This window comes from Solanum lycopersicum, chromosome 10 (genome assembly GCF_036512215.1).
Source record: "Solanum lycopersicum chromosome 10, SLM_r2.1".
In the NCBI taxonomy this organism is placed as follows: domain Eukaryota; kingdom Viridiplantae; phylum Streptophyta; class Magnoliopsida; order Solanales; family Solanaceae; genus Solanum; species Solanum lycopersicum.
The window spans coordinates 13,563,247-13,707,425 of record NC_090809.1 but is presented as its reverse complement, the minus strand read 5'-3'; the positions used below and the strand labels follow the sequence as shown (position 1 = coordinate 13,707,425).

The window sequence follows — 144,179 nt, the reverse complement described above, 5'->3', positions numbered from 1 at the left end:
AAGTCGGGGATTTTGGAGTCATTTGTATCTCTTTCTTATAGTTTTGTGTTGTTAATGTATAGATTGAGGCTAACTATTCATTGAATGGTATTTTTTTTAGTTACTCGTGTGTTACAAGGAGCGTTGAAGAAAATTATTTGATTTAAGAAGAAAAATAAGTGAAATTGGGAGCTGAAATGGAAAGTTAATTCTGAAAGAACATTTGTCCTCCACGACGAGCAAGATTTTGTCAGCGGTCACACTAATCCACAAACACGAGGAGCAAGTTTAGCATGAACCACAAATGTGGTTAACACATCCAAGAACACGCTAGTCAATTCAACATGTAAACTCGTATATGTCTTGAAAATTATTGAAAATTCAAACATGCATACTATTAATGAAGTTTTTCATAGACATTCCATTCATATTAAAAATGACTTATCGATTAAATCAGACTATTAAACATATTTGTGATTAGACTAAATGTTAATTTCTTGAGCTTAGTGCATTTTTTAAAATTTTGTTTTGGTAGATCTTGTGGTGATCATAACTGCTCGAGGAATCTCTATGCTTTCTCTATTTTGCTGCTATTTATCATCTTCGTTGTTTTTAATGTAGATTCTAATTATCGTAAGGAGTTTGATATTTGAACAAATAAGCAAATTAATAAATCATTATTACGACATTATATTTTAGAAAAACTTGATTGAAATACAATATTACAACTTCTCAACAAATTTTTAAAAAAACATATTTAAAATAAACTTATTAAATGTATTAATAAATACTTCATTCATCCCAAAAATATCTTTATGATTTGAAATAAAAATGTCGAACTAACTAATGTTTACTGTGAATTATGATATAAAATCCTCAATCTTTTTTAAATAATCATTTAAATATTTAGAAACTATATAATTTATATTTCTGGTGTCTGTATAGATAATAATAAATAAAGTATTCTTTGACTATCTAAAGAGTAACAAAGACAAAAAGAATTTAAATAGGAGAGACTAATTTCTTTCCCAAAACAACTTAGTTGTGGTTTAGTGTTATCCTTAGTAGGTAGGGAGTCGATGACTTATGTCAAATATTATTTTTTTTTGGTTGAAGTACAATTTCAAGGCATGCTGGCTCGATTGGATTTCCCTCGTTTCAAATTATTTATCAGATTATGATTCAAAAAAAGAGAGTAGAATAAAATGTTCAGTAACATAAATTTTGCAATGATTCACGGTCATGACGGAGGCCTTAGATACGAGCATGGGGTAAAGATAAGGTGATTGACGGATAAGGAGAACACAATCAATGTACAATGTTCTTCATGAAACTTATTTGTTCTATTATTACTAATAAAGTTAGCTTCCTCATTTTTAAAGAAACTTCTCTTTAGCCAGATCGATAATATCATGTCTGTAAATATGCAAACACATAACTTGTAGAGAGACCGACTATAACTACCCTCTTGCCTAACTCTCTTCTCGATGCCCCCATGAGCCTCATGATGGAGCTGCACAATAATGCATGCATGGTAAACTACATCAAGAAAAGAATAGCCCGCGAAGACCATGGATTAGGTCTCAATTTGCAGCTAAAATCTCAAACCTCCGATGAAACATCAAACTCCCTCCTCCTCAGTAGGTACGATCACAGTAGAATGGCAAAAGAGCTCGTGGAACATCTCCTTAGACTCAGAAACTGTCATGGAGCCCTACTCCAACCTAAATAACTGACCCCAAAGACAATCTCAAGAACCAGAGGAGATCTAACTGACTTATATTAAATGTTAAACCACTACCACTGTCTGGCTGGCCCATCTCTCAACTCCACTAAACCCAAAGTATATAGCTTCTCATGAAAAGTAGTAAGAAATATGTGGGCATCCTCTCACAGAAACCCAAAAAACTTTGTAGGTTAAAGTGTAAGAAAAACTTTAAGCATCTTTTGCACCGATGGTAGCATAGCTCTGGCCTCAATCATAGGACGAGCACCCCGGATGGTACTTAGACCCAATGTGACGAACTTAAAATCCAGTAGGTGAAACTAGAGACTAACGAGTTTAGTTTTAACTTTGACTTGATATTTTGTGTAGTTGTTTGATGTCCGAGCTTAGGTTGAGGGGTTTAGGGGGTCAAGTGTCAATGTACCACTGCCCAAGGACCACCTAAGGAGGTCTTTGAGGAGGAACCTAAAGTCTAACCACAAGACCCCAAGGAAAGCCAAAAAGCTGCAAGGCAATTGTGACCTAAGGATGGGAACCTACGCCTAATAAGGCCATCCACTCCCCGTGGATGGCCTCCCTAGGTAAAGGCCCTCAAATCAAAGTTTCAGTCACGAATGATGAATTTCTAGTATGGCCCGTTGTCCCACCCACGGTCCGTGGGTGGGATTTGTGAGTCACACCTGTAGAACCTGTCTAGGTTCATCCATTGTGGGGGGTGATGTGGTAAATTTTTTACTTTTTTTTATGATTTTTAAGTTGAGGGATGGTCATTTTTGGTTGATTATGGTATTTTAATAGTATTAAAACATTATTTCCAATTAATTAGTTCAAACCCAAAATTAGAACCCACCTCTCTTCTCAAAAGTTCTCTCTATACAAACCTCTATTGGAGGTAACGGATTCAAGCTTTCAAGCTCAAGACTTCACAAATTTCAATCAAGTTTTGTGGAAGGAAGTGAGCTCCTTGGTCTTTGGCTTAGGCCTTACCTTCTTGGCTTGACACTTTCACTTGCAACCCTTAACCAACATTAAAAAGGGTCTCTCAACTATGGATTCTAACACGTATCTTGACATTGAATCACTAAACTCCCTCAAACAAGTCATAGGACTACATTACATAACAAGAAACCTCATTACAAACTCAACACAAAGTCGCTAGGCTCTAGTTTCACTAATTCATTTTTATGAATCGTTACACAATCTCACTAGTGAGGTGCTAATACATGACTACAACTGCACCTATGAACTAAAGGATGAACTGCAAAATCTAAAAATTTGTGACGATCTTCTTCCACCACGACCTCTTTTTTCAGTTGCGCAAAAGAAGTAACAAACATATGTTATAACATGAACCGAAGCATTAGAAATTACCCCCATATGGATCATTGAATTAACATTAGAAAGTACAAGATAAAGATAATTGGCGTTGTAGGATGGTGGTAAACATGCACAAATGTAAGCCTCCATAAATTAGAACTACTGATGATGATTAAAAGTGTGTCTATGAATTCAAGGATCTTTGAAAGGCATAAGAATTTGGCCTAGAAGAACAAGGGTCCACGTGGAAGATTATGATTTGCTAGAAAGCACAAGAGCAACTTCCATTCGTTGCGGGGAATTTGGTTAAGGATGGAGAGGTTACAACAGACAATCATCATGAGAGAAAGCAGGCAGAGGATAGGGTTGTGTACCACAATGATTCGGTGGGGGGATGTGGCGAAGAGTATAGGGAGGATAGAAAGAAGCAAAGTGCTAATAGAGTGAGATACAAGTAGATAAATATTGAAAGTGTAGGTAAAAGTGGATAGGAACCAAAAGTGTGACCATGTTTGCAATTGAACTGGTTAATGGTTGAGTTCTCAACAAGCCAGTAATACAAGGTCTCTATATTCGCTAGATATAACCTCTAGTCTAGGAATGGGATTTGACTCTGTTACAAGAATCTAGAAATGGTATTTGATTTACATATAAAATATTTCTTTAAAAAAAACTAAAAATTTAATAAAAGAGAAGTCAACTAAGCTTCTGCGACGCTAGTCAAAAGGTAGTTGTGTGTGTGTGTGTATATATATATATATATAAGGTAGAATATGAAATAATTAATATAAATAATAAATACAAAATAATTAAATTTTCATGACTAATATTATATAAAATCTCATAGATTATTTTATAAGAACTACATTATTAATTCTAATCGTGCATATCAATCACAAAGTTAAAATGATAACTATGTATGGATTTCAAATTAGAGCACTCTATTGAACTTTTCAAAAACAACTGGATTTAACTAATATTAATAGTTTACTTAATTTCTGTCAAGGTGGAATATTTTATCAATTTGATGGCATGTGACATTGTTTTTGCAAATAAAAGAGACAGTGTATTACCACTAAAATGTGTTTCTCAAACTAATAAGTGATAGTTCATGTATAAACTTACACTCCTAATAGTTTAGGTATGAAACTAAAAAAAATAGTTTAGGTATGTTTTTGACACTATCTCTTAAAGTTTTAGAAGTAACTAGGGATGTGTTCTCCATTATTTCATAACTAGCAAAAATATTATATTAGTGATTTATTCCAATTTTAAGCATGCAAGATCGATGAGTTATTTATCAATAAGTGGATGGTCACCTAAATAAGTGAATTTCATCATGCATCCTGGTTCATCCGTTGATGTATGTTTTACTAGCCCTTACCTTTGATCCTAAATTAGCTATCCTTGGTCCTTTCAAGATATTAGAGGAGGGTTGATAGCCTCAATTCATTGCTTAATCTCTTTTTCAATTCGTTACCCCCTTCAACAAGAAAGTAGGAATAAAGAGAATTCTAACGTGGGCCCTTGATAAAAAATACTCAAAGCGAAAAGAAAAATAATATATACATAAAATCATTGAAGAATCACTTTTTACATTAACTTACTTCAATAAATCATTGTGGTTTCCACAAGCCTAATTATAAAATTAAATACAAATTGTCTGAAAAAAACAATAAAAATTTATAAATAAACGTGGTTGTGTTAATTATGATAGTTAAAGAAAAACAACTATAATATCTTTCAAAAATCACGAATACAAATAAATATTAATGGATGAGAAAGAATAAATTAAAGTTCATTGCCTCCACGATGGTTCTTCCAAAGTTTCTAAGTTATCATGTTCCAAGTTCTATGTCATGTGTTTTAAGTTGTGGGTTGTTGGTTCTATGTTTTATGTTGTGAAATAATTATTTCTAGGGAAAAAGGACAAATAGACCCCTGAACTATGGTAAATGATGTGCAAATGTCCTCCGTCGTACTTTGAGATATGGGTGCCCCTACCGTCCAAAAACTAGGACATATATATCCTTTATACTAATGGATATACATGTGCCATAATATCATCCACCGATCCGACATTTTATCGATGGATAAGATTGCTCCACGTGTTCCTATTTAGTCTTCCATTAGAGTGAAAGACATATATGCTCTAGTTTATGGATGGTAGGGGCACGAATGTCCCAAAAGTATGATGGAAGGTATCTACATACCATTTATGATAGTTCAGGGGTATTTTATTTTCTTTTTCCCTTATTTATGGAATATTTATAGATGCCAAACACCCTAAATAAAATAATTTAGTTCAAAAAGAATTGGGAAACCTAGAATCTCAAGGAATTGTTTTTCTGCATGTGATGTTTCTGGATTTATTGTCGCTACCTTCAATAATCGGAAGGATCTCCAACTTATTCCACACCTAAAAATAAAATATAATTTGAAATTGCAATTCACTACTCTGTGTGTCTGTGTGTGTTTGTGCGTGCGTGCGTGTGTGCCTCTGTGTGTGTGTGTGTCTTTGTGTGTGTAGAATTTCTAAAATTTCTAAGCTAAGACCGGAACTATTCTTTATTTTCATATAAGGTCATATCGGGTTATTATTAAAATTATCATATATGAAAAGGTAAATTCTTCAGTTTGAAAATGAATTCTGAATATTAATTAAGGTCAATTATTCAGTTTGAAAATGATTTCTGAATATTAATTAAGGTCACTACAAATTAAGTGTCGATGTGAGATTCTAATTGGGTCAACTTTAACCAACTATATCTCTTAGAATATAAAGATTTACATGACCGATAACATATCAAAATAAAGGTATTTGAATATTCTTTTCATATCCACAAAATTCACAAAAATTCAATGTTTGAGTAAAAAATTATGACTATTTTATTAATGTGATATAGTGCTATGACGAATTAGACGACGGGAAAACACTAAAAAAAGATTGTTTTTGTCTTTATACCTTTAAGAAAATCCTTAAGGAATATCTTGACTAATAAAACCACAATACAATCATATTTTCATCTCTTAATCCATCATTCTCTTCTCTCTCAAACACTTAGACAAAACCTAATAATTTATCAAAGTAAAGGACTCCATTCAAGATTCTTTTAATCTTTTTGAAGATTCTTTCAATCTTTTTCAAGATTCTTCTTAAATGTAAGTCCTTCTCCAAGAATATTATTATTTCCAACTCAAATTCCTCCATACAATTATGAATTACTAATGAAAATCATAATTCTTGGTCATAGAGATTTCAAGAAAGTTTTTTAAGAACCTCAAAGTTTTCTGGATATTCTCAATCAACCTAGGATATCAAGGCTTCTAGCCATGTTCTTTTTCAAGCTTCTTTAAGAATCTTTTTCTTCCTGGTATTTAATGCTATCATAGTGTTGGACTAGCTCTTCCTCACGCCTACATCTACATTCAAATCAGTAAAAGAGTAATCTAGAATTATTTTCTAGATTTGAGTATTTTTAGGATGAGTTGATTTTGAGTTCTTAAGTTCCTGATTATTTTTGAAATTCTATTCCCAATTATTGAATCGTTATATGTTATACATTTATATTGCTGAGTTGATTAGTTTATGTGTATATTTCAACATGAGCCCAATGAATTGAGTGTTCTTGAGATGAGTAGTATCGTTGACTTGTAAGTTATTGAATTATAATTTGTTGAGTTCTTAACTTCTAAGTATTGGGTTTTCTATATTTTTATTGAGATCCTTGAGTTGAGTTGTTCATGTCCATTCTGCTTGAACCCTATGAATTGAGTTATAAATTTTGAGAAACTTTTTAAATCCAAGACATGAGTTTTAGACTGAGTTTTGAGGAAGTAAAGAAGAGTTTTGAAAAAAATCTTCTAAAACATGATTAGTATGATTATCGATTATTCCATCAATGTTTAAGCAGAATGTTATCTGGATATACCTTCAATGTTTACACAATATGACTCCATGAGTCATCAATGATCATATTACAATATCATATTGATATAATTTTGAGAAAAGAGTTTTCAAGTATGAGTTAAGTAAGAGTACAAGGAGATGAGTTCCAAAGATCTTTCAAAAGCAATTACCTCTTTTAACAGTGTAGTTTGAGCAATTATCTCAAACTATAGAAAGAGTTTTGTTCTTATAAAAATTAGAGCGTGAGCATTATATTATTGGGAACAGTATTCAGCATCGATATAAGGATGAGTTCAAACAACTCACAATACTCATAAATCATGTATGCTAATATAGGTAAAGGATAATACTTCTTACATGACTTATTATTGATTTCACGTTTAACTTAGTAAATTCACTTAGTTGAGGTGTTCAATAGCCCCATCAAAGTATAAGAAAGTTATGGCAGCATGGGTGAGACTCTGTATAATCAGGTAGCTCATAGTGATGGTTGTTTGTTAGAGAATATCCCAATAGAGTTAAAGTGTATTTTATGTATCATTTATTATATTGAGTTCAAAGATTAGAAACTATTTTGTTAAACCTTTAAATGATATAACTCCTTTATTTCTTTAGATTTAGCTTGAGTACATTGTTATCTATTGCAGTCCTTTTTTTAGTTATTTGTTATTCAGCTATATTACATACTCGTACACTCAATGTACTGATGTCATTCAACTTATTAATGATGCATATTTAGTTTCTTAGGATCCTAAACAAGAGTCTGTTGAGATCACTTCATCTGTTGGTCTTCTTATGAGTGAGACCTCCTTGATTTCAGAGTACTCTAATTTTATGAGTTGTTAGTAGTAGTTCTTTAGAGGAGTTATGTGTCTTATCATAATACTCGTCAATATATAGTAGAAGCTTCATAAATAGACAGTTTTTGAGAGTCCTTCAGTTTTGGATATTTTATTTAAAACTTAAGTTTCATACTCATTATATTCAGCAAAGCTTTGAGATTCAATAAATTGTTCTAAACGTTTCTTTCAATTTGATGCTTATGTATGCTCAAGTTAGTCTTTCGCTTGTAGTCATCCAAGATGGAGGTTCACTTAGGGATCAATAATGGCTCTTGAGTGTCGGCCACTTCCCTTGATTCCTGTTTTGAATCTAAAATTGGTATGTCTCTATTTAAAGTGAATTAAGTGTTTAAATAACCATACTAAGATTGTGATTCTATTTTTGATAGTGTGACAACATTCATAAGTCACATGAAAAAGAAAAACTCCATAACCGTGATTTAAAGTTTGTGTGGCCTAACGATAGGCTACGGGTCCCTTATATTGAGTTTGAATATGTAAATTCATGTTCATTTGAGTGAATTGAGGGTGGCTACCTAGTTGATCATGCTACCTTTCTAGAAATCACGTTTTAAGCTTATTTTTGGGATTTTCACAACTTGAAGCATGTTAATGTGATTCTTGAAAATCTTTACCTTGTGGTTAACCTTGTTTGATGTTGTTGTGGTTGTATGTTTGATAATATTTGGCCTTAGTCTAGTCTTAGACTAATGGTTGTCATAAACTTTTCATATTTGGAGCCTTTTTGGACCTTATTTCCACTCTAAGTCAATTTGTACGATTTAACTCCTTTTAGATTGATATAGCAGACTTGAGTATGATAGATTAAGTCTTAGTTTAGGTGTTGACTCAACTTTGATGACCTTCTATCCACTCTTCCTCTTTCTCCAGACCTATTTGTACATTTGGGATTTTAGGCCTCGCTTGATGACTTGAGACTGTTGTTTTGAGATGGGTGTGTTGTACTGATCACTAGGGTGTGGATGTTGTTCCATGGTTGTTCTTTGGTGATGGATGACATGAGATCTTTCATCAACCCCTTTTAACCACAAATTAAAGGTCTAACCATGATCCACATTATCATCTACGAAGTTCAACACTATTACTCATAGTTAGAGTTCTATTCTATGCCTTCTCCAGAGTTGGATTCACCGATTCCTAGTAGATTTTGAAATTTTGTGTACCTGTTAGGATTATCAAGATTCTTTCAGGTTTTTACTTAAACTTGCACATGAGTGTACCATTTCGGCCTATGGTTCCAGTTAAGTTTAGTTTAGTTATACTTAGTTCTTATATTTTAGTACGCTCATATGTTTTTCTTCTATTCCTACTTTGACCTCTATTTGTGTCTAAATTCTATAATTTCATATTATTTTTACCTTTCCTATGTAGTCGGCCTAAATACACAGTACATGTTGTTTAGTACTCATGCTACACTCTACAAATGTTTTGCTATGTAGGTCCGAGCACTAGCTATCAACGGTGATCATTAGAGCCTATTGCAACTTACGATCGGAGGCAAGGATAAGAATTTGGCGTCTTGGACTTACCAATCTCTTTCATAATTTTGTATAGCTAGTTTTTTTTTTCATTTTAAGACAAGATTTGTATTTTGGTCCACTTTTGGAACTTATACTCTTTAGTTTTAGAAAGATATGTATTTGTGAGTTCAAGGTTTTCAAGGGATCTATTGTATACATCTATTTTTGTTGTTAAGTTACTGATCCTATATTATTTCTATCCTTATATCCATTTTATGATGTTCTAAGGTATGGGTTGGCTTACCTAGTGGTAGGTTATAGTAGATTCCATCATGACTCGAGAAATTTAGTCCTGACAAGTTGGTATCAGAGACCCAGGTTTACTGGTCTAACTTCTACAGAGATAATACCTAATAAAGTCCTACAAATCAGTGCAAAAATATAAATATCCTATCTTTGGGAGGCTATAGGGTTTAATTAGAATGATCTCTCTTTAATATTGCTTTCGTGCAATGTGTATGTATATGTGAATTGATTTTATGTGAAGTATATGAATAGCCCTCTAAATGGTCTATTACAATAAAATACATGAAACATGAAGATACTTGTCATGAATCTTGAAGACATATCACTATCTTTGAAGAATCTCAATCTAAGATTTAAATAAGAAAACTCAATCACTTGCCGGAACCTACACTTGTAAAATAAGAGAAAATATGGGTTAGCATAATTAAGTACTAATAGTCATGCAAAAACATTCTTCAAACGGACATTTTATTTGAAAGCCATGCATATGCCAATTTTGATAAAAACTTCATAACATATGTATTAGAGGAATAATATACAAACATAACCAAATAGACAAGTCATTTCTTCACATTTGAACATATTAAACATATAAGTCATCTCATTACCTTAAAGCCTTCACTTCAACCTATACCACCATCCACACTAAGTACCACCTTAAGGCAACAAAAGTTGAACTTACCATCCTTTCTTTCCATCTTAAACAATATTCATACATAAGAGACATAAACATTTGATAAGTCATATAAACACATTAGGACCATAATCTAGGGCAACCATAATTTATATTATGAACTGTATAAGTAACATCAATATTACTACTCACACTAAGTACTCTTTTGAAGTCATCAAATACATAGCAGATTCATATTATATAAGTCATGACAAGGAAGTAACTCATAATTCATGCAATTAAATCATGCATAATTACATTAAGTCGACATTCTTCATTATATTAATTTAAAGCACTTTCATTCTTTAAAATCACATTCATTCATAGGTCATTCAGACCTTAGAGAACTTATTATAGCCCTCTCAAATCCTACTCGTGCAATGCATGGATGACATCCCATACTACCACCTACACTTCATAGAACTTCTCAAAAAATCATAATTCACATCCGACATGATGGGAATAAGAGTTTAACAAAAATAGACCATAAGATCGATATCGTGGAAGTCGGTTTCATAAAACCACACACCGTAAAGAGGTGGTCTACTTGCCTAAGGTAAGACCAGTAAATTTAGCTTAGATGGATCCACTAGCTAGACCTATATAGGCACATAGTTATGAGATAGAAATACATTGATTGGAACCCTAGCCTAATGTTTTGACAGTCTCCATCTTACCATATCTACTCGGTGCTAAGCCTACATTGCCATAGAATATTCATTCGCATTACAGTATTGTACTTGAGAGTAATGCGATAAGCCTAATGAATCAATGTACATCATAACACATGAAAGGAATGAAATAATCCTATAGATTCACGGTTCATTATTAGGATAGCTCATGAATCCTTATGAAAGGAACGTCATAAGCCTATCAATTCAAAGATCATATGATCATATTTCTATACTCATAAAGGGGATGTCATAACCCTAGCGATTCATGGTACATTATCACATCATTATACACATGAAAGGAATGCCAAAGTCTATTAATTCATGTTACATTTGTCATTGACTCATTATGAAAGGAATGCCCTAGGCCTATTGATTCAAGATTCGTTATTACATTAGGTCATTTATGAATAGAATGTCATTGGCCTAACGATTCATATTCATCATTAAATCATTTAGGAAAGGAATGTCATTGGCTTATGAATTCATATTCATCAAGTCACATACATTAGCAACACAAGAAAAGGATTCCTAAGACAACGAATAAGGTATTTTTATTACCAATACATTCATTCATTCAACAAAAGTATGCCTAGACCTACCAATTCAATATACATTCATCAATATTACTTTAATTTATACAAGAATAGGGGTGCATTATCCAACCAATTCAAAGTGTACAATACATGGATGAAACCCTTCACGTTACATCATCAACGTTCATGAGTGTTAATTGAGAATCATGCTTCAATCATAGTACAATTACATTCTAAACATAATCAATATACTTTCATTAAGCTCACGTGTATATATTTCTCATCACAATCATACATAAAAGCTTCATACTTTTCCTTTCAAGGCCATGATCACAAGTTACCAACAAACCCTAGAATACTACAATTACATATGAGTAGTGACACGATTTAATAACTAGATCAATATAATACTTGAACAATTCATTGTACTTTATAATTCAATCAATTCCCAATCACAATTCGCAACTTTATAATTTAGGGGGAAACATGGGTTCATAATATAAATCATCTTAATTCATCATTAAACCATCATACTATTCATAATTCATCATATAAGAACTTTAAACTTATTTTGGAATTTAACCCATGCATCGATTGAAAACTAGTTTTTCGGTGGAACATAGGATAATTGAAATCGTCTTTGAAATTGGATCCTTGAAAGAAACCAAGTCAAGGATTAATACTACCAAACCTTTTGAAGAAGAAATCCACTCATGGATAAACATTTTATTTGAGATAATAAGAAAATGTGATGTTTGATCTCCATATAGAGAGTGTACTTATAGTGATAATGTCACGCCCTGAGCATAAAGTGATCCCTTGGCATGACAATACTTAATCAAACACTAACTCAAGCAGATTTAAGTTATAATACTTGGATTTAAAATTTAAACCATTAAAACTTCTTAAGATTCAAACAATCTCAAAATAGTATACACAAAAAATGTCTTAAAGTACTCTGAAAACAATAACAGTTTGCAAAATAGTTCAAAAGGAAATACTGAAAGAAAATCAACACTAGCTATATGTAACATCTCGTAACTTGAAACAACTAAATTTAATCTAAGAGACCAATAATAATAATTTTTTTAAACAAATAGGGAAATATGGAAAATTTCCAGATTTAAAAGTGAGTTTTTGTCATTTTCAAATGGTCATAACTTCTAGTTAAAGAGGAGTTAGGGTGAGTTCTTTATGTTTTCGGAAGTTGGGTTGTTGAACAGAGAGAAGTTCAATCCCGATTTGTTAAAGGTGTTTTTGTCTTTTCCTTACCCAATTATTTAATTTCATTTGTGGGTAATGAGTTGGGGTCCAAGATGATCCCATTCAGTTTATGCATTTTGAAAATAAGTTAGGGTATTGAGAGAAGATAAAAGAAGAGGATAAAAGAGGAGAAAGAAGGAGAAGAAGAAAGAACGCCAAGAATCGTTGCGTGGATTTCGTCGGGGGCGATCCCTTTAAGGTATGTGGAATATTTTGTGTTGGGTTACTTCACCCACACAACAATTTATTTCAATTCAACAAATTTATGGGTTTACTTCATGGTAGAAGTTAAGATCTTGAAAGAAAGTAATCAATTTCTTGTTGATTGGATTGTCGGCTGCCATTGTTTCTTCTAGTTATTTTGAGTGGAATTCAGTATATTTTTATAGTATTAAGGGTTCCCAGTGTTTAACGAAGAATTAGGATGTTTTGAAGAGTTTGGAGATGGAAAACGAGTTGAAAAATTCGTTAGATGCACCTGGGTAGGGGCAGGCATGGAGCGCCTGCAGTACGCCAGAATTTGGCCTCAGTCAACAAAGGACTGGCGCGGTATGCCATCAATGTGCCAGAACCAAGCCTAAGTCAACTGAGGTTGGCGTGGCGCGCCACCAATACTCCCAACCCGGCATTTTTCGTCCAGTTTTTTTAGTTTAGCCCTTTTATGCCCTTCCAAGGTACATTAACGCCTTCCAACGATTATAATTACATGAAATGACTTCTAAATACATATAAATCATCAAAGAACTTAATTCGAAACCTTGAATCCATAATCTATTCAAGGAAAGTTAAAACCAAAGTCAAGAGAGCTAAGAAGTTAAGTCTATGAAGTAAAGTTTTTTAAAGTTTCCAAGGGTCTTGTCTAAACATTTAACTTTGTTTCTCGGTTCAAGTTTCGAATTAAAGGAAGAGTTTCTTCTTTCACAAAAGTTTTCACTTTGTTTTAAAACTTAAAGTTCAGGTTGAGTAGAGAGTAAAGTTGAGTTCATTCCTCAAGATTTATATAGGGAACTAAGTAGTCCCTCAGAGCTTAAACTAAAAGGTTTTCAAACTTTTTAGAAAGAAAGGAAGCTAGACTTCCACAGATCCCATGGCTAGTTTTAATAGAAGAAAGGGTAAATTATAATTTCCAAGATTGCTTTTTAAAAGCTATGTTTTGAGCATTAATATCAAATCACAGAATCAGTATGTTTTGAAAACATAAGAGCTAGTATATGTATATATATATATATATATATATATATATATATATATATGTATATATGCATATATACTGAGAGTAGTATTTAGCACCGATGTGAGGATGCGAGTTCAGATTAACTCAAGTGTCCATGTAAACCATGTAGCCATCATAGGTTACTAGGCAATTCAGGTTCTACACTCTGGCAAACTTAGGATGGTCGGGCAGCGTGGGCCGAGTAACATTGCATCATCACTGTATCTCTTAGTGATGGTTGTCGATAAGAGAATCTCCCACAACAATATTGTATTTTCATATACATCAATAATTGTATTTTTATATACATCTCACATATTATAGTATTCTTGTATACATTCAGAGTTTTCAACATGTTTTCATATTTATATTTCAATTTCTTTTAATTGTGTATATTGAATAAGAGTTAGTAGATCATGAGTTGAGAAAAGTGAAGGTAAGTATTCATTCTTACTCCTTTTCAAGCTTAAGTGTTGTTTAGCTTTACAACTTGCATACTCGTACATTCAATGTACTGATTCCAGTTTGCCTGCATCGTATCATGATGCAGACGCAGATAACGATGACCGACATCCAGCGCACCATTGATGCAGTTGAGCACTCCAGATTCAATTGGTGAACCTCCTTGCATTCTGGGGGACATCTCTTTATTGCTTTCTAGATTAGTTCAATAGAATGTTGTGGGGTTTGTCCCAACATTCATCTCAATCAGTTTAAAGGCTTCATAGAAATTTAGTAGTCCAGTAATATTTACTTTTCATTCTCATGTTAAAGACTTGGTTGCCATTTTGGCCAGTTTGAATGTTTAAACTTTTAAAACATTCCAGACAATATTATTGTTCAGTTAAGTTAAGTTCTTTCATTCTTAAAAGTATGATTGTTGTATTCCGCTGAGTTAAGTAAGTCAAGTCAAGGGTTTGCTCGAGACCAAAAATGGTCACTGAGTGTGAGTCCCACCAAGGGTGTAGGCTCGGGGCGTGACCCTATCTATGAAGCCTCTATAGTTCAGAAGGAATGTCAGGAGAAGATCTATGACACGTCCAAGGTACAAACTGAATTACAAAAGTGAATTCCTCTAGAATATAAGGAAGTCTCACCAAACTAGGAATAAATGCAAAGTGATCTCAATGAAGGGCTTGTTGATGATCCTAGTTAATTGTATACACATCATGAAAACATGAAAGTCAAATTACATTGCTAGATTGAATGTGTGAGTATGTAATAAATCTGAGGAAAACAAATAATTGAACTGAAGAAGTTGAAGAAAAATACTCAACTAAATGTAAAGAATAAGTAGAGATAAAATCATTTCAAAGATTTACAAGTAAATATACTAAATCAATGTACTATACTAATATAAAATTTGATAATGAAATACTCTTATTAATCTCACGAACAACCATCTCTATAAGCTTTGTGATGCTATATTAACTCGTCCACGTTGTCAGAACTATCATGTTCTTTTTCAAGATATAGAACATACTTAACCCACAGAATCATCTAATAGGTCTTCTTAAAGGGATTAAGGAGTAGCCAATATGACGGTAAGATACTATCCCACAATGGCTACATGGTTTACAAGAATTGTGAGTTGTTGAGCTCTTATCCAAATCGGTGTTCAGTACTACCCCTAAAATATATAAACTTAACGCTCAAGGAAAAATACACTCTGGATTGAGAATAATCTCAAAAAGGCTTCTTTAAGAGGCAATTACTCTATACTCAATTTCTTGTAAGGGCTTCTTTAAGAGGCAACTACTCTATACTCAATTTCTTGTAAGGGTTTATTTAAGAGGCAACTACTCTATACTCAATTTCTTGTAAACTCTAAAAACTCTTTGTATCATTCTGAAAAATAGTACTCTCCTTTTAACATAAAATGAAACATTCGGAATCCTTTCGTTCCCTTAAACTATTCTCAAAATAGAATTTTAAAATTTAACTTTCTCTTAAACTCATTGTAACCTCTCAAAAGTCAATTCAAGAAAGAATACTCCTTTTAACAATTCTCAATAATAAAAAACAAAAAAGCAGAAATTAGGTATCATGTGGGATTGTCAACATGAATAATAACTCAATAATCTTCAAGCATAATATAGTGCAACTTATAATCAATAGTTTAGAATTCATAAATAGTAACTCAACTCATATAAGAGATTCTTGAAGCAATGGTTATAACAATAGATTTCAGTCGTAGTGATGAAATTTTAATGTAGGACATTCAAACGAACTCGTTCCATCACTATGAATAACCTTACATACCTAAGAGAACAAAGTGCTTGACGAAATTCAAATATTGGCTTGAAAACCCTAGATTACTCCTCTCGGATCCTTGCTCTAAGACAAGGAAGTGTATAATGAATGTAATGAGGTTGATTAGCACTGCCTAAACCCATAATGATGTGAAAAACTGCGTTTTGGTTTAAAATATAACTTGACATAAAGGAAAAATATAACTTAGTTTCTATGGCTCCCTTACTAGGGCTAGTAGAACTTCTTATGGTCCATAGGTGGGTTCGGTAGAACCGTTCAGCAAAATTTTCTTTAACTTTTATTTCCAAGTTCCAAGGTGTTACAATATCTGAATCTTGGGAATATTCATCTTCCAATGAGATCAAACCAAGCAAGAAATTGGTGGGGGAAGGTTTATAGACCCAAAATAATGTGTAAATACACATAAAACTCATGAACTCAACATGTTAAACAAAGGGTACTTTTGGAAGAGTTTGTTACTTGGATTGAAATTGAATTTGGGGGACATAGATGAGGGCATCTAGCTGATATATCGTCATGACAAGTTGCTTCCTCAATATACTTATTTCTCCACAAAATTTTGGCTAATGCAACCTCTTTTGTTCTTGACTTGTAATCAATCAATATATATTCTTGGGATTAAGAAACCGTAATAATTATACTTAAATAAGTGATTGCCATCTTTGTTTTATCTTGATGAAATTAATAGATATGTTTATCTACTAAAAAAGGAAGGGCAAATTAGAGTATGACAAAACTTAGTACTGACTCCACTGTTACGAAATTGAGGTATAGTTGATTGATGGTGTAAATAAGTATTAAAAAGAGATCCAAGGATTAGATTTTATTGGAACATCTCACTTCTTTTATGATTATGTTACAACCGTCTTTCTGATAACCTTGAAGCTTGTTATAAGATAAATAAAAATCAATCCCCTGTTCTCGTGCAATAGTATCTCATTAGACTAAATTTTCATTACTACAATAATAAAAGTATCCAAAAACAAATTTTAGCAATGAGATATTATTTTATTTAAATAAACCAGAAGAAAATTAACTACAAAAAATAAACAATAGTACAATACTATTTGCAAATACAATTAATGGATAGACTTGAAATTTATTAGCAAGAGAAGGTATATACGATTTTTATTTTGAGATTCATCTTTAATGGACAATAAATTTATGAAGAAAAGATCAAGATGATATATTATATGAATGTGAACGTTTGGATTAATATTTATTGAACTCTTTAAATTCTCAGTAAACAGAATAATAAATGATTAATGTGTGATGACTTGACATATAGTTGTTTATTTATCTTTTATTAGAAGGTGAATTTATTTTGCATAAAATATTATAGATTTAATCTTCAATTAAGGGAATAATGTTATTTAAATTTTATATTATTTATAGATTTAATAATCCAGAAGAATAGTTAGAAAGGAGTTAAAGATGTTATAAAAATACTATAGTGTGGATGTACACTACACCAAGAAGTTACACTCATTATCTCCATTAATTTCTTTCTTTATTAAAATAATCATAACCTCCAACTTTATAACCATTATTCATGTGACCTTTCAATTTCACAATCTCCTCCATTATATTCATGTTAATGTCATGTTTATGACTTTGTATAACTCTATGTTACACTATAAATTGAGGCATAAGGGTTCATGTTGCACACACTTGAAGATTTGATGAATACGTTGAAGAACACGAACTGTTCTCATCTTTTGTCTCCCTATTTGTATTGTTTTATCTTTTATATTCCTTGTCTTATTTAGTTTTAGTTTTACAAGATGTTATCAGCACGAGTTTCTTATTCTCTGTCAAGAATCAATGTTATGTTTTCTTGATTTTTATGAATTATCCTAGTAATTCTTTGGTTACAAGGTATACTTTATATCCTATATATTATTTGTACTAACAAAAGTTGATTGTGATTATTTAAAATGGTTAGTAAATTATGATAATCTACATAACAATATTGTGAGGTACAATTTTTCCTGGTAAGGTTTTAATGAGGCACATTATCAATTGACATCCAAGGGGGAGTGCTATAAAATATTATAGTGTGGATATCCACTACACCAAGAAGTTACACCCATTATCTCCATCATTTTCTTCCATTTTAAGATAGCTATAACCTCCAACTTTATAACCATTATTCATGTGACCTTCCAATTTCATAACGTCCTCCATTATATTCATGTTAATGTCTTGATTATGACATTGTATGCCTCTATGTTACACTATAAATAGAGACATAGGGGTTCATATTGCACACACTTGAAGATTTGATGAATACTTTGAAGAATAAGAAATGTTCTCATCTTTTGTCTCCCTATTTATATTGATTTATCTTTTATATTCCTTGTATTATTTTGCTTTAGTTTTAGAGACTTTTTTTCATTTATTGTTATTTAAGTATAAATATAAATAGATAGAGGTTTTTTTTTGTAACTCGATATGATAAGAATAATAAATATGATTGACTTTTCTTTTTAATAAATATAATATTTAATGAAAATAATTAATAAAAAAATCTCAAAAATAAAGAGGAAAAAAGATGAACTTGAACGGAGGCCACATAGAGGTGTACATCACCTTTACTATGTTCCTCCTTTATATTAAATATAGATATAAATATAGATATAGATATAGATATAGATTTGGGTGATTTAGTATTATACTCAAGTCTTCCTACTTTTAGTATAATATGATATAATATTTAATTAGTTATGTATATTACAATATTTTGATTTAGTGTAGGCGTTATTTAAACAAAAAATAAAAAATATATTATCATTTAATATTTAATTAATTAGATGTTTAATTAATTAATTAGATAAAAACAATTCATCATAACTTATAATTTAATTAATGATTATTCATTTTTTTCTTATAAATAACTTACGTTTCAAAAAATAATGAATACTCTCTCCGTCTCATTTTATATTTCATGTTTTTACTTTGAAATTGTATTAAGAAAAAATGTGATTTTACCCTTCTACTCTTATGCAATGTTTTCTTAAGTCAACTTTATAATAAATGATTAATACATACAAGATTAATTAACTACTCTGTCAAGGGTAAGGTATACAAAATATGATAATTTATGCATCAATTTTATAAAATGAAAGTATTGTGGTTCAGTTATTCATAGAAAGGGATGAAATATAAAATAGGACGGAGGGAGTATATTATTATTTTAAATATTTAATTAGTTAGATATTTAATTTAGTCTAGGAGTAAAATGGTAGTTCAACTTTTTACACTCCTTCTATCCAACAATACTACATTTCTTAAGAAATTATGAATAGAGAGTAATTTTACTATATCACCCTCTGAATATAATAAATTCATTGTCTTGAAAAATATAATCGAGAAATGACTATATTAATGATAAGGGTAGATTAGGAACTAAGTGTAAATTTATCTTTTGATTTCATAAAGTGCATAAGTATTGTTGGAAAACCCAAAATAGTATAGTGAAAAACTATTGTTGGACGGATTAAATATAATACTTCCTACATCCCTCTTTAGCTGTCCACTTTAAATGTGACACACATATTAATATAGAAGTATTATGAAGTTGCAATTTTACCCTTATTAGTTATGGTTTCAGAAAGGATAAATTAACACTTGGAAATTTTCAAGAAGTTTAAATGAGGGTATAATAGGAAAAATAACTGTCCTTTAGTGATATTTCAAAATGGACAAGTAAATAGGCACAACTAAAAGAGGAAACATGGGTAGGTAAATAGGGACAAATGCTCTTCATTTTCCCCAAATTTTTACTTGGATGTAAGACACATAGCATGGATAAAATTTAATGGATGAGATTTATTTGATTGACATAATATTCTTTTTTCATATAGATAATTAATACTTCATAAGGAAAATAGTAATACCATAATCATAAGTCGGAACAATCTGATATCTTGTTTATAAATATATTATAACAACTTTTCTCTTTTCTTTTTTTCCTACAAGTATTTATATTCTGCTTTAAAAAAAATTGAGTAAGTCTTAGATAACAACTTTGAACTCTCTCTTTAGAATTAGTTAACATATAATTAATAGCAAGAATACTCACATGGAAAAGAAAATTAGAAAAAGAGAAATTATTTTATAATATATTTATGGACAAACGCAAAAGATAATACTAGCAAGAAAAATATTTGAAAAAGAGTTTTTTGATATATTCATGTACAAAAAATATGTTTTTGTAATTGTGGCATTGTCATTTTTCTTATGACATATTAATCATCTAAATTGTAATTAGAATCTTATTTTAATTTAATTTAGTTTTTACCTACGTCATGTGTCACATATCCAAGTAAAAACTTGGAAAAAAAATTAGAAAAGGAAAATAAAGAAGAGGTGAATCCTATATATACATAAATGTAGATTAATTGTTAGAAATATTTAATCATATTTAAATCTCAAAAAACATTTGCAGGTGGTGCAAAAAAGTAATATCCTACAAGTACTAGCCATAAATGTTGTGCAACTCAAAACAAAAGTCACTTCATATTCCTTTCTCATTTTGCATTGTGTTTGATAAATTACGAATTGAATATCGAAGGTTTATTTCTAACTGATCGTAGATATACTTGAGATAAATATTTTATCTTGATTACATAATTTTTTAGCGAAATAACGCATTGTTTAAATCAATTCATCAAAATAGTATATTTATTTGAAATTTTGCAAAACTAGAATAATCGTATATGACAATAACATTTTAGGTATTATTTTATTTAAGAATATTAATCACAAAAAGACATATATCTGATGGAATAAACAAACATAAAACGTTACTGTCAAAAATACATTTTATTGATTCGTTACTCACGATCACGTTTTAAGACTAAAACATTATCGACACTAACAACTCTTTAATTACACCATCATAGTTTAAAGTCTCAAAACCCAACATGCTTTGCAAACAGAGTGATTTGTAGCAAAAGTGGTTATATCTACTGTTGTTTACGTAAATTGTTTATGAATTGATGCTGAAGGATCCATGAGAATAAATGTATGAAGATTTGAGTATGAATAGCCTATGTTTCTATGTGTTACAGTGATTTCAATTATAACAAATTGAGTAAGAGTACAATTATGCAAAACATCATTGTAGCTACTGCCTTAAGTTGATATTATGGATGAATGGTGGGTATAAATCCTTGATGATCAATTAAATAAAGACTTACATGAAATGATCTAGGTTTTTCTAGTCTATGGATTGACAATTTTATACACGTGATGAAATCTAAGTTCTAGGTTTGATGAAGCATGACTTAGACGTGATTTATATGACTTTAGCTACTGCCCTAAGTTTACATTATTGGTATATTATGAATGTTAGCTATGGTAATCAAACTAAAGCATGTTAGTAAGTGATCTTAGACTCTCTACCTTCTAGTACATGTGAGATGTCTTGTATTATATTATAGCATGATTTTGTAGCAACTTGTACATGGTTTCGTTTACGATTAAAGTACATATAGCTACTGCCCTATATATGAATTGTTGATAATCAAGGTGTATTGATCAATGATGATCAAAGAGTGAGAAATTGGTAAGAATGCTTATCTTCTTTACTTTCTTTATAATAATGTCGATGAAGCCTTGTATGACATTGTGTGGTATGGTCAACTTGTGGTGGCAGTGTTTAGTTTATTGTCATTATATATGTGTTGAACATGGCCTTGAAGTAAAATTGGTAATAATATGAAGGATTGGTTATGATAATAACCTTATGTGTAACTTGTGCCTAGTCATCTTCTCTAGTTGTGAATCTAGGTGATGTTACTATTGTTATGGACATGTAAATGGCTATGTTAAGGTTATATGTACTTGCTACCTATGATGATGTCTTATAATGTTATATGTGATGTAAATCTAAGATAGGTATATCAAGACTAAAGCGTACTGTAAGAATGTTGTAAGTCTTAAACTAGTGAGTCTTATGCTATGCTAATCATTCTATGATGTTGTGTGATATATCATTCACTAGGATGACTTGATAGATGAACTAGCATAGGACTTTGACTATGCATTGCACATGTGCCCCTTCATGGGATAGTTCCTAGATTGGTCTTCTAAGGATATGCATAGGATTGTATGAACATGTTATGAACATGACATATATGCTATGATGTTAAGTATATGAGATGATAAAGTATGAATGTGCATAGTGTATTAGAGTATTGATATGAAAGGATTGCTTATATAGGCACACATATTGACTTATGCATTGATATATGAACCTGTGTGACCTTTATATGTTATGCGAAAGTTTTGCTCACACATATGTATATACAAACACATGAATGATGATATGATCAATAGAGGAGCCTTGAAAGGTGTGCTCAAGTGTATCCTAAACTAGATAGTGCTAAAGATATATGCTATTTCCATGTAAAAGGATTTCTCACATGATATAGGTTGATAAAAGGACTTCTCATCTATGACCTATGATCTAAGCATTGAGGGGATGAATCTTCTAAGCCTATATTTTATAAAGTAATGTAATAATAACTTTTAAATAAAGGGAACTTAGCTTAGCACCGATTGAACTTGATAATGGGAGGTGATGACTTCCCATAGAAGAAGATTCACCCTATAATACTGCAAGGGTTGTTGACTCCCCAAAGAGGGATACTCATCCAATGGATTCCCATGAGAATAGGCCCAAATTGCCAAGTGGTATGAAGAGGGATAATAACTATCTCTTATTTCCATACGCTATGATTGCCACATAGGATCTAGCAAGTGATATCACCTAAGATTCTAGTAAGATACTCATGTCTTACCTTGGCAAGTAAGATGCCCTCATTTTGGTGTGAGGGGACAACACCAAATTCCATGTTTAGCACCCATTGTCTTAGTATTTGTTAAGGCTATAGTTTCCCTAAAGTAAAATGGAAAATGGAAGTAAAATAATAGGATCCTAACTAGGAGGGCTTAAGGGAGGTTACTTATTATAGGTGGAAGTAATGAACCCATCTAGACATTGCACAAGTAGCTCCTTAGGAAGTCCTAGGAAGGTGACCTAAACTGTATGATTATGAGTATATCTTTATGCATGACATGGTAGTATTTGTCTATTTGTCATTAAGATGTGCATGGTATGAGTCTATGTGACATGGTCTTACACTTATATGCATTGTGTGAGTCTTAATGACTATATGATGAAGATTGTTGATATGAATGGAGTTGTCCTTATGTGTTATGTTGAGGTATGAATTGGATTCTAAGGTTTGTGGTCTCATGAAGGGTTTACTAAGAATGTATGGGGTTATGGGACTTCATATGTTCATTTCACTAATAGACTAAGATTGGGTTATGGACAAGGTCTTATAATGATGTATATGAAATAAAGTAAATGTATATGTAAATTGGTGTAACTTACTGTAAAGCCTAAGGAGTCTTGACTTAAATGTATCTTCGTTGAATTATGCTTATATAATGATATGTGTATGCTTATGTAGGTTGTATGTATTCTTTCGTTGTGACTTTAAGGTGATGCATTGCACCAAGTATCAATATAGTGTTACTTGGGAGGTTAATTAATAAAAGAGAAGATAGTTCACTATTAAGGAAAATTAGCTCACTGTAATATGACTTGAAAATGTCATAAATTATGTATGTGGTCTTATATGATTTTTGTCCTTTGAATATGTTTATATGAAGTATGTAAATGGTATCAATTCCCTTTTAAAAAGGCATTATTGTACTCAAGAAGGCATGAAGTATGATTTGAAGAAATTGTCCCTTTTAAAAACATGTTTTTGCATGGTTGCATACTGAGTGCATTATTGTACTAATCCCACTCTTCTCTACTTTTATACAAAGTGAATATTATGGATGCTTAAAGGATGTCTATATGTTTGAGGAGTTTGATATATGATTCTCAAGCTCAAGGAAAGGAATCATTAAGTCCAAGGATGTCCTATTATACTGTAGAGTAGGCTTTAAGGGGCGTGTCCCTAATGTATTCTAATGTTGTTCAGTCTAAGATGACAGAGAGACTTAGGGTCTAAATATGTATTATTACTTATATTTTATATATATATGAAGTGATGTTTCTAGCATATGATGTGTTGTGTAAAGTGTTAAATTTTCCGCTAAATTTACTATGACAATGCGATGAATGATAACTATGGGATTGTATAAGACCTTTGAGTGGTCAAGTACGCCATGTTACTTCTACGGGGTGCTCCCCGATTGTGACAACTGTGGTATTAGAGCAAGGTTTTTAAAGTGGTTTAGGGTCCAAGAATTCTCATATTGCCACGTCTAGTAGAGTCTTGTATCATTGGTGGTGAATCGCGACACATCAAATGGTACGAAAGGCTATAGGACGATAGAGTTTTCCTTCTTCATCATTCTCATATCGTGCCTTAAATTAAATCTATAAGATCTCTCTCTTATGTTTTCTTGTCATGTGGTCTTTTTAGATGTGATTGCTTGGATGAGATTGTTCTCTTTGCTTGAGGGAAAAAAAGGTGAGTTTAAATGTTTATCTTAGTTTTATGGTTGAATGAGTATGTGTGAAGGTTAATTTTGGCATGTTTTGATAATATGATGCCAATTATGACTATATATGAGATTTTTGAGAAACGTATGTCATGATATAATTAAAGCATGTTAGAAGTTATTATGGTTGACATGAGTTTCTTATTGGAATAATGTGTTACTATTCAGTTTTGCATGATTGTAGCCTTATGATATGATTTGAACTTGAAATGCTTAGTGACTACATATGGGAGCATGCTACCCTAAGATTTTGTACTTAAAGGTGTTCAATGTTTCCTTTTGTATATATGTGGTCCTTGATAAGTTGCCTAATATGGATTGGAGTCCTTTGTATAGACTTAATCCTAGGTGTGATGATAGTATGCTTTTCTTGGTAAAGTTTTGTATCCCATATTGTCATGATTTCCCATCAATTGTCTATCAATTGGCTAGATGTTTCATCTTTTTTGAAATTGAAGCATGTTCACTGTAATACTTGGCAGCTTAGTGTGAGATTTTCGGGAAATCAACTAAATTGTTTTTTGATTTAAAGTTGTTAAAATCTGTATAGAATTGATTCATGTGAACATGATAATGAATGTAAAAAGGATATTTGCTATTTGGAATAAACAATAAGAGTCTTATGGCATGATGAGTTGTGGAATTATTTCTACCTTCTTATTGTGTTGTGAGTCACTTGATGTTGCGGAATTGGTATTTTTCCTAGAATTGTGGGTAGTATTCTTATCCTTGTAGGGTGATGATGTGGGTTTGATTGACCTAGAAGTTACCTTACTTTAATGTTGAAAGAAAAGAAAGAGTCCTTAAGACTAAGTCTCCTCTATTGTTTTCCCTAATAATGTATGACCTTGGTGTCCATTGTATTGTATGAAAACCTTATACATTTAAATGGTATGACGTGACTTGGTAATTGGAGTATAATTTTCCTAAAATGATAGGGTTTAGAATACTTGGTGTTCCTATGTTAACTTACTGTAAATCCTTTTTAAGTAGTAATTCACTTTTAAGTGATGAAAAATTAAGGATGTTAAGTTAAGATCCTCTTAAGGTTGGGTTATGTTGATCTTAATTGGGTCTACCCTAAGTGGGGGTTGGTGATGGAGTAGTAAGGTTGTAGATAGTTTATACCTAGACCTTCTCTTCTTACTTGATTGTGAAACTAATGAATTTTTTCGTAAACTTGTTCATGATAGAAGTCTTGTCTCAAGTATGAGTTGCATGACCTTTACATGTTTGGTATTTATTGATTGGCATTACCTCAAAGATATTGTGCAGATTCCAAAGTGCATGAAAGAAAAGTTTTGATAAAATCCATGTTTTCTCATGTTGATTTGCATCTTGATATGCTAGTTGTGCATTTGACTTCGTGAGATAAGGTAAGGAATATGGTAATAGTCACTTGTGAGGTGTAATGTTTAGACTTATAATGAAAAGTTGAGTCTTTTTAAAATGAAATATGTTGAGTCTCTTGAAAATTATGTGACTTGTATGGTTTGGGAATCATGATTGTAGGCTCACTCTTATATATGAAAGCATGTTTAGCTAAGTGTTCATATGTGTGCCTATGATTTGTGTGATTCTTCTCAAATGATGCTTACTGTGAAGGTGAGTACTTTGTTAGAAATTGACATTTTGTGAAATTACTTTCTATTTGTTGTGATGTGCTTGGTGTAACTTACCTTTTGGACATTACTAGGAAGGAAACATGAGTATGCCTCGGTTTAAAAGTTGAGAATTTCTCATTTATGAGAAAATTGACCTTGTACTTTGCTTAGGTGTGAACTCATGATACATGTTAGTGCGTTGAGGAGAAGGACATTCCTCCATGGACACCACTAAGCATGGTATGGTTGAGTATGACCTTCATATCACTAGGTATAATTAATAAAAATCTTGGTTGATTCAATTAATTCAAATATATGTGCATTGAAGTATGAGTGCCTAATTGCTTCTTGAGTGTTGTTGAAATCTACCTGTGTGAATTAAAGAATAGTTGCAAAATGAGCTCTTAATGATTTGAAGTGTAATGACCATGTTATGATTAGGAGAAGGATGTTCCTCTTATGAACATGATAAGAGCCTTTGTGTTTGATGCATTAAAGAGTGAGTGAATGGAAGTTTTGCTTGCTTATGTGCATTTAATTCTATGTGATCATGTTATAAATGTGATGAACTGCTCTAAGATGCATTAAAGTCCTTATTGTTATTAAAGTGTTCTAAGTGTCATTCAAGGACGAATGTTCCTAAGTGGGGGATATTGTAAAACCGCAAAATAAGTTAGGGTGTCTAGATCCTACCATGTTTGTATTAAGGTTCTAAGTTCCTAAAATTACTTATAATATGGTTTAGATCCAGTGTGTAAAGTTTAATGTGAATTGGAAGTCAAACGTCACGGGACGACCAAGACGTTCGACGACTTGTCACCTATGTGACTCATGTGTCTAGACGTGTATATATATTGTATGTCATGAGATTATGTAGTATTAAAATGAGTTTTAATGATGTTTATAGACAGTATATGGAGTTTCGTGAAGTTTGGAGGTCAAACGTGTAAGACGTTAGAAGGTTAGCCCTTAAGACGCTCTAGTGTGTCTTGATGGGATCTAGACTGTTTGGACGTGTTACGTGTATTTGTTTTGGATAAAACTAATGTGGTATGTCTACAAATTGTTAAGTTTTGTATTTACATTGAAAACGTCCGGGTACGACTTCTAAAGGGTCCCACAAAAGGGCCCACAAGAAGGACCCAAGGTTGTCGAGACGCTACCTTGGTAGTGTCAAGCGACGAGACAAATGCATGGTCTGTGGGTTGACTGACGCCCCATCGATGGGGAGGCTTTGATGGCCACTTAGACTGGGGAAGTCTTGGCCACTTGACAGCCTCAGACCTAGTCAACGTAAGGGCACAGAACAATCCGTCGATGGACCAATGCCAAGTCGATTGGGTCCGTTGATGATGGCCTGTAACTGCTGCCTAGCACACTGTTTTATTAAGGGCTGAATGAGAAATTCACCCCACGTCCTAACCTAACTCTAATTGATTAATTTGCCTATTTTTGTGTGTATTTAAGGGATCAAACACGTGAACAACCCATTCCCTATCCCTTGTACACGAATTAAACCTTTCCCTCCAAAAATCTTCTCCCTAGAAACCTCCATTGTTGTTGAAGCTCAAGAACAGCTTGGAGCATGAATTCCTATGGTTTATTCATCATTTTTTAAAGTTTTTCATGAATATAAAGTTATGGTAATCCTTCATCTCTAGTTATCCTTCCATCTAGAGAGTTAATCTCAAAGTTTTAAAAGAGAAAATATGATCAAATCTCTTCTTCTTTAATCTAGCCATGGGTTCTTTCTCAAAACGTTTTTAAACGTTTCCTAATGATAAATTGAAGTTAACATGTTCATTGTAACGTAAATTTTGATCAAATTTCACGATGAACCCATGCTCTCTTCAAAGTCTCAATTTAGCCTATGTGTGGGCATTGGATCATGACTTGTTATCAATTGAATTATGATTTTATTAAGTTAAAATGGTTATATCTACTATTGTTTACGTAAATTGATTATGAATTTATGATGAAGGATCCATGAGGATCAATGTATGAATATTTGAGTATGAATAGCCTATGTTTCTATGTGTTACAGTGATGTCGATTACAACAAATTGTGTAAAATTTCAATTACGCAAAGCATCATTGTAGCTATTGCCTTAAGTTGATATTATGGATGAATGGTGAGTATAAAACCTTTATGATCAATTAAATAAACTCTTACATGAATTGATCTAGGTTCTTCTAGTCTATGGATTGACAAAGTTATGTACATGATGAAATCTAAGTTCTAGGTTTGATGAAGCATCACTTAGACGTGATTTATATGACTTTTAGCTACTTCCCTAAGTTGGAATTATTGGTATATTATGAATGTTAGCTATGGTAATCAAAGTAAAGCATATTAGTAAGTGATCTAAGAGTCTCTACCTTCTAGTACATGTGAGATGCCTTGTATTATATTATAACATGATCTTATAGCAACTTGTACATTATTTATTTTATGATTAAAGTACATATATATACTTCTTTATATATGAATTTTTTATAAACAAGGTGTATTTATGAATGATGATCAAAGGGTAAAAATTAGTAAGAATGCTTATCTCCTCTACTTTCTTTATAGTAACTTGATGAAGCCTTGTATGAAACTGTGTGGTATGGTCTACTTATAGTGGTGGTGTTTATTTTATTGTCATTATATATGTGTTTACCATGTCCTTGAAGTCAAATTAATGAGTATATGAAGGATTGGTTATGATGTTCACCTTATGTGTAACTTGTGCCTAGTCTACTTCTCTAGTTGTGAATATATGTGATGTTACTATTGTTATGAGCATGTAAATGACTATGTTAAGGTTATATGTAGTTGCTGCCTGTGATGAGTTCTTATAATGCTATATGGCATGTAAGGCTAAAATAGGTATATAAAGACTAAAGCTTACTGTAAGATGTTGTAAGTCTTAAATAAATGAGTCTTATGTTATACTAACCATTATATGATGTTGTGTGATGTATCATTCACTAGGATGACTTGATAAATGTACTAGCATAGGCAAGGGTATGGGACTTTGACCTATGCATTTCATATGTGTACCTCGATGGGATAGTTCCTAGGTTGGTCCTCTAACGACATGCATAGGATTGTATGAACATGTAATGAACATGACTTATATGCTATGATGTTAAGTATATGACATGATGAAGTATGAATGTGCAAAGTTTCTTGGAGTGTTGATATGAAAGGATTGCTCATGTAGGTACACATATACTTTTGCATTGATATATTAACATGTGTGACCTTTATGTGTTATGTGAAAGGTTTTCTCACATATATCTATACACACACACACATGAATGATGATATAGTCAATTAAGGAGCCTTGAAAGGTGTGTTCAAGTGTATCCTAAACTAGATAGTGCTAATGATATATTCTATGTCCATGTGAGAGGATTTCTCACATGATATAGGTTGATAAAAGGACTTCTCATCTATGACCTATAATTTAAGCATATGAGTGGATGAATCTCCTAAGACTATATTTTATAAACTAATGTGATAATGACTTTTCAATAAAGGAAACTTAGCTTAGCACCGAGTGAACTTGACAATGGGAGGTGATGACTTCCTATAGAGTAAGATTCACCCTATAATCCTACAAGGGGTGTTGACTCCCCAAAGAGGGATACTCATCCAATGAATTCCCATGAGAGGAGGCCCCAATTTCCAAGTGGTATGTAGAGGGAGAATACCTATCTCTTATTTCCATAAAGTATGCTTGACACATAGGATCTAGCAAGTGATATCACCTAAGATGCTAGTATGATACTCATGTATTACCTTGGCAAGTAAAATACCCTCTTTTTGGTGTGAGGGGACAACACAAAATTGCATGTTTAGCACCCATTGTATTAGTATCAGTTATGGCTATAGTTTCCCTAATGTAAAATGGACAATGGAAGTGAAAGAATAGGATCCTAACTATAAGGGCTTAAGGGAGGTTACTTAGTATAAGTGGAAGTAATGAACCCATCTAGAAATTGCACAAGTAGCTCCTTAGGAAGTTCTAGGAAAGTGACCTAAAGTGTATGATTATGAGTATGTCTTTATGCATGGCATGTAGTATCTGTCTATTTGTCATGAAGTTGTGTATGGTATGGGTCTATGTGATATGGTCTTATCCTTATATGTACTGTGTGAGCCTTAATGACTATATGATGAAGATTGTTGATAGGAATGGAGTTGTCCATACGTGTTATGTTGAGGTATGAATTGAATGCTAAGGTTTGTGGTCTCATGAAGGGTTTACTAAGAATATATGGGGTTATGGAGCTTCATATGTTCATTTCAATAATAGACTAAGATTGGGTTATGGACAATGTCTTATAATGATGTATATGAAAGGAACTAAATATACGTGTAAATTGGTGTAGCTTACTATATAGCCTAAGGAGTCTTGACTTAAATGTGTCTTTGATGTATTATGCTTATATAATGATATGTGTTGGCTTATGTAGGTTGTATTATGATTTCTTTGTGACCTTAAGGTGATGCATTTCACCAAGCATCACTAGAGGGTTACTTGGGGAGGTTAATGAATAAAAGAGAATATAGTTCATTGTTAAGGAAAATTAGCTCACTGTAATGTGACTTGAAAAGATCATAAATTCTATATGTGATCTTATATGATGTTTGGCCTTTAAATATGTTTATATCAAGTATATGAATGATATCAATGTTGTTTGATAAAGGTTTTATAAAGATTTACTCAAAAAGTTATGAAGTACGATTTCAAGAAAATGTCCCTTTTGAATGCATGTTTTTGCATGGTTGTCATAAATAGTGCATTATTGTACTAATCTCACTCTTCTCTACTTTTTACACTAAGTGTAGGTTATGGATACTTAAAGGATGTCTATATGATTGAGGAGCTTGATATGTTATTTCCATGCAATCAATTTACTCATTAAATAGTAACAAACTTGAGACTTAAATACTTACAAGTCATCATTAAAATACAAAATTCATTTAACCAACAATCCTTATTCCATAATTGCATCTTAATCAAAATCCATGACTGACTCTTATTATCATCATGCTCAGCTAGCTCTTGTCATCACCACGAAGTAAATCTTTTCATAATATTTACACCTTAAATCCAGTAATACCAACAAAAAAATCAAAGGGATAACTCAATCTCATATGACATTTATTACTAAAATCTTCCATTATATTCACACAAATATACTCTTTGAGACTTTCTTTACCCATATGTTTTTCATTCTGGTACCTATCCATTCAATTGGAGCTTATGATAAAATAATCACTGCTCATTTAGAATCCTACGGATAAACTTCATAGACAACACACACATTAATACCATATTAATGATCCACCACTACGATTTCCCTCATAAGTAATGCTTAACTCATTCTTCTATAGTAACAATCTAGTTGGTTCTTCAAATATGAATGTGGCATCAAACTCTGTTATTTGATCATGTGATAGAATTGATAACTTATTATGTAATTATTATTCACACTTAACATTAAACATATCCATTTTCATAAACCACTAGTACCGCATCGTGAATGTTCATTACATCCACCACTAGAACACATAGTACCTACAGAGAAGATCATATCAAAATAGGTCATACATTTCTACCCATCAAATAGCTGTAAAATATTACCAAATTAGTTATGTATCTATCCCAAGCTATATATATTCTTTCATACGCCAAGTGAATATCAAAAGTAACACACTCCAGACCTCTAACCAAGTAAGCATCAGTACTGTCGTAGGTTTCAAAATTATATGTCCATTACCTTGTCCTCCTTTTAATAATTCCACTTCCAATTGTCACACCACATTAAATATCCTATATACCACACAAGTACTATTAAATTTAACTAACCTTACGCAATCCCTTCAAATTGTTAAATATTCTAAATCTAACCACATTTCCTTTCCATAAGTATATTAATTCCACCTTAATACAGAATCTAACATTCAAACCATACACGATATCAACTAATCACATGAGCAACCAGCACGAGTAATTACTATAACTGAGAGTGAATAAAGACAAGCGATAACAATCAAAACTAGAACAAGAATGCACGATAGAGATATAAGAAATGAAGGTTTTTCTTAAAAGTCACAATAACCTCTCGAAGATAAGTACAGACGTCTCCATACAAATCCTCGAGACTCTACTTAGACTCGACTTGTACACACGTGAGACCTGTGAACCTAGTGCTTGATACCATGTTTTCATGACCCAAAAATTGAAGTGATGGCACTCGTCTTGTCCCACGAAGACAAGTCAGTCTAAAACTCAATCATCATAACAAAATGCATAATTTTTTATAATCCAATAAAAAATACCCCCAAAATCTGGTTGTCGCATATACAAGCCTCTAAAGTATTATAATTGATTCAGAAAGAAAAATGTATGTATAAAATGACGTTGTTTCTCGAATAGAACAATATCATAAATAGGAGTAAGAAGGTTCGCAAAAATAATAAGCAACTACCTCACAAACTTCCACAAGAAGCCTCTGACGGGGATAAGAGAAAATATCACGAAGTCCATGACTAATTACCTACGAAAAATTGTAGAAGCAAGGGATGAGTACCAAACCATATGGTACTCAGCAAGTAAAATTCTAAACACCAGCTAAGGGGATAAAATACAGGTACTCCTTACACACCAACTAAACCTCCACAATTACAACCTGCACAAAAATCAGTCCAACCTAACAGTTCAGTGTTTTCATAGCATCCAACTCATCATATTCATTTTTAACAAATTACATACACTCAAATACAAACTCAGTATTAAACAATCACAACTTTCACAAAGAGGCACTCACAATATTAGCAACACACAAGATCAATTTCATCAAATAGAGGTAAATAAATATCAAGTACTTTTCAACCACCAATAAAGCACATAATCATCAAGAATTAAGGATGTCATGTGATGCAATGCAATACTACACCATGAAGTTGTATGCCTCAGAATACCAAGTACTTTCTCAACCGTATATACATGATGCTCCTCGGAAGATCTCCACATGTCTGTGATAACGATCTTAATGCACTATCATAAATCAAACAAATTCCACACGGACGATCTCAACATGCCCAAATTATAATCCTATCTTCTCCATCTCACGGACGATCTCCACATGTTCATATAATCATAAATTGATCTCAACACTGATGATCTCCACGTGTTAGAACTTTACTCATACCCATTCTCATTTAATGCATGTGCAGAATATCATATCAAAAAAGGGATGATGCAACATTTCAATAAATCAAATGTCTCTATGACATATAATCACCTCAATTATCACAATTATACAATTCAATAAAAAACATAATCACACATAATAAATAAAGTCAATAATATATAAGCTAATGCCCATATGCTTTGGCATTCTCAAATTACAATCCACATTCTTTAGTAATAAACTTCGCCTACCACCGGTATCATATCATTCTCAACCCATCACACAAACAATTAGTCACATTGTCCTTTATTATTTCTTTTCATCATTAAAATTAATCAAGATGGACAATTAACCCTTCATCGAGTCCCATTACTTCCAAACATATAACACAAGGAAATACACGAATTTTATTCACTTAACAAGGGTTTAGAAATCTACTTGCCACAAATAGTCGAACAATCACTTTGGGACTTGAGTCTTCCCCTTTATTTGTTGTACTTCCACCTCAAAGCAATCTATTTAGATTAATAATCACAATAAGATTTCAAAATTAACAATACTCATATTACTATAGGTCAAGCTAGATCAAAAAATTCACTTAAAATATAAGTTAGTTCCTAATCTTGGTACCATTAACATATCAATTCTCATGTTTCCTGAATTTCAAGCATAGACTTAAGTTCCAATTTCTCCAAATATCATAAATATAATGATATTCATATGATCATGCACCCAATATTTAATTAAATATCTCAATTAACCATTACTAAAACCAAAATCTTAAAAAAAAATAACCTCAAAATACATGCACTTTGCCGTTTACATAACTTCAACTACAAAAAAAAATAATAAATGTTTAATACTCACTACAATCAAGTTATATTCACAGAAGAATATCAATTCTTTACTACTAATTTCTAACCCATCAGGTTATATTCCTCCATGTCGCAAATGAGTAACTTGTCTTTAATTGTAACCTCTGTCAACAATAACAAAGGAAATAACTTCATATTCACTGCAATAATGTGCAACACACTTCTTCCAAATTAATACATAATAATAAGAATTTCTATAACTACCTTATTCATCAAGAAATGGAACTATACAATTATATATGCGTGTTACTGAACAGAGTCGTCCCTTAGACTATGCCGCCTCGAAGTCTTCCTTCCCGGAATTTATTTTTGGTCTCACTGATTTATGGTTGGCAAATATTAGACCCTCTCACTTAAATTAAGTTTTTAAACCCTTTTTATGGACTGAGCCCATTAGCCACCAACTAAAATTAATTACTTAATATCACCCTTTAATTAAAGTAACTAAATTAATTGATAAATATTTGTTCATTGAATAACTATAGTTAAATAAATAGTTTAAATTTTCAAACCCACTTCCAATCACTGAGTCAAAATAACTATCAAGAGGGGTAAAACAATAATTCCTTGAAAGTTTTCAAAAATAGTATCTCTGGTCATGAAATTATCCATCACTAAAAATTATGTTGGTCCTTGAACATTAGAAGAAGAAGGAAGAATAACCCGACGTCACAAAAAGTCTAAGTTATGACCTACTCATTTGAGTTTATCTCTTTAAGTGAGTTCCTCCTTAAGCAATTCCGCCAAGGTCAACTACTAAAAACTAAACTTTGAATCATACTTTGGATGATCTACAAGTCAGGAGTGATTATCAAGACATAAACTAACGTATGAACTCTAAACTGAAACCCATTGGACCATAGCACAAACATCATGGTGAGTCCTTTTCTAACACCACCAAAATAATATTTTGAATCGGTACTGAATACAACAAGAAGTGAACCTTAACCAACCACCATATACAGATGATGCACAAGATTTCTTTTTCACAGCACAATCTTTCACGAGTTGAAGTTATAAAAATTAGATCTTTAGACATCAGGTACTAATCAAGAGATAATCAAACTAATATAACACAAGAAAATAAATGATCAAGTGAACACCCAACAAGTGATACACCTTCAAAATGCAAAAACTGTAACAACACTCTAAGACAATTGAAACTCTTCGTGGCTCTTATATAAGATCTCCTAAACAAGGTTAAGAGTGTAGAACTATTGGTATACTTCAACTATCCCAAACAACACTAAACCTGTCATAACTGAAATGACCAATATTACCCAAGAAAGTCACTCCTCTAATAGGACAATCACAGGATCGGTACACCCGATCCTCCACTAAGAATTCACCCAAATATGTGGAAACACACACACAAATGTAGAAAGTGGATCATACTATAAAACATGTCCCAATTGAAGCAGGTGTTTACATAAGAATATAAAAAGGCAAGTTTGAATAACACAAGATACTCTTTCATAGTGCTCATATAAATATAATTCCATTAATCTTACTCCATTTCTCGATTTTGAGCCACCAAGAATCAACCAGTCTGATCCCAATCAAAATATTACAAATTCTCAATTTATCAAACCTCAAGTACTTTTCATAGTACTCCATTGAAGCTAACATTCTTAATAATAACAAACGTCATACTTCACCAACCATTTACCTTACTCTCAAAAAGTCACTAGTATCAACACATTATCGCGTCCAAACTTTTTAGGGTATGTCGCTCTCTCTTTCGAAATATGCATTTTATAATAGATACGGGGTCCCACCCAAGAATGATAACTCTAATTTCAAATCTAAAAGTACTTTTCATCAATATAAACTTATTAAATCACGCACAATATAAACACCATGTAATCTTTTAGACACCACATTTCAACTAATATTCAAAACCATCATATACCTCATACCAACACTTAAGAAATTCTTAGTCACTCCAATAATTAGGTGTTTCCATAAGATCATAATCTCTATTCATCATCAAATGTCTATATAACATATCATACTAGTCTATATTCTTTCATAAAAAAAATCCCCTCGAAATTCTCATTAATTATGTCAAACTATAAGACCACATCATTGCACATCAATAAGTTATCTATTATAATTTGAATAATCTAGCTCCACATAACAATACATAATCTTACACACCTCATTATTTTTCACTCAAATCAAAACCTAATCTTCATAGCTATTGTTGATAAATCCCTAATAAGTCTATACCGAACAAATTCACAATCATAGTCATACTAGAACATATATATGAAAAAACCGTACATCCTCCAACTTTGAATCAAGATTATATATGAGAGGTCTTATTCCTCCTCATCTCCTAAATTCTTCATATGACACAAATTTAATACCTTGAACTCTTCAACACACCAGACCCTTTTTTGTTTCGCTGACTTGCTTATCAATCTTATCTTTTGATCAACAACCCATGATATTATACTTTATCCTCTAAATCAAAACATTAGGTGAAACCCGCCATTAGGTATAACAATCGAAAGTAACCAAATGTACTACTCAAATTAATTAACGTCCTTCCAAATCTTCATACTAAATGTTCTTTATCATTTTTTTACCTTACCAATCCATACTTTGTCAAAACACACTATTACCACCTAAACTCACCATGAAAATTTTGAATTTTGAATCCAACGTGTAACTTAATCCCTTTATCTATCAATAGTAGCTCATACCTTGGAGTTTTGTTTTATGAATTCATGTATCTTTAACTTGTCATTGATCACCCTTCTATCAATCTTATCATATCCTTCGGTAAAAATCGAATCATACTTATTATTAAACTCAAAACCACAAAAGAATTTCATCATAATCAAGTTAAATGCCTGTAGACCTTTTTTTAAAAATCTAATCCACATAACTTTTAACAGATATAAACGACATGTAACACTATCACCTTAACCATATCAAAAGAGATGGAACCATGTGTCCCTGAACAAAATTCTCAACCATCTAAAGATAAAATTTTTGTCCTTGTAATCAGAGTAAATGTCATTGTTCTCAATCGCCTTTTTCAAAGACTAAGTAACATTGTACTAATCCTTTCCATGTATAACTCTAGCTCCTTTTAATTTTATTCTAACGGTGTATCATAACCTTCTATAGTTTTTCAATGAATCAATTTACTCATAAAATAATAACAAACTTGAGATTTAAATACTTACAAGTCAACATTAAAACACCAAATTCGTCTAACCAACAATCATTATTTCATAATTGCATCTCAATCACAATCCATGACGAATTCTTATTACCATCATGCTCAACTAGCTCTTGTCATCACCACGAAGTAAATCTTTTCATATATTTGACACCTTAAATCAGTAATACCAACAAAAAAATCAAAGGGCTAACTCAATCTTATATGTCTTTTCTAACTAAAATCTTCAATTATATTCGCACAAGTATACTCTTTGAGACTTTCTTTACCCATAAGTTTTTCATTCTGATATTTATCCATTCAATTGGAGCTTATGATAAAATCACCACTGCTCCTTTAAAATCCAACGGATAAACTTCATAACATACACACACATTAATATCATACTAAAGATTCACCACTAAGATTACCATCATACGTAATGTTTAACTCATTCTTCTGTAGTAACAACCTAGTTGGTTCCTCGAATATGAATGCGACATCGAATTTTATTATATGATCATGTGATACAATTGATAACTTCATAAGTAATTATTATTCACACTTAACAGTAAACATATCCATTTTCATATACCACTAGTACCATATCGTGAAAGTTCGTTACATTCACAACTAGAACACATAGTACCTACCAAGAAGATCATATCCAAATCGGTCATACATTTCTACCCATCAAATAGCTGTAAAATATTACCAAATTAGTTATGTATCGATCCCAAGCTATATATATTCTTTCGTAGGTCAAATCAATATTAAAACTAACACACTCCATAACTCTAACCAAGTAAGCATTGATACTTTTATAGGTTTCGAAGTTACATGTCCATTACCTTGTCCTCCTTTTAATCATTCCACTTCCAATTGTTAAACCACTCTAAATATCCTATATACCACACAAGTATGATTCAATTTAACTAACCTTACACAATCCCTTCAAATTGTTAAACATTCTAAATCTAACCACATTTCCTTTCCATAAATATAGTACTTCCACCTTAATACCAGAGCTAACATTCAAACCATACACGATATCAACTAATCACGTGAGCAACCAGAACGAGTAATCACTATAATTGAGAGTGAATAAAGAAAAAGCGATAAAAATCAAAACCAGAACAAGAATGCGCAATAGAGATCAAAGAAGTGAAGATTATTCTTAAAAGTCACAATAGCCTCTCGAAGATAAGTACAGACATGTCCATACCAATCCTCGAGACTCTACATAGACTCGACTTGTACACATGTGGGAGCTGTGAACCTAGGACTCCAATACCATGTTGTCACAACCCAGAAATGGAAGTGATGACACTCAGCTTGTCCCACCAAGAAAAGTCAGTCTAAAACTCAATCATTATAATAAAATGCGTAACTTTTTATAATATGATAAAAAATACACCCAAAATCTGGTTGTCACGTGTACAAGTCTCTAAAGTATTACAATTGATTTAGAAAAAAAAGTAAGTCACAAATGACATTGTTTCTCGAATAGAATAATATCATAAATAGGAGTAAGAAGGTCCGCAGAAATAACAAGCAACTACCTCATAAACTTCCACAAGAAGCCTCAGACAAGGATAAGAGAAAATATCATGAAGGTCATGGATAATAACCTATAAAAAATTGTAGAAGCAAGGGGTGAGTACCAAACCATACGGTACTCAGCAAGTAAACTTCTAAACACAAGCTAACGGGACAAAATACAAGTACTACTTACACACCAATTGAACCTCCACAACTACAACCTACATAAAAATCATCTCAACCTAAAAATTCACAGTTTTCATAGCACCCAAAACATCAAAATCATTTTTAACAAATTACACTCTCAAATACAAACTCAATATTCAACAATCACAACTTTCACAAAAATGCACTCACAATATCAGCAACACAGAAGATCAAGTTCATCAAATAGAGGTAAATAAATGTCAAGTACTTCAACCACCAATAAATCACATAATCATCAAGAATTAAGGATATCATGTGATGCAATGTAATATTACACCATGAAGTGATATGCCTCAGAATACTAAGTACTCTCTCAATTGTATATACATGATACTCCTCGAAAATATATCGAGAGTTCATGACCCATGGGGGACTCGCGAGGTCTATATGTCGACACGGACAATCTTTACATGTATGTGCGGATGGTCTTAATGCACTATCATAAATCAAACAAATTCCGCATGAATGATCTCCACGTGCCCAAATTATAATCATATTTTCTCTATCACGCGGATGATCTCCACTTGCCCAAATAATCATAACTCGATCTCAACACGGACTGTCTCCACGTGTTAGATCTTTACTCATACCTAGTCTCATGTCAATGCATGTGCACAATATAATATCAAAAAAAAGGATGATGCACCATCTCAATAAATCAAATGTTGCTATGACATATAATCACCTCAATTATCACAATTATACGGTTCAGTAAAGAACATAATCACACATAATAAATCAAATCAATAATATATCAGCTAATGCCCATATGCTTTGGCATTCTCAAGTTACAATCCACATTATTTAGTAATAAACTTCGCCTACCACTATTATCATACCATTCTCAACCCCTCACACAAACAATTAATCACATTGCCCTTTATTTTTTTTTCATCATTAAAATTAATCAAGATGGACAAGACAACCCTTCATCAAGTCCCATTACTTCCAAACATATAGCACAAGGAAATACACGTATTTCATTCACTTAACAAGGGTTTAGAAATCCGCATGTCTCAAATAGTCGAACAATCACTTTGAAACTTGAGTCTTCCCCTTTATTTTGTTGTTCTTCCAACTCAAAATAATCTATTTACATTAATAATTGCAATAAGATTTCAAAATTAACAATATTATATTACTATAGGTCAATCCTAGATTAAAAAACTCACTTAGTTTATAAGTTAGTTCCTAATCTTGATACTAATTAACATATCAATTCTCATGTTTTCCGAATTTCAAGCATAGAGTTAAGTTTCAATTTCTTCAAATATCATAAATATAATGATGTTCATATGCATCACTCTAATCTCTAGAAAAATACTTTGAGATGATATCGTGCACTCAATATTTAACTAAATATCTCAATTAAGTAAAACATGAGAACTAGACGCTTATAAACCATTACTAAAACCAAAATCTAAAAAAAAATTAATAACCTCAAAATAAATTCACTTTACCGCTTACATAACTTCAAATATAAAAAATAATAATTGTTTAATACTCATTACGATCAAGTTATATTCACATAATAATATCAATCTTTACTATTACTTTCTAACCCATCAAGGTATATTCCCCCACGTAGCACAGAATTAATTTGTCTTCAATTCTAACCTCTGTCAACAATTACAAATGAAATAACCTCATATTTACTGCAATAATGTGCAACCTACTTCTCCCAAATTAATATATAATAATAATAATTTTTATACCTACCTTATTCATCAGGAAGTGGATCTATAAAATTACATATGCATCTTACCTGAACAGAGTCGTCCCTTAGACTGTGCCACCTCGAAATCTTCCTTTCCGGAAAATAATTTTCGTCTCACTAACACTATGGAAAAGTAATAACCTTTCAAAAGGTCACAACCCTTTAGAAAGGACACAATATTTCAAAAAGGTCATAACTCTCTGCCAAAGTGACAACCCTTCATAGGAGTCACAACCTTCATTTCTTGTTCACACCTTTAAAACCCCACAAAATTCACATTGCAAGCCATTTTAAAATTAGACTTGACATATTATCTTTTTGTCAAATATTTAATAATCAATGACATATTATTTATATATTATTTTTTTATATCAAACATGCATTTCACAATGCTCTTAGAAACTTCATACTTTTAGTTTAATTCAATTGAAATATATTAATTTGAAAAAATATAAATCAGTATTTTTTTTTCATAATATTAGTTAAGAACATATGTTTATTGAGTAATTTATCTTCAAAAAAGAATATGTCTATTAAATATTTAATTTAATATTATTTATAAAATTTCTTATTTGTATAGTATAAATGTTAAAGAATTTATTTTTTAAAAAAAATAATATAATATGGTTGCAATTGTGCATCTAAACACAACATGTTACATTGTGGCATCCAAACAGGACATGTATAATTATCGTGTAATTACACTATGACAATCAAACAAATTAGTGTAATTATTAGATTGTGTAATTATTAGGCATGTAACTATCCCAGTTTTATATCAATTATAATTACCAGGTGCTTTCCAAACAGACCATAATGTCTCTGATAGATAGTGAAATCATTGCCTATGAAAATCAAGTTTCATGTGTTTATTTGAAATATGATACTGCATACAAAAGTAGTTGGACGCATCAGACTAATAAATTATGATTTAAAAAGTTCAATTGATTTATGGTCGGAGACTAAATATCTTTCATCCCATTATTTTGATACAATGATGCACAAAGACAGATTCTCCAAAAGATTGAGCTATATGTTAGTTTATCTAACATAATGGGGATATTAGAAGCAACACAAGAGTTATAAATAATTCTATTGAATGTTCCTTAAGGATAGAGTCTACAACATGCATGAAGCATGCTAGACTAATCAATTCTAAATAAAATAATCCTTGAAAAAGGGGAAGATCAGAGTATCAAAATGATCATAAAAATGAGACAATGTGCTCTTGGAGAGCCTATGACATAACCATTTATAAAACCTCATGAGAGGGGTAGCTACCTAAAAATAATGAAGTGATGAGATCTCAATAAGTTTTGTCGTATTATGAATCGATACAAAATGAGATATCGTTGACGATATCTTTGATACAATAATGCACAATATTGTAAAAGATTATTACGATATAAAATCTACGACTATTAAAGCTTGTTGGTGTAGAAATAATTATCAAGTAAAAAGTGAAATGTTGCATTTCGGTAAGCATAAAACTTGTTTGACTTGGAATTTACACACTAGAAGATGTCATACATTTATTATTGAATGTTCTCACTTGAAAAGAATGATATGAAAATATCCGATGGGTTCAAAATGTAGAGCATATATAAGTTTTTGAAATACTTGTTTATAACCATCATAAGGATTAAATAGATTCAAAATGTATAAAGCATACACGTGTATTATTATGGAAGTTAACGACTATAATTGAAAAACTTGAAGAGTTTCCCAAAGCCAATAGATTATTTGCTTAAAGAAGTTGAAGTAAGAAACTTGAAGAACTATTTGATCTTTAAGGGAATATTCATAAAATCATATATAAGGAAGTATATTTCATCAAAGTTTTTCTACACTCATGAGCTCCTAAGAATGGTGATATCTACATGCAAAAGGTTTGTTCAAGTAATACTATGCTTGATTTATTCACCAAGTCTCCACCAACTACAACATTCAAGAAGATGATGCACAAGCTTGGATAACGAAAATCTAAGTTTCTGGATTGATATTCTCATTAGGGGGAGTTAATACGTGATGATATACTCTTTTTTTCTCAAAGAGTTTTGACCCATTGGGTTTTCTTTGTAAGGTTTTTAATGAGACATCCCTAATGTGTAAAATTAGATATGTGTACTCTTTTTCTTCACTAGAGTTTTTTCCCACTGGATTTTATCTAATAAGGTTTTAACGAGGCACATAATCTAGCAACCATTCAAAGGGAAGTGTTCTAAACATATATATATATATATATATATATATATATATATATATATATATATATATATATATATATATATATATATTATAGTGAATGTCAATTATGTGTGTCTTTTTAGGATATGGTTAGGAATCCTATTTGGGGACCAAGTTATGTTTCTCCTATAAATAAAGCGATATTTTCTTCATTGTAAATGAGTTCTGTGAATCTCAAAAAATTCTTTGAAGATAAATAAGAAGTCTTTTCCCTTCTCCTTACTTTGTTTTTCTTCTTAATTTTTATAGTTTCATAAGAAATTTAATTAATAACTATTTTTAGGACTTTGAATTAATAACTATTTTTTAATGAGTTTAAAACAAAACAGTTCTAAAAGATAGGAATTTTAAGGATATTAAATAATAAAATTACTATTTTTAAATTAGTTTAAAATCAGACTGGTCTAAAAGATAGAACTTTTAATGGTACTAAATAATAAATAACTATTTTTAAGTGAGTTTAAAACCAAACAGTTCTACGAAATTAGGAGAAAATTTTGTTTGAAAGGATTTTTTTTTAAAAAAAAAATAACGTGGGTCTACGGTAAAAATAAAAAAACTTACTTGAGTGCATTTTTAATGTTTGATTTTATCTTAAACCGTTGAGGTTTTTCAAATTCAAAACTTATTATAGCTTCTATTTACAGCTTTACAGTTTTAATATTTTTGTTCTTTGATTTCTCTATAAATACAAAACATTGTTCTTATGTTCATTATTTTATTATGTTATTTTATTATTTTTGAAAGAGAATTATCGTGAGAAATCTTGATTATGCTTCATGGCTTTCAGGTAACAAATTAATTTATTCTCTTTTTTCGATTGGTTTATTTCTTTTCTCTTTTCTATAATAATAATAGAATGAAGAAGATACTCATCATAAACAAGAGGATCTTCATTTGAAGGATCCAATTCAGCATAAGATTGAAGTGAAGGTATCACGACTTTTTAAATGATTGACAAAATTATACATGATTTTTATGTAATATTTTAGTTATCATCGCATATATTGAAGCCACAATTCTTGAATGAAGAACTTTTTCGTCTCTTAGAATTAGAGTTTTAGCGTAAAACGTCACTTAATTCATAAAAGATAAATTAATAATTATAGATTTGACTTACTATTTATGTAAATGTTTTTACTTTTTAAATTTTGATATACAAAAATACATAAATGTTTTTACTTTTTAAATTTTGATATACAAAAATAGTAATAGTGATGCCTAAAGTATTGGTAACCACCACATCCCAATCTCATTTCCCATTTTTCATTGGAGCACACATTAAAGCTTGTCATATAAAATATAAATATTCATTCTGAAATTTAAATTAAAATTTATTTTTTTGAAATTAAACCTAAATTTAAAAAAATAATAATTTAAAAATAAACTAAAAATAAAAGTTTCAAACATTCAAATAAATAAAAAGGAAAAAAAATAGGAAAACCGTTTAAAAAATAATTTTTTTTTAATTTAAAAATAAATATCATTTCAAGTTTTATCTTATCCATATCCTAAATAGTAGTTAGAATCTGAAGTAAAATATTTTTCTGCGAGACATAGAATATAAATACTAACATTATTATTTTAGTTGTATTAATTTCAATTCTTTAATAAAAATAAAACATGGAAAAAAAAATATAATGAAAAAGAAAACTAAAAAATTTTCCGACCTGAATATTAACTATCCATGTTGCAATCCCTGAAATCCTCACATCATATGTACCAACCCTACTTTCTATTTTTTCTCACACAAGATTTCAGAATCATTAAATGCCCACAAAAGTAACTTGGAGGAAATGTCACAAAACTTTACAGTAGTATTATTGTTTACATTTAGTTTGAGGTGTTCTTATTTGTTTTATATTTTACATTTAGAAAAATAATGTGTAAGAAGAGAATAGACATACCATGTAGTTTTCAATATATTAACTAAATAGAAAAGATTTAAAGTGGCATGATAATAGAGTATTTTGTTTAGTTTAATTTAATTTCAATTGAACCATAAAACTTTTATTATTGAATTTATTTATGGTTTTTCAAGCCTATTACGTTCTTTTATATGGAAGGGTGAAAAATAAATTAAACTTATTTTGACTTTATGAAAATATGGTTGTAAAAGGTAGAAGGATCTTTCGTTTTATCTTAAGTGGGGGATAGTATGTTGAATAGTAAAGTTGTGAGAGTTACTTTATTCTTATCTCTTCTCTTCTATTCCTACTCAAGCTTAAAACCTAGAGTCCCTTTTAGTTTGTTGCATGTTTTGAAGTCGTGAGTGTTAATGAGTTTTCCATGGCTTCCTTATGATATGCATGTTCCTGATGAATTTATAATTAATAAGAAATATGAGTTTTTATGAGTTACGTGTTCCTCATGTAAATATGCATCCAACATGAGTTGTCTATCTACTTTATAAGTTGAAATGTTGAGCATGCTTATATGGTATTTTGTGAAGAGCTGCATAAATTACCTTATGATGGATGATATGATGAGAAAATGAGAAATGTTTAAGTTTTGAATAAGTGAAACTAGAGTCTAACGAATTTATGTTGACTTTTTTAATGAGGTATCTTGTTATGTAATGCTGTCCCGAGCTTGTTTGAGGGAGTTTAGTGAGTCGACGTCAAGGTACGTGTTAAACTCCGTAGTTGAGAGACCCTTTTTAATGTTGGTTAAAGTTTGCAAGGTAAAGTTCCAAGCCTAAGGAGTAAGGCCTAAGACAATTGCCAAGACCGACCGACCTTGGACAAGCACTGTCCCAAGTTCGCGGACCACTTCACGGTCAGTGGTCTTGACCAAGGTCCCTGGAAGTATCTGTGAAGGTCACTTGGTGTCATGGGAGACAAGGCATTTTAGCCAAGCTACTGCCCCAAATTCATAGACCACTTCCCAGTTAGTGGTCTTGAACACAACCCGTAGAAGTGGTCGTGAAGATGCCTTAGCATCCTGGGACTTGTCAAGGCAAAGGAGCTCACTTCCTAGAGGACCTCAGGCACCTCCACGGGCCGTAGTCCCTCTTCAAGAACTGTCAAGTGGGCGTGGTCCCTGACGGGGCTGCCCAAATTAAGGATTTTTAAGTAATAAATTTTTTTATGGTCTTAAAACACTTCATTAACTCCATTATTTTAAATACCCAAATCAAAACCCCAAAAGTTCTTCTTGTCAAAAAATTTCTCTCTCCTAGATAAAGAAAGAAGAGAAAACCATTGAAGTTTGGGATTGAGGATTTCAAGGTACTTCTTCCTCAATATTTTTCAATGAATCTTAATAAAGGTATGGTGATCCATCTTCTAGGGATAAATTTCATTCCTAGTGTCAATTTCAAAACAATTTCAAAGTTTTCAAGATTTATGAAAAACCCTAGGTTTTACTCAATTTCATGGGTTCCTTCACCAAACGATTTCAAATGGTATGACATATATGATTGTATTAGTGTTTAATTGATTATTTATGATGAAAATACTCTATGAACCCATGAACTCTCTCAGTTCCTAAATTGTTCTTTTATGAAGTGGATTAGTTGATGATGAATTCATATGAATAGAATTTGTCTAAATTGCTTTGATTTAGTGAATTGCATCATTATCTATTCCTTAGTTATAGTGAATTACAATGTATATTGATGAATTTGAAGGGCAAGTTATGGTTAATTACTTGATGAATTAGAATATAATTTAGATATTGATCCATTTGTAAGGTGGAGGTGTTTATTTACTATGCACATTATAGTATGGAGGTTATGTATAATTTCCTTGTGCCTCCATATGGATGAAAGATATATGTATGATCATGAAGTAGAGTATGTGTGTGTATGATCTCTATAAATGTATTATGATCATGTCTAGGATGTAAGGAGTTTATGACTGAAGTCTTGTTATTAATTAACACTTATGAATGATGAGGTTATATGTGAAAGGTTATCCTCGCATAAACAAACTCATCGATGAAAAATGAATAAATTTTCTAAGATTATGTTAATAAAGATATGTTATTGAAAGACTATTGTCAATTTTACACCAAGGAATGAATGTGGGATTTGAGTTGGATACTTATTTGTAAGATGACAGGGAGTGTCTGGTAGCAATCTCTATATCCCTTCCTAATAAATGACCATGACATGATGTGAAAGGAATTTCTCACAATTTGGGGATTCTAAGTTGAAAGGTTATTCTCATCTTTGAAATTATGAGCTCTCCAATGAATGAATGATGGGTTGAGATGGCTACTCATCCATGAGTTGAGGCGGGGTATCAATAGAAATCTCTTATCCCATAATAGTGACTAATGTAATGAATGTTAAGTACTCCATGGGGAATAATGCTAAACACAGAGTGGATATGGATTGGGAAGGATGATTCTAATCGAGTTGAGGCGGGGTATCTAGTAGCAATCCCTTTAGATGGATTCCCATCCGTGAGTTGAGGCGGGTTATATTGTAGAGATCTCTTTATCCAATAACTATGTGTCCACATAGGATATTAGCTAGTGGATCCACCTAATCTAAAATTAATGGTCCTACGTTATGCATGTAGGAATCCCTTATCCGGTGAGGGTTACACTGGGATTCCATGAATTGCTCACATGATCTCTGTCAGTTAAGGCTTACCCCCACAAAGATTAAATGAACTATGGCTTCTTAAGAATGCACTACTTAGTGTGGGTGGCATCATGGGATGTCATCAATGCATCGCACAAGTAGGCTTTGATATTAGTCATGGTGTGTCCTCTATAATGTTAAATGAAATGAATGTGCTCTTGTGATGACGCTATTAAGGATGTTGACTTAATGTATAATGAACGAAGGTACTCTTAACTAAGCTAATGAAGAATGTTGACTTGTGTACTTAATGAAATTATGTATGTCTTACTTGGATTGTGTTATGATTTACCTCCTTGTCTTAACTTAATGAATATGAATGTTCCTAGTCTATGGTGGTGGCTTAAAGGAGTATTTTGTTTGAGTAGTAGTATGGGATGTTACTCATACATTGCACAACTATGACTTAAAGTTGTCTTAGAGGATGGTTTTAATGTTATGATACGACTTATGTAATGTTTATGCCTCTTATGGATGATTATTGTGTAAGGATGGAAAGGTAGAATGGTAAGTTCACTTTTGGTGACCTTAAAGTGGTACTTAGTGTGGATAGTGGTATGGGACGCTATTCATACGTTGCACAAAGTATAGCTTGAGGGTTACTTGAGGTGAATTGTTAATGAAAAGGTAATGTCTTATATGTTGATTATGTCCTAACGTGAAGATATGACTTGTAGGTTGGTTATGTTTAGATATTAAGCCTCTTATGCTTATGTTGATAAAGCTTTCTGAAACTTTTAAATAAAATGGTCCTTTTAAGTATATTTTTGTGTGGTCATCATACTTAGTACTTAATTGTGGTAACCCATATTTTCTCTTATTTTACTACAAGTGTAGGTTCCAGCAAGTGATTGAGTTCTCCAGTTTAAGGGATTGGAAGGAGTTCTCTAAGTCCAAGTGGTATGTTCTTATGATTCGAGGACAAGTGCTTAGAAGTTTCTTATATTTCGTTTGTAGTAGACTATATCTAGTTTTGTTTAAAAATTTTGATTGTAAAAGGGTTGTGATCCTATCTTTAGATTTCAATGTATTGTTTAGATGGTCATGAGAGATGGTAGACTTCCACTACATTTTTTAAGTGATATGTTTTTTAAGTGTATGATTTTACATAAAAAGTTTTAATTTCGTACCATTTTCCTTATAATCGAATCTTATGAATGTTATGACGCTTGTATTAGACTCTTTGAAGTCTTGTATATTGTGTCATGCCTAAGGATTGCTCTCTCGGCATGACAGATTGGGTACTTTTGTGCCCTACATTGTTCTTTAATGTCACTTTTAATACTTCACTTTTTCTTCGATTTCTCAACCTTCATTCCAAAAATTATGTCAACAACATCATCAAATACTCTCAACATAAAGCTTCTCAATAGATATAACTAGTTAATTTGTTAGTGCTTTAGTTTTTTACATGTTTATGTAATACATTTTTATCTTAATAAATAAATAAAAGTAGGTTAATTTGTTTTGCATGCTAGTTAGGTCGAATTTGAGAAAATACATCAAATCATCCATGAACTTTATAACAAAATTTAGGGATAATGCACAAGTACGGATAATGCACAAGTACCCCCTCAACCTATGCCCGAAATCCCAGAGACACACTTATACTATACTAAGGTCCTATTACCCCCCTGAACTTATTTTATAAGTAATTTTCTATCCCTTTTTAGCCTACGTGGCACTAGTTTGAAAAAAAAAGTCAACCATCGTTGGCCCCACAAGATAGTGCCACGTAGGTCGAAAAGGGGTAAAAAAATATTAATAAAAAAAGTTCAGGGGGGTAATAGGACCTTAGTATAGTATAAGTGTGTCTCTGAGAGTTCGGGCATAGGTTGAGGGGGTACTTGGGCTTTATCCCCAAAATTTACTTTAGCACTTTAACTATACAAAATTTTAATTATCATCCTTAACAACTTCTATCTAAACTAAAGACAAAGGATAAAAAATACCCTCAAACTACTGCAAATAGAGCAAATATACTCTACATTTGAGTTTGGGTGCCCAACTACCCTCACCATTACTCAATAGGCTCAAAAGTACCCCTGGCTAACGGAAAAGTTAAAGAAAAAGGAATTTAAATAACTGTTAAAATAAGAAAAAAAAATCAACTTTTTCATTTCACCGCCCCTCCCAATTTTCTCTCTCATTCCACCCATTTTCTAAAACTCATACTACTTTGTTCCTTCCTTACCTCTTAAATCAGATCGAACCAAAACCTAAACAAAAAAAAATTTACATCCATCTTTTGTCACACAAAACTGACCCCTTTTGACTAATCTACAACGGGGTTTCACCCACGGCCATGGCTTGTATTCGAGAAAAGAAAAAAAAGCCATTAACTAATGTTTGAAATTTAGTGATGAAATTTTTATGATGTCTAAGTAAACAAATTTGTCTATAATAACCACATCAAAAATATCTTTAGTGACAACTAATTAACGATAATAGCTTAATTACGATTGTATTTTGAACAACAATTAACACTTTTAGTATATGTGTATAACGATATTGAACCCAATAAAAATTAATTAATTTGGTAAATACCTCTTTATTAATACGTATATTTATTGTTGCCAAAGATTTTTTTATCTTACTGAAGTCATTTCTGATCAATATTGCAAAACAAACTAACTTCAACCTTCAAGTATTATTCTTCAATAAGTGACAACATATATAGCAATCAAGATAAATTGCAACCAATTAACATTTCTCTTGTATGATACACGTACTTAAAACTAAACATGAACTAATTGCATATTGTAGAATATTGAGTGGAAAAACTAGCATGTAGGAATGATACAAAAAGCAAAATTTTCCTCCTAGAACAATTAGTGCCAGTGTATATGTTGAATTGTTCAGTTTAATTTGCATACACTAAAATTCTAACTCAATTTTGTGCAGTAATAATAGAAAAATGAGTAATAGATTTAGACTTTTACTCAAGATTTCTACATATCCTTTGCTTGATATATATTTGCTATACTTGAAAATGAGATGACATAACTTGATATATTTGTCTTGAGAAAAAATATTATGAAACAGGTGTTGCTGGTGGATGGAACTTGGGCAGCGAGATGAATGAGAGAGGAGACGACAAAAGAAAAAGTCAACCTTTTCTTATTTTAAAAGTTCTCTAAATTCCTTTTTTCCACTCTTCCGTTAGTGAAGGGTATTCTTGAGCCTATTGGGTAATGGTGAGGGTAGTTTTGCACCCAAACTCAAACGGAGGATATATTTGCTCTATTGTAACGATCTGTTTAGTCGTTTTGAGCAGCAGACTTTATTTCTGGAAAAACTGGCAGAAGCGACGGACCCCACGACGGACCGTCATGGGCACGACGGACCGTCGCAGGGTTTCGTTTCAAAACTCTTAGAAAATCTGAAATTGGGTACTAAAAATCGACTCTATGAACTTTGTAACGGAATGGCAGGACGGACCGTCACAAGTGTGACGGACCGTCACAGACCCTTGGTGGAAATTTGGGTCTCTGAACTCTGCGACAACCTGCAGGACGGACCGTCGCAAGCACGACGGCCCGTAGGTTGCGCAAATCCCAGGCAGAATCGGATTTCCTTACACGTTTTAAGGGACGTTTTTGGACTATTCCTTCCTTAATTATAGATTTTGTGGGTTTATATTAATAACTCAAATTCTTGGGGTTAAAAGAGGTAACCCTAAGTTAATTAGTGGGGTATTATTGCCATCTTTTATTCTTAATTATATACTAATTAGGGTAAAAGAAAGAGGGTTTGAATAAGAAAATAGAAAGAACAAGAAGGGAGAGAGAGAAACGATCGAGAAGAAGAGGAAAACACCAAGCTTTGAGGATTAACTTGCTTGATTTCAATTCTTCGGTGGAGGTAGGTTATGGTTTTCATGCTTTCATAAGTAAACTCTTAATAGTGAATGATATGTACTGGTAGTATTGTAAACCCTACTATATGCTTAATGGTATGTTTGCATGAATATGATTATGTGATTGCGATAAGATAAGCATGCTGAAAATATTGAATCCCAAATCTTGAAAAGAAACTTTAATATACATTATTAATGATGATGCCTTGGAATAGAGAAGGCTTTATGATTTACAGAATGATATTAGTGGATCGGAGTGTCACGTTCCGACACATAGTATTAGTGGATCGGAGTGTCACGTTCCGACACATAGTATTAGTGGATCGGAGTGTCACGTTCCGACACATAGAATTAGGGGATCGGAGTGTCACGTTCCGACACATGTAGGGGATCGGAGTGTCACGTTCCGACACATGTAGGGGATCGGAGTGTCACATACCGACACATGTAGGGGATCGGAGTGTCACGTTCCGACACATGTAGAGGATCGGAGTGTCACGTTCTGACACATAGAATTAGGGGATCGGAGTGTCACGTACCGACACAAGAGGAAGAAAGATAATGAATCTTGAAAGATGATAATATACTCAACTTAATAAACTTAATTCCCAAATGAGTATGGCATTGAGGCTTGAGCCCTCATGGATGAACTTGATGGTACTTATTGATGATTATAGTACTTGTTGTTGCTACATGTTGAGTTTTATAGTTGATTTACGATAATATTTGATATATACTGTTCCCTATTTTGAGTTGGCCGATGATATCTACTCAGTACCCGTGTTTTGTACTGACCCCTACTTTTATGTTTTTCTTCTCGTTATTTGTGGAGTGCAGCAAACGTGTCGTTATCTTCGACTCAACAGTAACTCAAGTCAGTCTTCGTCACACCGGATCTTCAGGGTGAGCTAACGCTTCTAGCTTGGACTGGATCTTCTCCTTCATGTCTTGATGCCTTGAACTTCCGGCATGGACTAGCTTCTTGTGTATTTTTAGCTTCTTAGAAACTCTTAGAATTAGTAGTTTAAAGTAGATGTTCTTGTGATGATGACTTCCAGGTTTTGGGAATAATAGATGTTGAATAATAATAGTTATTGATTTTATTAATGAGTTTAAGTCTTCCGCATTACTTTCTGTTTATATTATATTGAAATGTTAAGGTTTAGATTGGTTGGTTCGCTCACATAGGAGGGTAAGTGTGGGTGCCAGCCGCAACCCGGTTTGGGTCGTGACAAAACTTGGTATCAAAGCATTAGGTTCGTTGGTCTCATCACATAAGAACAGGTCTAGTAGAGTCTTAAGGAACGGTAGGGGGACGCCTTTACTTTTCTTTGAAAGGCTATAAGACTTTAGGAAAATTTCACTCTTTCATTCTTTCTTTCGTGCTACTACTTGAGTCCAATTGGTAGTATCTAGGCGATACGAATTGGTATCTAATCATCTTCACTCTCTTTCGCAGATGGTTAGAACTAGAGAAACGACTACGCCAACACCAACACCGGACAGACAAGAAACAACTGAGCCAGCCACTGGGGCTGTGGCTCGAGGAAGAACAGCGGCAAGGGGCCGTGGTAGAGGTCATGGGAGGACGTCCTCTAGAGGAAGAGGACGAGCACCGAGCCCATCTGGTACTAGGGCGGTGACTCCTCCACCGACTGAGGAAGTGATAAGAGAGGGGGAGGATGGGGTGAATGAACAAGTGCAAAATGAGGAAATGCCACCCCAACCTACCCCAGAGATGATCAATCAGGTTCTGGCTTATCTTAGCGGGTTATCTGATCAGGGCCAGACACCCCTAGTGTTTTCTGCACCAGTACCTCAGGCTCCGGAGGTACAACATGCGGCTACTATGGCTCCCCGCATGGATGTTCCATTGGAAATAGGCACGTTTCTACGTCTGACTACTGGGCATATAATGACAAGTGATCAGCATGAACTTTTCAGTAAGTTCTTGAAATTGAAACCTCCAGTCTTCAAGGGTGCTGAATCGGAGGATGCTTATGATTTTCTGGTTGACTGTCACGAGCTACTACACAAGATGGGTATAGTAGCACGGTTTGGTGTGGAGTTTGTGACTTATCAGTTTCAAGGGAACGCCAAAATGTGGTGGCGATCCCATGTTGAGTGTCAACCGACAGAGGCACCACCTATGACTTGGGCCTCATTCTCTAGCTTGTTTATGGAGAAGTATATCCCCCGGACTTTGAGGGATAGGAAAAGGGATGAGTTCCTGAGCCTAGAGCAAGGTAGGATGTCGGTTAATGCTTATGAGGCTAAGTTTCGTGCACTGTCCAGATATGCCACTCAACTCTGTTTCAGTCCTCAAGAGCGGATTTGCCGGTTTGTGAAGGGGTTGAGGTCAGAATTGCGGATTTCGGCCTTACAGATAGCGGCAACGGCAAAATCCTTCCAAGAAGTGGTAGACTTTGTGATAGAAGTGGAAGGAGTGAAGCCAGACGACTTCACCACAACATCAACATCAAAAAGGTTTCGAAAGGGAGGTGAGTTTAATGGTTCTTACACTAGAGGACAGGGTTCGGGAAGTTACTCAGTCCGACCAATTCAGTCTTCACTACAGACTGTAGTTGGGGGACCACCTCAGACCGGTCAACACTTCTCCGAGGGGCCTATGATTGGCTCCAGAGAATGTTATGGATGTGGGGAGATTGGACATATTAGGAAAAATTGTCCCAGACAAAGTTATAGACCCCCAATAGCTAGAGGTAGAGGTGGTCATGGTAGAGGCCGTTATTCTGGAGGACGTGGTGGTCGAGGTAATGGTGGTCACCAAAACGGCAGAGGTAATGGGCAAACTGGGGCCACTACATCACAACATGGTAGGGGCAACGGACAGACGAACGATAGGGCCCAGTGCTACACTTTCCTTAGGCGGTCTGAAGCGGAGGCATCTGATGCTGTCATCACAGGTAATCTTCTGGTTTGTGATTGCATGGCTTCTGTATTATTTGATCCCGGATCCACATTTTCTTATCTATCTTCCGCATTTGCTAATGGTCTTAATTTACATTGTGAATTACTTGATATGCCTATTCGTGTTTCTACTCCGGTGGGTGAGTCTATGGTAGTTGAAAAGGTGTATAGGTCTTGTTTGGTGAACTTTGTGGGAAGCAACACCTATGTAGATTTGGTTATCTTAGAAATGGATGATTTTGATGTGATTCTAGGTATGACTTGGCTTTCTCCGCAATTTGCAATCTTGGATTGTAATGCTAAAACGGTGACGTTAGCCAAGCCTGGGACAGACCGTTAGTGTGGGAGGGTGACTACACTTCCAATTCGGTCTGCATCGTCTCCTTTCTTCGTGCTAAGAAAATGATTAGTAAAGGGTGTTTAGCTTTCTTGGCACATCTCAAGGATGACACTACCCAAGTACCTTCGATTGAGTCGGTTTCAGTAGTTCGTGAGTTTCTGGATGTGTTCCCTGCAGATCTTCCTGGTATGCCACCGGATAGGGATATTGACTTCTGTATTGATCTTGAACCCGGTACTCGCCCCGTTTCTATACCCCCTTATAGAATGGCTCCCGCGGAGTTAAGAGAGTTAAAAGCACAACTTCAAGAGTTATTGAACAAAGGCTTCATTAGACCAAGTGCATCTCCTTGGGGTGCTCCGGTTTTGTTTGTAAAGAAAAAGGATGGCAGTTTTCGAATGTGCATAGAATACAGACAACCGAATAAGGTAACCATAAAGAACAAGTACCCTCTTCCTCGCATTGATGACTTGTTCGATCAGTTACAAGGTGCTTGTGTCTTCTCTAAGATTGACTTGAGATCCGGTTATCATCAATTGAAAATACGGGCAACGGATGTGCCAAAGACTGATTTTCGAATGAGCTATGGGCATTACGAATTTGTAGTAATGTCTTTTGGTCTTACGAATGCCCCTGCTGCGTTCATGAGCTTGATGAACGGGATTTTTAAGCCATATTTGGACCTCTTCGTGATCGTATTTATTGATGATATATTGGTATACTCAAAGAGCAAGAAGGAACATGAAGAGCATTTGAGAATGGTATTGGAAATGTTAAGGGAGAAAAAGCTTTATGCCAAGTTCTCTAAGTGTGAGTTTTGGCTAGATGCAGTGTCCTTCTTGGGACACGTGGTTTCTAAGGATGGAGTGATGGTGGATCCTTCTAAGACTGAGACAGTGAAGAATTGGGTAAGACCTACTAATGTGTCAGAAATAAGGAGCTTTGTTGGGTTAGCTAGCTACTACCGCCGATTCGTCAAGGGATTCTCTTCTATCGCTTCCCAATTGACGAACTTGACTAAGCAGAATGTCCCATTTGTATGGTCGGATGAATGTGAGGAAAGCTTTCAGAAGCTCAAGACTTTGTTGACTACCGCACCTATCCTTACCTTGCCAGTAGAGGGTAAGAACTTCATTGTTTATTGTGATGCATCCTATTCTGGTTTGGGTGCAGTACTAATGCAAGAGAAGAGTGTGATTGCTTATGCTTCAAGACAATTAAAAGTGCATGAACGTATCTATCCCACTCATGATTTGGAATTGTCCGCGGTAGTGTTTGCATTAAAACAATGGAGACACTATTTATATGGGGTTAAGTGTGAGATCTATACGGATCATCGTAGCCTTCAGTATGTCTTTACTCAGAAAGATTTGAACTTAAGACAGAGGAGATGGATGGAGTTACTAAAGGACTACGATATCACTATCTTGTATCATCCGGGGAAGGCGAATGTTGTAGCGGATGCTTTAAGTAGGAAGGCGGGAAGCATGGGAAGTCTAGCTCACTTGCAAGCCTCTAGACGCCCATTAGCTAGAGAGGTTCAGACTTTAGCTAATGACTTGATGAGATTAGAAGTAAATGAGAAGGGAGGATTGTTGGCTTCTGTGGAGTCAAGATCTTCTTTTCTTGACAAAATTAAGGGAAAACAGTTTGATGATGAGAAACTAAGAAGAATCCAAGATAAGCTATTGCGAGGGGAGGCTAAGGAAACACAAATCGATGAGGAAGGTGTTTTGAGAATCAAGGGAAGGGTATGTGTACCCCGCGTCGATGATTTGATCAACACTATTCTAACAGAAGCTCATAGTTCAAGGTATTCTATACATCCGGGTGCAACCAAAATGTATCGTGACCTAAAACAACACTTTTGGTGGAGTAGAATGAAGTGTGACATTGTGGATTTTATTGCCAAATGTCCAAACTGTCAACAAGTAAAGTATGAACACCAAAGGCCCGGAGGAACACTTCAGAGAATGCCCATTCCGGAATGGAAGTGGGAAAGAATTGCAATGGATTTTGTGGTTGGTCTTCCGAAGACAATGGGTAAGTATGACTCCATTTGGGTGATTGTTGATAGGTTAACTAAATCTGCTCATTTCATTCTGGTCAAGGTGACTTACAATGCAGAAAAGTTAGCCAAACTTTACATCTCGGAAGTGGTGCGATTACATGGGGTTCCACTATCCATCATATCAGATAGAGGTACGCAGTTTACTTCTAAGTTTTGGAAAATATTGCATGCTGAATTGGGTACTAGGTTGGACCTTAGTACTGCGTTCCATCCCCAGACCGATGGTCAGTCTGAGCGAACGATTCAAGTGTTGGAGGATATGCTCCGTGCGTGTGTGATAGAATTTGGTGGCCATTGGGATAGCTTCTTACCCTTAGCGGAATTTTCATACAATAATAGCTATCACTCGAGCATTGATATGGCCCCATTTGAAGCATTATATGGGAGGAGATGTAGATCTCCCATTGGTTGGTTTGATGCGTTCGAGGTTACACCTTGGGGTACTGATCTCTTGAGGGATTCGATGGAAAAAGTGAAGTCTATTCAAGAAAAGCTTCTAGCGACGCAAAGTAGACAAAAAGAATATGCAGATCGAAAGGTTAGAGACTTAGAGTTCATGGAGGGTGAACAAGTCTTGTTGAAAGTTTCACCAATGAAAGGGGTGATGCAGTTTGGTAAAAGGGGTAAACTAAGTCCAAGGTACATTGGACCATTTGAAGTACTTAAGTGAGTAGGAGAGGTGGCTAATGAGTTAGCCTTGCCTCCAGGGCTGTCCGGAGTGCATCCGGTATTCCCTGTGTCGATGTTGAAAAGGTACCATGGGGATGGAAACTACATCATCCGTTGGGATTCAGTTTTGCTTGATGAGAACTTGTCTTATGAGGAGGAGCCTGTTGCTATTTTAGATAGAGAAGTTCGCAAGTTGAGGTCAAGAGAGATTGCATCCATCAAGGTGCAATGGAAGAATCGACCGGTTGAAGAAGCCACTTGGGAGAAGGAGGCAGATATGCAAGAAAGATACCCACATCTGTTTAAAGATTCAGGTACTCCTTCCCGCCCTTGTTTTTCTTCTTGTGATCGTTCGGGGACGAACGATGGGTAAATTGGTATCTATTGTAACGACCTGTTTAGTCGTTTTGAGCAGCAGACTTTATTTCTGGAAAAACTGGCAGAAGCGACGGACCCCACGACGGACCATCGCAGGGTCTCGTTTCAAAACACTTAGAAAATCTGAAATTGGGTACTAAAAATCGACTCTCTGAACTTTGTGACGGAATGGCAGGACGGACCGTCATAGGTGTGACGGACCGTCACAGACCCTTGGTGGAAATTTGGGTCTCTGAACTCTGCGACGACCTGCAGGACAGACCGTCGCAGGCACGACGGCCCGTCACAGGTTGCGTAAATCCCAGGCAGAATCGGATTTCCTTACACGTTTTAAGGGACGTTTTTGGACTATTCCTTCCTTAATTATAGATTTTGTGGGTTTATATTAATAACTCAAATTCTTGGGGGTTAAAAGAGGTAACCCTAAGTTAATTAGTGGGGTATTATTGCCATCTTTTATTCTTAATTATATACTAATTAGGGTAAAAGAAAGATGGTTTGAATAAAGAAAATAGAAAGAACAGGAGAGAGAGAGAGAATCGAACGAGAAGGGAGAAACAAAGCTTTGGGAAAATTCTTGCTTGATTCAACTCTTCGGTGGAGGTAGGTTATGGTTTTCATGCTTTCATAAGTAAAGTCTTAATAGTGAATGATATGTATTGGTAGTATTGTAAACCCTACTATATGCTTAATGGTATGTTTGCATGAATATGATTATGTGATTGCGATAAGATAAGCATGCTGAAAATATTGAATCCCAAATCTTGAAAAGAAACTTTAATATACATTATTAATGATGATGCCTTGGAATAGAGAAGGCTTTATGATTTATAGAATGATATTAGTGGATCGGAGTGTCACATTTCGACACATAGTATTAGTGGATCGGAGTGTCACGTTCCGACACATAGTATTAGTGGATCGGAGTGTCACGTTCCGACACATAGTATTAGTGGATCGGAGTGTCACGTTCCGACACATAGAATTAGGGGATCGGAGTGTCACGTTCTGACACATGTAGGAGATCGGAGTGTCACGTTCCGACACATGTAGGGGATCGGAGTGTCACGTACCGACACATGTAGGAGATCGGAGTGTCACGTTCCGACACCTGTAGGGGTTCGGAGTGTCACGTTCCGACACATAGAATTAGGGGATCGGAGTGTCACGTACCGACACAAGAGGAAGAAAGATAATGAATCTTGAAAGATGATAATATACTCAACTTAATAAACTTAATTCCCAAATGAGTATGGCATTGAGGCTTGAGCCCTCATGGATGAACTTGATGGTACTTATTGATGATTATAGTACTTGTTGTTGCTACATGTTGAGTTTTATAGTTGATTTACGATAATATTTGATATATACTGTTCCCTATTTTGAGTTGGCCGATGATATCTACTCAGTACCCGTGTTTTGTACTGACCCCTACTTTTATGTTTTTCTTCTTGTTATTTGTGGAGTGCAGCAAACGTGCCGTCATCTTCGACTCAACAGTAACTCAAGTCAGTCTTCGTCACACCGGATCTTCAGGGTGAGCTAACGCTTCTAGCTTGGACTGGATCTTCTACTTCATGTCTTGATGCCTTGAACTTCCGGCATGGACTAGCTTCTTATGTATTTTTAGCTTCTTAGAAACTCTTAGAATTAGTAGTTTAAAGTAGATGTTCTTGTGATGATGACTTCCAGGTTTTGGGAATAATAGATGTTGAATAATAATAGTTATTGATTTTATTAATGAGTTTACGTCTTCCGCATTACTTTCTGTTTATATTATATTGAAATGTTAAGGTTTAGATTGGTTGATTCACTCACATAGGAGGGTAAGTGTGGGTGCCAGTCGCAACCCGGTTTGGGTCGTGACATCTATTGACAATAGCTTAAGGGTATTTTTGGCCTTTTTTTTATTGATCAACATATAAACGATATTTTAAATCTTTTTTCCTTCATATATTGACTTTTTAAAAATACGTGTATTTTCTTATTAGAGATAATGAAATTTGTGGGTCTCATTTTTTTAATAAAAATTTAAATTTATTACTCTTTATTTTGTTGTCTTTCCCTAATACCTTCTTCCCGATTAAAGCTAACCTCCTCCTTACGCCTTTCTCCATAAACATTCTCACCTCTACCCGTTACTTTTATTTCATCAGCCCTTTAACGATTCATTATATATTACTCATCACTTAATTATGTTGACATCGATATCACAGAATCCAACACCAACATCATTATTCCAGAAATTAACTCCATAATATCCACCATCAATAGTAATAATTATAAAGAAAAATGAAGTGGTGGGGAATCCACATTCTTAACAAACTGATTTCACAATAATAGCATCAATGTCACAACACCCATTGTGAAGACACCTTCATATATTTAGATTTGCAATTAATATTTTTGAAGCTTCAAATATCAAATGAAGATTGCATAATAAAGTTGAAATATCCAAATAATTTTTTCTATCATCATATAATAGAAACTCAAAAAACGGGTTACTTATAATTTAAGGAAAATTGCATTAGTAAAATGTAAGCATCAAGATTTTACTAATGGTTTAGACACAAACTTTGTCAGGAATGAAGATGAAGAATATAGTGAAAGACATTGGTGTTGAATGAAATTTATCTTTGATATTTTATTGGCATTGTTAAAAGGATTTAACTTCAGTTTTTACTATTATTGTTGAAAGAATTTACCTCTTTAGGGTTGATGATGAAGTTCTTTGCTAAATAAAGGCAAAATGCAAAAGTACCCCCTCAACCTATGTTCGAAATTCCAGAGACACACTTATACTATACTAAGGTCCTATTACCCCCCCCCCCCAACTTATTGTATAAGTAATTTTCTACCTCTTTTCGATCTACGTGGCACTATCTTGAAAAAAATCAACCAGCGTTGGGCCCACAAGATAGTGTCAAATAGGCCGAAAAGGGGTAGAAAATTATTAATAAAATAAGTTCAGGAGGGTAATAAGATATTAATATAGTATACGTGTATCTCTGAAATTTCGAGCATAGTTTGAGTGGGTACTCGTGAATTATCCCTTAAATAAATATGTCCACATGATTTTAAAAGTTAATTAACTAGTGTATATAAGTTTTTTTTCAAATGGATAAGATTGAGCTCATTTATTTAAATTTAAAATAGAAATAAAACATCCACAACATACATGGCTTGGGTATGAAATTAAACCAAGCCCAAACTTAATTGGGCAACTACTATAGACAATATTAATAAAGTAAACAAGAAGCATCAAATGGAAAGAAAAGGGGTAGAGTTGGTGAAGCTCGAAAAAATGATTTTCAATTTAACAGACTTAGCAAGTATAATTCATGAACGAAAAATTTACACAAACTAGGGTTTTGAGTTTTATACCAAGAATTAAGCAATGTTTTCAATAAAATTTGTTATCTAGACTATGGATACTATAGCAGCTACAATCACGACAATTCCCAAGATTTTACGAACCCTGGTCTATACAAGTTATGTTGAATCAAGGAACTGATGAATTCTAGGGACCTAGTACTACTCATCTCAAGAATATACAATTTATAAGGTTTCTGCAGAATTATGTACATGAACGACTATATTTGAGGGTTTCAATAAAAGTATAGAAACTCATGAATACACACTTCCTCATAGTGGATCAAAGAAATTGACTAGTGAAATCCACATACTCGAAGACGACATCTATGGAGAGATCCTTTTAATTTCGAAGCTGAACTTTGAAGAATGCTTCTTCTTGTTCTTTGAAGAGTTGGTCACCTCTTTCCCTTCTTTTCATTCTAACTTGAATGACTTTTGGAGAATGAGGGTTTTCTGTTTGTCTGAATAGATTTTTAGGCTTAGACTGAGTAAAACGACATAATTTAGGTCCAAACAACGTAGTTTAAGTGTCTAATGCATAAGAAAAATGACCAAAATGACTAACATAAAATTGAGGAAGTGTCATCTTTTACGTGACTAACGGACCATCATTTGAACATCTTATCAACAGGGTCATTGTTTGAGGTCTTCCTAACATATCTTCACTAAAACGAGCATATATGTTTACCTAGAGCTTAGATTTTAGCAAACTTGATGTTGTTGGAGAGAGTATTCAATAATCCTTTTTTAATAGGTCATTGGCCACCTAATTTTTTTGTGCTAAAAGAAATGAATGTCTGAAGTCGATCCAAAAGCCATTTTGCTCATTGATAGTTATTTTCATTGTCGTGTTTGATTTTTTTAATAGGAATAACGAGAAGGTAACAAAAAATAACAAAGAAAAAAGACAAGCAAGAAGATGGTTTTGGACTACTTTGGTAATAGACTTTGTAATTAGTGTTTAATTTTTTAAATAAAAATGATGAAAAGGTAATTAAATTCAAAAAAAAAAAAGGAGAAGACTGCTAGTCATCATTTTATTAGGCAAAAAGGCTTTTTTTTAACGACAAAAAGTGACATTTTTCCTCCGCACATCTATGGTCCAGCCAAAACAATATTAATTGATGTGAACTTGAAATAATTATAAATTAAATTTCTTAACAATGGCACACGTCTTGCTTAATTGTCTATCAGTTTTTGTGTGTGTTGGAGAGGATTAGGGGAGGAAAAGAAGCAAGTGAGGCAGGGAGGGGTTTTGGATTTATTTCTTTCTTTTATAAAAAGGTTAATCAAGGATTGGTGCGTGTCAACTCTTCCTTAAAGGTGAAACAGTAAAAAAAATTAGGCACTATTATTATTCTAAAGACCCAAAGTTTAAGTGTCTTTTAAGAAATAGGTAATAATTTTATTGGGACTATTAAAGACATTTAACTTTATAAGGATCCTTGCACCCAGTGAATAGTTTAAACTGATATAAATATCCATTTTTCAATCAACCCTACTTATAAGAAAGAAGGTGCAATCACTTGTTTGTCACACGTCAATTTTTACATAATTTATTAATCTTTGTTTTTGTTTGTGCTTTTTCTTATTTATTAGTTTTAATTCTTTATTTTCCTTTTCTTCGTCAATTCTGGATTGTATTCGGAAAAAGAAAAATTCTCTCTTTAAGCTTAAATGAGATAATTTTACCTAGTCTAAACATTATTTCAGTTTCGTAATTAATCAAAGTTCACTTGAAACAATGTAAAAGACTCTTTCTTCAATATCCCCATCATCTTGTTCTCACTAACACCGGTCAAGGAGGAGAAGAAATATGAGGATGAAACAACAATTTCTCTTCGTCTCTATTGCAAAGAAAATTAAGTAGATGTCAGTGAAATTTATAATGTTGTCTAATCAACAAAGGCGTTTTATTTTTCTATGAACTAACATTGTGCTATTCAGTTACAGCTGAATCTTTCTGTCAAAATTCCATCCGAATGGAAAACGAAAAGAGAAAGAAAAATGAAAGAAGAAAAACCTTGAAGTCATTGTGATCTCCTTAACAGATGAATTACTTAAAATAAAGAATTATCTATATATTTTAATAAAGAATATTTAAAAAAAAAAAAAGTTGATAATTTTTTTTTTCGTTTTCACGTTCTTTATGTGAATGATACTCTGTATTAAATGTTGATAAAGGATTCAATGATTACACATTAAACTTAAGGAGTGTAACAGGAATACTAACCCTAATTTCATTAAACTACTTGTTATGTATCACACTGATCTTTTTTGAACTCATACCAACTTACTGAAGATATAAATTTTTAGGATCCATAATATTTGGATACCTAGCATTCTTCACCAATACGAAAGGAAAACATTAATTCTAACGCCTAAACGAAATCTAATCCCTAAATTAGGGATACTAACCCTTAAAATATGGAAGAAATATTAAAATACATGACATTAACCAACTAAACTTAAATAATAATTTGAGCAAAACGGTGAAAAGATGATTTTGTTTAAAGCGGAGTCTTTTAATGGACAAGAAGTTCAAACAACATTTCTACAGGCATTGTATATATAGATATAATATTAATAAATTTGTGCACGAGTACAACAGATTATAATAATTAATTGATGAAATCATCAGTGCCATGCTTGCACACTGGACAGCCAACATATAGAACAACCTCCGAACGTCAACAAAAACGGAGAAATGGTTTCGTTTGCGTACTGTCTCTTCCCTTTTTGTAACTTGACCGGTAAGCGGTCAAAAATCTTTATTAAAGAAACCTTAACAGTGGGTGTGGAGTCTATACTTTTGTCAAATCTTTCCTTCATTCTTGGCAAAAGGTAAAATCCATCTCCTTGAGATTTATGAATTATGTGATACAATGGTGTGAAAAAAAAAATGAAAGTTGCTTCTTGTGACAAGGAGCAAAATGAAACTACATCTCCGGGCATAAGGACCAGAATGAATGAGTGGCAAACTCAGCCTACTGCTGGACAATTTGTCTCCAAAAGCAACTTAAATTTTCTATACTATAGCTGTCAAAATGCCAAATCATATATTTGCTTGTACTCATCCACAAAGTGTACATCAAGGCCTTCCTTGACATTAGGAGCAAGCTCGTCAAAATCTCTTCGATTAGCTGAAGGGAATATTATAGTTTTCACATCACTTCGCCGTGCTGCTATGGATTTCTCCTTGACCTAATATTGAACCAAACAGATTAAAGTTTTTGTAAATTCATAAGATGTACCCAACTCTCATGAATCCTCTGAATGATGCTCAAAATGAAAAGATCTGTCGTGTTTTATACACACAGGCATGTAAACATATAGACACGGGAAAATAATCAAGTAAAAACACCATAAAAGACAAATCAATGAAAAATAGAAAGAATAAGAATTGTTAACATACCCCGCCGATAGGAAGAATTTTTCCAGTTAGCGTGACTTCCCCGGTCATTGCCAGGTAAGGTTTAACAGGCTTTTTCATGGCAAGAGACAACAAGGATGTTATCATGGTACAACCAGCACTAGGGCCATCCTTAGGGGTAGAACCCGCAGGAACATGAAGATGAAGCTTACTATTTGCAAAGAAGTGGTTATCAGGCTCCTTCTCCAGCAAAATGATCCTGGCAACCGTATGGGCAATTTGGGCACTTTCTTTCATAACGTCGCCTAGTTGTCCCGTTACATTGAGAAGCCCTTTTCCTTCTCCTTGCTCCACCAAAGACGTTTCTATATAGAGTGTTGAGCCACCCATTGAAGTCCAAGCAAGACCCATCACAACTCCAACAGGGGTCTGATCATATATGCGCTCACCATGGAAAATAGGTTTGCCAACATAATCAGCTAGGTTTGATGAGTCCACAACCACTTTTTCTATTATTTTACTTGCTTCACTTTCTGTAACTTCCTCAACTTCCTGAGTTTCCAGTTAAGATCATAACCACCGAAACCAAAAGTCAGTGGCACAAATACAATGATAATTAAACAATTGAAACGTAGATTATGTAAACCCCAAGTACGAATCATGCAACATAAGAAAAAATAGAACTTATTCACTAGTAGATTAATTTGAAGCATTCTAGGAAATTTTCTCAGCAGACAAATATGATGGGAAATATAACATCAAACATATCAAAGTACATGTGTGCGCACCTATTTTATATTGAAACAAACAGCTTTAAGCAAAGATATCCAAACATTTTGGCCCAACTTACTAAAATGAACTTGACTATCAAATATAATTAGTCAGATTAAAGTAACCTCTCCATCTCAAAGAATTACTTTTAAACCAGTAATCTGATTACAGTGTATGATATTAAGAGGGGATTTGGATTGGCTTTTTTGAAGTAGCTTCTAAGCCATATGTGGGTCATGCCCAACTTTTGGCTTTTAACTTATTTTTGTATTTCTTTTACCTTTTGGCTTTCCCAAACACCTCAAAAAACAAAAGGAGCTTAAAAGCCAAAAACTACTTGAAATAAGCCAATCCAAACACCCTCTAAATACAAATCATGCATAGATACCTTTTTAAGATACAAGTCGGAAGTAGTCGTACAAATGAATACCAAATGCTATCCTTGCTGCTTTGGTGTTTATATAATTGTCAGATAAGTGACCTCTTACATTGCATCTATTAACCAACATTTAATCAAACATGACACAATAAGACAGGGTATATAGACACATCTTCTGTGCATATAAAACTAACCTATTCATACATTAAGCATAGACGAAAGCAGTCAAATACATTGTAGCATGCATAATTGCAACTGGCAAGAATCACCTGTAGTACAACAATTTGCATTAAATAATGCCTTCTTACATTTTCCATTTACCTGTAAATGAGTATCTTCATCAGTGGACTTCTGCATTTGGTTTACTGGTGCTTCCAGAGCTTCAGCAACATATTCAGAGGGCTTGTCATCATGGCTACCCTCTACAGACTTAGCTCCAGCCTGAGTTTCTTCCTTGAACTTTATTTCGTCTGATATATGGACATGTTCTGCTTTTACCTCATCTACCCCTGCATTCTGGGGCTCAATCTTGCCATCCTTCCTAACAAGCTTTAGAGCTATCTGGAATAACAAGAATAGAATGTGAGGACTGAGAAGTATCAGAGCATGAAAAGAATTTCCAAGTCTGTGTTGCATTACATCAAATAATCATCACTTTTCTTCAAAAGTTCACTAGGCATCAAATTCAGACAATGCAACTAAGATGTTTTACGCAAAAGAGTACAGATAACAGAACCTTGCGATAAATCTTTTCAATTTGCTTCTGCAGATTCCGAACACCGGCTTCTCTACAGTAATTTTCTATTAAAGCGAGAAGAGCTGCATCAGTCACTTCAACCTGAAATAAGAAATTTCATGAAGCCTATGTCATTAGCTTGTTTGCAAGCAATACTTCAGTGTAACTTGTTTACATGAAAACCAGTATCAAGGCATCAATCGGAACTCCGGAAGTACTAAAATCACATCCACTAACTGTCACAATAATTATACATGTTGAAAGATTTGAACCAAACATCAACAATTCATCCCTTCAAATTTTGCAATCAATTATTAACATACTGTTTACACACTTAATTCTCCAACATGAGTTCAAATTCTCTACATCTGAGAGACTGCCAGCTACCACATGAAAATCCTGAGAGAGAGAGAGAGAGAGAGAGAGAGGTGACATATACACTAACTCAAAACTCTGAATCTTTTCCACTTGACACCATATCAACTCGAACAATTTACAGGAGTATCCGGAAGTTGGAATTTCTGGCAAAACAGTACCCGAAGTGATTACCTATCCTGATGTGTTTTCCATTAGATAAGCATAAAGTTACTACTACTACAACAACAAACCTAGTGAAATCCACAGGTTGGGTCTGGGGAAGCACAAAGCTACTACTGTGTCATGAAAAAAGTACCAGTAGCCTATAATGCTGCTTTAAAATCTGAACTCCTTTTATCCACCCTAGAAAGCCACGACTAACAAAGGTATCCATAAGCCTTCCCAGATATCAATTGATTCAACTTCTGACGCCCATATTTAAGGTGGATTTTTTTCACCAAAGAATCATATGGCATTTACCCTTAACTAAAACAGAACTTGAAAAAGCTAAATATAAGGTTCCCCGAATTACATTAATCTCATCTTGACGATGGGACAACATATCTACTGCAGTCATCGTATAATAGAGAGATTGCACTACCATGACGGCACCAATTCAATTGCTTTTTCCCCTGGGATAACAATGGTGTCTAGGCCAACTTGCACGCACCTCAACCATTCGAATTAATACTTGCATCCCTTCAATTACCTTATTAATCATTTAAAATCCACCCAGCAACCAGTCAAGCACAATAAAATAGTTTTACGTCCACAGTCAAAAGCAAAAACCAGAGTAAAAGCTGGTTGGGGCTCTAAGGCCTATGCCTTAACGAAGAGAACTACTAATGAAAACAATAACACACAAAGCTTAAGCCTTAGGTCCTTGAAAATTCTCCCATGCACGTTTTCCAGGAATAACACTTCCAAGGTTATTCTAACCAAGTAGCATCTTTTCCAAGAATGCTAGCTCGCAACATGGCTGGAACTTATCTTGGTTTTGTGATAATTGTTAACAACTTCTAATTTAGATGGAAGACGACATCATATATTTCGCAGTAGGGTTCAAATCATGTGATATTTCCAGAAGAGCAGGAGGAGTTGAGCCGTCCAAATGGACAGAGAGAAATTTTTATCAGGAGAACATCCTTCAGCGAGAAGATGATGAGATGGCTTTGTTAGTCCATGAAGGAGGCCTCGAAGGTGAAAGGTAACTATATTAAAATGTAGTAGCTGGGAGCCAGTCGATTCCTATTTCAGATTTGAGAATCAGTGGCTACAAACGGAGGACTTCAAAGAAGGGGTGAAGGAATGGTGGGATTATTTTTCTCGTGACGGTAGACCTGACTACATTTTAGCTTTCAAATTGAAGGCTATAAAATATAAACTCAAGGAATAGAGCAAGACTACCCAAAGAAGCTTGGATTTGCAAAAGGCAAGTATTCTAAATCAGTTTAGCTGAATTGGAGGAGATCCATAATGATCACAGGTACATAAATGAGGAAGAACAAGCCACAAAAGCATCTCTGGTTATGAAGTATGAGGATATTGCAAGGAATGAAGAAGTGGCTTGGAGACAAGGGGTCAAGAGCCCTATAATTGAATCAAGGGGATAGAATACAAAATATATCCACAGGTTGCAAATGCTCATAGAAGATTTTAACACCATTGCTAAGTTGATAATAAGGAGAGAGGAGGTGACCAATCCAGAAAATACCAGCAAGAAAATTGTTACCTTTTATCAGCAGATATATTCTGACTTTGAAATGTGGAGACCTCAAGGTCTAATAGGAAACTGTCCTAAGGTCGATAATGAGGATAATGTGATGCTTAAAGGTCCCTTTGAAGCCCAGTAGATATGGGATAGAATGCAAGCATGTGCTGGAGAAAGTTCCTGGGCCAAATGGTTTCTCCATGGCATTTAAGTAAAGAGGTGGTAGCTGCAGTGCAGGATTTTTATGATCAAGGTATTTTTGAAAAAGCATTAATGCTACTTTCATATCCTCGATTCTAAAAAAATGGGAGCCAAAGAGTTGAAAGACTTCAGACTCATCACTTTGATAGGCAGTACCTATGAGTTAATTCTAAGATCCTGACTGAGAGAATGAAGAAAATAATATTCAAATTAGTGGACAACTAACAGAACGCTTTCATTGAATAAATATAGATCATGGAAGCTGTCTTAATTGTTGATGAAGTAGTGGATACTAGAATCAGAAATAAAGAGCCTGGCATTCTGAGCAGATTGGACATAGAAAAGCTTAAGAAAAGAACAGAGAAAAAAATAAAATCATGTTTTCTAGAGAGAGACTCCTACTTGGGCACAGAAGAGAGGAAAGAGTTCCTCCTGACTTGTTTGGTGGGGAAGTTCTAGAAAAGGGTAACTTCACCTGACCTGGTTTCTACTTGGGCTGCTAAAGCTTTGAATATAAATCCATGTATCAAAGTCTCTTCTATGGAAGATATTCAACCTTCCTTTTCAGGTTTCCTTGCATGTTGGAGGCTGATCGAGCTTTCAGAGAGGGAGAGAGGTGGATGGAGGATAATCTGCTTAGACTTCACTGATGGTCAGAGACAATAGGGATGGAGTCCCAAAGAATAAGAGAAGGCTCGGGGTGGTGAATATAGTGGGGTTTCCATTACACCTCTTGGGTATTGATTTGTTTAGGAGCATTGGGGATTCGTGAGGGTGAGTTTTGGGGACAAACTGTAGTTTGACTGACGTGTCAAGGGTAATGATTTTGGTGAGGAAAGGGGGAAGAGTTCCTGTGTCTATGGTGGTGGGGAAAGTTCAGGGTCTGGTTAACACGAGAGTTTAGCCAGGGAGAAGGCGATAGAGGAAAAGAGGGTTGGAATACTCTCTATGCGGGTGATTTTAGGCGTCATCCATCGGAAAATATGGAGTCTGTATCAGAAAAAGGTGGAGATACTTCAGAAAAGACAGTTTGAATTTGAAAAAGTTAGGGTTAAGGGAAAAAAGGCAGACAATACTGTGCAGAACAAGTGTGCAGCTGCCGCCCCTCGAAAAATGACTCCAGCAAGCTCGCTTCAGATGCAAAATTGTCTTGAGGAAGCTCAAAACTTATGAAGTAAAGAGAGTGGAAAATGTGATCAGAGTTGGGAGTCCAAAGATTGCTAGTTTTACTTCAAAAGCAATGTGAGTAAATTGACAATCTTGATGCTTTGAGTTTGGAGTTGGAAAATAGCAAGTTGTTCACCGTACATGAAAAGCTTCTGGTTAGGGAAGCGATTAGTTTTCCAAATGTCTTGGTCTGAATTCCTAAGGTGCCTAGGAAGGTCTGCTTATTGCGTGATTAGCTTCTAGAGTGGCGATTTTGATGACAGGGAATCTTAGGAAACGAAAGGTCTGCTTGAGTTGGTGTTTCCTCTGTGAGGAGGCAAGTGAGGACGTGTACCATATTTTAGTACATCACAAATAAGCTTTGAGATTATGAGAGGAATGCTTTAGATGGTTTGAAGTTTCCTGGGTTATGCCAAGATCCATATGATCAAATAAATTGGAATTGTTTACTAGAAATTATGAGGCACGTGAGTTTTGGTGGTCGGTGGATAAATTGGACAAGGTATTGCATTACGCAATCAGGTTTTCAGTTCTTGCTAATGATTATCCAGCTGAGGGTTTTCCTTCCTAGAGGGGTTTAAGACAGGGTGATCAATTGTCTCCACTCTTATTCATTCATACTAGCCATGGAAGAAATTTATGTATGCTAAAGAAGGCTCAGGAATAAATTGGATTAGGAGGTTCAAGGTGAGTACGAAGAGTCAAATTTACAATATGCAGATGACACACTAGTATTGTGAAGCCAGCAGTGATCAATGAAGAATTATAAGAATTATTTTTGTTCACTTTGAAGCTACATATGGTTTAGACATAAACTGGACGAAAAGCTCTATAAATCCAGTAAACAGGGTAAACCAGATCCAATCTCTGGCTGCAATACTTGGTCGAAGAATAAGCACTCTTACAACTGTGTATTTAGGAATTCCCTTGAGAGCCAAAAGTCAAAAGAATTATGGAATGAGATTTTAGAGAAATGTGAAAAAATGTTAGACAGCTGGAAAAGTCTACATCTTTCCTTAGGTGGAAAATCAATCTGAATCAGTTGTCCTTGATGTTATGCCTACAGCCTACCAATTTGATGACAATGTTTCCCTTTCCAATAAATGTGGATCAAGAAATCAAATCCTCTCAAAAGAAATTTTCTTTGAGAAGGAAACAGTGACAAGAAGAAGATACATCTGGTGAAATGGGACCATCTCCTGGACAGCAAGGGGAAAGGGGATGTGGGCATCAAAACATGAAGGTTCAAAATCAAAGATACTGTTCAAGTGGTTAGGGAGATTTGCAGCTGATGAACAATCATTGTGGAAGGAGATGATCCTAGAAAAATATGACAAGATATAGCAGATGGACAATTAAAAATGTAAATGGTCCATCTGGTACTCTGCGAATGACAATTAGAAATTAATGGCCCATGCTCAAGGAGAACACAATAACCAAAATAGGTAATGAATGGCATGAAGACTATTTTCCGGAAGGATACTTGGCTGAATCAAGACCCTTTGAAATAGGTTTCCAGATATGTACCCTTTATTACAGCAGGAGGCAACAGTAGGTTCTCCATGGAGCAATCAAGGAAGGAACCTCAGTTTTAGAAGGCCATTAAATGACTGTAAGATAGACAAGTTGGTTGAATTGTTTAAGACTCTTGAACAGTTCAAGGAACTTTCTTCTTAGAGGATAGCTTAAGGTGGAGCACAGAGAAGCAAGGGAAATTCACTATGAACACAGTACATGAATAGTTCAACACTTCCAACAATCAAATTGAACACTGGGAATGGAAGATGATTTGGAAGGTAGAAATACCTAACAAGGTAGCATCACCTCTTACTTCATCAAAAAAAAAAAAAAAACTTGCGCATGCTTCATCTGGCTACTAGCTAGAGAAGCAGTTCTCACTCAGGATAATCTCTGCAGGAGAGGTTATCAGTTGTGCTCTAGATGTTACCGATATGGAAGTGTGCCAGAGACAATCAGTCATCTTTTTTTACATTGCAAACTAACTACACAGCTGTGGAGGATGTTTATCAGCCTAGGCTACTGGTTGGAGCCCTAGGTTCATAGTGGATCCTCTAGCACACTGAAATAGAGAAGGTATCAACCAAATCCAAAAGGAGAGATGAAAGGCTGTCCCAGCTTGCATATGGTGGATAATAGATGTTTTGAAGGGAAGGTCTATCAAAAGGAAAAACTAGTTAGTCAATTAGATAGGAGTCCTTCAAGTCCTAAAAGTTGGGTAGAAGTGACAAATAGTATTAATTAGGTTAAAAATGTTTTCTCAATAGTCCCAAACTTTTAACTTTCACACTTTAGTCCAACAACTGTCGTAGTTGCGGGGACTTCTTTAGTCGTCCCACAACTTCAATAGTTGTCCAGACAACTACAAAAGATGTTATTAGTTGAGTTTCTTTTATTAATATTAAAAATAAAGTAGAGAAAATATAACGGGTCCCACTTGTCCCTTTCTTTTAATAGGAAACCTATAAGGCACTTTTAGCTCATTTTTCCTGTTTTGAGAAGGTAAACCTTGTCATATCCAGAAGATAAAATGAAGTGCTGGGTCCTGTTATATTCGGTGCAAGGAGTCTGCTAAGAAAGTCATGAATCTATTTTTGATGTTCTAGACTCCCTGTAGATGATAGTGGAGCTTGTCTTTATTAAGCTCTGTAATTATGCTTAATTATACTGTCTTTGTATGTTCTTTATCATTATATACAAAATAAAACCAAAAAAAGGTAAAATAAATAAATAAATATATATATATATATATATATAATACAACCAAAAATAACTATAGACACAAAAAATTATTTGTACAGAATAAAAATTACAGCAATTTAGCAAAATATATGAAGATTAAACCATAGCAATCAAGTTTAGAAATCATTTTACGTTTCTGATTTATATGAAAAGACGTAGTTCCAGGTTTTCTGGAGCTAGTTTACTTATACCAAACTTTTAATCACTTAACATATCAGGTTACCAACTATATTTGATGCTTGATACTGGTTTCTTAAAGAAATAGCATGTGGGGGAGTGAGCACGCGTCTTAGCACTGACAGACCAATGTCTGCTCAGAGCTTTCAACAATTGAAACCAAAAAATATGCACAAAGCTCAACGGATAAATGAGTCTGAAATAAATGAGATGCAACTAGGGACGTTTCTTTGATACATACCTGTTCAGGCTTGATCCCACATGTTTCACGGGTACTTTTTTCCAAATAATCCCGGGCTATGTGCAGTTTCTCATCAGTAATGTAACCAGCAATTGTGATTACCTCCATTCTATCCAAAAGAGGATTAGGTATCATTTCCAAGACATTGGCTGTGCAGACAAACAAAACCTGCAGGTACAAAAAAAGGAAAAATCATTATCAACAACAGATTTCACATTCAAAAAAGTACATGCAGGTTGTTATTCCTGTTTAAAGTACAATTGAATAGGTAACACTATTAAACAAAGATGATAGTAAACAAGGCTAGAAAGAACCTAAGGGACCAAAGCTCCGATTTGTCTTCCATTTTGGCATGAAAAGGAATTCTATAATCATAATTATCCTTTGGACAAGTATACTAAACCTTAAGATTGAATTTTATAAGTTCATTCAGGTTCATATATAACTCAACATCTATACAAGTAGTGTAAAGTCTACAAGAAAGAACAATAACAACAGCAAAATAATGTGGTAACTGAAACAAAACAAACAACAACGGCCATAACTACATGGGTATGACTAGTACTACAAACAGGCACTAACAAGCCTAAATTTTCCTAGGCAAGACAACACTATACTAACCTTCTACCTTAATACGCGACCTCCTTCCTATCTAGAGTCATGTCATTGGTAATATGAAGTTGAGTCATGCCGTGTCTTGTCACCTTCCCCAATACTACCAAAATAATAGAAAGATGTCCTTTTCGTTTGTTTCGAGAAATCTATCGATACTATCACATTCGGAAATATTACACAAATATTCACCATCGTGAAAAGACATAGTAAATTATCAGTGTCAATGATAAATACAAATGAAATGGTACGCGAATATACCCACCACTTCTCTCTCTGGTCATGCCATTGATCTACTGATGTTTGTTCAGATAAAATTCTTCTGCTAAGTGCAAAGTTGTCATCTTAAAATTAAGGGACAAATCTTTAATCAATAGGTTAACAACAACACACCCAGTGTGACCCCACAAGGGGGCTCAAGGCAGGGTGGTGGGTATACAACCTTGTGTTTTCAATAACCCTCCGCTCAAGTAAAGCATATCAAAATCAGGAAGAGAAAGAAATACACTTGTAAGAAGGTCATGTAGAAGATAATGGAGAGAGAACAATAGCAACAACAAACAATACGACAACTGAAAAGGAAGTAATAGGCAATACAAAAATTGAAGAATAAAATAGTATGAGATTAATAATAATATTAATAAGAAAAACTAGACAACGCTCGACTACCTATTAACCTTTTACCCTAATCCTCAACTTTTCCATACCCTCCTATGGAAAGCTACAGGCCTGCCATGTCATTTCTAATCACCTCTCTAATACTCCCTCCGTCCCATATTAGTTGATCTCTTACTAAAACTAGTTGTCCCATATTAGTTGTCCCCCTTACTAAATCAAGAAGGCATTAAATCAAGAGACAGGGCATAAGCTTGAAATTCGGATGGTGGTCTCCAACAACAGGGGCTTATCCGTCTCAGGCAAAGTTCCACTGGTTTTGGATAAGGGCTCTTGGGCTCCCCCTTCAGCTTTGGTCTGAAAAAGTGATAAAGAAAATAAAGGACCAGTGCAGTGGCTAGTTAGAGACAGAAGAAGAAAATCTTCTCAAGAACCATATGAGATGGGCTTGTATCAAGGTGAAGGAACCTCTCGAGGAAATACCACGCTTTGTAGAGATCGCCGATGGTGACATAGTGTTCTTGTTACCGATCTGGGTAGAAGCTCCGGCGAGATACAAAATGGTCAACGAGTGCAGGCTCGACCGTCAAGATAAAGTGACAAGAGTTGTGTTAAGGTAGACAGCCTGTTTACCTCTCAAAAAGAAAAAGAGACAGAGCACGAAGGAGGAAAAAGAAGGACTGGGAAATATCCAATGGATATTGAGGAGCTAGAGGTGGAACACACACGGGAAAGAAGCAGAGATGTGTCACGTGCAAATGGGTCACATGGGTGGGGCCGATGGAGACACCTAGCAACACTAGACTTAATATTATTATGGATAAAGACCTAGGCAGGTCAGGGTTTGTTGAAGGACAGAGAACTGGACCTCTTCTTAAGCCCAAATCACCAAAGCCCATAATAATTAAAACAGTTGAGCCTTTCATAGGTAATATCCATGCTTACCCAAAGAATACGGGCGAAAATCAGGATTTCCTCGTCATTGCTGATGAACTAGAGTCCGTCAGAATCATAACGGAAAAGTAGAAAGAAGGAAAAATAATACAGTGCGTGGAAAGACAGACTATTCAATGGGAAAAGAACATAGTTGGAAGTAGTTCCATGGAAATTGAACCCTGGGAAGGAGAAACACAGGAAAGAACCCTAAGCAGGTGATGTATTACAATGGAATAAAGCCATTACAAGTGGACGAGTCGATCATTGATGAAGAAGTGAAGGAGAAAGCAACATTGTGGATACATTCAAATGTTATTAAATTAGGGAAAAAATTTGGGGCAACTTTCCAGGGGTGCGAAGACTTAGCATATGAACGGATGTCGGATGTTAAGGATTGATCAAAGGAGAGGAATGGAACAAAACAAAAAGGGGAATGAGAATCAGCTCAATTCAAAAGCTGTAATTCCAAAAGAAATTAGGAATTTAGTTTTTGATATGAAATTCAAAGAAGGGGAGCCAAGAACTAGAGGGAGAATCTCACATGAGGGTTGGTCATGAAGATAAAAATTTTATCTTGGAATGTTAGGGGGTTAAATGGGGACGCACATGTAAGAAATTTGCTGCTTCAATGGGGGGCTGACATTCACGTGTTGGTCGAAACTAAGCTAACAAGGAACGACTCAAATCTTTACCAACAAATCTGGAACAACAAATGGTTAGGAGAAGCTCACGTAGAAGCTATTGGAAGGAGTGGGGGGATAGTAGTGTTATGGGACAACAGAGTTTGGAAGGGGGAAAATGGTAGACGGTGGATGTCAGATGCTTACTTGTAGATTTGAGGGCATAGAGCAAGAACTGACATGGCATTCAAGTGCAATTTATGCAGATTGTGATAGAGGGGAAAGGAGGGAACCTTGGTGGGGATTGGCAGCCAGTAGAAGCCTTTTTGAGGGACCACGGGTAGTTTGTGGGGATTTCAACATCATCAGATATCTAGAGCGAAGAACAACTGTCAAAGAATCAATGGGGCAATGACCGAGTTTTCAGAATGGATCAATGACATGGAGCTTGTAGACCCTCATTTATTTGGAGGGTCTTATATTTGGAGAAGGAGTGAAAATTATGAGAGTGCTTCCAGAATAGATAGATTCCTCTACTCTTCACAGTGGAAGGAACTATATCTACACATCAAACAATCAGTGATACCAAAGCTGGGATCAGACAACAACCCCATCATGCTTACACTTGGAGATATGGATTTCAAGAAGACACTTTTAGTTTGAACAATGGTGGTTGGGAGTGGATGGTTTCAAAGAGAGGGTAAAAGAATGGTGGGCCTCTTTTAATGTAACTGGGAGCCCATCATACATCTTGACTACCAAACTAAAACTCCTAAAAGGGAAATTAGAAGAATGGGGGAGGGAAAACAAGAACAACTGGAGACAAAGGAGGGAGGACATCCTGCACCAAATTACTGGATTAAAAAATATCATGGAGCAAAGAGCACTCACTGTGAAGGTTCATTTGGCAATGGAGTTTGAGGAGGTGATCAAGAATGAGGAGATGGCATGGAGACAGAGGTCTAGAATCCAATGTTTGAAAAATGGAGATAAGAACACCAAATATTTCCATAGAATGGCCATAACACATAAGAGATGCAACACCATTGACAAAATTGAAGAGGAAGGGACATATATCACTGATCCAGAAGTTATCAAGATTAAAATACAAGACTACTATTAGAACTATACAAAGAGACAGAGACGTGGAGACCTAATCTAAATTTACAGGACTTCACAAGCATTAACTTGGAGGAACAGATCTGGCTGCAGAGACAGTTGAGGAGGAAGAAATATTAAAAGGCATCAATCTTTGTGCTAGAGACAAGGCACCTAGACCTAACGGATTTCCAATGAGCTTCTTCAAAGAATTTTGGAGTGTCTTGAAAGAAGACATCTTGAACACTATGAAGCATTTACATGAGTTCCATGTTTTTGAAAAGAGTATGAATGCCACTTATGTGGCACTTATCCTAAGGAAGACTGGAGCTACATCACTAAGGGACTTCCGACCAATAAGTCTAATTAGTGGGATGTACAAAATCGTAGCTAAAGTGTTGGCTGAAAGGCTCAAACAGGTGGTAAAAAAGCTGGTGGACAAGCACCAGATGGAATTTATTAAGGGCAGGCAGATCATGGATGTTGCATCAATAGCCAGTATATGTGTGTACACAAGAGTTAGAGGAGAGAAAGCAGGCATCATGTGCAAACTTGATTTGGAAAAAGCATATGACCATGTAAATTGGGGGTTCCTTCTAAACATCTTAAGACAGATGGGGTTTGGAGACAAATGGTTAAAACAGATAGGTTTTTGTATTAAAATCGTCAGGTTCTCCATTCTGATGAATGGGGAACCGATGGGTTTCTTTTCATGTGAGAAGGGCTTGATACACCCCTTTCCTATTCATACTGGTCATGGAGGGCTAAATAGCATGTTGAGGATAGCTACTCAAAACAAATGGATAAGGGGATTTGAAGTTAGTAGCAGGGCAGGTGTGAGTATGGAGATTTGCCAATTGTTTTATGCTGATGACACTGTAATCTTCTGCGAGGCAAAAGAAGACCAGATTAGATACATCAGAGTGATACTTGTGATCCTGGAAGTTGTCTCTGGTCTAAGGGTTAACTGGAGGAAAAGCAGTTTATTCCCTATCAAGGAAGTGGCATAGATGCAAAGATTGGCTAACATCCTAGGGTGCAAGATCGAACAATTCCCGACAACTTACTCGGGAATGCCTCTGGGAAGCAAATGGTTAAAATTGTGGGTTCCTTCCAAACATCTTAAGACAGATGGGGTTTGGAGACAAATGGTTAAAATGGATAGGTTTTTGTATTAAAATCGTCAGGTTCTCCATTCTGGTGAATGGGGAACCGATGGGTTTCTTTTCATGTGAGAAGGGCTTGATACACCCCTTTCCTATTCATACTGGTCATGGAGGGGCTGAATAGCATGTTGAGGATAGCTACTCAAAACAGATGGATAAGGGGATTTGAAGTTAGTAGCAGGGCAGGTGTGAGTATGGAGATTTGCCAATTGTTTTATGCTGACGACACTGTAATCTTCTGCGAGGCAAAAGAAGACCAGATTAGATACATCAGAGTGATACTTGTGATCCTAGAAGTTGTCCCTGGTCTAAGGGTTAACTGGAGGAAAAGGAGTTTATCCCTATCAAGGAAGTGGCATAGATGCAAAGATTGGCTAACATCCTAGGGTGCAAGATCTAGCAATTCCCGACAACTTACTTGGGAATGCCTCTGCGAAGCAACCATAAAGAACTACTGATATGGGATAATCCAGAGGTCAGAGAAGAAGTTTGCAATATGGAAACCTCAATACTTGTCAATTAGGGGCCGAGAAACACTAATAAATGCAGTGTTGGACTCTCTCCCCACTTATATCATGTCTCTATTTCCCTTACCTGTTAAGGTGCCGAAGAAATTGGACAAACTTAGAAGAGACTTTCTTTGGTTTGGGAACAAAGAAAGGAAGGGGTACTATCTAGTTAACTCGGAAACAGTGCAGCGACCTAAGCTCTCAGGTAGTCTTGGAGTTAGAAATCTTCGAATCCATAATGAGTGCCTCTTGATGAAATGGTTGTGGATATATGTGGAAGAAGAACATGCTCTTTGGAGAGAAGTTATACATCACAAGTATGGACAAGACTCCCAATGGTGTACCAATGAGGTCACTATACCATATGGAGTTTCAATATGGAAAACAATAAGATCCTTCTGGGCCAAACTAGCAGGAAACATCAAACTCAGTATAGGAAATGGAGCTAAATTCTATTCTGGAAAGATGTTTGGGTAAGACATGAGGCATTAATGCAATCTTTCTCTGACTTATTTTCTCTATGTAGCAATCCAGATATCACTCTAGCTGAGAGTTGGGAAAATGGTTGGGATATATCTTTCAGGAGACATTTCAATGACTGGGAAATAGATAGGGTGGCACAATTGTTACATGTAATCAATGAGTTTAATAGATTTGCTGCAAGGCCAGACACAACATCGTGGTACACTTCGAGGATGGAAGATTCACAGTTAACAAGCTCTATAAGAAGGAAATGGGAACTCAACAACGCCTAGGCTAGATGGAAATATGTATGGACAAGCCAAGCACCAACCAAGATCAAATGCTTTGTATGGTTGGTAGCTAAGAGGGCTTGTCTGACACAGGATACTGCAGAGGAAAGGTGTACAACTAGTACCAAGGTGTTTTCTATGCAATGAGACAAATGAGACCAACAATCATCTTTTTCTACACTGTAGAGTCACAGGTCAACTATGGTCTCTGTTTTTGAGGCTCACTGATAACAGCTGGACGATGCCAGAACATACTGCAAACCTGTTAAGCTGCTGGATAAGGAGAGGAGGCAGTAAAACCAAAAAAAAGTGGTGGAGAATTATTCCAGCTTGCATATGGTGGTCAGTATGGAAGGAAAGAAATGGAAGATGCTGTGAGAACAAATCAAACTCCATACAGAAAGTCAAAGAAAATTGCATTGCATATTTGTATTTTTGGTGTAAACAGGAATGCTCTAAACAGGTAGAGCAACTAGTAGATATGTTAGGGATTTTGTAATTAGCCTTCCTAGACCCTCTATGTACGAATTTTTGGAGGTCACCAGCATGTCCTTAATGCTAAGGAATACAACATTACCGTTTTCAAAAAAAATTAATTCTTTTTGGAAGTGTTCATATTTGTTGTAAAATTCCCAAGAAGTTTTCTAAGGGATGGATTATTAAATTTATCTTCTTATTATGATTTCTTAATATGCGTGTAAAAAGGAAAATAATCTACTAATATGGGAAGTACACCTTCAGCCTACCTCTACCTCTCCTCGGACCCACAATAACCAATCGCTCAAACCTCATCATTGGGGCATCTCTGCATCCTCTTTTTTTCACATACCTGAACCATCTCAGGTTTGTCTTCATCGTCTATCTGAAAAGAATTTCCACGTGCTTGGCTCATGAAAAAGAATTAGGCGTACAAGTGAGGCGGCGTGTTGAGAATATAATCAAATAACAAAAGTGTGCTCTCTCTAACAACTTAAGCCTAATTCTACCTCTCCAAGTGCGCCCAAACATCCATCTCAACATTCTCATTTCTACTACTTTCATCTTGAAGACATGTATATTTTTGATTGGTCAACCCCAGGTAGACTTTTATCAGTTTAATCAATAGTTAATGTTATGGGCCGATATTTTCTTTGCGTAAGCGACACACAAAATAGCATGTGCGGAGCCCATAGTCCCTCTTGCTACCGGCCAACCTATCTCAATTCCAAGGTTTCTTGGCATCAATATGCTTATGGTGAAGCTTGCTTACCTCAACTATGTTGGCCATTTGGTGTCGAATGCCTCAATCCTGACATGCTATAAACTCCTGTGGTGCATCTTCATATGTTGGATCTTGTCCATGCGCGCTCTTAGGTTGGCTATGCACATACTAGTCCCTCGGGCTAGAATTAAGTAATGCTCTCACATGCAGAGTCCTATCCCCAAGCTTGACACTTTCCTTGTGCATGCATACGTAGCTTAAGCTTAGCCAAAGTATAGCAACATCCAATCTTTGGCCTTGGTCATGTGTGTCTTCCATACATACCTTCGGTTGTCTCATGGCATTGCCAAGCAAAGCCCACGCAACATACATTTATCTCACATGCTGCAATATCACCCCCACAACGATATATCTAGGCCAACGAACCTTTGGCTTCCCTGAACCCAAGCCAAGCTTGCAAGTAAGGTCACAAGGCACAAGAGAGTCTTCCTTGATTACTCAATCGTCACAATGGTCTTATTCCATTACAAAGGCTATGCCAAGGCCTAATCTTTCCAAATATTAAGCCTTTGCCAACACTGGCCTAGGCCACATGCCATCCATAGAATTCCAGAACGCATATCGATAGCATAGACACTTCGCATAGGTGCCCAGGTAGGCTCTTGCAGTTCTCTCAAGGCAGCACAATTTGGGTGGACCATTGTCAACACAACCAGGGAGGGTTGGTAGGTTGTCACCTACTTCCCCTCATATAAGTTTTAAGAAATAAACCCAACCCAAGTGCCAAGAGTAGACACGATCCTGCTCAGCAATTATAATAGGCCTTTCATATCCCATCTGAATTCCAAATCAGATGTCATTTGGTACAAACAACTCATCTTGACTTCTTGCACACCTCAATGAAGTTCATCCCATTGTCACACTCGTGGAACAAGTTAGGTCTTCATAAGCTTCAGCAAATTATGACAATGTCATTGCTCCTTGTCTAAGTCAAAACCATAGGTACACAAACTTTAAAAATTACTCCAAACTTGGTAGCATATATATCAACATTTTACAAACAAAGCTTTCTATTGGAATTCCTAATATCCAATTTTAGCTCGAGAACATGAGGCACTTACATTTGCCTATTGAATGCCCCTTTGCCTAATAATCCCACTTCATCCCCTCGTTAGCACATGTCTCCTAAATAGCTAACACTCATGTAGCCTATTGGGGTGCACTAGTGCACTGCAAAACCAGTGTTTAGAACCCAAAGATTTGGCGTGTTAGAGGTAAACTTATTCTTAAATGCTCAAAAGGATGTTGCTCCAATTACCGAAAACATCAAGAGGTATAGAATTGTATCCCTCATTAGTAAATCCCTCAAAGCTAGATCCAACAGATAGCAAGAAAGCTCAATGCATCAACCTTTTATCCTATCGGATGTCACCAACAACCAAATACCAAAGAAACCCATTTTCTCTTAAGTATTAGGAGAACAACATTCTACTTACACTAGCAATAATACATTTAAGAAATATAGAAAGAGACAGACGTGAAATAACATACTTCTAGTTACCTTTCATTATGGACAATAAAAGAAAAGGTGCTGACATGAACCTTTTACCAAACTTAGCTAAGATAAGAGGCAAAACAAATAAAGAGAGGAGGGAAATAACAAAAGCGAAAGAGCATAATGATATTAGATATTTGCAAGATTTTACTATTACATTAGCCCCCATTCATCAAGTGGTTTTAGAGGCATTTCACAAGGGCCATCAACAGACAATAATCTGATAAGTGGACCCAAAAGAACTAACCTTTGATAAATCAATAGGGACATCAAGATAATGATCCAAGAAATTTGCATTCTGTTCTGGATCAAGAAGTTCCAACATAGCACTTGCTGGATCACCAGCATGTCCCCTTCCCAGCTGCCATATAAGCAAAAATATAGGGTTATTACTGAAATTAATCTATTAGTAGCCAATTTTTTCAATCATTAAGTTTGTAGAAGAAATCCAAGCAAAACACAATAAGCCCGTGCTAAAAAATTCTTCTTTGTGGTCATCAGACAAAGAGATTAAATAGTGAAAAAGAACAAAGAAGTCTATCATAGTCATAGACATACAACTAAAGTAGTAACTTCGTAAACCATCAAATACCTTATCAATTTCATCTATCAAAACAAGAGGATTAGCTGTTCCCACACTTTTTAAACATTGCACCATCTTCCCTGGCATGGCGCCAATATAAGTCCGTCGATGTCCCTTGATGTGTATCCAAAAGTTAGCCACGAATATTAAAGATTCTATGCACCACAAAAAAATGTTGTTTGAGCTGATCAGATCTCTCCATACCTTTATTTCAGCGACATCAGACAACCCTCCAACAGAAAATCGGTAGAACTTGCGGTTCAATGCACGCGCAATTGAACGACCTATACTGGTTTTGCCCACTCCAGGAGGGCCAGAGAGGCATATGATTTTCCCTGTTCAAACAAAACAGTACAATGAGTCTGTTTCTAGTTACTAACTCACATTCATAGATTAAAATGAGGATAAAACAGGTGCAACACACGTGAAAGATAATATCAGCATATGGACTAATATCATCACTTGAGTCTGATATTGTCCTAAATATGGTAGAAGGACTTTTTTCTAGAGTCTAATTTACCCTTCTTCTTTGGATCACATATTTTAATACCCATACAAGTATCTGTTTTTTCTCGACAATTCATAGTTCTCAAAGACAATCCTCTACAATAATCATATCTCAAGTTCAATGTAGTAAAATGTAAAGATATATCAATTCCCTACTAGACTTCAGCCATTAATGTTTTTGAACCTTTTGTTGACATTGGCCATCTTGTGAAAAATTTTGAGTTTGTATCCCCTTGTTCAACCATAGCACCCTGGATCCTTGTCTCCAAGCAATTTCCTCAAATTTGGCTATCTACTCATATTCCATAGATAGATTTGACTTTTGAGAAATTCATCATGAGAGACTCCTCAACTCTCGTATTCTATCAAGATTGGTCACTTGATTAAAAATATCAGCTCCCGCTCACGAAACCATTATATTACAGTCATGCCAAGCACGAAGGCGCAGATGCGGACGGATAGTAATTGAAAGGATAACAAGGTAATAAAAGCATAATGAACAAAAATGATGTGCTCCAAGTTTTCTATGTTATTTTATGATTATGTTTCATGCCCTTCTTTCATGAGCTTAATTGTCTGTCACACATTATTTCTATCTGCCTTATCACATGAATGCTATTTCATGGTACTCACATCCCTTTTGCCTGGGGTGCTCCATTTCATTATGCAGGTTCTGACGCTCAAGTTGGCAGACATTCTCACTAGGCTTCTACATTACACATCAGCTGCTCTGGATGAGCCCATATATTATTCGGGATGATGTTTAGTGTTCTCAAGTTGTACGTAGGTGTTTCGGGTACGTGAGGCCATGTACCGAGTTGTTTCCATTGAAGAAATGTCCAACATGCTTATGTTTTGTTTCCATATTATGTCTTATGATCCATGTACAGCTGGTCTGCTCGGTCAAGTTAAAGCTACTAGGTGCCAGTCCGCCCCACCAAGGTTTGGGCCTCACTTTGAAACCATCCTCCCATCACTAGTTCATAAATTTGAAGTACAATCCTTCAGCAATCAAGTCTGCGCATTGAAGCTGAATAGATCTGCGGTTTGACGTTTCTAGATCTTCTATCCCACTCAACATCGAACGGAAATCTATCAGTTGTAGAAGCAAGTCTTGTGGTTTTTCCAGTCATCCATATGTAAAATTCCCCAAATAAAGGGGATCAATCAGCTCGATGTTATTAATGATCTTTGAGAAATTAGACATGGCATTAGAATAAGTACTATGCTCCTTTCATCAAAATACATAGTAGAATTGAACACTTGACACCCCTTCCATGAGACAAACTTTTGGGCCCTGTAAGTTCCTACACCAAAGCTCCTTACTTCTTTTACAGGTTGAAGCATGCACCCCAATAAGAAACAAGTGAAGTTTGACTTTTAAGCTAGGACTATCTTGCATGAATAGACTGTTGACCAATGCATACAAGCTTCCATCCATCACACTCTTGTCCTATGCTATTAATATTCCCCCTCTAGTTCCACTTGCTTCTTGATAAAAATAATTGACCAACTAGATCCCTATAATTGTGCACTAAACTGCCCACATAACTATCAAATTTAGTATTTTGTAGTACTGCTGCTTCTGCCTTCCAGAAGGCTTGTGGGGAAATGAACTTCTTGGATGTACATACCTAGAAGAATGTTGCAATAGGGAAGCTACTGTGGAGCCTGTACAAAAAGAAAGATGAACTATGGATAGAGTGGATTCCACAGCTACTATTGGCAAGAAGCAATATGTGGCAGATAGAGGTGGCAATTTCAGCCCATATACTCATATATCACTCACTTATCATAAAAGTTCCTAATTGCAGTATTTGTTTTTTAAATTAAAAAATAGAATTTTTTTTGTGTGTGTGTGTTTGGTTTGGGGGGGGGGGGGGGGGTTAACAATTTAACTTTGATTTAATATCTTTTTGGCTTTAAGAGATTAATGTGGGTTACAACCATTTTACTCAAACCATATTTGACCAAATCCATATTGACCGATATTTTATATATGTGGATTGTGATCCAATCCATTTTAACTCAATCCATCCAAAATCCAATCCAATCCAACCCAACCCATTTAACCCCTAGGGGAATACAAGCCAAGCAAACCTCTTGGCTGGTGCAGAGAATACTCAAGGGACACAAAGATCTCCTAATTGTTGGATACAATGAACAAACTGTTGAATATAGAAAACTACTCTATTAAGGAGGTTTATGAGAAGATGAGGGGAAGCATGGCAAAGGTAGAGTGGAGGAAACTGGTCTGGGCAAATCTTGTGGCTCCTAAATGACTATTCATACCATATCTTGCATTGAACAGGAGATTATCAACAAAGGTCGGATTGGCATAATGGGGGCTAATTATTACCATGTGTCCACTATGTCAAGAGAAAGATGAAGACATTAACCACTTATTCTTTGAATGCTCATTCACTACAGGTGTTTGGAATAAGATACGAACGTAGCAAAAGATTCAAAGACCTGGCCTAAGATGGCATGATGAAGTGCAATGGGCATTAGCAAACATGAAAGGCAGAGACAGAATATCACAGGTATATATAATGGCACTGAAAGGAACCATATATTGTTTAAGGATGGAACGTAATTACAGAATTTTCAACACAAGCAGAAACACGTGGAGGCTATCAGGTAGATAACACAAAGTGTGCATATAAGACGATCCCAGCAAGTCAAGTTAAGAAGTAAGATGCAACAACTTAATATATGCATCCCTAGTATCAATGCTAGAAAAGTAGAAAAGTAAGGATAGTTACTAGATTGTGATGCGCAGCAGAGCTAGGGGCTGCTTGTCCAAGCATATGCTTGTTTTGATGATTTGTAATGCTTACTTTGGTAAATAAAATATTTACTTACAAAAAAAATTGATGTAGATGTTTTTCAATATTGATTTCGCAACTTTCAGTATGCGCACAGTTAATAATCATAAGAAAATACACATCTATTAGTCATAGAAATTTATAATTTATTATTTCATTTAGAGAAAATAGCCAAAAGCCCCCCAATCTATACTCGAATTCCCAACTACACACTTATATTTAACGAGGGTTCTATTACACCCCTGGACTATTTTAAAATGGAGTTATTTGCTCCTAAAAGCTGATGTGGCAAAGAAGGTGTAGTTCATTCTCTTTGGGAGAGTGAGAGATAAAAAGATAATTAAAATATTAAATTAAAATATTAACTTTATGAATATTTAATTTATTTCATATTAATATTCTATTTTTTTATTAAAAAAATGTGTTTCCTTTTATTTATTTTTTACCTTCTTTATCTCTTCCCTTCAATCTTCATGATCAGATTAGACAACGGTGGTGGCTCAACTCGGCCACCAGGTTACCGCCCTCATTAGGTTTTCATCATTAAGTCAATCTCATCACCAAATCACATACTTTTCTATCTCCACTTTTCATCACTTTGAAAATTTGTTGGTAGCTCAAAATCGAAATCAAGAGAATCTAACTTTAGACTAGTCATTAATGGAGGAGTTCACTAAGTAATAGATTCAATTAATGGAGAAGAATCCATCATTGGGTAACAAACCCTTTGATGAAGAAGACCCATTTATTGAAATTGTTGTATATATAAATCAAGTTTCTCATATAAACATTGATAAATCTAAATCAATACTAGTCCCTCCAAGTTTGGTACCGTTATCCCTGCAAGCAAGTATCATTTACTGGTGATTCTTTGAAGAATCAACCTTTGAGAAACATGATAGTATCAAAAGAAGAAGCAATATTTAGTGAGACTTTTTCATTTGTCTCTACTTTTAGAAAACGAAATTTGTTGGTGTCTAGAATTTTGGTGAAGGTTGAAGTTTTGATAGTCATGGTGTCCTCTCATCAATCTGCAGAAGCTTCAAGAAAAATAAATGGAGGAAGGGAAAAGAAATGGAGGAAGGGAAAAGAAAGAAAAAAGGAGGAGATGAAAATATAAAAGAATAATTACTTTTTTATATGAAAAAAAGGGTAATCTTACGTGGCAGCGCGTGGTGAGTACCACCTAATAAAAATCTGGGCGTGAGTTTGTAGGGGGTAGATATTTCACTTTTAAAAAGTTCAGGGGGTGATAGGACCCTCGTAAAGAATAAGTGTGTAGTTGAGAATACGGTAATAACTTGGAGGGGCTTTTGACTATTTTCTTTTTCATTTATAATCATTTACTTAAATTTTTTATTTCAGAATATTGACACTATTATAAAAATAGTATAATATATGATTTGGCATTCACGTGAAATGCACATGCACCAAAACTAGTTTTGTAGGAGACCAAACCCAATTTTTTGGATAAGTTTAAATAATTTTGAACATTGTAAAAATGTGTATAAACGTCTCTTATACACTTTGAAGCAAAAGTTGAGCATTACCTAATGTAAGTGTATAATGTTGTCATGTGTATAAACACTGTTGGCGAAAAAACGCGTTGAACTCGTTAACTAATAACATGGCTACATGAGTGTATTTTTTGCATTGGACTGTATATTTTTGAAGAAAAAGAAAATACAAATCAATTCATTGTAGATAAAATAAAATGAGAATTTTGAAGTTAAGCTTTTTACAACATACCCAATAATCCTACAAGTGGGAACTGGGAAGGTGGAGCCTATACTAGCCTTACCCTGATTTGTGGAGCAGAAAGGTTGTTTCTAGGCTCAAGAAAAAAAGTTTTTTCAAAACGTGATTTGAAAGAAATGCAAGAGTAAAAGCTATGATGAAAGCATTGAAGAAAGAAAAGTATTGATGGTAAAATATCAAAGGCAACAAAAGTAGAAAAAATGACACTAGGAATAAAATTGAAATATAGGATAATGCAGCATCATAACAATAATACTAGCAAGGTAACATTTAGGTGCTCCAGACTAGAATCTTGCTCTACCACTTGATGGAGAGAAAATGTTACCTACTAACCGTTTACCCTAATCCTAAACTGTCATGCTCTCTTATAGATTACTCTAATCCTACACTGCCATGCTCTCTTTTAAGGGTCATGTCCTCGGTGAGCCGAAAATATATGATGTCTTGTCTAATCACCTCTCCCCCAATTCTTTTTCAATCTACCTCCACCAATACTCAAACCTATCACTACCAACCTCTGCACCTCCCCTTGAGGCATTTGTGTTCCTCCTTTTCACATGTCTGAACCATTCAGTCTCACTTCTTGCATCTTGTTCACCACGGAGACTACTCCCACCTTTCCCCGTATATCTTTGTCCCTAATCTTGTCTCTTCTAATATGCCCACGCGTCCATCTCAACATCCTCATTTCTGCGACCTTCATCTTCTAGACATACAAGTTCTTGTCTGACAACCTCTCCACCTCGTACAACATGGCTAGGTTAAGAACCACTGTATAGACCTTAGATGCAAGTCTCAGTGACACATTCTATATCACATAGGACACCAGATGTGAGCCGTCATCTCAAAAAAATTATAAAATATAAAAAAGTAACATTCTATACCAGATAGAGTAGAAAAAAAGTGTCACATTAATTGGGACAAAGGGAGTATATGATTATGGCTAACCTTGTAAAACTATAGATAATAAGAAAATGAGGGTAACTATTTTCAAAAAAAGACTGGCATCTACCAACCTTGTGAGGTTCCTCGGAGTTTTCCCACAGCTATAAATTCCAAGATCCTTTCCTTAACATCGCTTAACCCATAGTGGTCTTCATCAAGAATTGTTTCTGCCCGTAGTACATCAAAGTTCTCATCACTGCATTTTGGATCAGATAAGAAGAAAAAAATTTAGGAACCAATGTTAACAACCATGGCATAGAACAACACTATAAAGCCAGGCCCAACACCATCTACAAACATGGACTATGACACATCAAGCTCCCAACTTATCCTACATAAGGAGTCCATCATCAGTACAATCCAAATCTTGCTCTAATGAGTGAACATTCTTTCTAATGATAGACCCTAGAATCCAGATAAACACATAAATTGGGATGCCAAGGAAGCATCATCAAAGTCAGAAGCATGCATGTGAGAACCCAAATAAGGAACAGAAGGAGAAACAAAAGTGGGAAGATGATTCAATATACGCAAGTCAAATCACTTGGCAGTATGGTTAATTCGGGAGCCTAGTAAATTTCAAAAGGGTAATATTTTTACTTCTCACTAGACGATGATTGTCTTTAATAACAATGTACTTGATGGCATGCCTACCTATACGATGTCTTTATTTCTTTTTTAAAAAAAACTGGTAACATTATACGATGTCTTTATTTCTAATCCCTGCAAGTGTTGTGAAGAGATTGGATGAACTTAGAAGAACTTTATTTGGCAAGGAAACAGAGACAAGAAAAAATCCATCTAGTGAGATGCAGTACAGCTGCACAGTTACACCTAGTAAGAAGGAAAGGGGTCCCCAATCAAAGCCTGATGATGAAATGGTTATGAGAGGTTTTCTGCTGAAGAATTCTTTATGAGGATGTTATCAAGATAAATATGGGATGGAAATGAACAACTTAAGCTGTGAACAACCTATATGGGGTCAGCTTATGGAAATCCGTCAGAAGCTTATGGCCTAACTCATGAACAAATCCAAGCTTCAAAGTAGGAATTAAATGAAGACATCCTTTTGGAAAGACAACGCACTAAGCCAAAAGTCACTGAAGCAGCTCTTCCCTGATATTTATCTTGAATTAGCAGCAGGGAGCAACTGTGGGTGCGGGCTCTTGTTAAACTCATGATAGAATCACAATTTCAAAAAACCATCAAATGACAGGGAGATTGGCATGCTGACAATGTTTACTACACCCAAGAAAAACTGAAGGAGAATTCTACTACTGAAGAGGGTAATCTTGGTTTGGTAAAAGACAAGGTGAATTTCTGTCCGACAAGGAACTTAACATTCCAAATAATCAGATTGGTCGCTGGCCTTGGAAATTGATATGCAAAAAGAAAATTCCATACAAGTTGCTTGTTTCACATGCCTTTTGGCCAAAAAAGAAAAATGAAACAAAATCCTGATTCTGGGTGATATCTTTTTGCTCTGTAGAGTGACAGATCAAATACGGAAGAGTTAGGTGGTTCATGCCAAGGAGAATTCATGAAGTCCTAGATATTCAATATTCAATATTCAAATAGAGATGGCAGCCTATCCAGTAAGAAAGAGAGATGGAGGATTGTTCCAACTAGCATTTGGTGGACAACTAGGAAGGAGAGATACCAAATATTTTGAGGACAACAAGAGTTTTATACAGAAGCTGAAGATAAATTGTCTATTCCTTTACTATTTTTGGAGTTAACAAGAGTATTTAGAAGCTGTGGAGTCTATTGTTCATGTTTTAGACTACTTGTGAAAAGACAAAAGTGCTAGGAACTCTAGTCGTACTATTTTCTCTAAATATGGAAGATTACACTGCTTTCTAATTTTATAGACCAGTTTATATATATACAAATATGTAACCTTCTCAAAAAATAATCACACTTCCCATTTTTGTTATTCCATTAATTCAGCTTCCCTCAAACAGATTCCAATATTACAGCTAATCAGGGATACAGATAACATCAGTTGAACTGAACCAGGAAAATATAAGGTACAATAGACAGTCAAGATAGGCAACAAACCTGTAACTACCCCATGGCAAGGCAGTCAACCAATCAAGATAATTACGTGTCACATTGAATTCACTTGAACTAGCTTCCAGTAGTTGCAGTTTTGTAAGTTCTTCTTCAATAACTTGCATGACATGAGCCGGTATTTTTTCTTTGTTAGGCTCCAGTCTTTCCCTAAACTTTGCTGCAGTAATAAACAAAGATAGTGTCACACCATTAGATGTAATAAAAAGGAAATAACAAACTGTATGTCTAACCCCTTAAAGCAAATCTAATGATAAGGTAATTTCATCTCTTGACTTCAAAACCAAAACCAGGTCCGCCCAAAATGTTGCAAAATGCAGCTTGACTATATCTTTGTGTAAATTGTTGACAAATGAAAGAATGAAAACCACATATAAGAGGGCGTGCAATGTTCATTATCACAAAAAAAAAATGGAAGAAACATATCCATAAGTATCATATCCCCCAACAGAAGCAAAAGGGAGAAGAAAGAGTGAAAGACGGAGAAAGCAAGTAGGCTTCTATACACGGAAATGCATTATAAAGGGAAACAAGAAGGAATTCAAGCGGAAAAAAAAGGTTGAAGGAAAAGGATAAAATCCGAAACATAAGCAGTCCATAACTTGAATAAACGACACTGTCGGGCTTACAGAAAATGTATCCTTCCATTTAATCCATGTTGAAGTAACTTTGTGCAACATTGCCAAATACAGTAGAAATTAAAGACCAAAGTTACCTCTTGAAAATTCTACATATTTTGATCCGTCAAATCCTTAAAATATCGTAGAATAATTTTAGAAGGTGTGTCTATAAAGTTGGTTGGACTGTGTACGACGAAAAATTCAACCTTCAACTTCCTATCTGTAAAAGCCAATAGTAGCCTGATTTATGCTTCTTGTGATGAGTCAATTGTAAAAAGTAAAAACAACTATAGCTTACAACAGAAACAATAAAATTGCAAATGGTTTTTGTAGGCTAAGGAATTTTACTAGGCAGTGTAATATGTCTCGTTCGCCAAACAAGAAAATGAGTCTGGCTGTAATAAGTTTTTTTAAAAAAATAATCCATATATATATATATACACATGCACACTACCTTAAAAGCATGAACTCTCCCTAACTTGAATGTTAAATTACTATAATACCCAAAAACATATTTATTTATTTATATTATATTAAAAGCAGCCACCTTTTACAGTGAAGGATTGTGACTTTTACCTAGGGTTGTCACTTCCCATTTCAGATTGAAGGGTTATGACATTTTTGAAGGGTTGTTTTTTCGAATAAAGCATAATGAACACATCTATCTTTGTTGGCTATAAATAGAGGAGTTGGGCTCAATTTTATTCTTTCATTTTAATTTTTTTTAAATTATTATTATTATTATTATTATTATTATTATTATTATGTTTTAAAATTCTTCTTTGTTTTCTTTTTTTTTTGTGTGTGTGTGTTCTCTCTATAAGACTCTTTTAATTTAATTTACTATAAAAAAAATTGTATTATTATTTGGGTTAAATGGTATAGTTCAAATTCATGAACTTTTAAAAGTATTTATAGTACTATTTACGTGTTCAAAAACTAGTGAAGAGAAAACAAACCAGAGAGAGCTGTCTTGTCATCCGTTTCCAAACCTAGTTCCTGCAACAAGGCAATCAAAATCAGTCCCTGAAAATGCCTGTTTGAGAACGGAAAATCAACTCTTTCATTCATAACATTGAATCAGAAGCTCAACATATATAGGAATAAACATATGTAAGTTTAACTACAAGAAAACTGCACATAATCCACATGCCTTCTTGATGGCCTTTAACTGCTCATTCAATAAATAACGGCGTTGCTCTCCACTTATTTTTTCTTCAATCGCTTTTGCTATTGATTCCTGCAGAAAACAAAGAAAAAGTAAATTTCTAAATGCATGCATAACTATTCAAAGTTCGTGTATGCATCTTGACGTGCATTTACCTGAATCTTACTGATCTCCATTTCTTTCTTCACTATCTCCAGAGTAAGTTGTAGTCGTTTATGCACCTGATGCAGGTATTATGCGGTTAACTATGAAACAACATGCAAGAGATAGTCACTTAATCTTATGTATGCACTATATTTTGATTGTTCAGCGGACAAAAGGGAGATCCTTCTGCTAGTGAAGATTGCTTCCAACAATTAGGAAATCAAAAATACAAAAAACATTGTTATATTTTCAACAAAGGTGAAGATTGGTTCCAATGATCATGGAATAAGAATACAAAAGAAACATTGTTATGTTTTCAACACTCTGGATAGATAGAAGGATCTATTTCCATCCTCACCTTCCATACCCATCGTTTGGTATTATTCATCTATCAATCTATGTATCGAAACAAACTCACATACAGAAAACGGTATGTATCTAACTTCTTGAACCACAGGAACTTACGTCTAGCTCTTCAAGCACCTGCTGGCATTGCAGCTGGTTGGCTCCAGATATTGCTGCTCCAAAATCTGCTAACCTTGCATAATTGAAATCACCAATATGCTGCAGCTTCAAGAAGTTAGAATATTGAATGGTGATAAACATAGTGATTCTCATGCAATATATAAAGAAGACTGAGAACTATTGGTTGAGTCATTATATAGGCAATATAATAAGAGAGCTTCTATTTTTGTCACACCAAAAAATAACAAGTCCTTTTGAGTACTCTCTATTTCTCCAAGGAGTAGAGAGGATAGGGTAGGGAAAAGTGCAAATTTCTAACTCTATTGACACCCTATGGTGGAACGACAAGACTATTAATTCCAAAGTCAGTTGTAACCGATTTAAGGCTTGGCAAGATCATCTCAAAGTAACACACTCAGGAGTCGTTTGGTAGGCTGCATTATAAGAAATAATCTCTGTATTATGTATGGTATTATTAGTACTATGTTTGGTAGGAATTTGGGCATATGTATAACTAAATGGATTAGTTATACATCCTACATGGTGTTATAGGATGTATCACTAATATCTTCCATTTGGAGGTATTAGTAATACATAGGATACAATACCATGGGATAAGTCCAAGTCTATATAAAGACAAAAATATCCTCAAATCATTATTATATTTTGCTTATTTCCTTGATTTTATGTTTTATATATGTACTAGTAAATTTATTTAAATAAATTAACATACACACACCAAAGTTTTTAGAAGAGTTTCAATGCAACCTTTGTGGCTCTAATTCCAAAGAAGGTGGGGGCAAATGATCTAAGAGACTTCAGACCAATCAGTCTCATTACTAGGGTATATAAATAAATGCCAAAGTGTTAGCAGAAAGGCTGAAGAAGGTGATAGACAAGATAGTCAACAAAAATCAAATGGCTTTCATTAAAGAGAGACAAATAACGGATGTTGCTTTAATTGCTTGTGAATGTATTGATACTAGGATTAGAGGAGATGTGCCAGGGGTAATGTGCAAACTAGATATTGAAAAAGCCTATGAACATCTTAATTGGGACTTCCTGATCAACACTCTTAGACAAATAGGTTCTGGCCCTACATGGCTCAAGTGGATTGAATTCTGTATTAAAACCACCAGGTTCTCCATTTTTTTTTCCTGCTGAAAGAGGTCTTAGACAAGGAGACCCTTTGTCCCCTTTTCTGTTTATTATTGCCATGGAAGGGTTGGACAGTTTGATGAGGAGAGCTTCTCTAAACAACTGGATTAGGAGTTTCATAATCAAAAACAGGGTTAGTGAGGTGATGGATATGACTCATTTATTGTATACAATATTTTTTTGTGAAGCAGAGCAGGAACAACTCTGTCACATCAGAATCAGAATTATTCTGGTAATTTTTGAGACATGCTCTGGACTTAAGGTGAACGGGAGGAAAAGTAGAGTTTTTCCTATTAAATAGGTCCAATAGATTCAACCTTTGGCTAAAATATTGAAGTGCAAGATAGAGAGGTTGCCTACCGTTTATCTAGGTCTGCCATTAGGTGCTAAGCATAAAGCAGTTAGCATCTGGGATGATGTACTAGAAAAATCAGAGAGGAGACTGGCAGTTTGGAAATCCCAATATCTATCCTTTGGAGAAAAGAGTCACTTTGATTAATTCTGTTTAGTCTCTTTGCCAACATATGTGATGTCACTTTTTCCCATTCCCGGCAAGGTAGTCAAAGCTCTAGACTCATTGAGGAGAAACTTCCTTTGGCAAGGTAACAAGATTGAGAAGAGCTACAACTTAGTTAAATGGACGGCGGTTCAACAGAGCAAAAGATATGGGGGTTTGGGAGTAGGAAACCTAAAGGTACACAACAACAGCTCATACCAAATGGTTGTGGAGATACAATTTGGAAGATCAAGCTTTATGGAAGGAACTCATTCAACACAAGTATGGTCAGGAAGATCGATGGTGTTCAGAGGAAATGCTAGAAACATATGGTGTGGGAGCATGGAGGACTATAAGAAACCTATGGTTGGCTTTCAGAGACAATGTAAGGATAAAGGTTGGTCGAGGAAATAAGGCTCTGTTTTTGGAAGGAAGACTGGACTGGTCAAGGGTACTTGGAAAATTTATTCCCTGGGTTGTTTTCCATTTGCCTGAATCCTGACAACAAAATACAAAGAGGTTTGGACCTCACAAGAATAGAATTTGCTCTTTAGGAGATTTCTTAATGATTGGGAAATCGAGTGGGTATTGGACATGCTAGCTTTGATTGGAGATTTTCCTGGCACAAATCTGGAAACAGATAAATTGCTATGGAGGCATCATACTGATGGTCATTTCTATGTGAACAGAATGTATAAAAGGGATCTAGCCACAATTGCGGGGAAGAAATCAGGGCCATGGAGTGCTATATGGAAGAGTGTAACCCCTACTAAGGTGAAGTGTTTCACTTGGTTGGTAACTAGGAGAGCTTGCCTGACACATGATAAACTTCAGAAGAGTGGAAAAAATATTGCCTCAAGATGTTATCTTTGTAAAGAGGCCCTAGGAACCAACAATTATTTGATTCTCCACTGCAAAGTAACAACACAATATGGGCTCTATTCACCAATATAAAGAGCCTAAATTGGATTATGCCAGAACAGACCGCAGACCTACTAAGTTGCTGGGTCAGAAGGGGAGGTAGTAAAAACCAGAGGAGGTGGTGGAGAACCGTACCTGCTTGTATCTGGTGGAGCTTTTGGAAGGAGAGAAATCATGGAATTTTTGTAGGGAAAGAATGCACTATAGAGAAGATTAAGTGGGAAGTAATTACCAATTTAGGTTTTTGGTGGAAAGAAATTAACATAGAAGAAGAAATTCAACTAGTGGATTTCTCAGGATCTTTGTAAGTAGTCCTGTGTTTTGTTGTTGGTTTTTCTATGAAACTAACACTTCTGGAGGTGGCCAGCATAGTCCTTAATGCTTAGAGTTGTATGTTACTAAATAAATCCAATACAAATTTGAAATGTGAGTTTTTTAACATATACTCCCTCCAACCACAATTATTTGACAGGGTAAGGTCATGCACTCCCCTCAAGGAAAATTAAATACAAGGTGTAATTTGACTAATATAACCCTTTTTTCAATAGAACAAAATAGAGTAATTATTAAGGGCATAAATGGAAAAAATAACTAATTATTTCTTGATTGTTTAAATTGACAATTAATCTTGGACATCTATTTTTAGTATACCTTTCAAACATTTGTGGACGGAGGGGAGTACTAACTACAAAGGCAAATATATCACCACATGAGGTTTCTATTTATTTGTATTTTGAAAAAAAAATTAAAATTACATACATATTAAAATTACGACTTGCAAATCTTATGTGTAAATGTAGATGGTTTATTCAATTTTATCATTGTTGACCGTCTTTTCGATTTTAAAAGTAGATGGTTTATCTTTTTTAAATTGAAAATTGACATTTTGTGAGTGATCAATTATTAAGATGATGATTATTTATCCTAAAATAATTCAAGTGAAGATAGCAAACATGACAACAAAATTGTTCATCGCTATTTAGAAGGCCATAAAAAATAATATTGTCCGGCAATTATCTACCTTGACCTAATTACATAATAATTCAAGGTATAATTGCAAAGAAGTTCTTTATACAATTTCAATCCAAACACAAGATGAGGTGGGAAACAATAAACCAAACACTTAATAAAAATAAACCTTGTATTACTAATCCTACGTTACTAATCCCCATGTTATTAATCTTTGTATCAAACGACCCCTCAATGAATTGAGATCTGAACCATTCAAATTCAGATCTTCATGACTAGAAAAAAATGAGGCCTTAGTATCTTCTTTCAGTAGGGGACCAAATATAGGCAGAAAATCTAGTCATGGCTTTGAGTATCACCAAGACAAAGAACGATCTTCCAAGAAGAACAACATGAAATGCCAAACATAGGGGTGAAGTTAAGCAGAATCCACCATCATTTTGGAGCATCACAACAGTGTCGCTCAGAATATCAAAAGGCAAGGCATTTAGAGAGGGTAAGAAAGTAAATTAGATTAGCAAATAAATAAAAAATATCAGAGTTCTCACCAAATAAAATAGGGTTAACATTTAGGAAGAAATGACTCACCTGGATATAAGTTTGAACATGATCTTTCCAGAGAGAACTTGTCTTCAAAACATCTCGTAGGGTTGATAGAACTTCAAAAGATGTTGCCTTTATAACATCGTCGTCTTTGTTGTACGGCTTCTCCTGTAACATAATTAAGGAAGCAAAATTTGAAAAAATAAAAAATAAATATCAAGTTGTATGAGTTCATCAGTGTTGAGTAGAAAGAAAGCCAAACAATTGACGCATGCCTTGAGATGATCAACTTTCACTGTAAGGGGTTCCTCGCTGACCTGCAAATGAATGTCACCGTTACAGTCCTCAAAGTGATTCTCTTGTACATTTCACAGTATTGTTTATTGAGACGAAAGAAACAACTATATGCTGACAGTGAACATTCAACAGTGTGTCAAATATAACTGCATAGTCCACAAATTGTTTCACTAGTACATTGAAAATATTATTTACTGAAATAAAAGAAATAACTGCAGAAGGAAATTTGACTGCAAACATAGAGCACTGTGTATAATATAATAGGAGAATTATTATTGAGAGAGCTGAGGGATTGGGAGACTTAAGTCAAATATAAGAGGGAAGACGTCCTTAACCACAAAATAAAAGCAAAAATTAGGAGACCTTTACACCTAAAACCAAGAAGACGACTCTGACCATATTAGAGAGCAAACATTTAGGATTCTGTTCGAACTTCTATGTATTTACTATATCTTAAGTGTCTATTGCAGTTATTTATTTTCTACATTCAAATCTGTCAAGAATGAATTTCTGGTACGCCAGCGGGACTAACTATTCATTTGCATCTCTTGCTGTCACAATTCAGATCTGCGGACTCCAGAGCCAACTTCTATGGCCTCAAGGAAGGGCTTTGGGCTAGTGGTAAGAGCGCAGCATGATATGTGGGTTAGGCATACATCACGGGTTCGAGCCTTGCTGCAGATAAAAGCTTGGCATTTAGGTGGAGAACGATAGAGGGGCGGGCCCATTATCCCCGAGTATTGAACCGCACACCACTTGCCCTTGGGGTTTCATCTAAAAATATTGATATTGGAAAAGTCTAGGATTGCATTCAGATAAAATGCAGACAGTCAAAGACATCAAAGATTTAACTCAATTGCCTGTCATACAAACCCAAAGTTGGATAAGGAATACATTCGTATGACTTTACACAAAACCAGCTGTCCAAAAATCAATACAATATCAGTGCTACTTTCTCTAGCAAAAAGCAACCAAGACAACTCATTTAGCCTCAAATAGAAGAGCCCTCTATCGCTTAACAGTCCATAGCTTCAGTTTCATGAAACCAAAGGAAAAGGACTGTGTATTCAAACACAGAAGGTAGGAAAGAGAAAAGTATAAAAGTAAATGAACCCAAAATGTTAACTCTATAGTTTCCAAAATCAGGAGATGGAAGGAAAATATGGTTAAAAACAGAAGCATGAGGACAAAAAAGAAACATATGGAGCTACTTTATAACAGCAAAACATAAAGCATACTTACCACCTCTGTCATACGTATCCGTCTGTGACCAATAAGAATAACCTGGTCTCCTTGAATACTTGTTATCTAGCTCATCATAAGTTGCATCAACCTTGATCAGAAACTTCTTCAATTACTAAAAACAAAGCACCAGCACACATAAGGAACAACAAGATATACCTGGGCAAGTGTACCAACTTCATGAAGACGGTTAAACAAATCTTTCCCTTTTAGCTCATAGATGTTTTTTTCTGTATCTGATGCAGACACAACATTAGGATCAGTCCCTTGCTCATCTTTTACTAGGAAAGCACCAGCATAAGGTGCTTGCCTTTTTCGACTTTCCACCAAGGCTGCTAATACCTTAGGATCCTGCAGTTAAATTTATACATTATATGGAGTCTCAGATCAATTTGTTGCATGTCATTACAGTATCGTTTATCTTTTTCTGGAAACTAACAAATGCAAAAGAATATTACAACTGAGCAAAAGATGCTCACTGCTACAATCTGAAGGTTTTTGGCTTTTCAATCTTACAATTTCAAACAGAAATTTTTCATCTGCGGAGTAGCATTCTTAAAGTTAATACTGGTTTGACAGACGTAAGAGGAGGAAGATAGTCTCCCAAACACTAGTTGAAACAGTACAACTATCAAAACTATGGGCCAAAGAATGATACATCACAATGATCCTTCCGCTACTACTTCTATAATTTAGTATAAGATTTTTTCTGGATAAGAAACCAATTTATTCAAAAATAAGAATCAGACAACTAGGGGTGGCAAACGGTTCGATTGGATTGGATTTGCATGGGTTGAATATGGTTTGAGAAAAAATGATTTGGATCACAATCCAACCAATATAATATGGGCAAATATGGATTTGGTAAAATATGGTTTCGGAAAAATGGTTCTTAACCCATTTAAACAAATTTTGTTTTTCAAAAACATAAAATGTACCCCTCCCCACATATCCCCCCCCCCCAACCTTTCACCAACCTACCCTAAAAAAGTTTTATTTTCCAAAAAAACACGTTTTTTCAAAAAAATTACCCCCTCCCCCCGGCACCCCCCCCCCTTCCACCAACTTACCCCTAAATTTTTTTTATTTTTCAAAAACAAAAAGAATATCTGTTTTTGCAAAAAAAAAAAATTTAACCCCTCCCCCCCACATTCCACCAACCTACCCCTCCCCTCCCCCCTCAACCTTCAACCAACCTACCCCTCCCCTCCCCCCTCAACCTTCAACCAACCTACCCTAATTTTAATTATTTTTTTTCAAAAAAAAAAAAAATTTACCCCCTCCCCCACCTACCCCTAATTTTTCTTATTTTTCAAAAACAAAAAAAAATCTGTTTTTTTTCAGAAAAAAAGAATTACCTCCCCCCCCCCCTTTCAGCCTTCCACCAACCTACTCCTAATTTTTTTTTGTTTTTCAAATACAAAAAAAAAATCTGTAGAAGTGAAAATAAGTAATATAATATGGATTAAATAGATACCCATTTTGACCATATTTATAGAGAGAGACTCTTATAAAAAGTTTGGAACTCATATTTAACCAATTAAAATATGAGTGATCCAAGCCACTAAATATGGACAAAATGGACTCATTTTATTAATATGAGCTGAAATTACCATCCCTACAGACAACAGTGATGAAACTTCATTGATGAAATCATTAAGATCCTTCTACTCCTAATTAAGAAACCCACTAAGCCATTATGGCACCAAACCCAACCCGTCAGGCGAATTAATCTTTAAGTGACCACAATACAAAGGGAATATGACATGATATGATGTAAAAGAGTAACACAATTGCTACAATCAGTAATTAAATTATGTTCTGAATGCTTGAAGTTTCTTATTTGAACATCTATAAGGCAAAGTAAGACATAGTTTAACCCATTCTAGACAAGGTACCATACCTTTACATAAATAGGCATATAAACCCCTGGAAATAATGGTCTGTGGGGAAGTGGCAGCGCTAGAACCTGCACCAAGAAAACAATATGCATCATTAAAAAGAAAATAAAGATACAGGTGTGCACTTCATGTATTTTTAGCATGATAAATACAACGCCCTGCAAGTCTCATCGATATATCTTATCCAAAGGTAACCAAAAAATAAGGCAAGAAATGGGTATGCACCCGTTAAATCTTCAAACTGATAGAATGATGAGCAAATAAGAAGCCTACAAGAAACAGTGTTTTTGTTGCATTAGTATTTCTCTTTTTTCTATGGAAGATTGTTATTTACCACCTTTACACGAATCTTGCATTATCTCAACTAGCAAAATTTGGAATACAGAAATGAACCAAAAGACTGGATGGTGGATAGCACCGTCTCTTTTTTAAAAGTATTCTCTCACCCTGCTCTTTCCTCTTTCAGGTAAAAATCCAAAATTTCACCTTTGATCCCTTTTTTATCTATATATTTGCCCCACACACACGCACACACCTCCTTAAGCTTATCAATGCAGTTATTCCTTGTGTGAGTATTAGCTATTCTCTAGAAGTACTTTGTATTTGTGTCCCCCTATTTGGGCCAAAGATATCTATAGTTTTGTCTATATCAGATCTCCTCAGCTTTGGCAATATGTTGCAACGCCATGTTTAAGTTGAACATTTGCAACCTTTCAACTTGTGACAACTGTCTGTTCTCATTGTCTTGCTCAAGAGTGAACAGCTCATCCAGTGCTCTGGATTTCCTCTCCTCCACTTTGCCAAATACTAGTTTGTTCCAAGTTGTGATGTCCTTCTTAAGACTTCTAGTTTTGCATTACGACAAAATCTGGGCTCCCATTGAATAAGTATATTCCTGCAATCATTCCTTGACTCAATCTAGGAAGCCTTCTAATTTCATCCACATATTTTCAAAATCGAAATAGGAAAAATTAACTTCCCAGTCTTTCAAAAGAAGAATTGGCTTATGATCAGAATCTTTAGAAAGTGTTAGCTGCTTCATTTAGTAAACATTAGTTCCACTCAGGAAAGATGAGGAATCTATCAACTCTGCACGCTTGAATATCATCTTCTCCTCAGAGCCACCCTGGAGCTATGTAACTTGGACTCTCAAAAAATGCATCCGCACTAGCAATTTGATAGTGTTTCTTTCATTACGGCCGTTCAGGCCCTTTACATGCAAAGACAGTTTTTAGTTTTTAAGAAATGTAACTATGTATTCACCAGTATCAAGCTGATACTGAATTGGGCTAGTTACAAAGGCCTAGGATCTTACAGGGAATCAAAAAAATCTACAAGTGATTCTGTAGTATCTACTACATAATTCTCTTTACACCAGAATTGAAATGACCAAAAAAAAATTTAGTTTGATTCTCTGTACAAAGTTACTTCTATTCACGAAATATCTAATGTTCCTCAACTGTTACCATTGCCCAAAAAAAATCTATTGTTCCTCTCTTTCCAAATGGTCCCCCGATACAAGGTGGTGCTACTGACCACCACTGCTTCTGATAGTATTTTAATCGCCATACATAAAAGGATTTGTGGAACTTTGCCATGTTTCAGATGTTCTACCCATCATAACTGATAAACCAAAACAATTTATCCAATTCAACTTCATGTGTATCTTTGTTTTTCTTATTCCTCTTGCATGTTGTCTTATGTTGTTTTAACTGAATTTGGCTCTTATGTTCCAATTTGCAGAATATGGCAAGCAATTCATGTTGGAATCCAGCAGATTAATCGAAAAGCTTTGCATACCTTCCGCATGACTAGCTCCCTTGATTTCCTATAACAGTAGAACTGTGCACCATATGCGAGCTTGCAGTTTCGCCCTACCTTGGAAGGGGGAGATGACAGTTTGATGAATATTAAGTACCAAACCTGCTGAGCATGCTTGACTCTGGAGTCGAAATATGATATGAAAGGACATTTAGATTCCATGATGGCTCTGCTTCATCATCTGATTCCGAACAACTGAAGAATACTGCTCAATTGAGTGAATTAAAGTTGTGTTTACAGTCTACAGTTTTTAGTTCTTTCCCATGATGGCCTGTAGTGGATATCATATTGAGGGCCTTAAAATCGATTTTCACTAATAGGCCCGACAATTCTCCATTAAATTTTCTTCATTTAATTCTTCTTTTCATTTCTCTTGCCTTAAACCTTCCTCTTTTGGCCTTTAGAATGGTATAACAGTTGTTGTCCAAACATTTGGCCAAGTCCATATTCTTGTTAATTTCAATCAGATGTTGCTGGCCTAAGGCCCTCCCACCTATGTCAATATTTGAACTGAAGTTCTCGCACGTGCCTAGGCAAGTGTCTACAAGTGGATGGGGTGTTTGGGTGAATTGCTTGGTTCGACGGATAGACTTGAGTCACTTGACCACCTGCTCACTAACCTTCATGCCAAGATGAACTACTTTTCTGATTGGTTTAGCTTTGTCACACCAGGCACAAATATCAAGATCAACAATGACGCTATATTGGAATTTTACACAAATCCTTGTCCATTGAAGGCGGAGTTTGTTTCCTTGTATCTTCATCGATCCCAACAAATCCCTCACATTAATGTCCTAATGTTGCCCAGAAATGCAGTGGAACACCAACGGCTTTTATTGAACGCTGCTTTGCCCCCCTGAAACCCAACTTTGAACCTTCTATCTGGAACACCATTATAGTGACAATCTTCTTCCAGTCCAGAACAAGTCCCCTGCTTCAACTCAAACTGTTGCTTGTCTAGAAGGGAGATAAAAAAAAAGGAACATGTTATGTTTTAAAGCTGTAATTTTGAGACCTGCAATGATTTGCCACCTGCTGGACAAACCATTTATGAATTTTCAGTATTGAGATAAGGTTGAATGAGACGTTGGAACATCCTATCAAACATTTGAATAGAAATTGATTGTTGTTCATCTCATTGCTAATCTTAGCTTTGTTTGTACCCAGCTTCATTCCTTGTGGCATCATGTTTTGACACAGTGGAAACTTTGAGCATCAATGAAAGGTTTGATATCTTGGATATATAGATTAAAATTTGGAGTTGGTATTACACCCCTAGAACCACAGAATCTTTGATATTATTTCCCCCCATCCCCAATTGGAGTTCCTCTCTGGAATAATCATGGCAGGTGTCCTATCCCCCAGCCATGCCTCAATCCTTGTGTATGTTATTGTAATTTGGAGGACTACAAGTAAACATCCTTGTGTATATTTCCCTCGCTTGTGATCCTGTTTTATAGCTACACACACACAACGCAAAATTTCTACATTGACATTGATAGTGCTAGAGAGTCTCCTATTGAGCTCTATTGATGAGAACCACCTATCATTACTAATGTCTAATAACTCGGAAAAAAATCAACCAAAGTGAAGTGTGTTTGCTAAAAAGGTAACAGAAAGTACGTCGGATAAAGGACCAAAAGAGAGAGAGAGAGTTTAGAGAGCAGGCCCATTTCCCGTGTTTCAATAACTGCTCTTACAGACTGTATTTCCTGTCCAAATGTTCATTCAAAATTGAACAAGAAGGATGTTGGACTTATTAATCAATGAAAATCAAAATCATTCGATGGAATATGAGGGGTTCAAATAAATTAACAAAAGAGAAATTTTGAAAGTATGTCGTGAGGCATCAAAAGCCAGTGTCCTGTGTTTCGAGAAACAAAGTTAGCTATTGTGACCTAGGTGAGAATGAATGAAATGTGGGGAAATAGATGTTGGTTTTCTTGGGATGCATCACATAGCTTTGGTGGCCCTGATGAACTAAAGAAATATATAGATGAATGGGCTTCGACGCATGCTACACAAAGATAAAATGGAATCATAGCCATGTGGGAGAAGAGGAAAACTGAAATGTGACAATTTCACGGCCAGGCACTCATATCCTCTTGTTCAACTTATTCAAGCTAATTATTAGAGTATCTTCCAGGTACATATACCGATCAAATCTGGAAAAAACAGAGTTAGGTGCAGTAAAGGCATGTTGGATATGCCTTTTCGAATGAGTTGACGTTAGTTGGTGTATTTCCAAGAGGAAAAATAGCTCTATCATTGAATAATCCATGTAGGAACTTTCTGAAACTTCAGCCTTGACATAAAGCTGACAGAGGCAACATGGGAGTTACAAATGGTCCAAAAGGGAGACAAGGCAGGAAGCACTCAGGGATTAATGAGTTTCTATTAATAGGAGATTTCAAAGAAAGTTCCTCAACTATTATGCAGATGGTTTAACTGAGATCGCTTCCAAGTCACAACATTCTTCTTGCCTGTAGGATTCTCTAGTAAATAGAAACTTCCTTTAAATCGGAAAATTGTCCGACAATAAAAGAAGGAAATAGATGAAAAGGTAAGTAGTTAAATACCTATTACTGAATACATGAAAGGTGTGAAAAGCATAAAGATATTTTTTTTGTCAGACTAACTTAACATTGATATTCCACTAATTAACATTGCCATTGTATTATGTATACTTGAATTCAAGGTAAGATGAACACCTTGAATTCACTTTTTTTTTTCGAAAACCACATACCAGTGGACAGTGGTTGTAAAGTAAAGGGTCATCTACACATCGAATAATTTAAGATGTGAATTGTCAGTGGAACATCATAATTTTTACGTCGAAACACTAAAATTGCAGAGGTGAAGAAAGCACTGACATGCAGCACAAATTAAAGGAACATATTCCCAATCATCAGAGAGAAAGAAACGATGGAAATCTCAAGGTCATCCTTGGGGTGGCATAAGGTGGCAGCTAATGCGGCTCAAATTGGTGGCTAAACAGTGAGCGACTAGCAATCAGAAGTGTCCATAGCAGCATCTTAATCTATACATAGAACATGATTAGAACAGCAACAGAAACTTAATGGAAGTCTAAGATGTAATAGCTATCCTGTAATCTTTTTTTTTATTGATTTTTAGTACCGCATGGGTACTCATTTAATAAAATTTACTTCCCTTAATCGGAAAACAAATGTAGCCAAAATGATGTCACAATATTTGTGCTAGAGATGTATTATTTGTTTGTTTTCATAATTGATATATGATTTTGGTTGGATAACTAATTCGCTTTTGATGAATATTAATGTGTTTCAAGTGGCACATATTTTATTCGAGTGCTTATAGAAATGGTAAAATGTATGGAGAATCGGTTCACCCAATAGGTGGTGTAGCAACTGTCAGTCACATCTAGGGGATATTCTGGGATGTGATAAAGTTGGTATCAGAGCTTAGACTTTAAATCCCTAGAGCCGTATTTAGTAGAGTTTTGTTCATAAGTATGTGTCTGCATTTATGACCTTAGGGCTACTAAATATCTAGAATGTGTTCCCTTTTTCATTCTTTGTTCGTGCATTGAGTTGAATCAAGTCTAACCTTGAAATGTTATTCCGCATATGGCTAAGAAATGTGCTTCTTCCGCTGTTGTTCGAACTATGCATCCGCGGGACATGGTGTTGGACATGGTACTACCCATTGTGATAGTAAAGTTGTGGCTCATCAGATTAGGCACAGACTAGGGCATCGGCCAATCCTCAGTTGGAGTTGTGAATGGGGTCAACCTTTATTTCATAACAATTATTAATTGATTTCCCCCTCTTGGTATCAATTTCTAGAAAAAATGTGTTGAATACTAAATTTTGCACCTTGAGGCTCCCTTCTGTCTGTTTTGGTGTAGTAATAGACTTTAAAGCAATCTCCATTTTCTTTTCTTTCTTCTCTGTCTATTTTTTAGTAACAAGTGAGAGTTACCTTCCCATAGCCCTCAAAATTGACTCCATTGGCCTTATTCATCATTAAAAAATATTCTAACGGACACATATAATGCATCCATCTCTACGTCAAGGAGTTGGGTATCCAAAGGTTCAGCTTCATCAACAAACCAATTCTCATGAACTTTGATAAGTTATCATTGTATCATCAACAATATTGAGGACGCCTCCACCATGCAGGGAAGTCTCCAAAATTTCAAAATTGGTGTTGACAATCGGAATTCTTTCAAAAAGAAGAGGATAATAAGAACTCTCTTGGGTCCTCGTGTAGTGCATATTTCTCCATCAATAGATCATTATCTAAGGCTGCAAACCTATTGGTGGTGTCAATTTTGTGGGTCACTTCTGACTCCTTAAATAGACCTTGAATTAGGCTTAATAAAATGAGAAACCCCTCGATCCAATGTTGTGAGCTCAGGAGTAAGTTGACCCAATCAGAGTTTAACTAAAAGGGTAATCTTAATTGAAGCTACAATAACATTTAAAAGGCTACTCATGTGAGGTTTTCAGATATCCTAAGAAAATTCAAATCAAGATTCTTTACAACGAAGGCTTGCATTAAAAAAATCTTCAATACTCATTTCAATAAAATGATAATGTTAATTGAAGCTCCAATAGCATCAAAAAAGTCGCTCAATCGATGAGATATAGTTTAAAGATCCTAAGAGACAAATGAAGGTTCCTTAATACAACAGCATGATTAAAAAAAAGTCAACAATACTAATCTTTTTGCCCCAAACAGAATGGCAGGGTTCAATGTATGAGGAACAAAGCATTTAATAATAAAAACAAACAGAATGGCAGGGTTCAATGTATATGAGGAACAAAGCATTTAATAATAAAAACATTCTTTTGAGACGGAGAGAGCTTCAAGAGTTGTTCGTTGAAAACAAAAATGTTGAAGACCTTCACAACATTGTATGAGGACAATTCAAGGTAGGGAAGGCCCTTACTAAAAAATAATGAGTATTCGAGTAAACTAGAAAATATGATCTTTGTAATCCGCCTTCTTCTATTTTTGAAAGCTAACTTATTAACCAACTATCCCTTGCTATTGCCCTAATCTTGACATAGTGTTGCAACCAAAGTCAATATTATTTTTACATGAAATTTATTCCAATTCTTTGTCAATCCCAACCACAAAGAATTGAAATTTCAGCATGTGGTCGTAACAATGATTAAAATCATACCACAACTACCCCAGGCAAACATAAAACCAACAGTCATTTTACATCTTTTTTTGGCACATGCTGACATGGTGACAACGTCTTTTGTTTAGGGGGTCAAATTACCAGACACCAAATATTAGAATATTGTGTATTTGTAAATGATGAACCAGCAAAATATTTAACAAACTGGTTTTTGCACCAAAGACACATTTAAATCTAATTGGTTCAGAGCCAAGAGCTAGTGCGAAGTAAGTACAGTATTTTTGTCGGCTGGAAATGTAAACTAACCGTTAGGCAATCTTCAGGCCTAAATACAGTAGGAACAATCGCTGCAGAAGCCTTTGAATGAGCATCTCCACCTTCAATTTCGCCCTCGACCTGCTTGGCTTCGGAATTCAGTTCGGACCCATCAGTAGAATCTGAACAAAAGAATCGCCGATACAAATAGGGGCCTCTACTGTTTGAACTTCTTAGGGAACCTAAAACCTGAAGCAATGGCGTAATCGACTCAGTTCCACGCCGAACTTGAGGGGTAAACGACGTTGTGACCGCGTGGAAACGATTTTGCAGACATGATGATGTCAGAACCTTCAACATGGGTGTCAATAATAGAAAAAAACTAGAATGAATTGAGGATGTTGATGGGAAAATGGGGATTGACTATTCGCATGCTAGTTCAAGTAGGGACTGAGAACCGCCATTGAGGAGCTTAGTAGCGGAAGCCGTTTTCTGCGACACACAGCTAAAACCCTCAATAAACCCTCCAAACTAAACAAATTACCGGTATTGTCCTTTAGTTTTATAAGCCTATAGATTCTACTAGTAGATACAACATGTCGACGATATATGTTTTAAAAAAAAAAAAAAAAAAAAAAAAAACTAGTAGATACAACATGTCCACGATATATGTTTTATAAAAAAAAAATATCAATATATGTTATAAAAAAATATTTTTAATTACATTCATTTTATAAAAAATAATTTTTACTTTTTTTATTTTCTTTGTTTTAATTTAGTAGCATAGGCGAAATTTCAAAAATTAATTAAATTGTTAATATATTTTTATACATTTTAACTTGTTAATTATTGTAATTTATAATATTATTATTTTGTAATTCTTAAATATGTAACATACTAAAATCTAAAATAAGACAAATAATTGAAATGAAAAAAGTACTAAGGTCTCATTTGTTTCTATTAAGACGTCTAAATCTGAATACACCTCTAAATATTAAGATATGCATTAAGATCCAGATATGTAAATCTGAATAAACATCTAAATATTAAGATGTTGTCTCTGAATTTGAATACTGGATTATTGGGACTGTTTGTTTCCAATATGTGAATGTACATATAAAATTAAACGCTATATCAATAAAATATTATAAAAATCTCATTTTAGTAAAATAGTTTTTTGTTCTAAATAAAGCTCAGAATATAAGATGAAAAAGACAAGAAGTATAATATAAAGGAGATAATTTTCTTATTCAAGTATGTCATACAATGGTGAATGATATCTCTATTTATAGTATTGAGATATCATAGTCAAAGGTCACCTTGAAATTTTACATAGTTATCATCAAGGTTCATATCACCTTGATATCTTATCACATTGGAAACACTAATACATGAATCCAATTAATTGTTGGATAACTCTAATGGATCATCCACATATACAATGGATTTACAACACTCCCCCTTGGATATCCATAGATTATGTGCCTCGTTAAAACCTTACTAGGAAAAACCGAGTGGGAAAAAGCCTAGTGAAGGAAAAAGAGTACACATATCTCATAATACGCTTTGAATGTTGCCTCGTTAAAAACCTTACCAGGAAAATCCAACTTGGGACAAAACCATAGTTAAGGAAAAGAGTACAACACGTATTTCGCTCCCCCTGATGAAAACTTTACTTGATATTTCGGAGATGGCACATTCCAATCTTGTATCTCAACTTCTCAAACGTTGATGTTGGCAATGCCTTAGTGAATAAATCAGCAAGATTATCACTTGAACGAATTTGTTGAACTTCTATCTCACCATTTTGTTGAAGATCATGCGTGAAAAAGAACTTTGATGAGATATGCTTTGTCCGGTCTCCTTTGATGTATCCTCCTTTCAATTGAGCTATACATGCAGCATTATCTTCGTACATTGTGGTTGGTATATTCTTTTTCAAAGAAAAACCACACATTTCCTGAATATGATGGGTCATTGATCTCAACCAGACGCACTCTCGACTTGCTTCATGGATGGCTATTATTTCTGCATTATTTGAAGAAGTGGCTACCAACGTTTGCTTCATTGATCACCAAGATATTGTCGTGTCTCCACATGTAAACAAATAGTCTATTTGTGATCGAGCTTTATGCGGATCTGATAAATACCCTGCATCTGCGTAACCGATCAGTTCTGATTTGGATTCATTGAAATAGAATAAACTCATGTCCATGGTCCCTCGAAGATATCGAAGTATGTGTTTAACACCATTCCAATGTCTTTTTGTTGGGGAGGAACTGAATCTTGCCAGTAGACTTACTGCAAAACAGATATCTGGTCGAGTATTGTTAGCAAGGTACATTAGTGCCCCGATCGCACTAAGATAAGGAGTTTCATCACCAAGAAGCTCTTCTTCATTCTCTTGAGGTCGAAATGGATCTGTATTGATGTCAAGCGATCTTACCACCATTGGAGTACTCAATGGATGTGAGTTATCCATGTAAAAATGCTTTAGTATCTTTTCTGTGTACGTTGATTGATGAACAAGTATTCCATTTGACAAATTCTCAATCTGTAGGCCAAGAAAAAATTTTGTCTTGCCGAGATCTTTCATTTCAAATTCTTTTTTCAGACACTCAACAACTTCTAAAAGCTCTTTATGAGTGCCAATGATGTTCAAATCATCAACATACACAACTATTATTACAAATTCAGACCCCGACCGTTTAATGAAAATGTAGGGACAAATCGGGTCATTTTTGTACCCTTTCTTTAACAAATATTCACTCAGACGATTGTAGCACATCCTTCCTGATTGTTTCAATCCATACAGAGATTTCTGAAGTTTTATTGAACAAGTTTCTCTTGAATCTTTGTATGCTTCAGGAATTTTCATGAAAATGTTGTGGTCCAATGAGCCATATAGATAGGCTGTGACAACGTCCATTAGACGCATTTCAAGTTTTTCATGAACTGCCAGATTTATGAGATATCTGAAGGTGATTGCATCTACCACTGGAGAATATGTCTCCATATAATCAATGCCAAGTCTTTGAGAAAAACCTTGAGCAACGAGTCGGGCCTTATATCTCATGACTTCACCTTTCTCATTTCTTTTTCGTACAAAAACTCATTTGTACCCCACTGGCTTGATACCTTCAGGTGTTCGGATTATCGGTCCAAAAACTTCACGTTTTTCTAGTGAAGCCAATTCAGCTTGAATTGCATCCTTCCATTTTGGCCAATCATTTCTCCGTCTACATTCGTGAACAGATTTTGGCTCAAAATCTTCATCTTGTTGCATTATTTCAATAGCAACATTATAGGCAAATATGTTGTCAATCACAACATTATTTCGGTCCACAACTTTCTCGTCGAGACATAGTTCATTGAAATTTCATTATTTGCAGAAGTTCGAACCTCCTCATCATCATGTGTTATGACTTGGGTCTCATCTTGAGAAATTTCTTTCAACCCATGATCATCTTGATCATTTATTCCTTTTCTCTTTCGAGGATTTTTATCCTTGGAACCAATTGGTTTACCACGCTTCAAATGTGGTCTAGACTCATTTGCCTTAACAATTTGTCCCGTCGGGATATCAACTCAAACTGGAGCATTAACAGCTGGAATATGCGATTTAGTAATCCTTGGAAGATTAGTAAATGCATCTTGTAGCTGATTTGCAATAAATAAATTATTCTTTGAACTTCTTGCTCACATTGGTTTGTTCGAGCATCCAGATGAGATAGAGATGATGAATTTCAATCTATCTCTTTTCGCAATGACTTATGTTCTCCCCCTAATGTTGGGTATACTGATTCATCAAAATGACAATCAGCAAATCTTACATTAAATAAATCTCCAGTCATAGGCTCCAAATATTTTATGATTGAAGAAGATTCATACCCAACATATATCCCCAACCTTCTTTGCGGCCCCATCTTTTTGTGTTGTGGTGGATCAATTGGGACATAAACCGCACGTCCAAAAACTCTAAGATGGGAAATGTTTGGTTCTTGACCAAAAGTCAATTGTAATGGGGAGAATTCATGATAATTGGTCGGCCTTATGCACACAAGTGCTGCTGCATGCAAAATAGCATGCCCCCACATAGACACAGATAACTTTGTTCTCATTAGTAATGGTCTAGTTATCAATTGCAGACGTTTAATCAATGATTCTGCTAGACCGTTTTGAGTGTGAACATGAGCAACTGGATGTTCAAGTGTTATACCAGTAGACATACAATAATCATTAAATGCTTGAGATGTAAACTCACCAGCATTATCTAGACGGATTGTCTTTATTGTATAGTTTGGAAATTGTGCTTTCAATCTTATTATTTGAGCCAACAATCTCGCAAAAGCCATGTTGCGAGTTGATAATAAACACACATGTGACCATCTTGTAGAAGCATCTATCAAGACCATATAATATTTAAAGGGTCCACATGCAGGTTGAATTGGTCCACATATATCACCATATATACGTTCCAGAAACGCAGGGGATTCAATTCCAACCTTAACTGTTAATGGTTTAATGATCAACTTTCCTTGAGAACAAGCAGCACAAGAGAATTCCTTTGATTGAAGGATATTTGGGCTCTTTAAGGTGTGCCCATGTGAATTCTCAATGATTTTACGCATCATATTAAATCCGGGATGGCCCAACCAGTCATGCCAAATGATAAAATCATTAAAATTAGTAAACCTTTTGTTTACTACGGCATGTGATTCAACTGTACTTATACTTGTATAGTATAACCCAGAAGAAAATGCAGGTAATTTTTCATGCACAATTTTCTTCTCTACATTAATTGTAGTAATGTAAAGGTATTCAACCTTTCCTTCATTAGCCGTCTCAACATGATAGCCATTTTGGCGAATAACTTTGAAACTTAATAAGTTTCTTTGAGACTTACTACAATATAATGCATTATCAATGCTTAATATTGTCCCTCCAGGTAGTAATAAGGTCGCTCTTCCAGAGCCCTCAATTAATTTTGTACTACCTGATATTGTGTTGACATATGCCATTTTCATAACCAAATGAGAAAAGTATTTCTTTTCTTTTAATATTGTATGCATTGTAGCACTATCAAGAAGGCATACATCTCCATTACTCATCTTGAATCCAACTGACAACTGGGGATTTCTTTACAAGTAGCAATTTCGTGCTGATAACGTGTTGTAAATAAAGCTCAGAATATAAGATGAAAAAGACAAGAAGTATAAGATAGAGGAGATAATTTTCTTATTCAAGTATGTCATACAATGATGAATGATATCTCTATTTATAGTGTTGAGATATCATAGTCAAAGGTCACCTTGAAATTTTACATAGTTATCATCAAGGTTCATATCACCTTGATATCTTATCACATTGGAAACACTAATATATGAAACCAATTAATTGTTGGATAACTCTAATGGATCATCCACATATACAATGGATTTACAACATCTTTTTGTATATAGAAAATAATATTTTGAACATTTTTATCGTAGACAAGGTAATACGATTTATCTATTAAGAATTTAACGTTAAGTTACATCATATATGATTATTCTTTGCACTCAAAAACTTTGAGAATCTAATATAATGCAATGTAAAATAGTTTATATAGAATAGTAATATAATATTATGAGAATATTTTATTTTATAATGGACATTTGTTATTGTTATCAATCAAATAATTAATATTTTCTTATTTTCTTGAACCATCCTAAATATTATATCAGAAGTGTTTAACAATTCAAATATATTATGAAAGTAAAAGATGTATATTAAGTTAGTAAGAATAAAGAAAATTATAATGGTAAGTATGTAATTAACATTAATTAAATAAGAAAAGAAATTTATGAGTTGTTTTGATGTAGTTGAATTAAGATAGAAGTCTTAATTTTAGTGTGAATGGTGTTAAGAGTGTGTTACAGATCAGATGTATTCAGTCCCATTAAGAGGTTTATAAGGAAATAAAACAAAATACTTAATAAACTGAATCTGAATAATTAAGATTTAGTCCTAAAAAACAAACACATTGTGTGAGGCGAATCTGATTGATTGAGATTTAGATCTCCATTAGGTGCAAACAAATGAGACTTAAAATATCAATAGAGGAAGTTAAAGAAGAAGGACAGATTGATCAATTCACAAAATGACCAGAGTTATTCAAATTTCTTCAGTTGTTAATTATTGTAATTTATAATTTTTAAATATAAACATATTAAATAAAAGTAAGACAAACAAATTGAGATAGAGCAAGTAATAAATATAAATAGAGGAAATTGATGCACTACTTTTTTGTAATTTTTATTTTAAGTTAAAAACGAAAATAAGACAAACAAAGAAAATACTAAACATAATTATAGAAATCAATTTAGGCTTCTTCAACATTTATTCCTTGAAGAAAAATAAAAACTTATACTTAACTAGACACAAGTTCTCGTGCTAGCACTGCCCAAATCTGTTATTTTTTGTCTTAATTTATATGCATAGATAGAATTTAGAGAGTTAATTAAATTTGAATATGATTATTATTCTAAATTGTTAATTATTGTAATTTATAAAAAAAATTACACAATTTTTAAATATATATGTTACTCCCCCTTGTCCCAATTTATGTGACATTGATTAGAAAAAATTGAAATCAATTTAATATCTTATGTCCCTATTTATGCGGCACCGATTCAAGGGTTAATCGAATTTTTTTATATGTCTTTGTAATATTTAAAATTATTAATTATTGTGACGTATAGTATACTAGGTAATTTTTTCGCGCTTCCCCGCAGTTATAAATAATAATTGTATTGAAAAGTAATCATTTATTAGTATTCATACATTAAAAATAATAGAAAAATAGGTACTTAAAAAATCTTAGTAATATTTCAACATGAATTTGATTATTTGTCATCATCACACAATTCAGGAACCTCTAATGAGTGAATTATTGAGGAAATATTAAATCATTGATTCTTTAATCAACATTAAAAGGAAACTAAAGATTAAAATAAGAATATATAAACAGAGGTATTTTGTAAGGAAAAAACACACATTTAAATTGAATAGATTATATAATTGAGATATATGTTTTAGGGAAAAATAAAAAATTTGGTAACAGATTTAGAGAAGAAAGTATGCTTGAACATGAAAGCAATTATAACTTTTGAACCTGCATAATGAATTTCTTAAATTGATGAATATAAGGTTCTCTTTTATATATATACTAGTAAAATTGTTCGGGCTTCGCGCAAAAATTTAGTATCACGGAATATATAAAATAATACTTAAAACTTATCGGCGTTAAAATTAAAACACTATATTGTCTTACATAAAAGATTAATAATGTAAAGGAAAATGAAAATTATTACATCTTATCATTTATCCTAAATAACATAAGTATAAATTAATGATTGTAAAAAACATACTAGGATGTAACATAAGCAATAGTGTCACTGAGCCACTCAACATGAGTAAAGTACACAAATATTTATTTGTGAAGAAGAAAAGGAGGTTCATTATTTTCATTATTTTAAAATGAGAGGAAATCCCTATATTTATAGACAACAGATGGTAGTGTACACAAATATTTATTGTGTCTTATCGGAAACGTTATACTATTTGAAAAAGTTGCAATCCTTATAAAAGGTTACAACATTTCATAAAAGTCACAACTCTTCATTAAAATCACATTTTTCATAAAAGTCAATTTTTTTTATAATAGTCGCAACTATTCATTAAAGTTGCAACTTTTCGTAAAATCACAAATTTTCATAAATGTTACAATTTTTCATGAAAAAGGAAGGCTAATGTTGAAAATAAATGAATTTTGATTTGTGGTGGCACGTATGAGGGGTACATAATTTTCTAATAATATGTATTACTCCCTTTGTCCCAATGTATAGAACACATATAATTTCAAAAGTCAATCAAATCTTGTTCATTATTGAGATTCACAATACTTTTTTTTAGAAATCTCACGTCACTACAGCATTCTAGTACTAAGGTCACACTAAATCTGGACAATACTTGTAAAGTGTTGCCTAAAACATTTTGAGTACGCTTTTAAAGCTTAATCTTAGCCTTAATTTTTACTTTTTGGCCATGATGACATTAGCAACACTTTCAAAGCATGCTTTTTAGTTGTATAAGCTACATTTATAAGCGTTGTCATATCATGATATAATTCTTAATACTTATTCACACGTATGACCACACTTTTAAACTGTGCTATTTTTATAATTCTAGAAATAACACTTTACAAGTGTAACAATGTAGTTTTTTCTAATATTATCACTAAAATATTGTATTCCCTCCAATACATTTAACATACCCTCCAATTTCTAATAAGTGAGAAAAAGAATTCATAAAAAAATATAAAAAACTCTATTTCAAAAGAACTAAACTTCAAAAAAACATTTTGCCCCGATTCACTCAAATACAAAACTCTATTTCCGTTTCCTTCTAATTTTCCTCCTGAAATTCTCTATTATAACTTAATCGTGCTCTATTTTCGTTTCCTTCTAATTTCCCTCCAGAAATTCTCTATTATAACTTAATCGTGTTCTTCTTTCGGCAGATCTTGTTGCCAATGTTTTTTCTTCTTCTACGCCTTCATTTGGAAAATTGGGAGAAACATGTCAATGAATTTTGACATCGTTTGGAGGAGTTGGGGAGTCTATAGAAGTGGACATGACCTACGATGAGGGAGTTAGATTCAGTCACTCGGCTCATATATGCCAGCCTTCTTCTTGTACAGTTGTCTTTCTCTATTGTTGGTATTCAGACTAATTTATTTGATGAATTTTTCATTTTATGTGTTTTTAAAATGGTAGATACAATTTTAGATCTATATAATCTTCACATTTTTCAAAATTTTAATTTCATTATATTACATATATTTTAAGCGTGTTGTCAATTTAAGTTGGCCAAGCGCTCTGGAGTGGTACTCTAAATTGAGTTTTGAAATGTTTGTGTTTTATCTTGTTTGCTTTTAGACCATCTATGACTATGTGTGAGTAAGTTGCTTTTAGTTTGAGGTAGCATGGACATGAGGAGCAAGTCAATATTGAAATATTTATATAAAAGTTTGTAAATATCTTAAAATTGTCTAATTTCACACCGATTGAGCGGTGTTGCTGGTGAAGTGAGCACATTAAGGAACTTCACATTTAGAAAATTGTAAGTATCACATTGAAAAATTGTTCTATCCAAATTACAATTCCTACAATCTCCACTGAGATAACAATGTCGTCGGGATATTGGTAGCCCATTGTGGCAGAAAATAGCTGCCCTGCATCCAAAATTAAAAGTCTCTATAACGTGTTAAGAGAGAGCGAAACTATTTTGTACACGTAACTATTTATTTCTGCACCCACTACATACAATCGACTCAGCTTACAATGCTTATGCTTCTATTAAAGGAAATCCTCCTTCCATCTACTAGAAAGGTGAGTTACTAAGACTTGTCAAATTTTTAATTTAATCCATGACGACAAATGTAGTAACATTTTGTTCTAAGAGAATATTTCAATATGAATCATTTATAAATATCATCCTAGTATCGTTTCAATAAAATTTTGTTCTTAGGAAATTTTGCGAAGATATTTTTTCATTGAAACTCTGTCATAAACTCAAGGCATGTATCTTCTTCCTTGTTTGGTCGCAACTCTCTGCCCGAGATAGATTTCAGCTCTCTGCTTGAGATAGAATTTTAGGTATGACTATTTTTCAATTTAGTTACTATTTTCTTACATAAGTTGTAACAATGACATTTTTCACTTGTTTTGATTCAGATTACTTTTTTTATTAGCTCCGCTCCAAACTAGTATCGTGTTTAAATTAATTAGAAGCATTGTGTAAATGATCAGTTATGATTTCTTACTTTATGTTTACATCCATAGTACAAAGAGATTGTGGGGCTTTAAAGATAAATATTTATTGCTTAATATTTTGTTAAATAGAAAATCTCAAGCTGGTAGGCACTTAGATCTATTAAAAAAACAGTGTTTTACTTGTAGTGTAGACGAAGTACTAGCTGTTTATGTAAATAATTATTTTTTATTGTTAAGCCCTTTTTAGTCTCATCACTTTCTTAGTCAATTGTATTGTTTAAGTGTTATGCTTAACTTCATTGCTTATATCCAAACATATTTCTTAAAGTTTAATGTTTGTATGGGTGATCCATGTTATTTACATGTTTGCTCAATTTGTAGTTGTACGAGGGGTTTGACAATTTACTATTGAATCAATTAAATAGGAGTAGGTTTTAAATAATATTCAGATAATTTCGAAGTCATATTTTGAATCCAACATTTCAAGAGAGAAAATGAATTGTTTGATAATCCACAAGGGATAGAGTGTGGGATTCTCGGTGACAGATAAATTTTATTGATGACTCACCTAAAAATCATTTATTAATTCATCTGACAAATCACTGTGACATAGAAATTTTATTTGATTCTTAAAATATCTAATTTTTCTTTTTTATGTTTAGTCTAGTCTTCCTACACGACAAGGTACTATTTTAGTCATTCTTTAATTGAGAAAAGACATACAGACACCATCAAAGTTGTTCCGTATTTGCATAAAGACATCTTAACTTTTAAAGTGTCCTATTACCCCACAGAACTAATTAATTTCTTTGTAAATGGGCCATTTTGACCCATTTTCTCGTCTATGTAGTGGCGCGTGTTGCTCAAATCCCTGTTCAACCTGACCCGACCCGACCCGACCCTATTCTTTAAAGAGAAGTCATCTTCTCCATTTCTTTTCTTCTCTATTTTGCTTGCACCTTCAAGAAATTTTCATTAATTTTTCTTCATTCGGATTTTTTTTTATTCAGCTATGGAGTTAGGTGACAACAAAATTTTGAATGTAGGATTGCTATTAGTTGCAACCCTTTTGGTAGCAAAACTCAGACCTAAATAACTCATATGCTAACTTAGAACAAAACCCATGGATAACACTTTCTTGCACATTGCAAGAAAAGTTAATGCAGATTCAATTGACAAAAGTTCCTCCATTAACCATTTTCTTGTTCATCATGTTCCATTGACCAACTTGTGGCAGACAAGAGCTTCCATAGCTTGGAAGTGTTTACTTTGAATTTATTGAACAAGAAAATCACATTCTTCATTGATCCATAAGTTTCTCGCCAATAGTGGTGTCTTATTTTCTAAGAGAAGATGATGAAGTGGTCAAGCAAAGAGTATCAACATTGATTTTGCTATGGAAAAAACTATGAAATTGAAAAATTAGGGCTAACAATAATTATTTTGGGTTTAAATTTGGGGAAGATGACAAAAATTGATAAAATAATTAATAATAAAGAATAATAATGACACATGGCGCCTTTAAACTGGTCCATGGCAGTAAAAATAATGGATGACGTGCCTCAAGTGCGTGGTAACAACTCACACTACAAAATGGGTCAAAATGGTCCATTTACAAAGAAATTAAATAGTTCTGTGGGGTAATAGGACACTTTAAAAGTTAAGGTGTCTTTATGCAAATACGGAACAACTTTGATGGTGTCTGTATGTCTTTTCTCTTCTTTAATTCTTCTATTTGTTAGTCATACAAAGTCTCACACATAACTTGAATATATAAGATTTTCAATTTATTAGTCCTCTCTGGCCTGAGTTGAGAAACCACAAAATGTATTAGAAGATTATTTTCATGAAAACACTATGAAAATAATCAAAATGGATTTGCCTAATAAAAACTAATAGAGGAAGCCACCTACTACTTGAATTCTATTTATTTGCAGCAACTGGTATCTAGCATCTTATATATAAGAACATTCAAAAAGATCAAAGCAATTAGATATGTATTCTTTACTAATTCAACTTTTTTTTTTGGACATTATATTCATGTTAGTATGTTACATATATTTTGCAAAATTATCACACAATTTATACTTATTTTACAAGTACATAATAGCACATTAAACTAACTACTTTAAAATAATACCCATCATACATTTTGTTAGAATGATCCTAATCACGATAATCCGAGATCATAAAGCATAGAAGTATCTTTTGGATACATAGTTGGGATTATTCATTACAAAATATCTTGACAACTTTTGGTTTGATGTTATTAACTTTTAATAAGGCTACATATGACTATTTCTTCACTCTTCTTGTCTGACGATTTTATAATTATTTGCATACTACACAATTGCTTCATAGCCACGAGAAATATTTCTGCTCTACCCTTTTTACATTTGAGATGAATCATTGTCCAGTTAACTTCTTCATTCAAATGTAGTGTGTGCTTTTAAATCCTCATCCATCTCAGTAGACTGGTCCAAATAACTAAAGAACACTTTAAATCAATCATCATATAGTGAAATTTAGCACCCTTGATTCCATTAAACAATACTGAGAGGGTGTCCTAGTTTGTTGTTATTCTTTATCTATTTTCTTGGTAGATATTTATCATTTGTCTTATTTTTGTTTAAAATGTGAGTACGTACTATCATCATGTTATAACTGTATTGGTGTTCTTTTTTGGATCAACATTTCTAGAACTCTAAAAAATACTAAAACATATCACAAATGTATCATTATTATAAAATGTGATAGTAACATCTAATATTACAATATTACCATAGATATAAAAAAAATAAGTAATGAGTGTATACTATGTTTCAAATAATGTCTAGCATTAGCATGTGATATTCCATAAATGCTAATTTAGTTGACATTAAATGATGTCTCATCGATTTATTGTGTATAGTTGTATCTTCAAATAAGCGCATTAGTATAAGAGTAGGGAGTGCATGTCATTCCATAATCTGCAGGATCTTTCAGCTACTCTCTACACCTTTGGAAGAATAAACTCATGAAACTTAGCTAGTGGAGGGATACAACTTTCAATTTTGTAGTAAAAAAATGCAGATGAAGTATGAAAAAAGGTCTTATTTTTGTAGATTCTGCAGTTTCAGATAGGAACAAACTAACAATATGTGTTTAATTGCTACTGTTTCATGAGCAAGATTTATTACTATGTCAGATGTCCGCCGAATTACACCATTGACTTCTTGAAAGTTCTAAGTATCTCTCTGCCTCTTAGTAAGATTAAGTAGATGAGACAATGTTCCAACATCAACAATTAGTTGTTGGTAGGTTATATTTCACATTCACAAAACACTTAATATCTGAATTTTTACTTGTGTTAAGTGTGAACTTTTTCCTAACATTTAATTTTATTTTGAATGTATAGGAAAATGCAGTCCTTTGAATAATCCCCCTAGGTCAACTCAACATATTGGAGCGAACGATATAGTGTCTTTGAACTATTATTATATATTTTGAATACATTGTGAAATTTATTGCTAGTACACCTCTTTAAGATGTTTCTTTGTTAGTATGTAGTACAAGACATGTCTTTTGAAGTTTATTGTAAATGTATATATTGAATTATTTATTAGTTTATTGGATGTTTGATATCATTTATATTATACAATTATGTGATAAGTGAATCTATCCAAACCAAAATTATTATTTTCAATTAGAAATTTTGGCTATAAAAATCCTACACAACGTTGCCACACTTAAAAAAGTGTGAATACAGGAATATCAATTGTGCGGCTTATTCAATATAAAATGTAGTATGTACATTAGAAAACATGACACTTTATAAGTGTTGTTGTTTAAAAGCATGGCCAATAACAAAGCAAAGGTCACACTTGAAAGTGTAGTTTTATCAAAGAAAAATGCTGCCAATGTGTAAGAAAAAATGATAGATTTAACTAGAGCCTAAAAAATAAAGCAAATTAATGAAGTAAGGTTAAAAATCATAAAAATGTCTCCCCAAGGTTTTAGTAAGTTAATTAAGGTCAAAATGAAGTAATTAGAATCAAGACCAAGGGGCAAGTGCCAAATCAAAGGGGTTAAGGCTAGTGCAACCCCTAGCTAGGAGCTACTGCCCCAACCTTCATGAGGTAGACCACGAATCGTGGTCCACTCCACGACTTATGAAGGTGGTCGTGAGGCTTCCTTGGATTCATGGAAAATTGGGTATTTTGGTGGGAGATACTGCCTAAGGGACCATGGGCACCACCACGGGCCGTGGCCCCCTTGACGAGGGGTGATGGTACTTGTGAGAGTGCCTTAGACGACAGAGCCTTGAGCTTCAATAAGTAGGCTACTACCCCAACTCCATGGGCGTGACCACATGTTGTGGTCCACTTCACGAGCCGTTAAGGTGCCCGTGGAGATGACTTGGCGATTGAACTTCGTGACCAAAAATGGAGGCACTGCCTCACCTTCAAGGGAAGAACCACGGGTTGTGGACCAACTCATGGCTCGTGAAGGGTTAATCATGGTCCATGTGGGGACCATTAATTGAAGGACTTTTAGGTCATTCCTTTTAGTCCAATTAAGTGGGTGGCGGTGTTTTGGGTATTTTGAAGGGTTGTATATACATTGTTTTTAAGTCAATTTCACCTATTTTCATGTCATAAACACAAAAACCCAAATAGTTCCCAAATTTCCTCCTCTCTCTCAATATTTTTCTCTCTAAAAAGTTTTCAATCCTAATTTCGTGCGCTTGCTAGTACTAAGATATGGTATTCCTTTATTCTTGAATAACCTTTCATTCAAGGAGTCCAATTTAAAGGTTTTCAAAAGTGAATTAATGATCAATTTCCCAATTTTCGATTGTATGCATGAGTTCATTGTTAAAACATTTTCTAAGTCATGATATTGATATATTAATGTTTAATCAAGGTTTTTAAGATAATTTTAATTGAATTTTAGATCAACCCATGTTTTGTCCAAATCTTCTAAATTGGCTTATGAAGTCAGTTTGATGAATGTGATTGGATATTATTAGAATTGTGTTTATACTATGTTGTATTATGGTTATCTACTGGTATTCATGCCTAATTATGATGAATTGTTGGATAATTGAGAATGGGTGATTATGGCTTGGATGAAGGGTAGGTTGACCTAAATTGTTCTACTTTTTATTGAATTGATCTTGTGTGGTATGGTCCACTTATGGTGGCATTGTTTAGTTAATATATATGAATAGGTATGTGTGTTGTGGTTATAGACTAGAAGGCATAGGATGTGAAGTGAAGTAATGTTATGATGCCTATGATATGATATGAAGTTATGCATGTGATTCTTGAAGATAGTATGATTATTGGAGAATAATGGGAATGTGAATATGATCGTGCGTGGACTATGATGAATATAGTATGATTATGTTTAGAAGACAATGTTATGAATGAGGGTGGTTATTTGAAAGGCTTTCTCACATATACACACATAATGAATGAATGAATGAAGCTAATGAAAATGTAATGAATGAGAGTCTATTAAAAGGTCTTCTCTATAGAACTCTAATGAATGAATGGGGGATTTTGGGGTGGACACTCTTTGTGAGTACAGATGTAGTGTTTAGCAACAACATCAATATTCTTAAGAGCTTTCCAATGAAAGAATGAATGATAGGTTGAGATGGATACTCTTCGAGAGTTGGGATATAGTACTTGGTAGGAATTATTTGGACCTATAGCTAATGATTGTAATGAAAGTCTAATACTTCGTGGGGATTAATGCTTAGCACCGAGAGGATTTGAAAGGATTGGATACTCTGTGTGAGTAGAGGTGTAGGTATCCAAAAATAACCTCTTGATATGGGTACTCATCGTGAGTGATATGTAGTACTTAGAAGCGATCTCCTTATCCCTTAACTATGCGCCCCACATAGGACTAGCTAGTGGTATTCCACGTAAAGGCTAAAAGAATGACCTGCCTTAAGCAAGTGGGCATCCCTCATTCGGTAGGCTTTAATATCAGGATTCTATGTTAAGCTCCCATGGTCTATGTCGTTTAAAGCTAGCCCCCGCAAATGAATGTAATGAACTAGGTCTTCCTAAGGGTATACTACTTAGGGTAGGTGGTGGAATGGGATGCCATCTATGCATTACACAAGTAGGTATTTGGAGGGAGTCTTGGTGTGTCTTTATAATGTTAATGAATGAATGGGTTTCTATTTGATGTTCATGAAACATGTAGGTCTTATGTCCAATGTTAATGAAGTTTATGTGACTTGTTGAATGTAATATGCCTAGTCTAGGGTGGTTCCAAGAGAGCACTAAGTAGGAGTAGTAGAATGGGATGCTACTTTCACATTGCACTAGTATAACTTAGAATTATCCTAGGGAATTGTCTTTATGTGAAGTTATTGAATGCATGAATGTTTCCTCTAGTATCTCTAGTAATGAATGATTGACTTGCTGAGTTGTGATGGAAAAGAAGTATCCTTATCTTTTGTAGTCGTAAGGAACACTTTGGTGTGTATTGAAAAGGTTGTATGAGCGTTCTCTTTATGTCTTACCTAGGTGGGTCTTAGGATAACTTTGGATAGAGGGTCTAAATGGTTAATGGGTAACTTAATGAATATGGTTATATGTTGAGATTTATAGGAGTATTTCCTTTTATGTTAATTGTTGACTTGCATGATATCTTGTACACTTGGTTCATGAAGTTTTATCAAAAGAATCTAGTCGAGCGAGAGAAGTACATGATCCAATCGGAATTTACTTCAAGGTTGTCCGACATTCTAGGGATTGGTGGACCGCAATAGGTGTTGCGGATTGGCAAATGAGGTAGAGACCTTCGTACTAATATAATATGTCGGGTCTTCTACATATGCTCTCATGAGATGGAATGTCTCTTGCTAATTCAATAGGCCGGGTTTCTAGAATCAATCTCCATATCCCATAGCTATGTGCCAGCGTAGGTCTTAGCTAGTGGATCCACCTTATAGCTATATATTTAGTTCTACCTTAGGCAAGGAGGACACCTTCTTTTGGTGTGTGGTTATGTGACACTAGATTCCATGTAGCTCACATAGTCTATGTCGGTTAATGTAAGATAATTAAATGACACGAACTATGCCTATGATTTCTTGATGGTCTTTATTTAGTAGGAGTGGGGGTATGGGACTTCACTTTTACATTGCACATGTGGACTTTAAAAGGGATTATGGCTTGGTTTCTTATGCCATGGTAAGACATTGTATGTTGAATAGGTTGTTGCTGATGCATGACTTTCCTTATGATCAAGTAAGGTAAGACATTGTATGTTGAATAGGTTGTTGCTAATGCATGACTTTCCTTATGATCAAATAATGTACATGATTATTGCCCTACTTATGACGATTGGTTATGATGAGGTCCAAAGATGATATGTGTTACTAAGATGAATTTAAGGGGTACTTAGTATAGTTGGTATTACGGGATGCTAACCATACATTGCACAATTATACCTTAGGTTAACTAAGGTGATGGTTTTACTACGTTGTAAGTATTTTTGTGATGTTAATGTTATGACTTGTATATTACCTTTAAATGCATAAATGGTTTCCAAACTTGATAAATACATGTTTTTCACTAAAATGTCCTTCTTATCATATTTCAAGGATTTGATGCATGCTTCCATACTTAATACTTTATTTGATAAACCTTTCTTCTATATCTACTATTAGTGTAGGTTCTGGTCATGGAGCTGCACTAGTTCTTTCTTGGAGAAGGATTGGATTACTTATCTCCAAGTTTTGGTTAGTACTAATGTAACGACCTGTTTAGTCGTTTTGAGTAGCAGACTTTATTTCTGGAAAAACTGGCAGAAGCGACGGACCCCAAGACGGACCGTCATGGGCACGACGAACCGTCGCAAGGTCTCGTTTCAAAACACTTAGAAAATCTGAAATTGGGTACTGAAAATCGACTCTCTGAACTTCGTGACGGAATGGCAGGACGGACCGTCACAGGCGTGACGGACCGTCATAGATTGTTCAGTGGAAATTGACTCTCTGACCCTTGCGACGACCTGCAGGACGGACCGTCGCAGGCACGACGGCCTGTCACAGGTTGCGCAATCCCAGTCTGGATCGAATTTCTGGTTAAGTTTTAAGGGACGATTTTGACTATTCTTGCCTTAATTATAAAGTTCGTGGGTTTATATTAATAACTCAAATTCTTGGGGGTTAAAAGAGGTAACCCTAAGTTAATTAGTGGGGTATTATTGCCATCTTTTATTCTTAATTATATACTAATTAGGGTAAAAGAAAGAGGGTTTGAATAAGAAAATAGAAAGTTGAGAGGGAGAGAGAATCGAACGAGAAGGGAGAAACAAAGCTTTGGGAAAATTCTTGCTTGATTCAATTCTTCGGTGGAGGTAGGTTATGGTTTTCATGCTTTCATAAGTAAACTCTTAATAGTGAATGATATGTATTGGTAGTATTGTAAAACCCTACTATATGCTTAATGGTATGTTTGCATGAATATGATTATGTGATTGTGATAAGATAAGCATGATGAAAATATTGAATCCCAAATCTTGAAAGAAACTTTAATATACATTATTAATGATGATGCCTTGGTATAGAAGAAGGCTTGATGAATTAAAGTAATGGGATTGATGATGCCTTGGAATAGAGAAGGCTTGATGATTTATAGAATGATATTAGTGGATCGGAGTGTCACGTTCCGACACATAGTATTAGTGGATCGGAGTGTCATGTTCCGACACATAGTATTAGTGGATCGGAGTGTCACGTTCCAACACATAGAATTAGGGGATCAGAGTGTCACGTACCGACACATGTAGGGGATCGGAGTGTCATGTTCCGACACATGTAGGGTATCGGAGTGTCACGTACCGACACATGTAGGGGATCGGAGTGTCACGTTCCGACACATGTAGGGGATCGGAGTGTCACGTTCTGACACATAGAATTAGGGGATCGGAGTGTCACGTTCCCACACATAGAATTAGGGGATCGGAGTGTCACGTACCGACACATAGTAGTAGGGGATCAGAGTGTCACGTACCGACACAAGAGGAGGAAAGATAATGAATCTTGAAAGATGATAATATACTCAACTTAATATACTTAATTCCCAAATGAGTATGGTGTTGAGGCTTGAGCCCTCATGGATGAACTTGATGGTACTTATTGATGATTATAGTACTTGTTGTTGCTACATGTTGAGTTTTATAGTTGATTTACGATAATATTTGATATATACTGTTCCCTATTTTGAGTTGGCCGATGATATCTATTAGTACCCGTGTTTTGTACTGACCCCTACTTTTATGTTTTTCTTCTTGTTATTTGTGGAGTGCAGCAAACGTGCCGTCATCTTCGACTCAACAGTAACTCAAGCCAGTCTTCGTCACACCGGATCTTCAGGGTGAGCTAACGCTTCTAGCTTGGACTGGATCTTCTCCTTCATGTCTTGATTCCTTGAACCTCCGGCATGGACTAGCTTCTTATGTATTTTTAGCTTTTAGAATACTCTTAGTTTAGTCATTTGATCGTAGATGTTCTTGTGATGATGACTTCCAGATTTTGGGGAATAATAGATGTTGAATTTTAGAAGTTAATGAATTGATTTTATTAATGAGTTTAAGTCTTCCGCATTACTTTATGTTGATATTACCTTGAAATGTTAAGGTTTAGATTATTTGGTTCGCTCACATAGGAGGGTAAGTGTGGGTGCCAGTCGCGGCCCGGATTTGGGTCGTGACAACTAAGTTCGAGGATTGATTATCCATTTCTTTGTTCCTATTGTATTTCTTATATTGAGACTTTTTGTTGATGTAAAGGGATAAGTCCCAAAATTTGTATTCAAATTTTTTAGTTGGTGAATGAGACAAGTCTAGTTTCCTACTTTCGTTTATGAAAAGAAGTTTGACTTTTATTGTAAAGTTTTAATTCTTCTGCATTATCTGTACAACTTTATCTCTATAATTTTGCTTAAGTCTAGGGGTACCCATGGGTGATGACACAATAAGGTGCTACAAAGTGTGGATTTTGTACCTCATTGGCCATGCTTTTTAAGCGTAGCTTCTATGGCAACACTTGAAAAGTGTATTCTAACGTCAAAGGTTATGACTTTTTCGGCCACCCTCGAAAAAGTGTTACTTAAGTCAGAAAGTGTTGCCTTTTATTTAAGGCCACACTTTTTGCTAGTTTAGGCCACACTTTACAAGTGTGGTTGGTGTAACACTTCAAAAATCGAAGACGTGTTCTAGAGCCTAAAATAAGTATCATAAGTTTTAGACACTGTTTTAAAGTCCATTTTAATCAATATAAGTCATTTAGGAAGTCTAGAAATCAAAACGTCCAAGAACGTTCATGTTGTTCAGAAACTAGTTTAATGAGGTACTAGCGTGCCTTAGCTTGTTTGACTAGCTTTTAGGAGTACGAAAATGATGAAAGTTGGTGGAAGGGTGTCTAACATGTATTTAAGTTGATTCGTAGTAAACAATTCTGGGAAAAACTTCTCAAGGACCAACGAAAGGCCCTTGAGAAGGACCCTCGCAAAAGGTGGCAAAAGCTGTCAAGAGACAGTTTCCACAGACCGAGAACACTAACGAGGCGTGGTCCAATCAACGGGGCATCGATGGCCACTGTCGATGGACACTTAGACATATTCTTGAAGGATCTATTTTTACAACTCTCTGAACTTACTTACGGATGTGCAGCACGGAAGGGGGGGGGGACTGGTCGTTGATTGACCCACGATCAGTCGATAGTGGTGTCATCTGTGAGGGCCTATTTTTACTGAACATTTTAGATTAGTTAATTAATTAATTTTCTTAGTTAGGAAGTTAATTAGGGGTTATGAGAGGTCTAAATAAATGATTTAACCCCCTATATAAAGCCCTAGCATAATTAGCCTAACCTAAACTCACATAATTCCCAAATCTAAAACTCTCTTCCTTCTCTCTTCTTTTTCTCTCCATTGAAGACCAAGATGGGGGAGGGTTTAGGGGATGCAAAGAGTCGATTTCCTCCATCAATCTTCATCAATTAGAAAGGTATGAGATCTCTTTCACCTTTGAGACCTCTTTCCTCAAAGGGTTCCATCAAATTGATTTCAAAGTTGAGTTTTCATCCAATACAAAGTTGATGTTTTGAATTGATTTGTTTCTGATTAATTTTGGATATTATGAATAGATTAACATGTATTTGAACTTAATTATGATATATCTTGATGGATTGGTCTAGTTTGTAGAAGATGACCTTTATCCCTTAACCCTAGGTTGTGATCTTAATATGAATTGTGTAATATTGATTCAATTTACTTGGTTATTAGTTGAATCACTACTAGATGATGTTATTGTATCAATAATGAATGAATTAGGGTGAATTATAGTCCTATCATGCTACTTCTTGATTAATTGAATTAGATTATGACTTTGATCTATGTCTCTTGTCTTAAGCTATGAACTACTGTTGGATTATGATGTAGTGATTCTTTTAGCCTCGTTATCATGTTGGTCATTGAATTATGATAATTTTATACCATATTTGGGTTTGAATTAAGGGTTTTTGGTAAGACCTTGATGATGAATTATGAAGGAGACTTGGTAAGTCTTGTGATCCCTATCCTTTACTTCAAATTACGGTTAATTATAATTTAAGTCATGATGTTTTATTGGAGTATGACTTGTATTAGGATTGATAGGGTTGGTATGATGTTGAATTGAAATGTCTTGACTATGGTTTGTGAGGTGCTGACTAATATATAAATATTATAAGGATGGTGAATGATTTACCTATGTGCCTTATTATGAAGTAATATGTCAATGTGTTAACCTCACCTATATGAATTGTAATGAAAGGAAAATAGTCATGCAATTCTTACTGAGCTATGATAATGATGATGTTATAAAAGGGTTAGACCCTATGACCTACAATAAGTTATGATTATTAATAAAGACATTAAAGACATTTCAAAAAGGGACTCTAGCTTAGCACCGAGTGAACTAGAGTGAGGAGTGTCCCTTCCCACATAGGGAAGTTAGGATCACTAATGTACTTTTGAGATTGGAGACTACAATGCATGTAGCATAAAGAGGGTCCCAACTATATCTTCTAGTTCTTGAACTATGTTGACCCATAGGAATACTAGCTAGTGGATCCACGTAGTTGCTATGTTCATACATTGGAACTACCCTTGCAAGTAGTCCATCTTCTTTCGGTGTAGGGTTCATGACACCGGATTCCATATTAGCTCATGTGGTCTATGTCGATTAGGGAAAGATGTTCCTAAAAAGGTAAAATGACCTAAAGGATTGAACTCTAATTAAGATGACATAAGGGGTTTATCTTAGTCTAGGTAGGGGTATGGGACTCTACCTAAACATTGCACTAGTTAGCCTTGAAGGAAGTCTTAGGAGGATGTCCTTATGTATGAATATGTTTATAATGGTACATGATATGTATATGATGAACTTGCACATTATTGATACTATATGTTGATTGGTATCACTTATGAATATATGTTGGTCTATGTTGTTAAAGTATGATGATATGTACTCTTAAATGCTATGCTATGTGAAGTAGGAGGTTGATCGTAATTCTTGTTGGGTTACTTGATTGAGTAAGGTTATGGGACTTTGCTTGGTCATTGCACTTGTTGACTTGATAGGGGTTGTGGGTAATTGTGTTTCTTTGGTTATGTTATAATGAACTCTTATCATGCTTGTGGTTATTTATGACTTGATGATAGAGTTACTTGACTATGTATTCAATTACATGATATGGATGTTACTTGACTAGTTTTGATGTTGTTGGTCTTGTGATGTACATTACTATGACTTAATGAATATGCCTTATTGATTTGTTATGGTCTAGTTGAATGTGCATAAAGGTTTTCAAAGTAAATTGCATACTTAATAAAATGTCCTCTTTTAGCGTGTTTTCATGATACATGTGCATATGGTTTCATACTTAGTAAAAATGGTGTACTAACCCCATTTCTTCCTTTCCTCCCAACATTTTAGGTTTCGGTCATTGAAGGGCTTTTGGAGACGAATTGAGAAGAATTGGATTTCTTAATCATCCAAGTAAGGTAGGTCCTCACTTTCCTAGGGCGATTGCACTATCAAGCCTATGATATTCCTTTAGTGTTCAAGACTCTTATGTTCTTTCCTTTTTCATTTGGATATTAAACGTTGTATGACCTATATGTGGTCTTGTTTCATTGTTGTATGGGCTAGGCCCAATTTGATATAGTCTTATTAGATGATTATGAGATGAGACGACTATTTGAGACTATGTTATGTTCTATATATTTATGTGCAATAAGATTAGAAGACTAAGTAATCTTCATATACGAAGGGTCTATGTATATATATATATACACGTGTGTGTGTGTTTTTTTGTTTATGTATGTGTGCGCGTGTATGTAGAGGTCTATGTAAAACTCAATGTAGAAGTAGTAAAAAGTTTTAAATTTTCGCTAAATTTGACCTATGAATGTAATGATGTAAGCTAAGAGGCTAGTCTTAGTCCTCCAAAAGGATGTCGCCAGTGGTAACGTCTAGGAGGTATTCCCGGATATGACAAACTTGGTATCAGAGTATGAGGTTGAATATCTTTGAGTCAATGTCTTTTTCAACCATGTATGTGGAGGTTTGTGTTCATAATTGTGAATCGCGCCACACTTATTGAATAGGAATATGTATGATGCTTAGGAAACTCTCACATTCTTGGAAGTCCAATATCGTGCCTTTAGAGTTTAGCTATATGTGCTTTTGAATCAAATCCTCTTGTTATGATTTCAGACAATGAATATTTGATGGAATGCTGCATGAAGACTAGAGGAATAGATTGCAAATGTGGGAGGTCCTCCTCGTGGTGATCAAGTCCATCCTTTTGATGAAGATATGAATGATGACCAAGCCTCCTTTGATAGATAGTGCCATCCGGGCTGCTCTTTTCCAAATGGCCCAAGCCATTACTACCCAAGAACAAGCCACCACTACTCAAGTTCAAGCCATGACGACCTAAGCTAATCGAGAGGTTGTACCCCGAGCAAACCAAAAAGTTTCTACCATGGCCTCTTGTCTAAGGGATTTCACTAGGATGAATCCCCCTAATTTCTATGGGTCCAAGGTTGAAGAAGACTCCCAAGAGTTCATTGGTGAAATCTACAAGATCCTCTATGCTATAAGGTTGTCTACTAGTGAAAAGGCCGAGTTAGACACTTACCAACTGAAAGATGTGGCCCAAAATTGGTATGTCCAATGGAAGGACAATAGGCCGTTAAGGGGTGGACCGGTGACTTGGGAGGTGTTCAAGAAGGTTTTATTGATAGGTTCTTTTCTAGGGAGAAGAGGGAATCCAAGGTGGTGGATTTCATCAACCTTCGTCAAGGAGGTATGAGTGTTCTTGAATACTCTTTGAAATTCACTAAATATTCAAAATATGCTCCTACTTTGGTTTTCGATCCTAGAGATGAAATGAACCGCTTTGTGATGGGAGTGTTAGATGACTTGCAAGAGGAGTGTCATTCGGCTATGCTACATGACAATATGAATAATTCTCGTTTCATGGTTCATGCTCAACAAGTGGAAGAGACAAGGGCTAAGAGGAAGAGTAGAGATGCCAAAAGGGCAATATTTTTTGATAGTGGTTCTTCAAAGGGTAGGCTTGAGATTCAAGACAAGCCTAGGTTCAAGAAGAGGGTTTTCCAATCAAGTTCCTTCCAAGTTCCCTAAGGCTCGCGATGATAGGGTGTCTACCTTAAGCCTGAAGATTGCAACTTAACTGGAACTACTTCTAGAATTTTTTATAGCCTCATTAACCTCAGCAGATTAGCCTTAGGGATCAAAATTTTTTTTGCTCCTTCTCATGGTGAGTATAATGATCATATGCGTTTCGTATCTGTCTAAGCATTGTGTAGTTAACCTTGACCTTGAATTTTTCTATCAGATTGTGATGCAACAACTTTTCTCTATCTAATTGATAAGTTGGCCTTGAATTCATTTTTCTAGTGGAATAATACATGCTGACTAGGCCTGTGAAATAGCCCATCAAACCAGAAATCGGTCCCTTCTAGGCTAAAGTATAGTTAGTTTTATTGATAGGTAGGTATAGCTGTATATTAGTGTTCTAATTACTTAAGCTACTCCTTACACAATACGTCTCATCCTTTCTCTATTTTAGACTATCGACATTACCATGAATTTTGCATTTTCCAATTGAGACTACTCATGTTGATGCCTTGCCAACCATTGAATGTTATCTCAAAGTCATCTGCATTGCTTCGAGCTGTTGAAGTGTTGTTAGTTCGATTTATAAGTTCTGTTGATATAGCTGAGTATTAGTGGTCCGATTACTCGTAGTAATCCTTATAAACCTTATCCCCTAGTTTTTTGTTTAAAATAATCTATATTTCATTGCTTCTTCATTTTCTAATTGAGATAACTACTCCCCTCTAGGCCCGTGAAATAGTTCATCGAACGAGAAATTTGTTTTTTTAGGCCTGAGATCAAATTAGTTTTATCGATCAATTTTATTTGTATAGTTGTGTATTAGTGTTCTAATTACTTAAGTTACTCCTTACATATCTCGTCCCATTCTTTCTCTATTTAGGGCTATAGCATCATCATGAATTGTGCATTTTCCATTTGAGACTACTCATGTTTATGCCTTTCCAGCCCTTGAATGTTTTCTCAAAGTCATCTGCATTACTTCCAGCCGCTGAAGTGTTACTAGTTCTATTTATATGTTCTGTTGGTTAACTGAATATTAGTGGTCCAATCACTCGAAGTAATCCTTATGCACCTCATCCCGTGATTTATTTGTTTAAGATAAACTATATTATATCTATTCTACATTTTCTAATTGAGATAATTGCTCCCCTCTAGGCGTGTGAAATAGCCCATCAAACCAGAAATTCGTCCCTTCTACGCCTGAAGTCTAGTTAGTTTTATCGAGCCGTTTAATTGGTGTAGTTGCGGGTTAGTGTTCTAATTACTTAAGCTACTCTTTACACAACTTGTCCCATCCTTTGAGTGTTTCAGACTATCTACATGGCCATGAATTTGTATTTTCCAACTAAGACTACTCATGTTGATGCCTTATAAACTTGAATGTTATCTCAAAGTCATCTGCATTGCTTCCAGCCACTGAAGTGTTGTTAGTTCTATTTATAAGATCGTTTGATATAGCTGAATGTTAGTGAACTGATTACTCGATGGAGAAGTTCTCCATGTGTGTTGAGCTAATTCATTATTTGGATAAATTAGTATCAACTTTCTGTTTGATAATTTTTATTGTTAAAATTACATCTTATGAATTATGCAATTACGTATCAATTAATTCCACTATTTTTTACTAACGTATCCTTAGTTCTTACAGTAACTGTTGAAAGAAATAATATCTCCGACTTTATGGACAATTTTAGAAATAAAAAGTGGATGACTTGGGTTTCACTTTTTATTTCTAAAATTATCCATAAAGTCGGAGATATTCTTTCTTTCAACAGTTACTGTAAGAACTAAGGATACGTTAGTAAAAAATAGTGGAATTAATTAATACGTAATTGCATAACTCATAAGATGTAATTTTAACAATAAAAATTATCAAACAGAAAGTTGATACTAATTTATCCAAATAATGAATTAGCTCAACACACATGGAGAACTTCTCCATCGAGTAATCAGTTCACTAACATTCAGCTATATCAAACGATCTTATAAATAGAACTAACAACACTTCAGTGGCTGGAAGCAATGCAGATGACTTTGAGATAACATTCAAGTTTATAAGGCATCAACATGAGTAGTCTTAGTTGGAAAATACAAATTCATGGCCTTGTAGATAGTCTGAAACACTCAAAGGATGGGACAAGTTGTGTAAGGAGTAGCTTAAGTAATTAAAACACTAACCCGCAACTACACCAATTAAACGGATCGATAAAACTAACTAGACATCAGGCGTAGAGGGGACGAATTTCTGGTTTGATAAGGCATCAAACAGAAAGTTGATACTAATTTATCCATTGAGCTTGTTCTATGAACCCTTTGTTTTTGCAGAACAAGCTCAACCTGTAATATTTGTGCAAGATCCTCAAGAAAATTAATGGTTTTTCCGTAGGTTAATTAGACCTCGAGATGTTTTTGATATGGGAGAGGAAAATAGTGTGCAACTCGAGTCATCAATGGAAAGTGATTCTACTGACTTGGGTATCTTAGAAAATCCCCATGTTTTAGGGATTGAGAGTAATGATTGGGTAAGGAGTGAAGTTGATATAATTGTTGGTATTAGTGTTGTAAATATTGAAGTTATTTTGTGTACATCCCGTCCCATCCTTTCTCTATTTTAGATTATTTTCATAACTATGAATGTCAACCATTTAGTGATGGATCACAATTCTCGATAATGCATCTATATCGTGCAGTAGTTGAATAGCCCATCGAACCATAAACTTCTCCCCTCTAGGCCTGAAGCGTAGTTTGTATTATATGTAGGTTTTGTTGGTAGAGCTGCATATTGGCATTGGTAAGGACTAGTCCAATGCAATTTCATCATCTACAGTCGCTTTACCCCTTACTGAAATTTTAGTATTGTCCACAGTAGCTGAAGTATTAGAAACTTAAACATTTTTGTGCTAATTTGTCCTTACATTTAGATAAATGGTTATGGACTAATGTCTGTTACTACATCTAGATGTTGCTCTTCATCCTTATTACTACTTTTGACTAGATGTGGACTATGAAATTCTTTTACTCAATCTGCCAACTTATCCTCATCCTTACTACTAAGGTGACTATTTGTGGAAGCATTTTAGTGTAAAGAGTCCTTAGTTTTATCACAAAGTCATTGACATTGTTTTTAGCCCCTATAGTGTAGTCAATATGATCCATATGTATTATTTGTATAGCTAATATTAGTGATCTTATATAAAGACATGAAATAACGTTATATCATAATATACACTTGAGATCCAAATGGCTTCGGATCCTTAAGTTGTTTTTATGAGATGATATGACTCCTATCTCATGATCTTTTATCAATTGGATTTAATCTTTTGACATATTTATTTTATTATTTTCAGGTCCTACGGTATGATGTTCACAAATTTTTCTTATAAAATATTTTAGTACGACGAACCATCGTGGAAATTCTTTAAAGAGATTATTTTATTGTATTGGTTATACAATGATATTAGGTATTTCAGTCAAAAAAGTTTAATTTTTAAATTGTGATACTATAGTTTGGATTTATATTTTTTGTCTAGGATTTATGAGATATATTATGTTATCTGGATTTTATTATATACTTTCTAGCATTTGACAAACTTCTTTGCCCTATAATAAGCTCTATTTTGATTAGAATTATGTTGGATTTGTGAGCGGATGTAGTCATTATTAATTGCGGCTAACGAATTGGTTTCTAAAGTTTGTGACTTTTAGCGTCAAACTATATGAATTTTCTAGCCATAAAATCAGGATTCTAGATTTTATAAATGCTACCAATTTTTTGTCATTAAATATTTGAACATTTAGCGGCAATTTTATTAAATTTATCGGCTTTAATAATGGATGCTACATACGCATGCTTGTGGTTTTAAATTTAATGTAACAACTATTTTAATTGCCACTAGAACTAATGCATTTTAGTGGAAATTAAGTAGGATTTATCAACTATGAAAATGGACACTAAAAAAGCATAACTAATTATTTTTTTCGTATTTAACAACCATCTTCATTGCCGCAACCAATTGCCGCTAGAAAAAATGTGTTTTAGCGGCAATTACATGACAATAACTAACCACTTAGGATTGGATTTAGCAGCCTTATGAATTGCCTCATCAAATTGCCACTAAATTTCATGAGTTTTAGCGGCAAAAGATCTTGGCTTTACCAGCTTTTGTCCATAAGGCTACAAAATCCTTTACCGATCCCTGATACAATGGCCAAAGTACATTAGCTGGTAATGGCTATAGCAACCATTGTTATTGCATCTAATGCCTTTTTTAATTGCCGCTAAATCCCGTTTATGTTGTAGTGACTGAAAGACTTACAAGACAAGGGTTCCATTTGACCTAGTATTTCTCCATGCGGTGTTCTAGTGTTGTTTGTGAAGAAAAAGGATGGGTCCCTTAGGATGTGCATGGATTACCGTCAACTCAATAAAGTCACTATAAAGAACAAGTATCCTTTCCTAGTATTGATGATTTATTTGATCAACTCTAAGGTGCGAGTTACTTTTCGAAGATTGACTTGAGGTCGGATTATCACCAACTTAGAGTGACAGGTGAAGATATCCCCAAAACGGCATTTCAAACTAGATGTGGGAACTGTGAGTTCTTAGTGATGTCATTTGGTCTCACAAATGCCCCAACAACTTTTATGGACTTCATGAATAGGGTGTTCAGAAACTACCTAGATTCCTTTGTGATTGTTTTCATAGACGATATCTGGGTGTATTCAAAGAATGAGAGTGATCATATGGGTCATTTGAGAGTGGTGTTACAGTCTTGAAGGAACATCAACTATTTGCCAAGTATAGCAAATGTGAGTTTTGGTTAAGTTCGGTGGCGTTTTGTTTGTCATATCATCTCTTGTGAGGGTATAAAGAATGATCCAAACAAGACGGAGGCGATTAGAAATTGGACTAGAACTTTCGATCCAACCGATATAAGAATTTTCTTAGGTCTAGCCGGGTACTATAGGAGGCTTGTGGATGGTTTTGCATCCATTGCATCTCCTTTAATTATGTTGACCCAAAAGAATATGAAATTTGAGTGGTCCGAGACTTGTGAAAGAAGCTTCCAAATTTTGAAAGATAGACTTACCATTGCTCCGGTGTTGACTGTAACGGAGGGTACCAAGGGTTTTATTGTTTATTGTGATGCTTCCCGAGTTGGTTTGGGTTGTGTCATTATGCAACACGGGAATTTTATATCATATGCCTCTAGGCAACTCAAGGTTCATGAGAAGAACTACCCAACACACGATCTTGAGTTAGCGGCTGTGGTATTTGCCTTGAAAATATAGAGGCATTACTTATATGGTGTTCATGTGATGTGTATACTGACCACAAGAGTCTCCAATATGTGTTTACTCAAAAAGTGTTAAATCTCGGACGACGAAGGTGGTTGGAATTGTTGAAAGATTATGACATGAGTGTTCTCTATTATCCCGACAAAGCCAATGTGGTTGTGGATGCATTGAGTCATATGACCATGGGTAGTGTGTCTCATGTGGAAGAAAACAAGAAGAACTTAGTGAAGAATGTCCATAGGTTGGCCCAAGATTCTTCAAATGGTGGTTTTATGGTCCATCATAATTCCGAATCGTCTTTGGTGGCTTGATCAATTTTTATGGAGTTAAAAAATCGGTTTTGGCAATCTTAATGAATCATTTTCCTTAGGGGGATGGTGTTTTGATGTACCAAGAGAGGTTATGTGTTCCCAATGTGGATGATTTGAAAAATTGGATCCTAGAGGAAGCTCATGGTTCCCGTTATTCGATTCATCCGGGTTCTACTAAGATGTATCATGACCTTAGAGAAGTGTTTGGGTGGGATGGCTTAAAAAGGGACATAACGGAATTTGATGCAAAGTATCCTAATTGCCAACAAGTGAAAGTCAAGCACCTAAAGTTGAGTGGCTCACTACTTGTAAGTGGGAAGACATTAATATGGACTTCGTAGTGCGTTTGCCTCAAACATAAAGGTAAAATGACTCTATATGGGTGGTTGTGGATAGGTTGACGAAATCCTCTCACTTTATCCCTGTTAAGTCAACTTATTTGGCAGAAGAGTAAGCAAGGATCTACATCAATGAAATTGTGATTCTTCATGGAATCGCTTTATCCATCATTTCGAATAGAGGTGCTCAATATACGTCTCGTTTTTGGAAATTGTTCCAAAAAGGGTTAGGTACTCAAGTAAAGTTAAGCAACGCACAGATGGTCAAGTGGAACGTACTATTCAAACCCTTGAGGATATGCTTAGAGCTTGTGTGATTGATTTGAAGGGATGTTGGGATGAACACGTGCCTTTGGTTGAGTTCTCTTACAACAATAGTTACCATTCGACCTATCCATGTCTCCTTTTGAAGCTTTATATGGTAGGAGATGTAGATCTCCAGTTGGTTGGTTTGAAGTTGGAGAGTCTTTACTCTTTGGTCTCAAATTGATCTATAAGACTTTGGAGAAAATTCATTTGATAAGGAATCGATTGAAAACAGCCTATATCCGGCAAAAGTCTTATGCCAACAATTGGAGAAGAGACTTAGAGTTTGAAGAAGGTGATAATGTGTATTTGAAATTTTCTCCTATGAAAGGGGTATGAGATTTGTAAATAAAGGTAAGTTAAGTCCTAGTTATATGGCTCCCTATGAAATTTTGAAAAGGATTGGCAAGGTTGCATACGAGTTGAGATTACCTAGTGAACTAGCTTCGGTTCATCCGACTTCCATGTTTCCATGCTTAAGAATTGCATTGGTGACCCCAAATCCATTTTTCCTATTGAAGGTTTAGTTGTGGATGAGAATCTCTCCTATGAAGAGGTTCTGGTGGAAATCCTTGATCGACAAGTGAAGAAGTTGTGAAATAAGGAGGTGGCTTTCGTAAAAGTGTTATGGTAGAATAACCTAATTGAGGGAGCAACATGGGAGGCTGAGGCTGACATAAATTCTTGTTATACTCATCTATTTGATAATTAAGGTTAGTTGTTCCTATTAATAACTAAAATAATGAGTAAAATTGATTTTTGACTTGTTTTGCTAAGATGTGCATTATTAAGGTTAGCAGTTTTGTTAGAAATGAGATTTTTTTCTTGAAAAGATTCTTTTATGCTTGATTTGCACTTATTTGTGTAATTGGTATGTTGTTGCCCAGATGAAATGATATTCAACACGTTGATATGTTTTTTATATGAGCTTTGTAATAAGTGATTCTTTGTGTTGTATTGAGCTCATGTTGATGTTGACAAGGAAATTCCTCATGTTGTGAAGTTGATCTCTTATATGAAGTAATTGGTGTTTTTTGTTGCTATGTGTAAATTCCATGTTTTTATGTTGATTTGAGTTGTAACTCATGTTTATTTTGTATATTGTTGGTTGAATATGTATATTGTTGTTTGGGCTGCTAGTATTGAGTCTATCCTTTCCCTTCAAAAGATTTTAGTGTTATTCGGGGACGAATGTTTCATAAGCGAAGGATAATGGAACACTCTAAAATTCCAAGACCTAATCTAGAGCCTCACATGAGTGTATAAGGGTTGCAACATAATCTTAAGGTTATAAATAACGTTTGTAAGTCATTTAGGAAGTTTTAGAGTCAAGACGTCAAGGAACGTCCATGACGTCCAGAGAATTGTGAAGGAGGTACTAGTATGACTTAGCCTATTTTAAGAGGCTTTAGGAGTCATAATTTGATGAAATTTGGTGGAAAGGTTTCAACATACATTAGAACATATTTCCAAAATGGACCACCCAAAGGGCCCCTGATGAGGACCCTGTGATTTTGGCCAAAAGTTGTCACAAGACAGTGTCCACCTACGATTGCAAGTAACAAAATGTAGGTCAATCGAAGGGGCGTCGATGCCTCCGTTGAAAAAAACTTAGACATTTTTCCAAAATTGAAAAATTTACAATTCTCTGTACTAAACTACAGATGTGTAGGATGGTTGGGGGGCAAGGTCATAGACTGATTTACGGACCGTAGGTTGAGAGTCTTGTAGGTCAAGTCTATGGGTTCACTATTAAGTTTAAGTTGGTTCAATTAACCTACCATAAGCCTAAACTCAACTTAACACCCTACAATTCCCAAACCCAAATCACTCTACCTTTTCTCTCCCAAAAAAAACTCCATTGAAGGGCAAGTTCTAAGGGTTATAGGGATTCAAGAAGATCACTTTTATCTATCATTATTCAAGGATTAACAAGGTATGGAAACCTTTCATCTTTGGGATTCCATTCCCAAAGGGCTCTTCTAAAATTAGTTTAAAAAGTATGATTTTATATGGGTTTCTTTCTAATCCGAATTTGATGTTCTAAATTGTATTTTTTATGGTTTCCGTTGATGATTATGATTATTCTATGATGTATTGTTGTTCAATTATGATAGTTCTTATTGTTTAACCTAGAATTGTGGAATAGATCATTAATTGACACAAATTCCCTAACCCTAGGTGATGAACTCATGTTGAATTGATTGGTATTGATGTGATTGACTTAGTTATTGTGTTAATTACTATTGAATGATTTTATTACACCTATTGATGTATGAAATTGGATTGGTTGAGGATAAGACCAATGATGATGGCTGATGAAGGAGAATTGGTAAGATTTTGTGATCTCAAACCTTTACTTCAATTATGATGGCTTGTACCTGGTGAAGAAGTTCAATTGAAGCATATCTCGTGATTGTATTAAGTAGGTGTTGGTATGATGATGAAATTGAAATATATTGATTATGTGAAGGTGCGAGATTATGCTTAAGATGAAATGATATAAGATTGGTCATGAATAGCCTATGTGCCTTAATATGACATGATAATGATAATGTGTTAATCTCACATATAAGGGTTGTATTGAAAGAACATTCTCATGCGATACCTGAAGAGCTAATGTTATGAATATACAAGGGGTTATTATCCTATGGCCTATACTAATTTATGATGATTAATAAAGTCTTAAAGACATTTCAAAAAGGGACTCTAGCTTAGCACCGAGTGAACTAGTAGTGAGTAGTGTTCCTTGCCAATATTGGAAGGTGGGTACAGTATGTTACTCATTAGATTGGAGAATACAATGCAATGTGCATAAAGAGGGTCCCAAGAATATCTCCTGTTCTTTAACTATAATGCCCCCATAGAAATACTAGATAGTGGATCCACATAGAGTGCTATGTTTATGTTTTGGTACTACCTTGGCAAGTAGTCCGCCTTCTTTCTGTGTAGGGTTTCATGACACCTGATTCCACATTTAGCTCATGTGGTCTATGTCGATTAAGTCAAGTTTTTCGGAAAGTAAAATGAAATAATAAAGTTAACATTAACTAGGGTGACTTAAACGGTTTGACTTAGTCTAGGTAAGGGTATGAGACTATACCTATACATTTGCACTAGTTGGCCTTGAGGGAAGTCCTAGGAGTTTTTTTTCTTATCTATTATAAAGTAAATGCTATGCATATGTTGACTTTACATGTTGATGATCCTATATGATGTTAGTTTCATTTATGAACATGATATTGGTCTATATTTCTATATATAGGATAATGGTTACTCTTGTTACTATGCTATGTTATGTTAGGCATTGGTTATGATCTCTTGTTTGGTTTACTTAGTTGAGTAAGGTTATAGGGCTTTACTTGGTCATTGCACTTGTGGACTAGATGATGGATCATGAGTAAGGGTCTTGTATATGTTGTAATGTTATGTACTCTTATGCATGCTTTGTTGTTATAACATGATGTTGGAGTTGTTTTTGGTTATGTACTCAATTATGCTATTATTCATGTTGACTTGATAACACTTGATGATGTTGGTCTTGTGTTGTATATGGTCTTGTCTTAAAGAATATGTGATTATAGTTTTATATGTGTTCTTGGTTATGCATAAGACTTTTCAAAGTGACTTAGCATGATTTTGAACAAATGTCCCCTTCTACGTGATTTCAAATATTTCATGTGCATGTTTCCATACTTAGTACAAGTGGTGTACTAACCCATATTTCTATGTTTCTACAATTAAGTAGGTTCTGGCCGTTGAGCTTCTAGAAGGGCCATTTGAAGATAACTTGGATTTACATTCTCCAAGTTTGGTAGGTCCTCACCTTTCAAGGACGATGCCACTATTTAGCTAATTATGTTTTAATAAGACAATTTAGTTCTTTCTCTTTCATTTGAAAACTATTATTATATATGCCTACATATGACTCTTGTTGTAATGAAGTATGGCTATGCCCGAATATTGTACTCTTTCTAGATGGTTTAAATGTGAGAGAATTTCCTATTAGAATATATTTATATACTATTTATGTAAAATAAAAGTAGAAGCCTATGTACTGCTTCCTATGCGAGTATTCTATGTAAACTCCCTAACTATATATAATGTGTAAGCGAGAGGTCTATGTAAACCTCATATGATAGATATGAAAAGTTTTAAATTTTCCAGAATTTAACCTATGAAATGTAATGATGAATGCAAAGAGGTTAGTCTTAGTCCTCTCCGAGCACAACAACACCGGTTACGTCTAGTGGGTGCTCCCCTGATATAACATAAATATCAATATGAAAGACTTTCGATACACATGTCACTACATTGGGATAACCCTCATGATTTTGTTGAGTCTTAAGAGCGTATAATATGTTTTACTTTGAAGCACTCGAACCTGAATTACTAGGTTGAACTTTTCTACCATTCAATCCCTTAATAGTAAGAAATGGGCAATCTTTCATCTTGTGACCAAGATTTACACACTTAAAGCAATCATATGAACTACCCAAACACTTTAAATCATGTTTCTCACCACATCTAGTGCAAACGGGGCTAAAAGATCTGTTACCTCAATCTCCTCATTCGAGCTTTCGGTTAGACACCTTATCTTTGATAAATTTAGGAGTTGGTGAATTTTAAAAACCTTTACTAGAGAAATTTTGTCGGAATTTAGGAGGCTCATGTCCACTGAACGTAGAATTTGAAAAGTCACTATCACCGGTTATTGCCCTCTTGGACTCTTTTACCCTTTACTTTAGATTCACTCATTCAATTTGTTGTGAATGTATAATTACACGAGAAATATCGATTTCCTTAATCAACATTAATATGGACACACTTTGATAACCAAGTCGTCGAACACACTTACTACAAACTTACTCATCCTTTCCCTACGGTCGCAACCATAATTGGAGCATACTTAGCAAATTGAGTGAACTTCAATGCATTCTCTTTTACACTCATATATCCTTGGTAGAGGTTAATGAACTTAAGAACTTTCACTTTTCTCATTTCAAGAGGAAAGAAACAATCAAGAAAAGCACCTTTAAATTTCTTTCAATTAAGAGGGCCCCCATCAACTTCCATTGTTCAAACCACATTTGAGCAACACCCTTCAGTTGATAAGCGGCCTACTCCACT

At 34.6% G+C, this 144,179-nt stretch overlaps 2 protein-coding genes across 2 annotated transcripts; one reads left to right on the top strand and one right to left on the bottom strand.

The window, feature by feature from the left end:
* Window positions 1-64,044: 64,044 nt before the first annotated feature.
* LOC101264562 (lon protease homolog 1, mitochondrial-like) lies at window positions 64,045-108,841 on the bottom strand. Its single transcript, XM_004248495.5, has 20 exons — window positions 108,321-108,841; window positions 101,062-101,127; window positions 99,318-99,509; window positions 99,159-99,224; window positions 97,895-97,936; window positions 97,665-97,787; window positions 93,533-93,631; window positions 93,079-93,144; window positions 92,909-92,995; window positions 92,715-92,754; window positions 91,124-91,295; window positions 89,134-89,258; window positions 83,229-83,359; window positions 83,034-83,138; window positions 82,689-82,802; window positions 73,378-73,545; window positions 66,764-66,865; window positions 66,349-66,588; window positions 64,920-65,429; window positions 64,045-64,708 (listed from the first exon to the last, which is right to left on the bottom strand). Exons 1-20 carry the CDS (start codon window positions 108,627-108,629, stop codon window positions 64,547-64,549), a joined length of 2,919 nt encoding a protein of 972 aa, XP_004248543.1. The 5' UTR covers window positions 108,630-108,841; the 3' UTR covers window positions 64,045-64,546.
* Window positions 108,842-132,134: 23,293 nt separating this feature from the next.
* LOC138338719 (uncharacterized) lies at window positions 132,135-132,799 on the top strand. The gene is made up of 2 exons (XM_069289801.1): window positions 132,135-132,316; window positions 132,409-132,799. The coding sequence occupies exons 1-2, from the start codon at window positions 132,135-132,137 to the stop codon at window positions 132,797-132,799; spliced, it is 573 nt and encodes a 190-aa protein (XP_069145902.1).
* The last annotated feature ends 11,380 nt before the right edge of the window (window positions 132,800-144,179 follow it).

Excerpts from the sequence above, each read along its gene's own strand:
- LOC138338719 (XM_069289801.1), top strand. The coding sequence starts at position 132,135 with ATGGCCTCTTGTCTAAGGGATTTCACTAGGATGAATCCCCCTAATTTC. Across the intron at positions 132,317-132,408 it reads AAAGATGTGGCCCAAAATTG|GGAGAAGAGGGAATCCAAGG; the intron begins GTATGTCCAATG and ends GTTCTTTTCTAG.
- LOC101264562 (XM_004248495.5), bottom strand. The coding sequence starts at position 108,629 with ATGTTGAAGGTTCTGACATCATCATGTCTGCAAAATCGTTTCCACGCG. Across the intron at positions 101,128-108,320 it reads GGCCTGAAGATTGCCTAACG|GTTCTAGCGCTGCCACTTCC; the intron begins GTTAGTTTACAT and ends TTCTTGGTGCAG. Across the intron at positions 91,296-92,714 it reads TGACAAGACAGCTCTCTCTG|CAAAGTTTAGGGAAAGACTG; the intron begins GTTTGTTTTCTC and ends TTATTACTGCAG.